Source organism: Phyllostomus hastatus, unplaced genomic scaffold (genome assembly GCF_019186645.2).
Source record: "Phyllostomus hastatus isolate PE091 unplaced genomic scaffold, TTU_PhHast_1.1 phas_contig_34, whole genome shotgun sequence".
Lineage (NCBI taxonomy): Eukaryota > Metazoa > Chordata > Mammalia > Chiroptera > Phyllostomidae > Phyllostomus > Phyllostomus hastatus.
The window spans coordinates 31,906,696-32,050,874 of NW_025333857.1; the positions used below are offsets into that span (position 1 = coordinate 31,906,696).

The window sequence follows — 144,179 nt, forward strand, 5'->3', positions numbered from 1 at the left end:
ACCTCTGTGTTCCAAGTGACCCCAAGGAGTCAAAAGTTACAGGTGAAATCTGGCTTGTTATGTTTTTAGGGCCTAGGCAGCATAATACAATGTGGACTTCCAGTTTCCAGCATGGTCTGTAGAGTTTGGAAGCTGACATTCCATCTAAACAGCAAAAACTGAACTAACTGCAAATCAAGCCTAACCAGTGTGGAGAAGGGAAATACCCAAATGCAGTTCTCTTTAGCCTGCAGGGGAGGGTGTGGGGAGGTGAGGAGTTCACAGTCCCTAGACACAGGCTCACTAAAAGACTGAGAGCAGATGGCAGGACTACATGGGACACCAGAACAAGTCTCTTTCTCCCCACACCTTACCCTCACATCACTTAGAGCCTATTTGCTGGAATTCCTGTCACCTAGTACATCATGCCTGGATTTCAACAACAACAACAAAAGCACAAGGCACACTAAAAGGCAAAAAGCAGTTTGAGGAGACAGCACAATTCTTAGAACTAGACTCAGATATGGCAGGGGTAAGGCCTATTATTTTAAGACTGGGAATGTAAGACAACTATGATAATATGCTAAGGACTCTAATGAAAAAAATTCACAGCATACAAGAATAGATGGGTAAAGTAAGCAGAGAAAAGGAAATTCTAAGACAGAATCAGAAAGAAGTGTTAGCATTTGAAAACACTGGAACAGAAAGGAAGAATGCCTTGGTAGGCCAGATATGGCTAAGCGCAGAATCTCAAAGCTTGAGCACGTGTCAACAGGAGCGTCAACCTCTGAAAAGCAAAGAAAAAGAAAACAAAGGCTGAAGAAAACCAGAATACCCCAGGACCGTGGAACGACTACAAAAGCTGTAACGTAAGTGTGATGGCAAAATCAGCACCAGAATGATGCATAACCAGTTAAATTTCATCTTCTAAGCAGTTCTCTTGGAAGATGAAACAAACACTCTCACTCTAATTCTCTGTGAAATTTCTTTGTAACTACTTTATAGGCCACACAAGGAAAGCATCTTTGAAGTCACATCTCACATGCCTCAGGGCTCAATGTAGGAACCATGGAGGCCATTGCTGGAAAGTCACTTGAGTGAGGTCTAAACACGAGTTGACAAATGCATGGCACACACACCTTGACTGATCTGGGTAACGTTTCCTAAGGTGTTTCTCTGGCAACTTCCTTTCATCAAACATTAATTGGTGAAAAAAAAAAAAAAGAATAATAGGATCAAATGAATTTGGAACTACTGAACCAAAACTATACAGGTTTTCTTTAACTGTCAAACTTAACAATATACATTACCAATTTCTATTTTCTGAACTTTCTAGCCAAGGCAGGAATAGCCTATAGAATGGCTATTCCTTGAAGCACACTTAGAGATATATGATTTTAGAAACATTTGTGGATGCATTGTTTAGGAAAAGGTAGAGAAATTTGGAGGTAGAGAAGGAGTTGGCAAAATTTTTCTGTAAAAGGCCAACCAAATAGTAAATATGTGAAGGCTTTGCCAGTAGGGTGGTCTCCATTACAACTACTCACTTTTGCAGTGGTAGCAAAAAATGAAACCACTGAGTGTAGCTGTGTTCCAATATAACTTCATTTAGGAAAGGAAGTCTGTGGGCTATAGTTTGTCCACCTCTTCTCTAGAGGATCATGATCATGCTTTGCCACAAAACATTCTTTCATTCAAAAACTACTCAGTGTCTATGTGTGTTCTGACTCCACAAATCTTGTTGGATGCATAGATAGATAAATCTTTTGGGGGGAAGGAGAGACGACAGTGTTTAGGGAATAGACACTATACGAAGTCCTGGAAACTTCACAGTTTACATTTACATTTACAAGTTTTTCACTTGACTTTTTTTTTAATCAGTATTTTTAACATCACCGCTGCACAGAGGAGGACAGTGAGATTAGACCTTCCTCTGGTGACCATGCCAGAGAGGGCGGCTAAGAATGGAAGGTGCGTGGGCCCACTCTCAGTATGCATGCCCAAGTTACTTACACTTCCAGCATCAATGTGACATTGTCCCCAAATTATAGTGAGTCCTGCAAATATTAAACCACAATTTAAAAATCAAGAAAAATTAACTAATTTGCTTTGCTTTGGGCAATAGAAATAAATCCAACCCTGCAGTGACTATTGTATAACCATTTCTCTGGGTAGAAATAAAACAAAAGGCAAAGCTGGCCATGTGTGTTGCTACTCATCACTCTGTGACCCATGTCACAGGATACATGAGTGACAACCTCACGGGAGCCTCTGTTTCCAGGCCTCAGACAAAGCTGCCCAGGCAGGTGCCCAAGTGTGCTCAGAGAGCGGTTGCTACATGTTCCAGGATGGGACACGTTCTTGAGTTGTTCAAAGAGACTGCATCTTTTTCTGCATCCAGCTCACTAGTCCTCTAGCTGAACTCAAAACCTGGCCAGTAGCAAAGGAAAGTTAGAGGCACCCTCTGCTTTCTTCAATGTTTTGTTTTGAAATACCAGCGGAAAAGCTTTATTTAGCCCTGGCTAGCCTGCGAAACTTTCCAAACAAAAGCTTCACAACTTGGTTCTTTTCCAGGTTCTGTTGATTCCTGTAAATCAAATTAACCCAGGCATGTTGGAGCTTTGTTCCTATCACCACCAGCTTCAACTTCCATGCCTGTTTCCCATGGCAGCTGTTTACACTACTGCATTCAGATATCTGCTGCCCCAGGTTACACTATGTCCTTCCTTAACTAGGAGGGGAGGACCCCAAGAAGATTAAAGCTCTCAGCATCTGACTACTACAGAAGCAGCGAAGAGGAAGCGATTTGCAATGAAAGGCCAGATTGATGCCCGTGATTACTTTTCCACGCTCCGTTCTACTAAGTTTCTAAAGTGTAACGTTTTTGAATAAACACTAGCTCTTTCTGTCCAAACAACTCATTGAAATCCCCATAGCACTATATACTAAGTTGCTGATGTGAAACAATTAGCATTGTGGCCAGACATAGGGCTCTAATTTTTAAAAGTGCTGTGCTCCTTGGAATTCCTTAGGCTTGGCTACCCTGCTGGCCACAGACCCAGCCACTGGAATGTTTAATAAAGCAAATGTTGCTCTCCAGCTAAGCCATTTTTTTCCTCTTTCTAGAATTTCTGTGGAAATTTTCCTATGAAACAGATTCAAGGGTCAGGATGAGCAAAGAGTTTCCTTTTGAACAATTGTCTTCCACAACCCGTATGCCCAGCCACCCCAAGTGAAAGCAGAGTTCTCAGATTGCACAGGCAAAGTCTGGGCCTCATAGGGGCTTATAAGAGCTTGCAAAAGCGAGGCCCATTCTTCAATGGATTCAAGTGTCTGATCTACATGAAAGCAAATTCCTGGGATTCCCCTTCAGCTGGCATCACTCAGTGTAGCCAGTTCCTGAGCAAAAGTACTGCTACTACATCTGCCAGTGGGGATTGTCGCCACGCACAAACATCTGCAGATTTAACTCACCCCAGAGCCTTCATGAGTGGGAAATCAAGCATTTGTTATTTCTACAGAACAAACAGACCTTTGACCCAATAAGGGACAAAAACAAAGAAAGCAAAATGAAATGACAAGAGATCGGTGTGAGTGATAGAAGGCAAGAGTGTGGAGACGGGGGAGAGGGTTTGTTCTCAGGAACGCGTAACAGACACTGAAGGAGACCTGAGCAGCGTTTTGAACCATGCCTTCTGTTCGGTGAAACAAGGTGGCCAGGAAACTAAGGTGGCTGTCATGCTGTGATGGCCTACATAAGCAAACCAAAATCTAAGCTTATGTGGTAAATGTCTCAAGGTTACAAAATCGAAACACTAAGAACAGCCAATCACAAACAGCCAGCAAGGCTTTAAGCTGTAGCCAATCCATGATGCCCTGACTCTGGTTCAGCCTCTTCCCCGTCTATAAAAGCTTCGCCCCAAGCACTTGGTGGTGGAACATTCCTAACTTCTTCCAGTTTGGCACCTCCTGAGTTGAATAGATTTTTGCTCAAATAAACTCTTAAAATTTTTAATATGCCTCGGTTACCTTTTCACCATCCTGATGTTGGAAGAAGAAACCAATGGAGACTCCTTCCCCCCTCCCAGGATGGTGCCCAGAAGCAACAAGCAAGGAGGCGGCGGTCCATACCTCCTGAGCCCCTTCAGCTCACTGCTTTCTGGCTGCCTCTGGAGCTGGTGGGTAAGTCCCTCTTCCATCCTGGCTCCACAGTGTTTGCCTTATGAGTTTTCAGACTTAACCTGAGTATTTCTTTTTCCAGATTGGGTCTTAAACTGGCTAGAGTAGATCTGGGTCTGGGGTCAGACAGAGGCTACTGAGAAACCAAACTGGGTCCACGGAGGGACTAGGCCAGACTTAAACTCAACTGGGTTACTGTGAGAGCTCAGGTGAATAAAATTTTGTTAAGACTAAATAAGCAGCCCTACCCAAGTAGCTCAGTTGGCTAAATCATTTTCCTAATACACCAAGATTGAAGGTTCAATTTCCAAGGTTATGGGTTCAGTCCCCAGTCAGGCTATGTACAAGACTCAACAAATGAATGCATAAATAAGTGGAACAACAAATCTATGTCTCTCTCACTCTCTCTCTCTCAAATCAATAAATAAAAATTTTTTAAAAGACTAAGTAATCAGGTTAAACTTCCCAAAGATAATCTTAAGTTATAGTAGTGAACTTAGGTTACAGTGGAGAACTTTTAACCTAGACAAGTTTTACATTTACAAGATGCTCTAGGGAAAAAGGGGGGGGGGGGGCAGAGTCTCAGCCAAGTACTCAGCATCAAGAGGAGAGGGAAAATTATTTTTTCTCCTCTACAGTTTCTGGTGACAAGGATGGAAACTTCTGGGTCACCCCACTTGCCCCAGAGCCTGCACGCAGAATCCTGGGAACACTAGGAGAAGCTAGAATTGTTTCTTCACATAAAATACCTAATAGTACATAAAATAATGGTGAGCCTTGCAATCAATGGAAACTTAGAGTTGATGAAATATCTCTTCTTCACCATGGCTGAGTACCAAGTAAACCTTGATAGGAGTTTGAAGTAACACATGGTAATGTACTTATGACTCACACTGAAACTCATCTTCATGACCACCAGGCCCTCAAACCTTCAGAGTTACTACACACACGCGTCCAATGTTGAAATCCATCTGAAGGAACAGTCTGCAAGGCATGTATGTGCCCAGCCATCTGCATGGGGAATTGTATGTTGCCTTGTACCCCTCAAGCCTAGAGAGCTTCTAGAAAACAGGCTCAGGGCCATCAATCAAGTAAGCAATTAAGTTTGCTTACTTAATAGAAGCAAAGATGAGTAGAAGAGCACATGCACTCCCCATGGGCTAGCCTAGAAGGACACCATCAGCTGCTGTGAGTGAATTCCCCACTCTCACAAATCAGACAAATTAGTCTTATTCTTGTGCTGAGGGTGGAGTACAGGACAGAGGAAGACATTATAACTGAAAGTGTTACTCTAATGCTGTTCCCTCTTGAGAAGTGGAGCACAAGTCTTGTATTAATTTCCCAAGGATACCATAGAAATGACTACTAACTTAGTGGCCTAAAACAACAGAGAGGGAAGAAAACCTAGAAATTTGTTATCTCACAGTTCTAGAGGCCAGAAGTCCACAATCAAGGCAAGTAGCATTCAGACCTTTTGGAGGCTCTGAGGTGGAATCCATTCCTTCCCTCCTCCCCATTTGTCATGGCTGCTGGCAATGCTTGGCCTTCCTTGGCTTATAACTGCAGAAATGGTGTCTGCCTCCATCTTCATATGAACTTCCCCCTCTGTCTCTGTGCCAAATCTCCCCCCACCCTTTCTCTTAAAAGAATATTAGTCATTGGATTTAGGGCCCATCCTAAATCCAGGATAATTTCATCTCAAGATTCTTAACTTAATTACATTTGCAAAAACTCATATTTCCAAATAAGGTCACATTGACAGGTAAGTGGGGTTAAGGCTTGGGCAGACCTTCTGGGAGAACACTAAGCAACCTTATGAAACATGAGAACAAGGATTCTCCCTTTACCTCTCTTTTGTTCCAGGAACGGTGCCAGGCACCAGAAATCCTCCAATGAGTAACTCAGTGCCGTCCCTGTCTCCATGCTTACAGTCCATTCTTCACCTTCCCTACTGCCAAAGCCTTTCAGGAATGGCCTCCTAATGTTTCTCCCAGACTCATGTCTAAGTGGTGTCTGATTTGGGAGAAAAAAACTGCAAATCCTATCATAACCAATACAGGCAAGTTTATACTGCAGTAACACATAACCACTGTGTCATAGGATCTTCTGCAAAAAATAGCTGAGGCTTTCATCTATGCCATTCTCACTCAAGGACCAGTGCTCACGCTTCCATAATGGCTAAGGCAGGACAAGGGTCAGTGACAAATTTCTTAAAGTTTCTGCCCAGAATTGACACATGTCATTAGCAGTGGTCAAAGTAATTTATGTGGTCCTGCATAACTCCAAATGGAGGGAAGCCCAATTCTAACACAGGCTTAGAAGTGGGAAGCACATGGAAATACTCCATGAATAGCTCTCATAACTACCACAATTGTTCTGTTTAAATGTCTTCGATATATCTCACCTGCCGATTGAAGTTTATACTCCTAAGCATGGCATTCCAGGCTCTGTATAGAAGCCCCAATCTTAATTTTCAGTTTCACTTCTCCTTCCTTCACTGCCACATATGCTTCTGCTACACTAAATGTGCCTGCTCAAGATTCCTTGCCATGCTGTGCTCTCCCTGGCCTCCAGGCATTTGTTTACACTGTTCCCTGTACCTGGAACAGCCTTTGTCCTTATTCACTCTCCAAGCTTTTTTCTTAAATGTCACCTCCTCTTTGAAGCCATCTCCTTAGGTAAAGTTAATCCCTCCATCTGTGATCTTATTTCATTTTTATATACTTCATTCCTTCATTGATTTATTTACTTCAAGAAGCAAATCCTGTACCAGGCACTATGCCACAGTAGAGAAAAGAACACAGCCCAAGTCCTCGAGTGCTTATTGTGCAGGGGCGGGACAAAGAAGTAGCAAGCAAGTAACACATACAGAACTATACATGCCATTGTGGGAGAAGCATGAGATGCTCTGGGAGTCCCTGGCATGGGGACAATTTTCCAGAGGATATGACAGTTAAACTCAGGGCAGTGGGGGGAAGGCATGCACCAGCCAAGAAAAACAGTGGGGAAGAGAAATATCCGGGTGGACAGAAAAGCATGTGTGAAGCCCAAAGATGAGAGAACATGTGGTGAGTTTGGAGAACTGAAAATACGTCCTTAAGAAACAAAGGGGGAATATGTGTCACACTTCGTAAAGCAAGTGGAGGGCTGAAACCTCGTTCTTGAATTGGAGAACGGGTCTGTATGTCCTACTTTCATATTCATCAGGATAACCAGCTCCTTCATTTGGCCTCCTGATCTATCAGTTTCTGAAAGGGATTCTCTTCTTTGTCTCCTAATGCTACCTCCTAACATTGCATGTTTTCCCTTTTTTCCAATGCATTGTTTTGCTTAATATTCCATTAGTTTTCTTTTAATAATATTCTATCAATATGCAATGTTAGTATTATTATGTCAACTTTTGGGGTTAGTATATAATTTTCTCTCCTTTTCATGTCATTTTCAAGCATTCCACATTATTTTGTTTAAGGTGTGTCTACCTATAAATAGCTTATAGATATGTTTTTTATTGAGGTATAATTGACATATATAAGATTATATTAGTTTCATGTGTACAACATAATGACTTGAAATATGTACTGCAAAATGATCACAATAAGTCTAGTCAATCTGTCATCAAACATAGTTATAATTTTTTTCTTGTTATGAAAATTAAGATCTACTCTCCTATATATTTTATTTTTTGATTCAAACAGAAATTTTTGTATCCAATATTAGAAAAGTGAGTGTGCTCTGCATCTAATTATTGTAATTATCAATATATTTGAATTGACTTCTACCATATTTGTATTTTTTTGTTATTCATTCTTACTCTTTTTTTTCTTTTTCCTCTCCTTCATTAAATAGATTCTTAAGCTTCCTTTCACTTCCAGTTTGGAAGTTATGCATTTTGATTATTGGTAGCATATATTCTGACATTTATCATATATTGGCAAAGTCAAAGTTAGTCTGTATCTCTTTACTGATAAAGACAAGGATCATACAGTAAATTCTTTTGCCTCATAACTTTCAAGTTTTTATGGAGTATTGCACCTCCAGTTTGTTTTCAAGCAAACATAAATACTGTTATGTTTGTTATTTTAAGGGAAGTACTTTTTAAAAATTGTGTTCTGTGTTTTACTGCATCCGTTGTCCATCAGTTCCTTTCATACCTCATAGCTTCACTCTGCAGCCACCTTTCTTTGTTCGCAAGGATGGTCCCCGTGGCTGTTTAGAGTGTACTCTCGGGTCTTTGGATCTGGGTCCCTTGTTTGTGATCCAGCATTTAGAAGGTCTCTCTGGGCCTCCATCCACAGTCCTCATCTTGAAGAGGCAAGGAACCTGGGAGCAAAAGATGAAACATCCATCTGGACACACACTTCTTGTCCTCTTCTGGACCATGTTCTGAAAATCCTGGACCCTGGGACCTCCTGCCCAGGTGGCATGTGTTAGGGGCTGGGTTGCAGTATATGTTTCTGGTCCCTATGGAACTTTAGCTCCTGCTCCTTGAAATAGTCCCTTCCTAGTTTCCAACATGTATAAATTTTCCTTCATTCTTTTTTAGCTCAAATCTGGGTGTGTTAATATGAAAAACATTATCTAATAATTCTACATTTTGAGTAGAAGGATTGTTGGGGAGAGGGGAAGCTAGACTGTGTATGTACTAAATCAACTGCCTTAACCTTAATTTTACATGCAAATTAAATGTAAAATTTATGTGAAATAAAATTTATTGAATCATATTGTTTAATTTGAAAATAAAATTAAATTACTATACATTAATGAATCCTCTTATTGTGGCCCAAATCATACCTTGGGCTAGGTATGATGAACTCCATGACCTAGGGCAAATTACTCTAGCTCCCTGAGCTACGATTCTCTTAACAAGATTACAGTGGGCCTGCACATAGTGGCTCCTTTCCAAAAAGTATAGCATGGAAAAAGGGGAGAAAAGAGAATAACTTTACAGGTGAGAAACCTGACAAACACACCTCTACTAGGTGATCAAGGTTATTACATCAAAGGTGATGCTATGTTAATAATATGTACTCTTGATACCATGTGATGAGGATGCGACTTACCTCCACGGCCGCCTTCTCCAAACCCAGTCCAATCATGAGAAAAATATTAAATAGGCTCCAGCGAAGAACGTTCTACAAAATACCTGACCAACATAACTCAAAACTGTCAAAGTTATAAGAAAAAAAAAGGCAAGTCTGAGACACTGCTGCACCTTAAAGGAGCCTGAAGAAACCAATAAATAACTAATAAATCCACATAGTATCCTAGATGGGGCTCTAGAACAGGTAAAGGACACTAGGTAAAAACTAAGGTAATCTGAAGAAAACATAAATGCTATTTAACATATAAATATTGGTTCATTAATTGTAGCAAAAGTACAATTAATATAAAATGGTAGTAATATGGGAAAGTAGGTACAGGATATGTGGAAACTTTCTTCACTATTTTCACAATTTTTCTATAAATTTTAAACTATTCTAAAATCAAGAGTTCATTTTAAAAGATTTTTTTAAACAAAATAAAGGAAAAGATTGGATGAGATGCTGTTTAGGAGACTACTTAACCTCAACATTCCGATATCGAAACACAGAATGACAAATCTCCAAGGTCAGCAAGAGTAGAAAGAAAATCTGAGATAAGAAATTGGACCATGCACCTTTAACAATAGGTCTGTATTCATAATTATCATGTTGTTATTTCATATGTATCCATTCATACCTTGTCTACCCAGCATCACATTTGTAGTCGTATCTGTATTGATACTTAAGCAATATTCAATTTAACTGAAGTATAGTAGTCCAATGTGTGAGTACAGTGTAATGTATTTATGTGGTCCCTCCGTGATGAAGGTTGTTTCCAGTTTTTCACCCACATAAACACAGAAACAAATATCTCCACACCTGTTTTCTTGCACATAAGAGCAAGAAATTCATAGCAATACATCTAGTTAGGGTTGATTATATACAAAGGTATTAGATATTACAAATTTGATGTCCATAGCATTTGTACTGTTTACTTTCCAGCCAATAATGTACCCCAAAATTTCTTTTTTTCTACATATTCATGAACTGTTGAAATGGTATCTCACTTTTAAATTAAATTTCCCCTAAATACTCACATAGTTAGACCTGCCTCTCAGGTTTCCCATTCCATGAACTGGAATTTCTCATTTTTCCCTTGGTTTGCTTTTGTTTTCCTTAGTGATTTGGAGATCTTTATTTCTGATACTAATTCTTTGTCAGTTATACTTGTTACAAATACCCAAGTTTGTTTATGGAAATTTTGCCAGACAAAATTAATTAAATGTAACCTAGTAGAAATTTTCTGGGGTTTTTAATTATTTTTTAATGTACTTAAGATATCCTCTTAATTCAAATGTCACAATTATGTTCTACATTTTCTCTAGAGTTTTATAGTTCTACTTCTCACACTTAAATATTTAATCCATATGAAGTTTATTCTTCTTAATGGTATGAAATAGGGATCTAATTGCATTTTTTCACATGGAAAAGCAATTATTTTTACTTTATTCATTGAATAGTTTATCCTTTTCCCATTGATTGTAATACCACCTTTGTAACAGGTGGTCTATTTCTGGGTGCCACGTTTCATTCTCCTGCTTAGGCTGCTTATTTAAATGCAGATTGCTGGGTATTGACCAAAGATTCTAATTCAATCCATCTAGAATGGAGACCATGGACCTGCAATTTAACAATAAATCCCATGGTTCTGATGGAAATGGCCCAAAAACCACACTTTAAGTCTTGGGCTTTGGAAAACAATAAAGAATGGCAGAGCCCATAACATTCCATAACAGGGATTCCTCCCCCTTTATAACCTGTTCTTTTTCACACATCACCTGAAAACTTAACATTCACTATAAACAGCCCATTTCCAGGCAATTTGATTCACACTAGTCTAATCACAAAGGCTAAACCCTTTCTCTCTCTGAACTTAGAAACTCATACGAAGAAAGTGTGTACATCTCAATAGCTAGCTTCCCCATGGTATTTAATAGTAACTTAACTTCACCCTTGAAACAGAACTCTACCTACCACGGACAGAGTCTCTCCTTGACTAAACATAAATCAGGCTCCTCTGGGTCCTCTTTCTGACGAGGACCCTGACCTTGGGCTCTGGCCTTGACCCATTTAGTCTAGTTTTAGCAAGAATCCTGTTGGGTTGGTCAGTTAGGGGAAATATCACTCATCTTTGATATCTGATCAAATTCCTCATCCTCAATCTCAGAATTTTATGACCCTGGATCTGCTGTCAGCAAAAATCCTGGCAAGCAGGAAGGACCCTTCCAACCCTGGTGCTTCCTCCTAGCAATTAGCCCTCCTCCAACCCCTACCTTGCTCCTCAGCTATAAGTCTCCATTTGTCCTTGTTCTCCAAGTTGAGCTTTGTCTGTCCTAGTACAAAACTCCACTGTAATAGCCCCTTTCAATAAAGCCTGCCTTGCCATCTTTAATAAGTGTCCTGAGTTTTACTGTTGCTTTTTACCATCACACAAACCAGTATAATAGTCTCTGTGCAGCCCTCATCAAGATAATTTTTGTAACAGGATCAGAATGAAAATCTGCGTTTAAAATGTGAGGTTTTGACACTTGGGAGGACTGCGCTTCAAACTTCCAATTACAGAATTACAAAACAAAATCCATGTTTCAGGGAAACCTACTTATCTTTAACATAAAATTTATGTCACCACACAGTTAAGTGTAAAAAGGAGAAACAAAAACAGATACAGGATTTACAAATTTAGACTATGCTGATATTGTGAAGAATCTTTTTTAATAAGCAACACAATACATATTTTTATACATATTTCAAAAATGATGATATATAAAAAATACGATAAAGATTTGCAGTGCAAAGACTTTAAATTTAAGGTCAGAGTGTTGAAAACTAAATTAAAGGTCAGTAGCGTAGAAGACTAAGATCAAGGTCACAGTGATAAAGACTTTAAATTCAAGGTTGTAGTGATGACATCCATACAACAAACTGGCTACCTTTATGCTTCATATTAGTTATTTGTCTTTCATAAGCAGATAAAATAAAGGACTAGATAAAATTAAATAAAATGTTATTGCAATCAGATATGTAGCAGCAATATAGGGATTGTTTATTATTTAGAAATTGACTATTCCAAATATCTAATAATTATACTTGTCAATAATTTTAATCTAATTATTTTAGATATTAAATTAAGAATTTCTAACTGAAATCAACAAATTAACTAACTTTAAGGAATTGGAAACAAGAGCCAGAAAGTACAGAGTTGGGGGGAGTAGTTTTACAGTTCTGAGTACACAAAATGCAAAGTTTATTATTTTATTATTTATTAATTATTGTGTGATTTTCCTTATGAACAACTGTAAACTTACTTTTTCCCCACCCTGTAGAGTTCGTGGATATAATAAACTCTCTCCCCCTTCACACACAGAGAAAAATGTGTTTGTAATTGACTTTCTTCCTCTGGATAAAACTGCTGCAGGAAGCCCCTAATCCTCGTGATTCCTAATCTTGTTTATGTATCATTTATCCACTTGGATCCTTACTTAGCCTGGCTGGCATATGTTTTCAATATAAAGCTGCAACAAAGGAAAGCTATAATTACCAAATCTCTTCCTTTCAGCTATTAAAAAAGGTGATTTACAGAAACGCAAGACACTGCAAACAAAGCTTTTCCAGCACTCACAGAGCACAGCTTCCAGGAAGATGTTGGGATAAGTACGCTTTCTTGTGGCCAAGACCCTGGATCTGGAATCCAAATGGATTATATGTTTCAGAGCCAGGTAGGGTTACTTATCTAGTTTCAGTGTTCAGGAGCAAAATCACAGTTTTATCCATAGCCTTCCTGAGGATGATCAGGAGGGACTCCATTCAAACAAAAGTACTCATATCCTGTAGATGGCACTGACTCTGTTACCCAATGAATGCTTATCCAGTATGTGAATTTTCCAGGTGTGTAACTTCCTCTGTAATGGATGGCATCAGCCCCATATGTAGGTGGAGTTTGCAGGAGGGCAAAATTGTTTTAAAAACAACCAAATCAGATAAATAAAACTTCCAGCAACATATTACTTGTAACATTATAGACACTGTAGACAGATATTAAAACAGCATGGTTACCTAAGAGGGAATTTGTTTCAGACATGAGGGCCAACCTGACTTGGAATTAGTTTAGCAAGAGCCAAAGGTCCTGAGTGTGGAACATGGAATATGTGAGCAGTGGTGGGCAGTGAAAGGTACGAGGTCTGGGAATGTGGTCTTTCCTGGTGTAATAAGGCTGCAGCAGTGGACCCTGCACTGTAAGGAGGGGATGCAGGCATAACTAGGAAGAAATTGGGTGCAGAAACATGGGAAAGTTGGTTGCCAAAGGCACTCATTTTCCAAATCCTCTAAGTCAGCTTCAGCTTGTCATATAAATCAGCTTTGAACCATTTCACTGCATGTGAACATTTTTCCTATTTGATAAGAAAGAGTGAAAATGTGGGTGGTTCAAGTACCGAGAGATCATTAGAAATGAGTTTTTATTCTGTGTTAGTTTCTGGTAAAAGGGATTGGAAGAGATAAACTATTAGCTGAACCAAGGTTTTCCCTCACAGGAATGAAGAACAGAAGACTGCACACACCAGCTGCAGAACGGGGTGAAGCCACATGTTTTCATTTCAGAGTTGCCTTTCCACATTTCATAGCTCCAGCACACACAGCTGGTTTACTGAGGGCACACATGCAAACCTCAGGGGGATGCTGGAGCCAGCTCCCTAAGCCAGCATCTCCTGGCCCGAGGTCCTGTTTTCTAGACACAAACAACTGAGTGTGGGAAGTGTGTTAAAAGCAGGGCAAGGGCTTTCACAGGGTAATCTCAGTGGTTCCCAAATCTGGCATTATCTTGGAAGTTTGTTTTGAAAAATGCATATTTCCCAATCCTTAGCCCTTGAAAAATTACTAAATTAGAATTCACAGATGTCTGGAAAGCTGATTTTTTTTTTTGACCAACCACTCAGGTATTGTGTATGACAAGCCTGGTTTGGGCACCCTGACTATTCTAATTTAATGCCCTTTGTAACTTTATAAAAGTATTAGTAGTCCCATTGTATAGATGAGAAAGCTGAGGATCCACAGTAGAAAACCACTCAAAAGTAACACCACTGGTAAAGAGACTTAGCTGGCATCAAACTAAGGTTGGTGACCAAAGCATCTACCACACACACCTACAGCAGCAGACTATACCAAGCACTTACCTCACTGTCTCGAATCCTCTGACCACTCACATGTACATTTGAGAAGCAGGGGCAAGTTTAGGCTGGTCTTGCCTCCATCAGAGCTCCTCCTCTCCACATGGGAGCTAATGATACTCCCTGCCTCCTGAGATTTGCAAACCCCACCTTCTCCCCCATCAGAAACCTATCTGACTGGAGAGTTCCTCCCTCAGGAACTGGGTGTTTTTGATCAACACAAGTTGATGGGACAAAGGAAACTTGTCAGGTGCTCCCAGGCAGTGCAGCACCCTCTTTCCTGGCAAAGGTCAATTTTATGATCCCCCAAATCCACCCAACCACCTCCCACCTCTCCCACAAAGTTCATGTATTAAAAGGCTTTGCTTCTAAAGTAACCTGCTTGTATGGGATAAATTATCCTACCTTTAAAAATATCTGCAATTACCAATCAGTGCTTTGATAAATGTGAAGTAAGTAAGGTGGACATAGGTCCAAAAAACTATAAAAACTTTAAAGTCGGTACATCTAAAAGCTGAGAAGCCTATGTCTTTGTTAGTCTGCACAGCCCAATTGTGGCTCTATGGACATTTTCCTTTACACTCTTTAGAATAATAAAAAGAACTTGCAGAAAACGAAGGACGGCTGGGATTTCATTGTAGGTATAGCTGTAACTAATGGAATCAGACTGGCAGTGAGATTTCAGACAAAATGGACAGAGGACTTCACTGCAGGCTCCAAACCTCTGCCCCAGTAACAGGCACACACTGTGCTGTGCCTCAGCCCTGCCCTGCACTAGTCACAAGGAGTTCTGGGGAAAACAGTGGAGAATGCAGCTGCTGGGGTTTAAAAAACCCAACACTCAGATTTGTTCAGATGTGTTCTCTATTTAAGGAAGAGGGAAAGAAATAACAGGGGCTCATCACTGTGGGGTTCTCTAACTTTATTGTTCCTAAGAAACACTTACGGAGCTTCTCATAAAATGATATTGCCAGCTTCAACCCCCAGAGATGCCAATCCTCCAGTCTGAGCTGTGGCTTGGGATTCTGTTCCACTTCTTCATGCATTCATTGGTTGATTCTTGTATGCGCCCTGACTGGGGATCAAAACCACAACCTTGGCATATGGGGACGATGCCTTAACCAACTGAGCTATGTGGCCAGGGCAGGCTTGGGATTTTGCATTTTCAAGAAGCACCTTGGGTGATTCAAACTGCAAGTTTTCTCCTTAGCCTTCTATTTTAAAAAATTCTCAAACCTAGGAAAGTTCCAAGAACAGTACAATGAACACCAGTATACCCTTCGCTGAGATCAAGTCAGCAAATTTTTTCAGTAAAGGAACACATAGTAAATATTCTGGGCTTCGCAGGCAGGCCATACAGTCTCTGAGGCAACTACTCAGATCTACCATTGCAACATGGAAGTCGGTCAGTGTGTGAGCCAATGAGTGTGCCTCTCTTCCCATGTGACTATTTATGGACGTAGTTGTCACATCATAAATTACTCTTCTTTTGACTTTTTCCAACATGTTGTAGTTAAAGATGTGAAAAACCTTTCGGAGCTCAAAACTGGTATGAAGAGTCGGGGACAGGTGTGGCCTGAACGGGTAAGCTCGGCAACCCCCTAGGCTTTTCTCAGAACAGGCTTGAAATTAGTTATCGCTTTTCACATCCAGACTAGTCACATTGTCCATCTTAGGAAATTTTAAAAAACAAATCTGTGAAGTTATTCTCTCACCTCTTTGTCATATTTTCACATATAACATTTCACTGCTTGCAATGGCTGATATTTTTGGATGCCCTGTGGGACACAGTTCTTCATGTATAAGTCATAGTTTGGTCATTCTCTAATTTTATCACATAAAAAAGTGTGAATGCCCTTCCCGAAAACCCCAGGGCCTGATTAGCATCCTTTTTTCAGCTTCTCTCTTATATTGAAGATAAATTAGGGTAAAAAAAAAACCTCTACACTTCTCAAGGACTCCAGTGACCCAGCAAGATATGAACAACACTTAGTCATTTGTGAACAAGGGTGTGGGGAAGCCTTTCCTTAATTTTTCCTCCCCGACCTTATGTTGAAAATGTGATCCAGTCCAGAGTGTCTGCTCGCATTTCTAGCAGACTGAACTATGACTAAGCAAGACTAACGGTAATAAAACCAATCTGTTACCCAATTATTCCCATTCAGTCATCACCTCTAGGGGTGCTTTCGTTATTAAACATATCCTAAGTATCTGAAACCCAAAGAGAATTCTGGGGGAGAAACTCTAATGCTGCAACATGAAAACGAAAAACATCGTTACAATGGAATCTAAATACTTAACTACTAGAAGCAACTGCAAAAAAAAACAAAAAAAAAAAAAAACAAAAACAAAAAAAAACACTCACTTGAATTAACTAAGTGCATTCCTGCTTACTGGAAAACCTTTCAACTGGGCTTATCCAAACATTACCTCATCTCTTAAAGAATGAACACCTAGTTATCTGAAACATTCAGGCCTCTATCCACAACCTCCTTGCCCACCCCTCCTGAAAGCAAAGTAACCTATTTAATGGCTTGAGGATGCGTTCTCCTCTAATGAAACTAGAGAACAGAGGAGTCATAAATACTCCCCGTCCCCCAATCTTATCCCTGTCTAAACATCAGCTTAGAGGTTGCTTTGGAGTCATCCTCTGTGAGACCATGTGTCTGCCTTTCATCTTCTCACAAGCACTCTCTTCCAGCCTCTGAAGATAATATAAGGCATGCTGGTTCAGGTGGACAGGCAGGAATCTCACAGCAGACTTAAAACCCGACTTGCTGGCTTATGAGAAGGCCCTGTGTTTCTCATCAGCTGGCTCATTTGTGTACGGCCACATTTCTGGAGCTCAACCAATTCTTATACATTACCTTTGAATATATTTTCTCAGTAGAAATGGAACAGATTGCCAGCTCCCAGTTGCCTAAATGGGTATATTACTTTAGATGTCCAATTTAACAATTTGAGGCAATTAAGGACTAAAAACTGTATTTAAAAGTTCTATTAAAAGAAAAGGATAGTAAAATGCTTTGTTTAGGGCTAGGAGTTCTGTAACATAGGAATTGCAAATAAAAATAACAGATAAATGTAATTTTGTTTTTATCACAAAAAAATTACAGACTGAAGCAAAAACAGTGGGCCTATTATCCTAGTGCAGCAGTTCCTAAACCTGGCTGCAGGTTAGAGTCACCAGAGAGCTTTTAAGGAACTCCAGTGCCCAGGCTGCACCCGGAACCAATTAAATTTGAATAGAGGGGGTGGGGTGGGGTGGTGCCCTGGCCACCATATTTTTTAAAGCTCCCAAGTGATTTCAGTGTGCAGCCAAAGTTGAGTATCTGTGCATTAGAGAATAATCCCTATGCTTCTGAAGCTTAGTCTTAGAAAATCTGCTTAGTGGACAATTTTCCCTTTCTTATTTCTGCTGGTAACTTCTTTACGGCTGGAATATGGAATTTAAAAATGATAGATTGATTGACCAATTGACTGATTGCTAGATAGATAGTCAGACCCACATATAAAAAAATACATGCACACATACTTTTATTTATTTAACTTAGGACTTGATACTTAGCATATAAATCAGAAAAACTGAGTGCCTTAGAACTGTATTACATATTCTCTCCAAATCTTTAAAGAGCCAAACTCTAAAAACACACATAAAAATATTTAAGTCATAAAACACACACACACATTCAAACTAATCACCTTCAGGAACCATGATCCAATAATATATTTAAAAGGTAAGATCTCATTCATCAATATACAAAACAAACAACAAAAAGACCCCTAAAATTTGATTAAGATTTGTGCCCTTAGGAAGAGCACTTACAGTTAGAAAGGTTTATTGGTGGCACTTTGAGGTAGCGTATTTTGTAAAGTAACATAAGTCACAGAGCTGCTCTGCAGTTTCTCCTGGACACAAGAGACAGGCCATCAGCCATAGCTCTTGGTAGACGAAAGTAATTTTTGTCCGTATTCATTGCCAAAGTCAGCCTGAACACACTTCCTACTATCTCACTGTGGCCATTCCTCCACTACAGTCCATGCATTGTGGGTTTAGGGAAAGGTAAAGGCATTTTGACGCTTCTTTACTCTTGGTGTGGTTGTGTCCCAGGCCAGGAGCCAATCTACTTTTGCCTCATGCAACCCTCACTGACAGGAGGTGCATGCACTCAGTGGAAGGGAAATAGGCCGTCATGGCACCTTTTTAAATTGGCTCTAACAAGTTCATTAAGAGTGCCTGACTTCTCCAAGGCCATGAAGACATTCATTTCTGAATGTTCCCTCTACAACAGGACCCTTAAAAGGCTCTCCCTTTTTTCTCCCCCTTAGTGCAATATTTTGGGGTATCATTAAGCTTTCTGCAGTTTTCTTGGCAGGATGGTGAGCAGAAAAGCTTAAAAAAATTTATACACAAAAACAACTACAAAAAACCTGGATGCAGGAGCAACTCTAAGAACAGACTTCCTTTGTGCAAGTTGAAATGATGAGTTTACTGTTCAGGAAAATGGCCTGCTTCTTTTAAAAAAGAAAAAAAAAGGTTAAATATTCAGCTCAGCTCTGCATTTTAAACACAAATATACAGTCAAAACAGGTTAAGGATTAAAGCTGCAAAAACGGTCCCGATAACCTCAGACCTTGGTGTAGGTCAAATTTTTGCCCAATGGTCACAGACCAAAGGGATGTCTGATCCCTAAAAGCCCTTTTGTCCTAATGTACTTCCTGTTGGAAAGTTGAATGCTTGGAAGGAGTCAACATACAAATGAATAAAAATAGCACATGTCCAGGCAAAAAAGGGCATGAGCTGGGCCTGAGTTGCCAATTAAATCTCTACCATTCAATATCATATAAAATCCTCAAAGGCTGCCCAGAACCAGGGCCCAAAGCATGGCTGAACATGCAGCCACCCAAGTCAACTGCTGACCCAAAGTCCATGACGCACTGAGCAATAGACTTCAAGTATCCAGGGTGCTACAAAGAGCCGGTCCTCTCGGGCACTCGGGCTGACTCTCAGAAGCCCCCACCCCACCTGCCCATGTGACATCCCATAATACAAGAGGTGAGCACTGCTTATGGTCACTACAAAACACTGGGGTGGAAGGTGAGGAATAAGAGAAATACCAGCCTAGAAAATACAAATAAATTCCTTAACATTTTGTACAACTAGAAGGTGCATGAGCTGGTATTCAAGGAATCACTTTAAACTCTTTTCTCCCCTTTCTGTATCAAACAGGAAAATGGTTCCATTGGGTTAACAGTGTCATTTTAAAATGCCATAAATTAAATAAGTTAGTTCACATTTTTCCCCCAGCACTTAAGTTACAGTTAGTCTCTAATGTGCTTTTGAAATTTGCTTTAACAGCTCCAGGTCTCTCCTGTGGACAGCGCCGACTCTGTGACAACCATACTCCTCCAGCTGCAAAGGTATGAATTGTTCCAGCAGTCCAAGGCCCTGTCCAGCAGGACTGGTAAATAGCTTAGTCCATGATGGTTTAGAGTTTCCACTGAAGCCCAAAAATATGGTACTCCCTAAAAAAAAATAAAGAAAAAAAAGTTCAATTTGTACATTTCCTAGTTTTAGGGAAGATAATGTCAGAGGTGAGCAAAACAAAGTTGGCTGGCTATAAAACAAAACACAAAAAAACTATACTTCCTTAAGTCAGCAAAAAAATTCTTACCACCCACCTTATGTCCTAAATAGCAAACCACATCCCAACACACTTCCTCTAACATAGTCTCCTTATTTAGAAAGGATTTTCATGATACTTACTCTAGCAAAATAAGCTCATGAAAATGGGCTGGTACCTACATTCCACCATAAAAAATAAGCTGGCATTATAAGAATTTCATAGAAGAATACAAATACAAACCTTTGTTATAAAGATGAGCTGGTTTGGCTAATCCTAGAGGTACTAATGAATCTGAAATATTCAACTGCTTTATTTCTCCTCTTGTGCTCAACAGGACAACAGACCTATATGTACAAGTTAGAAAAATCAGAGCAAATTTCAATAATTTTGCATGTATTTACCGGGTTCTTTTCTGAAGTATGAGATTTTCAACCTTTTTCATCTCATGGCACACATCGACAAACTACTAAAATTCTGTGGCACACCAAAAAATGTACTCATATTTTTTTTTTTACAATCTAACAAAAATATAGGTAGAATTTTGATTCATTCACACCGGACAATTATTGCTGTGTTTGCTATTATAATTTTTTTAAAAATTGACAATCTGAAGGAAAAGGGGTCAGTGCCCCTGACTCAATGGTCAGGTACTACATGTTTTAAAAATTCTTGTGGCTCACCCGTGAGCTGCAAGCTGAAAATCACTGTAGTAAAATAGAAATACTAGATAAAAGCAGAATTCAAAACAAAACAAACAGAATCCAGATGCTTTTTTATTTCCGCTATTACAAGATCCGACCTCCTTGCCCCACCTAGAATTTACATTGCTATTACAAGAGGTCTCTAAATGTAAGAAAAACAAGTTACTTCAGATCAGTTGACAAAGTTGATGCTTGGGACACAGACCTCGTACAGAATGAACTATTGTAACAGGGGAAGCTAGTTTTGTTTGTTTCAGGTGCTCTATTAATCTACTCATTAAAGAAATGGATAAATACCAATTCTAAAAAGAAACAATATAGTCTATTCCCCATGGTTTGCTTTAAATTTCCATCTTTATTATGCAGTATACCAACACAAATACTAAGATTTCTTTGTGGATTCTCTCTTCCGATCTCTCCTCTGCCAATTCCATACCAGCTTAATCACTATGACTTCATGGTTTATTTTAATATCTTATAAATAAGCCCCTTGTATTAGTATAATTTGTTTAAAAATTGTATTTTTTAAGCTTTCCCACATTTATTCTTCCAGATGAACTTCAGTGTCATATATGAAATACAACAGAAAAGTAACTGATTGAGCCACTAATGGAAATAAGTTAAATTTCTATTTAATGTAGGTAGAGTGACGTTTTTAAAATATTAACTTTTCTCCTAGAAAAAGAGTCTCTCCTTCTATTCAACTCTTCTATATGATGTAGTTAAGCATTTATTTTCTCAATGCATCTTGACATCTCTTATTAAGATTTTCAAGTTTTACAGCGGTGTGGGTTTTTGTTAAAGTCTTTCTAACAACAGCGGTGACTACATGCAGAGTCAGACCAGAGGTCTGACCACAGCCACCCTACAGGCCTGACCTTCTTCAATGGGTCACAGTGACACTGGGTCCCATGCCATCACTTACAGGTCCCCCCACCCACCCGCACCCCACACATGCTCAGTTTCCCTGGAAGTCACTGCCAGTTGCCCAATAACTTCCTAACACTTTGTTAAGACACAACGTACATACAGAATAGTATCCCTAAGTATACAGCACATTGAATTTCTGCAAACTAAACATACTGTGTAACCAGTGCCCCGATCAAGAAACAGTGCAGTACAAGTAGCTCAAAAGCCTTCCTTGTGCCCCCTTTCTAGAAACAAACTAATGAGATATCAATGCATTGGTTGTAACTTATAAATCTGTAGGGTACCTTGCAGGATTAACTTGTTGCCCTAAATATTTGTGGTAAGATTTATGTACTGGATTGTTGTAGGCGGAGTAAGTACATGACTTTTTAACATTAGGAAAAAAATCTTTAAATCCTTAAAGAAGATAGAGGCCTTGGAAAGGAATTCTATATAAGTGTCTTAAAGCAGATAGAGCTATATGTACACATTGAATATGACACTCAAATAATCCAATGGCTTTATGGGATTTACCGAGATCCGGCTCTGTAATGTGTAAAGAGCACAAGTCACTGGATCAACTGAGGATGATTCAAAAGCGAGATGGGCCTTTAATCCCTGGGAAGTGTATGTTCTTCCCTTAGTGGCTTCACTACCTGACGGCTGATGAGTAAATCAACATCTGGAGCAAAGCCAAGGAAGCAGAAAGGAGTCTGAATTTACTTCCTTGCCTCCAGGCAGGGTCTGACCAACTCAAAATAAGTAAGTAACTAACTAACTAAATAAATAAATGTGTGTTTCTCTCCTGTGCACCTCTCTTCAGAAACCAACACAGAAAAATTAATCAGACTATGGCTATTAAAAGAGAGACCACACACTAATCCACTTAAGAACAATTTACTCTTTTCCAGTCACTTCCAAGTGGCCAAGGTGATGACTTCACATGCCATAGTCACAGTGCATTGCTGTCTGAGGTCCCATCAGTGGGACAGATAGCTGCAAAGGTAAAACTCTAACAATTGCTTTAAAATGATAATGAGCCTTCTTTGAGGGAGTTGGATGCAATGTATTGATACGTAAACTTAATATAAAATATGGAGAGTAATGTTTCAAAATACTGAGCTTTCTTCTCCTCGTAAGAACCTTCCTACCACCTGCAAACTCTTCTAACATGCAAGCTCTCACTATTGATAAGCAGAGGTTTACAATGATAAGAAGCTTACAGGCATTAATCTGAGATGAGGAAGGAATAAAAACCTTCCCAGAGTCCCAAATGCCCATAGGTTGGGGCAGGTAAACAAACCAAAGCTCAGAGAGAACCTGGTGTCACCTTTAATGTCTCTACAGAGCAAGTTCCACCTACCTTGGAGGGATGCCTGTTTTTAAATACTCTTTCAGGAGACTGACATCAGCAAGAGAGAAAAACTTCTTTTCCATCAACCGGAAAGGAACACTGCAGGCATCCACAATGAGGAGGAAGACACCCGCACTCCGGAAGGGAAAGTCGGTGCCGTTGACCTGAGAATACAAGTGTCATCACCGTTTCAGTGTCCTCAGGATGACTTGTCTTTCCAGTCTCATCCCTCTGTCTCTTAATCCACACATCAAATTACATCCAGGAGTCAGATTCTACATTGTATTTACTCTCTCTGCCAATATTTGAAACTGTGCTATGTCCTCGTAGACTTGGCTTTGACTGGACTTTACTGACTGGGTAGGATGCTCTGAGCACAAGCTGGCAGCCCACACTCAGCTGGGCAGGGTGACTCTCCCTGCAGGTTCAAGGGCTTCACTCTTACACACATGCTCTTTACAGGAGTCAAAGCTTTTCAACGCAGCAATCACGAGGCAGCCTTTACATTGCAGCTCCGCTCACTTACTGTCACATTGGTTCAGAAAACTTATAACCCCCTCACATTGGGACCATCAGAGGAGCCAGACTGCCTCATCTCCTTCTTTTCCTATATGGCTGCCCTTTGAAATCAAAGTGGAAAGGTGGGTAATTTTACAGGACTTAAGCCACAAATATATGTTCAGTCATCCTCTTTAAAGTAATGGTTTGAGGCCTTTTCAAGAAAAAGGAACTCTAGCCATATCCAAATATCATTAATTCCTCAGCCAAAAAGAAGGAAAAAAACCTTACCAGATTGAAAAATGATTCAACACTGTTTAAATTTTGTAAAATTATAAACTACACTAAAAGCTAACAAAGAAGAAATACTCTCAGCATTACCCCTATCCTTCCCTGGGGAAATTACATTCAAATTTTATTCCTAATCATTACTAATCTCCCAGGAAGCAAAATGGTCTTTTAGCTGTGTTTAAATTGCTCTAATTCAGAAAATTATTCTGGAAATGCTTTAAGTGCAGTTTTATATTTGGAAAGACTGGAAGTGATGTTCCTATTTTCAAAAATCTAAATACTTAAAATTGAAATACATTTGAGAAAAAATAGAAAATAATCTCCAACTCAAACTGTCGTCTTAAAAAGAACTATCTCCCCCAAAACTTATTGCTTAAAGAAAACACCAAACTTTCCTTGAAAACGAAATAAAGCAATGCCATGTTCTAGCAAAGGCTCTTCAGGTAATGCATCAGAAAAGTACTGGTGGCAAATGACAAAAAAGTGTCCTATGACTTTTCTAGGGTCCCAGGGACCTTGTGTACAGAAACAGAATTAGGCAGTGTCTCCAGACCCCCTGGAGTAGTCTGTATGACATTTTTGAGGCAAAACATATCTTCTTATCTAGTGAGCACACAGCCCCTGAGGGAATACAGCCATTACCATTGTTCAGTGTCCAATAATGACCAGATGTATCATGGTGACCCCATCGTGAGGTTATAAATGTAGAATCACTCTGCGGCACACCTGGAACTGATCTATTGTATACCAACTACACTGTCATTTCAATATTTTATCTACTGACCTAGTAGAGCAGCAAGCACTCGGCACTTGCTGCCTTTCTACATCGGACTCCCACCAGATCTTCAGAGCGTATGCATCGTACTCAACTGAACTTTATGTCTGTTGATTAATAACTCCCCATTTCTCACTCCCCCTAAGTGGGAATACTCTTAATTCAGAGATGTTAAAATGTCCAATTTATGTTCTGGAGATGGGGGGCAGGGATGGTCACACAACCATATGAGTGTATTTCGTACCACTGAACTCTCTGTATATTTAAAATGGGGAGGATGGTGAATTTGATGTTACAGATATTTTAACACAGTAAGAAATTAAGAAACAAAGGGTAACACAATTTTTTCCACACTTATGTGGACTTGTGACTGTGTTGCCCATGACTTTAAAAAACAAACAGAGGTCCTGAAGAGACCACATGAGACTAGGCCCAGGCCCTGGCTAGAAATAGCCAGATGGCAAGACATCTGCTCCCCAAAGAGCTCTTTATATGATGGCTCTCTCGAGTCAACCTGACTTTGAACAGGCCGTGTCAAGAGCCAGTTACCTCTGGCCAGCGTGCCTCCTAGCCCAAATTCTAATGCTGACACTGAGGCTCAGGCCGATACTTCCTTTAACCCATGCAGGAAGGACAACCAATACTCTGAATCTTCACTTTCCTAGTCTTAAAAAATGGGAGCCAGGCAACCACAAACTAAGCAGCCAAGTAAAAAACTTAAGACTCATTTCCCACATTTTTAACAAACAACTTGAAAGCTCCTTCCAAATTTCAAAAATCAAAGTTAAACACGGTTTCCTACATTTTGATTGCCTGTGGAAGTTATTTTTTAATCAAAGATGCCTTTTCTTTTTTAGAAATGAAATTGGGGTCACCTGTTACACCGTTAATGGATGAAAAGTAATGTGAACAATTTAACATTTGCCTAAAAGTTATCAATAAATACAATCTACTGAGAAAAAAACTGTAATATATTTACCTAAAAACATAAATGCCTAGGAGGTATAAATACCTCTATTGTACAGCTTGTCCCCAAAAACCAAAAATGTGATTACAAACAAGTGATTGTTCCCAGAAATAATCAGGTCACCAGGGTGAAACATCAAAGCGAGAAGCTAAAGCAGTACACAGGCCAGAAGGTACTTACGGAGATAACTGATCGGTCTCCACGCTGAGTCTCCGCCTTACCGGGTGACTGGAATTGCACGGGGAGGTAGCTTTTATGAGGATCACTAGTAAATACCATCTAAACAGGAAAGAAGTGCCATAATTATGTCAACTGTGTTTTCCTCAAAGAGCGTGCCTCAGTATAAACTCAATCACAACAAATGAGTGGGGTTTTTTTCCCCTCTCAACTTTTTATACCTATTTCATGACCTGGAATTCTTTATATAGGTTTAACCTGAGAAGGGCATGTTCCTCATTTTCTGAAACAATACCAGTTTCAAATAATTGCAATCTTGTTAATAAAATCAATTCTACAAATGACTAAATAAGTGTGTTTTGTATTTACATCTTTGTAAACATTTTATGCAGATCTTTTTAAAGATCCTTTTCAGACCAGTTATTCTGAATTGGGACTCAGTCACTCCAGGATTGAGGAAATAAGTATAGATGACAAGTTTAAAAACCTTTAGTAGCCTTGTGCATCACCAGATCTAAATTCCTCTGCCTGACCTGCAAAGTGTCACATAAATTCAGTCACACCTGATATACAGGCTCCTGTTTCCCACTATCCCATCGCATTCAACAGACAGGGCAGTTCCCTCCTTTTCCCACAAGCGCTTTACCTCCTTTCCTGACACTCTTTGCCTTTGCAGATGCTGTTTCCTCCCCAAAGTGTCCTTCCCTATTTCCTTCTCTTCAAAACCACTCCCAGCCTCCAAGTCCTACCTCCTACCTCCTTCCTAAAGGCTCTCTTATCATTCACAAGCACTCTTAACTCTCACACAAGAGAACCTAAACACTTCAGGTGCTCTTAGACCTAAAGTATATGTCCTAATTGATATAGCAACTTCATTGCAAGGGCAACTAATCATCGGACACTAAGTATTCTAAAGCTGGATGTTTCTTTGAAGTCTCAGGTTTGGGGTCAAACATTCACATGATTTTTCCTACTTACTCCTACATACGAGGTCTGTCCGGAAAAAGTCCAGGCATTGTTAATATAACAAGAACAGTTTGCACAACATCAACATAACCTGGCATGCCGAGAGTAGACAGGAATGTGCATGCGTGAACCATGATGACTTCACTGTACTAGTCAGTGGGAGTGGTAGCCACCATTAAGTGAACAATGTGTGGCCATTGCATTTAAAATGACTGAGTGAGTAGAGCAACAAAATCTGCATCCAATTTTGTGCTAAGCTTAAACATTCCTCCACAAAAATTATTCAAATGATTCAGAAGGCCACAGCTATGGGCAGCTGCTGATTGGCAGCTTTATCACAGCAAAGTGCCTGCTCATGTATCATGTCTCATGCGGAGTTTTTTGGCCAAACGTCAAATGACCCAGGTGACTCAGCCCCCTTACAGCCCAGATTTGGCACCCTGAGACTTCTGGCTTTTTCCAAAACTAAACTCACCTATGAAAGGGAAGAAATTTTCAGACCACTGATGAGACTCAGGAAAATACCAACAGGGCAGCTGATGGCGATTGGGAGAACTGTGTGAAGTCCCAAGATATCTACTTTGAAGGGGACTGAGCTGCCATTGTCCTATGTAGTGTTTCTTGTGTCTTGCATCTTTTTCAATAAATATCTCTATGTTTCACAGTACATGGCTGGATACCTTCTGGACAGACCTCATATATTTTGTTTTTGATATTCAAACCAAATTTACCCTCAAATTTCCAAGTAAAAGAGATGTCCCCAGATGCTTCAAATACTTTGCAACTGCACTGTCAGTAATCATTGCATTTTTACAAATGAATTGCAATCAATGCTTCAAGCACAAAGAATAAAGAATGCTAAACATTAATGCATGAGACCATTTCACAAGATAGGCCAATGATGATTAAGTTATTTTTATGTTATAACATTTATTATAATTATCATAAATTATATAAAGTCTTCTCAGTAATAAAGGACTTTCTCAACAAACTCAGCCAATGATTTAGGCTGGAGCATTTACTTCTCCACAAAATCAACTAAAAATGTCACTTTAACTGTCAAAATACTGCATGGGATAGGCAAGGACTCATATAAACTTCTTCAGGTACACAGCTTTTTTGTTTGTTTGTTTTGTTTTTGTTTTAGTTGAACTGGAGAATGGAGGTGGCACAAGGATATGAGACCGTAACTCACAGTGAGTTGCATGCTGGTACTCATCACATACAACAGGAAGCATAATCCATATTCCTTTCCCTCTCTATGCCACCAGTGGCCAGAAACAAATGAGGAAAATGAGAAATAAAGAACCTAATCAGTGAAGGAATTTTTGTTTTCTAAAATCATTTAGAATGGAAAAATTTAGAGGTTTCCTCCATATTAATAGGCAGTATGCGCTACTGTGGCAATTCTTGCTTTAAGAAAAAGTATCTAGCCCAGTGCAATTCCAATGTGGACACATATCAGAACACCCTACAAGCCTTATTAAAGCACAGACTGCTGGCCACTCCCCACACCCAGTATTTCTGGTTTAGTAAGACTGGTATTAGGTCCAAGAATCATCAAGTGATGCTGTCACTGCTGGTTAGTGGACCACATTTTGAGAACCATTTCCCTTACCCATATTTGTTTATACAAAGATTAAGTATTAGTTAGGGTGGTAATAAGTCTATACTTCTTTTGCACTTGGAACTGATCTGACTTCCTTTGGAACCCCATGCCTGATTTTAAGTCATATTTTGGATGTACTTTCATTGCCATGCTTCTTCAAGAACCACAAGAAGTCCATCTACTTAAAAATATGTCAGGAGAAGCATTTCACATCTAACCAGAGTCAGTTTGTACTTTTAATTACAGGTAAATGTAATAGCAGATGCTTCAAAATTAAGAGTGGCTTTCCACCTTCAAAAAAGAAAATGATTTCCATGAGTTGCATTTTCAGGAGAGAAATTTCACACTGCCAATAAAACAAAGTATTTTTCTACATCACTGACATGTAAACCCAGAAAAAAGACTCTAACAGAATCATATCTGAGAAAGAAAGAATAACCACCAATAAATGCACAGTCATCCACAGTAAACTGATGTATCACAGAGGGAAGGTATTTTTATTATAATTTGGACAAGTTGGCTTCTTATGAGTATTACATTCTAGAATGGGCCAACATTCAGGAGAAACCATGCAATATTTATAAACTGGAAACACAGCTATTTCCAAAAAAAATAAAGTACACCTATTACAAGGAACCTTTTGACTTTTTCTCAGGGCCACAGCCCACGTTTCATGCTCATTTACCTGATGGGTCCCACAGCCCTGACAGGGTTTCGTGAGCATGGCTGGCATCCGCTTGATTGCCGACGGCTTTCTGTAATACTGGGGATATGCTTTGGCCATGCAGTTACTGGTGTCTTTTGAGTCTGTTGTTGCCTGGACCTTGACTCTTTCGCATCCCTGAGTTGAACAGTAACTGTGGCCATCCCGGTGGCCTTGGGCTTTGAGATACAAAAACAGCAACCTGCACAAAACAGAGAGCAATCCATTGAGTATTAGACTGACTCTCAAAAACTTACATGCACAAAAAAATTCCTCAAATTAACTCATGGCCGAAAGGATATTCCTCTAATAAGCTAAATTTTCCCTATAATAAAAATAAATTACAAAGCTAATATAATTGTTTCTCTTTCCTTTCTATCCCCCTACACAACTAAATTCAATACTCCTGTAGAAAATACAGTGGTGACCTAACACAGCTGTTATAGAAGATATCAAAGCTGATTTCTGGTTTGAATTAATTCAACAAGTGATTTGAAAGGGTAGAATATGGCTTGTCTCAAGAATTCCTTAGAACACTTTATACTTGTGTTGAGTTTAGAATTTAGTGCACTAGCATGGTTTATTCTTTCTTTCTTTGTTTCTCTCTTTTTTTGGTTTATAAATCACTTTAGTTTAAAGCACAAAATTCAAATAAAAACAGAAACTGTGATTCATTTGGCTTAGACTAAGAAATAGTTTGAAATCAATTCCTATGATGTCTACTAAGCTCAGATGGGCCTGAGGTCCTTCTGTCTGTACTTTGGCCAAAATCAAATGAAATGAGCAGTCCCACGGACTCCAAATTATCCTCCTACTGCCAAGATGAATGGAGAAGTAACTTCCAGGCAGCAGCCCAACATGCCTCAGCAAACCTAGTCCTCCTAAAGCAAAGGAAGTCAAGGTTGATCAGATGTGACTGATTACTGAAGATCAAGAACTCACATTTTTTAATACGAGGTCAGTGAACAATGCAAAGTAGCAGTTATGAGGTAAAAATCAGCCATTGTCCCAACATCCAGTAATTTTAACATAAATATATATATAAGGAATGGCACAAACCTGATTAGCATGGGCCTTCTGATGTATAATTAAAGTCATCAAAATGAACAGAATTAAAAAGAATTATAACCCCAAAGGATAAGGGATTCTAGGAATACCCAGATGATAACACATTTCCCATCTTTTTACACATTTAATCATTAATTTGTGATCACCAGACTGTCCTTACAAATTTGGTTGTTCTATTTGTTTTTGTGAAAAATCAACTGAGAACATGGAAGTTCTGTCATGTATAGATTAAAAGTCCAAGTAGGTTAAGTCTAATTACAAACTGAAAATCAAAGGTAACTACAATAAAAAAAAAAAGATTTAAACTAATCACACTGACTGCTGGAGGGACCCGGGAGGGCAAATAAGTTGCATCTTATTCAAAGCCTAACAAGGCACTTGACTGAACCCCCAACCTTGTTCCCCAATCAAACTTGCCACCCTCACCCCAGTCTGAATGTTTGTCTTCCCCCGAACATGCCATGCCACGTTCTTCCATGCCTCCATGCATTCATCCATATTGTTCTTGGGACAATTCACCCATTTCTTTTCCCATCTCCTCCTACTTATTCCTCAAGAGTTCACCCCTGTGTCACTCTCTTGGATGTCACTAATTACCTTAGGCTAAACTTCTGGGCTATGTCAAAAGGTACACTAAATATCCCACAATAGGACTTTTAGCATTATACTTTTCACTTTCCAGTTACCTACTTTAAATGCCCACATCCTTCAATGGTCTATGAATTTGCAGAAGAAATGCATCTCATTTGCATTAGTATCTTTACTATGTTACCTAGGCGATGGCATGTAGGTGGAATATCAGCTTAGGGAATGGCTAAGGAGCATGCTAGTTGCTGGAAGAGTACGGAGATTGAGCCTACCATCACCCAAAGGCTGAGAGACTGTAACTGGATAAGAGCAGACAAAGCCAACAGGACCCCAGATGAACAGGATTAGAATTAAAAAGTGGAAAGATGCAGCCTAGAGAAAGTTGAAAGCAAACATGCCATGGTTAAACAGTGATTTTGTTTTAAAACTCAAGGTCAACTTGAGAGATAGCTTTAAAGGAAAAAAAAGCTTTCATTGAGATATGAATTATATCTATCATATGTAAATAATCATCTAAAAGAGTTGTTATGGAAAAGAAATAAGTTTAAGTTTCAATTGGGCCTACTGATTCTTTATTGACAAGGATAATTTCCCTCTCTAAATTCCTTTAATAGGCATACGAAAAACATCTTCACTCACTTCCCACTGCCGACTATAATTATGAGTCATTCTAGTCCTCTAAGCCTGTAATAGTGGATGAGCAGAGAATTACCCGCATCAGCTGCTTGTCTAAAGAGCCATCACATCATAGCCTATTCTTAGTTAGGCTGAAGAACTAGTAATTTCACCATTAAAGAAAAATAGCAACAACTCTCATTCACTAGTTACACTGAATTACCCCGTGCCAGAGTCAAAATAGAATTTCCTCTCAGACTGCTTCTTCTGCAATTCTTCCAGTGAATTCACACGCTCATATTCTTCCATTTTGGATAAGGAGCCATTATGCCGCTGTAAAAAGCCAAAACTAATCTGAAAACTTGTGTTTGATGGATAGCAGAGGCCAACTCGAATCCAGTCATTCCTATCAGAGAGAGAAAATTAAAAAATGAATTCACAGTTGAGCCAATATATTTTGGGCATTACAGCATATGTAAATATCAGCCATGATTTTTCTCCTTAAATGTCTACTGCGTGTTGAGCCACTAACAATGGAAGTCCTACGCCCTGACTAACAAATCATCCACCTTTAAATGTTACCCAAATTTCTCCTGTCAACAGATGTACAACAATCACATGGCTTACAGTAACTTTCTGGTTTCAACAGGATATGCAGGAATGTGAGTAGGAGTTGAATAAGACGGACTTAGACTCTACCAGAGGATAATACCATTAAGTGAGATGGTCAGAGTGGCCTGATAGTAGAAGTATACATTGGTAAAATCTTTCCAAAGAATCTTTTTGTTCTTAAATCAATTTTTACCTTTATTATTACATTAGGATAAATACCTAGTGTGGTGAAATCTGAATATAAAGGTATGTATATTTGTAAAGCTTTTGATGCATGGGACCAAACTGCCATAGTCTTTTTTCTTACCTAAAATCCTTAGATATAAAATTAATACTTTTTAAAACCATTAAAATATTTCCCCTTTTTATCATTTGCTTTTGGGGGTATATTTTAATTGTGGTAAAATATGCATAATATAAAATTTACCATTTTAGCCATTTTAACTGTACAGTTCACTGGTATTAAGTTTATTCATAAGATTATGCAAACATCACCATTATCCATTTCCAGAACTTAAATCATTCCAAAGAATTTTTAAACAATAGGTAAAAAGGCCTTAAAATTGTTCACATAGGTTCCACTCACTAATCCCTCTAAAGAATAATTACAAATAGAGACCAAAATGTACTTTAAAAAGATGTTCTTGGCTTCACAGGCGAATTTCACCAAACATTCAAAGAACTAACACCTATCCTTCTCAAACTATTCCAAAAAATTCAAGAAGAGGGAAGACTCCCCAACTCTTTTCATGAGGCCAGTATTATATTAATCCCAAAAGTAGGTAAAGACACAACAATGAAAGAAAATTACAGGCCAATATCTCTGATGAACACAGATGCTAAAATCCTCAACAAAGTACTAACAAACCAGATTCAACAACACATTCAAAAGATCATACACCATGATCAAGTGGGATTTATTCCAGGGATGCAAGGATGGTACAATATTCACCAATCAGTAAATGTGATACATCACATAAACAAAATGAAAGACAAAAATTGCACAATCATATTAGCAGATGCTGAAAAAGCATTTTATTAAAATCTAGTACCCATTTATGATAAAAACACTCAGCAAAGTGAAAATAGAGGATATACCTCAATATAATAAAGGCCATATATGAAAAACCTACATTCAACGTCATACTCAAGGGACAAAAACTAAATGTTTCCCTTAAGATCAGGAGCAAGAGAAGGGTGTCTGCTTTCAGTCTGCTTTCACCACTCTTACTCAACAAAGTACGGGAGGTCCTAGCCACAGTGATCAGACAAGAAGAAGAAATAAAAGGCATCCAAATCAGAAAGAAGGAAGTAAAACTGTCATTTGCAGACAAGATGAAAACCCTGTAAGCTCCACCAAAAACTGCTCAGCCTATTAAGTGAATTTGGCAAAGGAGCGGGATACAAAGTCAATATTCAGAAATCAATGGCATTTTTGTACACTGACAATGAAATATCAGCAAGAGAAATTAAGAGAAAAATCCTATTTACTATAGCAACAACAACAACAAAGAAGTACCTAGGAATAAATTTAACAAAGGAGGTAAAAGACCTGTACTCACAAAAATATAGAACACTGAAGAAAGAAATTCAGGAAGACACAAATAAATGGAAGTATATACCCTATTTGTGGATTGGAAGAATTAACATCATTAAAATGTCCATAATACCCAAAGCAATCTATATATTTAACATAATTCTTATTAAAATACCAATAGCATAATTCACTAATCTAGAACAAATACTTCAAAAGTTTACATGAAACCAAAAAAGACCCTGCATAGCCCCAGCAATCTTGAGGAAAGAAGAACAAAGTTAGAGAGATCACAATACCTGGTATCAAACTATACTACAAGGCCACTATAATCAAAACAGCCTGGTACTGGCTTAAGAACAGATACATAGGTCAATGGAACAGAACAGAGAGCCCAGAAATAAACCCATGTCTCTAGGGTCAATTAATATTTAACAAAGGAGGCATGAGCATACAATGGAGTAAAAATAACCTCTTCAAAAATGGTGTTGGGATAACTGGACAGCTTCATGCAAAAAATGAAACTAGACCACCAACTTACATCATATACCAGAAAAACTCAAAGTTAATTTTAAAAAACTTAAATATAAGTTGTGATACCATAAAAGTCCTAGCAGAAAACATAGGCAATAAAATTTCAGTTACCCCATGTAGCAATATTTTTGCCAATATATCCCCTAGGGCAAGGGAAGTAAAGGGAAAATAAACAAATAGAACTACATCAATTAGAAAGTGTCTGTCTGCACAGCTAAAGAAACCAACTTCCAAATGAAAAGGGTGAACATATTTGCCAATGATACATCAGACAGGGGTTTAACCTCCAAAATATATAAAGAACTCACAAGACTCCACACCAGGAAGACAATCCAATTAATAAATGGGCAAAGCACCTGAATATACACTTCTGCGAGGAGGACATACAGATGGACCATAAACATATGAAAAAATGTTCAACATCACTAGCCATTAGAGAGATGCAAATTAAAACCACAATGAGATATGTCCTTATATCTGTTAGAATAGCCATCATCAATAAATCAAAAACAAGTGCTGGTGAGGATGTGGAGAAAAGGGAACCCTAGTGCACTGTCTGTGGGAATGCAGACTGGTGCAGACACTGTGGAAAACAGTATGAAATTTCCTCAAAAAACTAAAAATGGAACTGCCATTTGACCCAGCAATTCCACTGCTGGGAATATACCTTAAGAATCCAGAAACACTAATTCAGAGGAACTTATGTACTCCTATGTTCATAGCAACGCTACATACAATAGCCAAGTGTTGGAAACAGCCTAAGTGCCCATCAGTAGATGAATGGATTAAAAACTGTGGTACATTCACACGATGGAATTCTATGCAGCAGAAAGAAAGAAGGAGCTCCTACCCTTTGCGGCAGCATGGATAGAACTGGAGTTCACTTAGAACTATGCTAAGTGAAATAGGCTAGTCAGTGAAAGATAAATACAATATGATCTGACTTATAAGAGGACTCTAATGAACAAAATAAACTAAAAGCAGAACACAATCAGAGACATGGAAACAGAGAACAGACAGACAGCTGCCAGAGCAAAGAGTGGTGGGGGGAATGGTAGAAAGAAGGGTAAGGGATTAGTCATAAAATATGTATGAATGATCCATGGACAACAGAGTGGGATGGGCCATGGGAGCAGGGGATGGGCTGGATGGAGGAGGACCAAAGGGGAAAAATGGGGACAACTCTAACAGAATAAAAATGTAAAAAACTAAAATGTTCTCTGTGGTTTACTTATTTATCTTATATTTTATTTATTTGCTTTTTAGAGAGGAGAAGGGAAGGAGAGAGGGAGAGAAAGAGCAATGTGTGAGAGATATATTGATCAGTTGACTCTCACACGCCCCCAAATGGGGACCTGGCCCGCAACTCAGTCATGTGCCCTGACTGGGGATCAAACTGGTGGTCTTTTAGTTTGCAGGCCAGCACTCAATCCAGTGAGCCACACCAGACAGGGCTGTGGTATATTTGTAATAGCAAAGGGAGAGGTGGGCAGGAGAAAAACAACCTAAATTTATATGGGGTAAGACAGTAGTTAAATAAATTTTGATACATCTACATGCTCAGAAAACATTTGAGGGTAGAGAAAGAGAACACTATAAATGTTTGCAATGCCTTACACTGGTTAGGAGAATTATAGGTTATTTCAATTTTCTTTATGTTTTTCTGCATTTTCCTTATTTTGTTGAATGAATAAGTACAGCTATTATAACCTTTAAAGTGTTATTTTCCGAAGTGGCACTATGACAAAATCTATGACCTCTCTATAATTATATTAAATTTGGAAAAATAAGATTGCCCATCTCTTCCTCTTGCCTCTGCCCATGATGTAATTTTTACAAACTTTCAGCTAATTAAACAGGGAAAGTTTGACTGAATTTCAAAGCCATGTGAATTTTTGAAACTTCTAGGTTCTGCCTTTTTTCACTTTAAAATGTTTTTACTTGGTATTTGTTCAAAAGTTGTACATGACACTGACAGAACCCTATATACCATTTGGTTGTAATATCTCTCCTAAAATTCATAACCTGCCAGATATAAGTTTTTGGATTAGTGATCACTTTTTGATATTTCTCATCAGTCTTCTCCGACCTTACTTGCTTCTTTCATTGGCTGCACTGCAGCTCACTGACAGGAGTGATAATATCGGGTTGGCTTTTAGAAACCTCACCCTGGACACAATGTGGACTAAGGACTAGAGGTAGGGAGACCAAGCAGGACTCAGACAAATGATGATGATGGCCTAAACTCAGCCACAAACAGTGGGGGTGGAAAGAAGTGGAGAGATTGGAACCACATTGAAGACACAGAACTAGCCGGGTTTGGTCACTGATGAGAGGGATAAGGAAAAAGGAAGCGAGAAGGATGAGTGCTGGGACTTGTGGCTTTATTGACTCAGCAGGTGGGGTGCGACTCTCCAGCAAGGACACAGAAAAGCAGCAAGTGTCATAGGGAAATAGTAATGGTTCTGGGGAGAGCTTGGGTCAGGGACCTCACTTCTCAGAATAAGAGCATCCACCATGGCATTCACCAATCCTTGGAAGTGACCTGCTCAGAACTGACTTCCTACATATTCTGTGTCCACCTCTTATCTGAGCAGTTTCATGGAGTCACAAGGGCTAGCCACCATACAGATCTGGACTGATTTAACTCTGCCTTTCAAAAGTGTACCCTCTTTCCTGTCTAGTTTCACCTCTTGTTGTTTCCCCCAACACACCCTATGCTCCCACCACACTGCATCCATCAGTCCCTGAACAGAACTAGCCCTCCCCCAGCTCTGTTGCTTTTGTAACAAGACAGATCACTCAGTATCACTTTCTCAGCACAGCCTGGCCCAACTCCCTTAGGCAGAAATAGTTGCTTTACCCTTTGTCCATTAAAAAAATTGTACTGGTTTATCAATTTTCTCGAGTTTTTTTGTACCTGTATACTGTGAGCTCCTAGAGGACAAGTACTTTTCTCACTCGTCATTTTATGGCACACAGTAAATACTTAAATAAATTAATGTAAACATTGAGCCTTTGATTGTAAGTGGTATTATTTGGCAGACAACTGAGAAATCAAGAAGGGATATAAAATGCTTTCAGGCAGGAGTGGTAAATACCCAGCATTCATGCCGCAAACCTCGTCCTCTTACCCACAACAGACATTACTAATGAATCACACCATTATCTCTTCTGTCAAATCTAAACTTGGCCTCAAAAAAAAAAAATCCTTTTATTTCCTAGGTAATCAATTGCTCAGTTTGAATACCACATAAAACTTTTTCCCGTCCTTCTCCTGGCTGGTGTGGCTCAGTGGATTGAGTGCTGGCCTGCGAACCAAAGGGTCACTGGTTTGATTCCTAGTCAGGGCACATGCCTGGGTTGTGGGCCAGGTCCCCTGTAGGGGGCACACAAGAGGCAACCATACAATGACGTTTCTCTCCCTTTCTCCTTCCTTTCCCCCCTCTCTAAAAATAAATAAATAAAAATCTTTTAAAAGAAGGCAAAACTTCCCATATCCCAACTAAAGGGAATTAAAGTGTTCAGCAGACTATATTAGAACCTATTGGTAAATGGCTTTCTGTACACAGAAACTTGACCACAGTAAAAAAGAAATGCTTTTCAAAATGAAAAGATTCAATTTGTGTAATCTCTTAATCTCATCCACATAAAATATACAGCCTCCCTCTGAGAGGAATGAAGCAGATGAAATCAGCATTGTTATTTATCATTTTTTCTCCACTAAATTCCTACTTGCTCAACTATTTGAAATAAGAGTAATGGAAGCATACTTGTTGAAATTTATGAGGTATAGAAACACAGTCTTCGGCGCCGGCCCATTCCAGTGGATGGTATACCCCTTCTCCAGCATGATCACAGGCTGGTACTGTGGAAAGGCAGCCTTCTGGTTAATGCCCCGAAGCACCATCGGGTAGGATGGATACTCGTCTCGTGTGATGGTCATAGTCAGATTCTGAGTGCTCCGTGTCTGCACATAGACCTTTAAGAAATGAATTAAGAATTAAGGGGAAGAGCATGAACAATTACAGAGCTAAAAACATTTCCAGTACAAATGCAAGTATCTGTACTTTCAAAAGAAAGATTTGGTGATCTGTGCCAGACTAAACAAGTAGTAGCCAACTTCATCATAAGCCACACTTACAATGAAGCCTGCTTAAACTGAAATGGTGAAAACAGACCATGTGTTCTAGTGGCCAAGACTGTCATCATCTCTTCCACCACAACAGGCCAGCTTATTCATCAGAATATAAAATCTCTGTGGCTTATGTAGCCTGTCAGAGAAATCCCTCAACTGAAGAATACACATACAAGAAATTAGTAAATTAATGTGAAAACTGATATCCTCTACTCAAATCTGAGAGACTTTCCTCTAAAACAAGAGAGGGAAAATGTAAATACTCTAGTTTTGGCTTTCAATTTTTCCATGACGTACATTAGCCCAAGAAGTCATTTTTTTAACCCCTTCAAAAAACGTGGGAGGTTATAAAGCACTCTGCAAAAACTGGAAAAACATATTAAACTGAGACTTATTTGAAAGTCCTGAATTTAGTCCAGTGGCACTTGAGCCCCTTGTTGTGCCAAAACAAAGTCTTCCCCGAATACATCCTCCAAAGAACAAACCTCAGAACAATTTTCTAAAACAAGTGAGTATCCTGTAACAGAGTTCCCCAGAAGTATTAAAACATTTGCAGAATATTGTATTTAAGCCACAATATGTCTATTTTTCTCTTCCAGTCATTTCTACAATTTTTCCCAACTAATTTCTCAAATATACATCCTTTGAGACAGAAAACCTTCTTAATTCTCATTCACATTTGACTACTTCAATACACTCTTCCCTACTGATACCACTTAAAAATTTAAAATAAAGAGACAGAAAATATATATTTTGAGGTTGTCTTTATTCAAATACCCACTTAATATATACTTGAATATATTACTTAAATAGATTTATATAACATAATTAAATATGCTTACACATACAATTAAATATAGTTTTTATATAATAGGTATATAAATGTAGGATACACACACACACACACACAATGTATATCCTGCCACCTTTCAAATCCAACAAGGTTTTAAAGCAGCACAGGTAACCTTAATTCTCCTTATGTTGCCACCTTTCTTCCTGAGCTCTTTTATCCCTTGGGTCATCAAAGAGCAGACATTCCATTAAAATAAACTTACAAATACCTAAATAATGCTTGTTCTGTCTTAAGATCTGCTTCTATCTTTGGCCTAAAAATATACAGTATCATCCATTAGCTCAGTAACAAGAAACATCTGCAGATCTGAGCTCCCAACCCAAATTCCAAATTTTCAGAAGAAGATATCTAACCCGTGGTCCTGGCATTCCCAGAGCCCCCTGGGAAATATCTTCATCTTAAAAAAAAAAAAATAGAATTACTACCCTGGTTTGTAAGATAGAGGGATCAAGCTCACAATCTCAAACATATTATAAACCAAAGAGTTTAAAGACCCATTGGTAATCATTTTAAAATAGAAAGTTCTCATTAGTGAGCACACATCATTTTAAGCTAGACACATGAGTGCACCTTTAAATACACACAAATAGCAACAAATTTCAATAAAACTGCAGCTACAAAAGGACTAAAAACTTTGTTTTTGTTATTTTAATTCTAGAATTTCTATCACTTCCTAGGTATTAATGAGTCAACTTAATTTTAGGAGACTATTATGATTAAGAATAAAATATATAGGAATGGGAAATCCCACAACAAAGAAGCTAATATTACATTTAAAAAAAAACACACAAAATCTCTCCAGTCTTTATCCTAATTAAGTCCTTTGTCTTGTCGATAGATAAAAATATTTTTAAAGTTCTTTTTTTTTACTTAAAAATCATAACATTCTTTAGCAGTCATGATCTAGAAATCAGAGGAGCAATAAAGAATTCTGCTCCAAGAAGCTTCCACTGTAAAAGGCATCGGTGGTTAAAAAACCAGAAGAGGTTCAAGAAGTTGAAATGCAGAAGCCCACGAATGCTCCTTGACAGGCAAAGTAGCCAGAGCTCGGGAAAGGGGCTTCATCACAGACTAGTCCTTCCCCAAGAACCCTCCTTAAAAATAAGAGCATCTGGCAGCAAACAGTCGAGGAAGACTTCTTTCCTGCCTTTGGGACTATCAGAGGCCAATTCCCCTTGGAAGATCCCTTACTGTTTGTTCCCTTAATTCTCCTGTCCGTGCTCTAATTCTTCTTTTTCCTTTATCTTTTTTCTTCCTTGATGTACAATATTAAATCCTACCATTTAATTGTATAAAATATGGAAATAAAATTTTGCTCCCTTCAACATTCTGGGCAACTGGTACCCCTGTCTGTAACCTCACCATCCATCCAAATATCACTATTAAAATCATTATTGCAACTTAGAGCTCTGTTCCCCAAATAATACTAATTGCAGCAAACACTTCACTATGTGCCAGGTTGTGGGCTAAATGTTTTACATAAAGCCATACTTTGTTTCTTCACAACAGCCTTGTATGAGAGGAACTAGTATTATCCTCATTGTGCATAGTCACAGAGCAGTTAATTAAATTGCTCAACTCATATTTAAGGAAATAATAAGCCAAACCCAGAGAGTGTGACTCAAGCATCTGTGCTCTTAACGTACTACCTTCCAAATGAATCAATCCTCTCATACCAGGCATCCAATTAATAAATGTACAGTAGCTTAACATTTCCAAAGAGGTGTTTCCAATCTATACCATCTCGTTCATGTTTTCATATTAATAGATAGTATATCATAATATAATTCAAAGAATTGCCTTGGATTCCTCCTTGTCCACTCATTTCTGATTCCCAGCTTTCTCTGGGAACACCTCACTTCCCATGTGATACTGATATTCTGCCCCAAAATTGAGATTCCCATATTTAATACAGATGACATTCCTGAAAGCAAAGAATAAAGCTCCCTCTCTGGGGGCAGAACTATAACATGGTGAAACCCTGGCCTACGACTCAGGAAATGCAGGTTCTCACCCCAACTACATCCCAACCATGTTTAACCAAGGGCAAACCATCTCGCCTCTCCTGGACTCAAGATTTGACTTGTTGAACTGGTTTGGAATTGGGGAGATTGAAATACAATTCTATGAGCTCATGGTTCCTATTGAATTTTTTCTTTTTTTTTTTTTCTAAAGAAAACAGGCTTTGGAAAGTATCGATCATGCTGAAGAGCTGAGGAGCACCCGTGGCAGAAGCAGTGACGTCAGGAGCCTAAAAGGAACCAGGCATCCTGAGGCATTGGCCTACCTGGGCATAGCTTCCACTGCAGACCACTGCGTTCCACTTGGTAACATTTACACAGCTAGGATGGCGGATCAGGTAGTTGTCAATTCTTCCCACATAAGCGTCCTTGTATCCTGTCACGGAGCCATCAATGTCATGAAATATGGAGTTCTTGTCACCATCCAGCTCACAATCTTCAAACCAGGGGCCAGGCTTTCCAAAGAAGACATTCAGAGAGACCTGATGGCAGTGAGAAACAAGGACATCTCAAAATGAAGGCTGCTGCAGTCTCAGTCAGCATCCCCTGCAAGGATCCTACTGCATGTGCATTCTAACTGCTGTCAGATTAAAGCAGTGCAGAGTCTCAGTTCATAGCTATCAACTAAGGCACCAAGTCAATCAAAACTTTCCATTAAATATGACATGGTTGGGAGGAAAAAATTTCCAAAGCCTTGTGGAGTTCAATTAACAAAGGTTAAAGGTCATCTTCAGTGGTCTACCTTTCTTCTAATTAAAAACTATTACCTGCTCTCCAGACAAAACTGATCTGTAGTAAAAGAAATTAGAATGGTTGTGGGAAGAGAAATTAAGCAGTCATACATATTTGTTAAAAATTACAAACTTTACACTTTAAATTTGTGCATTTGTCTGTATCAAAGTATACCTCGATTAAATAAAAATGTAAGTTTAACTCCCAAGCTAGTTAATCATTTTATTTCTCTCCAAGTGCTTTAGTTACTTGTTCATGTACCTCTCCCCTCTCACTAAAAAAATAACTATAGTCCCAAATTAAAACACAGTCTAAGCACTGCCTTAGTGTGAATAATAAAGTATTTAGAACAGGACCGGATATATCATAAGCATTTAATAAATGTTAGCTATTAAAATTCCATGAAGTTCCTTTCCTACCAGCTTCCATGGTCTTACTCACAGAAGTTCTGCACAGAGTGTAGCATATAATGACATTCAATATTTCCCCAATGACAAGTACAAGGGACAGGGGCCAAGCATAGGTCACCCTCTGCCAGAAGCTAGTAAGGCCCTTCACCACAAACCATGTGTTTCACACCAGCCGGTATCCCTCTCCTTTCCCAACCTCTTATCCTGTAGTTGTCCAGGGGGAGAGACCCAGACAAGTAACGCTCCATGCAGATCCCAAATCTCTTCATGGATCAGTACACTGAATTTCCCAAAACTGTGTCCTCTTTTCTTATGAAACTCTACAATCCTTTTCCCCATGTTATCACTTTAGGTCATTTTTCTTTTTAAGTTGTTACCTAAATGTTAAAAAATACCCTAGGTTACATGGAACTTCCATTCTCACCTTGAATTCAATGGGACATAGTGAAATTACGAGTTTCTTTGGCATATATTATATGTCTCCCTTCCCCGGGCCAGTCATAAAGACTTGGTATGAACCCTTTGTCTCTGTCTCTGTCTTTGGGAACGTGCCACCCCTCCTTCTCCCACCGCAGTCACCCACCATGGAGGAACTGTAAGGACATACTTACATGTGGACCGAACTTCACAAGGGAGATGTTATTTCTGGGGGTTATCTGCCAGGTGTTCTTCATGAGGAAGCCGATAGCACTGGTATGTCTATCTGGAGTTGGCACATATTTTTTGAATGTGCACCTGGTGAGATGAATGGGCCCGTCATAAATCTGAAAGCCTCTAATCGGGAAGGTCCTGTTGAAATACAAGGTTTTGTTTAATGCACATGGGTCCATTCCCTGAATAGCGCTTCACTTACATTATCTGTTTTATGCATACTGTTGAATACTCTGTAACCGCAAAACACAATTCTAGAACACAGTGGTAACCAACACAAGATACCTAATCAATGGAAATATACACTGTGGAGGGAAGGGCAAATAAACAGGAAAACAAAGGATAACGGACAGGTAAGTGCCATGGAGACAGTTAAAACACAGTAATACATTAGGGAAGGAGAGATGCTATTTTGGAGAGAATGGAGGGCTCTCTGAAAAGGTGACTTTTGCTTCCTTGAATCAACCAGTTGAGACCTTCTATTTGGTAATGCATATAACTTTAGTTTTGGTTCCAAAACCTCTAACATGAGAACAAAAGATGAATCTGTGCTTAAACTAAGAGAAGCGCCTTTCAAGCCACTAAAAGATAGTAATAAGGTAAAATGATACAGTCAAAAGTACACAAGTATAATTCCTGAAGGCTTACTATGGCTAGCTAGATTTAGAGATTAGTTTTATCCATTTTCTTCCTTTCTGTCCAAATACAAACACTTTAATCATATATTATTAACCAGAATTAACGTATAAAACCTATAATATTCTGTATCCCTTAGGTTTCTCCCCTATTAATTATTTGATGGAGTCGCACATGATTCCTATAGCAACTAATTAGTTTACAAATTGGCAGTGTTTTACAATATATGCTAGAAAAAAAATATCAAATTGCCTGGCTGAAAAAAACTACGCATCTTCGTGTATTTCTAAGGATCTATCCCAAAATAGTTCTCTTTCACAGAAAAAGTTGTACAGACACAGTCAAATAAAACTGGATCAATTCACCAACTGGAATCTGTTTCTGGAAAATTCTCCTTAGCGAGGAACCAATAAGCACTTTGTAGTAAAACTGGAGGCCAAGGCAAAATAAAAAGAATGAAATTGAATTGGCTGCCATCACATGGCAGCCCATCCCCCAACCAATACAGTTATTTCTTCTTTAATCTACACTGTAGAAGAGGCAGCTAGCTATAGCCCAGATGTGAAAAGCACAAAAGTGAAGCCAAAGTAACAGGGTTTAAATCCCACCTCAGCTACTTTTATTAAGTTATTCATAAGGTAGATGATGGCAATACCCACCTCACTGGGCTCTGTGAGGATTACGTGAGTAATAAAGTATCTAGAATAGGGCTGGATACATCATAAGATTTAATAAATGTTAGTTATTAAAATTCCATGAAGTTCCTTTCCTACCAGCTTCCATGGTCTTACTCACAGGAGCTCTGCACAGAGTGTAGCATATAATGACATTCAATATTTCCCCAATGACAAGCACAAGGGACAGGGGCCAAGCACAGGTCACCCTCTGCCAGAAGAGAGTAAGGCCCTTCCACCAACCCCAATGCCCCCAAAGCTACAGTCTCCTTGCCCCATCCCCCGGACCCATCCTAGCCCAATGTCCATATAACTTAGGGAATTGATGCTTCATAAATTCTGAGATTAGCTCTGAGACACGGTCTTTAGAACACTGGTTTTTCTCCACCTGGTTTTCTCACCAGTAAAATGAGGACAACTATAAACCGTGTCTTGAGAACTGAGAATGGATTAATTAGTTAATAGTTCCCTAAAAGCTCTGAAAAATCTTTCTAGTGCTAAGTGCTATTTTAATGACTCTTGATTATTTTAACAGAAAACATGCCAAAAGTCTACAACCGTGTCCCCTCCAACATCTGAAACACTGTTAATTTACAGCCGTGGTTAGGCTTTGAGTCAGCTTTGGCATCTGTCACCCCTTATTTTCTAGGACTCTTTTCAATAGGTAATTTCCTTTTTCCAGTGGCTATTTCTGAAAACCAACATCACAAATTAGGGAAAGCTGACCTAATGTCATAGTTTATGGTTTGGCAACTTTCTGTAGCTCAAGAAAGAAATTAAAAAAAAAGTCATCAGTTTATATAAAGTCTTATGTAAGGAATGAAAAAAAAAGACAGACAGGTTCCTTTGTTATAAAATTATTAATGAAATCTATAAAGTGTTTAATAGTTAATGCTCTGGAATTCCAAAGGATAACAGAAATAGTAACAGCAATAATAACAGTTGTAATAGTAATAAGGTGGGATAAGTGTCACAATGGGACCAAATCATCCAGAATTATTACAGAAACTTCCATAAGGATTAGGTTTTCACTTATTGTTTAAATTTAACTCTCCACTGGTAAAGCAATGCTTACCTATTCCTGGGTAATGTCCGAAGCTTCTGGTCTATTCCACCCGTGCCTACATACTTGTTCTGACCACCCAGAAAGCCGTAATTCCTGCTCTCCCCAACAAAGAGAGATTCAGATACCTCCTGGCTAGAACCTTCGTCACTTGGGAAACTTCCATCACTGTTAAAATAAGAATAATCACTAACCACACAGCTCTAGGAAACTTATTTCAATCGTCCAATAAAGGCAAGCTATAACTCAAACAGCTAAAAACTCTCGAAGCAGCCCATAGCTTTTACAAATACATATTATTGAGTTATCAGAAAGTGCTTCTAAACTGTGAAAATGTTGCCTTTTCTAAATTAATACAAATTAATTGTATTGTAAATTAGTGGTTTACAAATTAATTTAAACAAATGAAATTTAATTTAGCAGCAACAACTACTTTAGTCTTAAGCAACAGTATTGCAAATGAGGACAATAAACTCACCCTGAATACAACAATTAGATGGCAAGCATGTTTAACATGTCAATAAGAATCACTTACCAGGTGAATAATATATAACACAAAAAATTCAGTTCTTAAAGACCACTGAGAAATTTGACCAACTTCTAAGAAAGAAAATATGTAATGTGCTCCCAACATTTATTTCCTTCCTCTTTATTCCCACACTTTTTTAGATCTTTAATGCAATGCTCATGTATTTTCTTCTAAGCGAACAAACACGATGGGCCTATCCTTCCGTGGGATTCCAGCTCAATTTACCTACTACTTCGGTGTGAATTCAATTCTCATTAAAAATGTACTTTTGGCCCTCTAGCGGTACCAGGAAGAGGATGCTCTTTTTTTGTGTGTGCTAATAAATGATCTAACATTCCAGTGTGTTAGCCAAAAAGAAAAAAAATTTAAATTAAGGGTCATGTTACCTACAGCTTTAAAATCAGAGAAGTATAAAAATACAAACCTGGCAAAGGTGAGTCCTATTCCATTATCTGCAAATCTGTGAGAAAAAAAGATGGGGGACATTTCAATTTACCACATCGTGTAAGAGGAGGTATTCTCTCAATATTTAATTGTCACAAAATCCAGGAGGTTCCAATGTTTACTCTCCATGACCACAAAAATAAGTTTCACTTTCCAGTGACTAAAAGCACAGGCTGCACAGTGAAGGCACCTGATCCAAATCTCAGCTCTGCCAATTACCAGCTATGTGACCTTGGGCACATTACTCAACCTGACTCTCCCTCAGTTTTCTCACCCATAAGTTAAAATAACAATTTAAACTTCCTCATAGGATACTTAAGAGCATTACTCATACTAATTAATTTCAACCATTTAGAAAAATACCTGGCACATAGTAAGCAGTATGTAAGTATTAGCTGGCATTATTATTTTTATAATTAGTTTTAAAAACAATCATGGTAGTCTCTTCAAAACACTTCAACATTAATACCCAAGCTATTTCTACTGATTTAATATAATATCAATTTTTTGCATGATAAATGGCAGAGATGATGATAAAATGCCAAGAAGCCAATGTCAGTCAATGCCAGCCCCGCAAAAGTTTTTCTAGACTATTGAATACCAAATCGCAGCTCAATATACATCAGACTCGTAAAATTATATAAATGGAAAAAAGTGAGATGCTTGCTTCCTAGAGTCATAGTAAGACGTAAGTCAACACACTTAGTAAGGTGGAACTGACAACTTTTGTTTGGAATGGCAGTACAAGAGCATCAAAAAAAACTTTGCATTTCCAAGAGAAATGAAAAAAATCCAGGTAGTTACAAAATCTTCATTGAGTTCTCTGACACAGACCCCGCTTGTTATATGAAGTTAAATTCCCAGTTTCTGTTCCATCTCATCAAAAAACTTTCATGCCACCAGACAAGTTCAGTTCCAGTAAAAGCAGTTGAAGGAGACGATTCCAAGCGTTTGCAGTCTGTCACCACTAGCACACTCCCTCAGAGCTTGTCCTGTCTATTAGCAATAATAACACTGTTTCAGAAACCACCACTGTACTTTCAGTCAACTGGGTTTTCAAAGCAGGCGTAAGAACATAAATACATCAGTGTCATCAGATAATAACTTGGTACAGAATACCCACGCTGAATTCCGAACGAGGATGTCTCCCCCTCTGACCCAAGCTCCATGGTCATTATTTTTAAAAGCAATGAGCCTGTCAATCACAGCAGTAACACGTGGCTTTTCAGGATCACCATCCTCATGAGGCCGAAACCTTGGTGTTGAAAAAAAAAGGACTGTTTTAAAAAGTAATGAAAAGGCAGTGGACATCAGCTATTTACAATTGTAAGCTTAAATGTCAAAAAGATTTAAATTTGACCAAAAGTAAAAAAGAAAGCCTCTTAACATACAACTTCATTATTTGTATTTCAAATAATAGGAAAATAATTACACTTATTAACATAAATTTATGTAAATATGAAAATGTCCCTCAGATCTTCTGAGTTATTTTTTATTCAACTTATATAATAAAATGCACACCGGACACTGTAGAACATTCTAAACACACATTTAAAACAAAAAACAAAAAATAAAACTCCTCAGACTAGAAAAACTGGCATACTTTCACATTCTTAAGCTGTATGATAAGCTTAAGAATGTGAATACCTCTATGATAAGCTGTATGATAAGCTTAAGAATGTGAAAGTATTCACATTCTTAATATGAATACCTCTATAATACTAACATAAATTTACTAAATTAATTAATCATATATTTTAACATACATATATTTGAACTGAAAAGTGCTGGACTTGGTACTGGTGAAATATCTTAGATATAGAGATAAACTGGGTTTAATATCTTAAAAAGGCCTAAATTTAAAATATTGTTTTTAATTGACATATTAATTATAAAGACTACATTTTACTTTTCTCTTCCTTCTAAAACACTTAACAGGACCTTAATAAAGAGGTAAAAAAAAATTGTGTCAAAACTGTCCCCTATAACAACTCAAATAACACCATAAGGCCACCTATTTTTTAGAAAACCACTTCTATCTTAATCTTACAAAGCAGCAGGGGAGGGAGGGTGGGGGAGCAGGCAGACAGAAGACAACTAGACAGCTTTTCACAAAACCAATTCAGCACATTGAGCTTTTCATACAATCAAGAAACATCATTCATGCAAACGCTACTCCCAGTAACTGGCAGACAGTAGGTGCTCACTAAATGTGTATGACGGGAGAAGAAGCTATGCACAGGGAACAGCAAGTCCAAAGGCCCATAGGCATGAATGAGCTCAACACACTCAGGGAACAAGCAATCTGGCTGTTCCCTTATGGAGACTAAGGAGCAAGGGGGAAGAGGACAGAAAGCTGGGCATGCACCAGGCAATGATGTAGTTCTTTATTCTGAATGCCACAGGGGAAGCAGAGAATAGAATGGTGGTTGTCAGGGACTGGGTGAGGAGGAAATGGGAAGGGAACGGTTGAAAAGCATAAAGTTTTAGTTATGCAAGATAAATAAACTCTAGACATCTACCATACAGCACAGTGCTTATAGCTAAAAATACTGTATTGCATACTTAAAATGTACTACGGGAGTAATACTATAAGTGTTCTTGTGACAAAAAAAAAACTTTTACTTTAGGAAATAATAAAGGAGGTAGGAGGAAACTTGGGGAGGTGAGAGAGAGGTCTACGGCCTTGGTAGGTAATGATTTCAGGTGTATACGTATGCCCACACTCAGCGAGTTGTACATACATTAAATATACACAACTTTTTCCATGTAAACCACACCTCAATAAAGTAGGTGAATATAGAAAGATACATATGGTAGATAGAAGTGATGAAAAGCCATCAGAAACATGGACTCAGATAAGCGATATGACCAGACTTCATTTTTTTTTTAAGAAAGCGGTCACTAGCTGCTACTTGGTGAAAGCACTGTAGAGAACAGACCTTAAAGAGACCAGCCTGGAAAGCATTATCTCCACCCTTCGATTGTGCATATGACCCTTACGCTAAACAGCTCTCTAACCTAAGGGAGGAAAAGCCTGACTCTGCACCACCACCCACTCTTCTGGCATTGTAGTTGCTGCCAAAGAGCTTTGCAGTCATTATATAATATCAAGCAGATGAATGAGTTCTGGAAAGAAAACTAAACACAATGTTATAAAGGAAAGCCAAAAAAAGTACCAATAAAACATGATTCTCTGCTGTAGCTATCTCATTTTTTCTGAAATTCTTATCTATATAAATCGATAGTTAACCACTTGCTTGGCTACCCTTTCTTCTCATCCTCTCCCCGACTTGGTGGGCAAAAGTAGTCAACTTCCCAATTTCTCATCATCCTCATTTATGGGCTTTCACTATCCTTCCCAACCTTCTCCCTTAATTGTCCTTAGCCTTAAATGTACTTGTTGGTTCTCATGCTTTTTCACTTTCAGAAGAAATTTCCCAATCTCAAACTAAGAATTTTCTTGAGTTAAAATTTCCCATCTTTGGATTCCTGTAATTTCACATCTACATATACAAAGAAAGGCTCATTGATTAACTATTGAGTCAACTTCCTCTGTGATGAACAGACTGAGTATCTTCCAGATCCCAGATCTCATGAGCCTGATGTTGAATTCACTGGCTGGCCTATTACCCACTTGTGTTAGAGTTTTATCATTTTTACTCATGTCTGGGCCACGTCGATGCATGTGGGCATATTCTGTTTACTAGCTGAAACAAATTAAATGGATATACCAGCTGCCAAATGTCTTGTTACTCTCATCTATAATCAGTTCCTTTCAATAACCACTTCGAATCAGAGTCTAATTCCTCACCAAGATGTATGCATTTATAACTGGTAAAAGAAATCATGGAGAGCAGAGAAAAATTACCATTATCATAATATCATATACATATACCCCATAAAAAACTTCTTGGGCCATTAAGGATAAATTATTTTATTGTCAAGTCTAATTAAAATATCAATAGATTCTGCAATACATTTCCTTATCCATACACACACACATAATTTTTAAGGCAAGCAAGAGAGTCAATTTTATTGTGTTTAGGATTTCTCTATTAATATTAACTTAGCAATATACATACAAGTTATAATGAACTCTTTCCAACTAAAAAAGTAGCAGCAACCATCTAGCAAAGACTTTTTTTCTGTCAAATAATATACTCTTCTTGATTCATAATTTGCCATCATCTCTAGGCTTCATTTTCATCTTAAGTTTATCTCCTCTAGTTTTCAATTTCATATCTTGCTCAGCTATAAGGTGTACAGTAACTTGTGTTTTAATTAATAATGCCCATGGTTTTGCAGCAACTCAAGTGCTGTCTAATAATTCCTTTAAAATATTTCAGGCTCAGCTGGACATTTAAGATATCCTGATGAGTAATTTTACTAAGTATACTTGCCCCAGTTTACTCCTGACCTTATGCCTCATGACCGTGTCACCAGGATCCTGCCTCACACCTAAATCGCCTCACTAACCTACAGTGTGGCCCCTAACAATCAGTGGGCCGCCCATCTGTGACGTCTGTCAACAGACCCGAGCACCCTCTCAACATCTTAAGTTTGGTCAACGGACTTGAAGTATGAAAAAATAACATCTACGCCGTTCTTACTAAATATGACTTTAAGTTGCCCCCCCCCTTTTTTTTTTCCAGAAAACTGTATTTCCACTGGAGACATTTTATTTATTTTGGCTCTCATGTAGCACCTAAAAGAATCTGGTTGAAAGGCTGATCCATATCCCGACCGCATTCTGTGGTCATAAAGCAGAGTAACAGAGCCAAGCTATGAGGTGAATCTGACACTACAAATGAATGACTAAACCAGCACTAGTTTGATCAGCAACTTTGAGAACTTTCTCTTTGAAACAGACTTCACGCAATGTTCCATTCTGACCACTCACAATAGATGCTATGTGCCTTGGTTTTCAGGGATGACACAAAAACATTTAAGTTTTACTTGTATTTCAATGAATCCTATTTTACTTTAGGCAAAATGTGGACTTTTTAAAAAAATACATCTCTCTTTTTCTTTCTCCTTATGCAACTCTAACATCAGTTTCCTACTGTGAAGAGGGGAGAGTGTGAAAAGGCCCAGCCACAGGACCCAGGACAGCAGAATAAATGTTTTTCCAAAACCCTCCTGCAAACTTTGAGAACTTCATTTTAAATGTTTCTGGAGAAAAGAACACAATGGCTTAACTCAGAGAGTTTTGCTTTGCCATAATATGCTTGAGTGGGATTTAAAAGGACTGGTTCTACCTTGCACTGTTATCCAGACAGAGGTATTCCCGTGGGTCAGCAACACTGGCATTGGTGGTTTTGACGCCTTTGTCAATAAATAAGCCAGCCTGGAAAATATAATAATGGACTGAAATAAATATGAATCCCAAGTTATATCTATGAATGTAATGATTCAGAAAAATAAATTTTAGATTATTGCATCTACAAAAAGCAAGGAGGAAGGAATAAAAAGCAAAGCACAGATATCACGAAAACAGCCACTTTCCTGGATATTTTTTTTATCCTCATCCAAGGACATTTTTTCATTGCATTTAGAGAGAGAGGAATAGGGGAAAGAAGGGGAGAGGGAGAGGGAGGGAGGGAGAGGGAGAGAGAGAGAGAAACATTGATGTGAAAGAGAAACATCAGTTGGTTGATTCTCATCCAAGCCCTGACCAGGGATCAAACCCCACAATCTTTTCGGTCTACAGGGATGATGCTCCAACCAACTGAGCCACACTGGCCAGGGCTCCTGGATATGTTTATAATTTTACTCATTTGGTCATTTGCAAATATTTATGTAGTATCCACCTTGTGGTAGACACCAAGCATTGTACATTAATGAAAAAACTACAGAGCAGTTACTGACACATAAACTAGCAGGAAGACATGCAATTAAAAACAATTACAATCCAGTATGATAAGAATATGATAAAGGAAGTCGATGGTGCTTTGGCAACACATAAGAAAGTCACCCGAATGAGACCTTTAGTGAAGCTGGGAGTTCAGGATTCAGGGAGGGTCTTCTAAAAGAAGTAGCATCCTGAAGCTGAAACTTGAAAGATGGGGACAAATCAACCACATGAAAGGGCAAGTTGAGGATAAAGAACCAGGAGTGGGTGTGAACCAGCTCATGAACCCAGAGGAAAGTATTCAAAAGAGTCATTTGCACAAAAAGTCTGAAGACAAGAGAGGGCATGAACATCTGAGAAAAAAAAAAAAGAAGAATCTTTTTTTTTAAAGATTTATTTATTTATTTTTAGAGAGGGCAGGGAGGGAGAAAGAGAGACAGAGAGAAATATCAATGTGCGGTTGCTGGGGGCCGTGGCCTGCAACCCAGGCATGTACCCTGACTGGGAATTGAACCGCGATACTTTGGTTCTCAGCCCGCACTCAATCCACTGAGCTACGCCAGCCAGGGCAAAAAAAAAAAGAATCTTTGATGGGCTGACAGGAAATGTACAGAGGTAAGGAAGGAGAAAGAAGCAAATGTCAGATGATGCAGAGGTAACACATTAACAAGTCAAGACAATAGGATTTTAAATAAAGGTAACATAACTGCATTTGAAGAAAGAATACTCCATTTTCAAAATGGAAAAGATTGGAAAAAGCAAAAAAAGAGAGAGAAGAGATAAGGAAGAAGACGACGGCAGTAACCCAGAAGAGAAATAGTGATGACCTAGACTGTGGCAGTACTAACAGGGAAAATAGAAAGTGAAAATCCCTTACTATGCAGTGTTGGTGCCACTTAGCAGCTGATAAAATGGCTAAGGGTGAGGGAGAGGGAGCAATAAAGGTTCATGTATTTCTAGTCTGGGCAATTAGGTGGCTGGTGGTTTCATTCACTGAAACACGTATGGGAATGGGTCTGCTGATAAAAAATAAGGATTTTAGTTTCAAACATTTTATTTACGTGTCCTGGAGACATCCAAATGGTACACAGTAGGCAGCCATGCAGCTGTGATTGACCTGGACTAGATTTGGGAGGCGCGAGCAGCCAAAGCCTAAGAGGTCAGGGTTTGTGAGTTTATGGCTGACCTCATGAAGACAGGTGCCTCTCTGAGGGCTCCTAGGGTTCAATTTCCTTCGGCTGATAAATATCATAATGGGCAATCAGCCCCAAATTTAACAAGTTAAAACCTAATCACCCACTCATATTTAGATCTAATATTCTTACTCATACAGTAGATAACTGTGTGTCCTCAAGGTACATGACACTAAAAAATTAATTAGAATGAGGTATTCTTTATACCACTTATAATCAAAAAATTTTGCAACTTCCACTTTGAAATGCTACATTCAACAATTATCATTAATCAACTAATCAGCTCACAAAAATTTTAATTCTGTGTAAAGTTTTTTTCTCTCTCTTCATCAAGTGATTCTAAGCTCTTCAAATTACAATACACTCAAGTTTTTAGAGGATCCTCTGAGTATGATAAATGGACAGGATTCGTTGAACTCTGATGTAGATCACATCAGGGTAAATAAACCAGATGTACTAATCACCAAGGGGGGTGAGGGAAGACAGCCAAATACCAGGGAAACTGGAGCTCCTAAATGGCCTTTAGTTTACTGGACCTGAATCATTTTTAATTACGTCAAATTCTTAAATGGTATTTCACTACTTACATAATTAGTATTAAACACCCATAGGATGCTCTGTCAGCACTGAGAAAGAAAACATGCTGTATAACCCTCAGCAGCACGTTGTTTAATGTGTGCATCCCTAAAAACATACAATGGGGTTAAAGATTGGGAAGAGGGTGAGAACGGGGTAGAGGATGAAGACTCATGAATCAAGTCCATTATTATAATTATTCCAATTGCATGAACATGTGTGTTAGCATATATACCTGTGTGTTATTCAGATGACATACACATGTAAGTTAATACATATTCTTGTATGTATAAGTAGAAAAACTGTATGTATGTCCTTAATATGGAAGGGTTAGGAGTCTGCTTTTTTGACAAATTACTTTCTCTGATGACATAGTCTACCTAAAACTGACATATCTCAGTTGTAACCACAGTAGTCTGTCCTTGACCCTGTAAATCATATGTACTGATTATTAAAAATGAGGAACCTACCTTAAAACTTGAATGGACCCTGTTGTTATAGAATGTCCCCAATGGAGTAAGTTCTGGTTTCGTTGAGAGCCGCAATCCACTGGATTCCCCAGTAGGTTCCTTGTGAAATAAATACCATATTCCAGCATCCTATAATTAAAAGGGCAAGATCATTAAAAGCCTCCTTTTATAAAGCCAGTCTATGAAACACCTTTATAAACTAAGCACTTCACAAGCAAATCTAATTTTTTTAACACTAACTATTCATTGTTGCAGGTTAGGAATTGACTATAAAAAGCTGCACACTCCTCTAGCACCCTCAAAGTAGTTACATTATGCTTTGGGGAAAAATCACATTTAATTTTGTTTGCAGGACTGGACAAAAGATAGAAATAATTGGCTGACAGCAAAATTTACTTTCAAAATAACATTTGTTATTGTAAGTTATGCAGAATTAGAACCAAACAAACCTTCCTTCCTTCCATGGGACCAGGACAGCGCTGCCTTTTAGAAGCAACGGACTTTTTCTGTTTACCCCCAAACCTGATCAATAGATGAGTCATACCTATTAAGGAACTATCCACTAACAGGCAGAGCTCACTGACTTCTTTCAAAGGCCTCCAATGCCCTTCCTGTCCCAAGGCAAACGTTTGCCAAATGAAAAAAAGACACCGCACGCATGAATCAGGATGCTGTCTCCGTCTGGATCCTGTCTGTTCAATTTCAGTATTACTGACCTTAACAGGAGCAGAACCGTTTGAAATATCTTGACACTCAAAGTAAGATATAAAAATTGAAATTAAATGTTCTTAATCCCTGCAACAATTTTTTACTTTACAATTCAATTAAAAACCAGCCCAATGTAAAGGGCAACTTCACATGATGGAACTTTGATTAAATAGGTTGTTGAAACTTATAGTCCAAAATGTATGGTACTGATTCAAATTTGGCAAACATTTACTTAGTGCCCACTATATGCCAAGTATATAGTAAGACTATTCTCAAAGAAGTCATAGCACAATGGGAAATACAGACAGAACTAAAATATATTCCATGTAATAAGTACTATAGTAGCTGTAATAGAAAGTCCTATAGAAGCATAGAGGAGAAATGAATTGTGAAAAATATGTATACCTACACACCCAAATGAATGCAATATTTAATATTTTCCTGCAAGTTTATAGATGGGTCTTAAAACAAACTGTTCTGAAAAACGTATTTACCACCCTGACCAGGTAGCTCAGTTGGTTAGAGCACTGTCCCCATACACCAAGGTTTCGGGTTTGATCCCCAGTCAGGGCACATACAAGAAGCAACCAATGACTGCATAAGAAGTAGAACAACAACACATCAATGTATGTTTCTTTTTCTCTCTTTCTCCCTTCCCACCCTTCCTCTGCCACCCACCCTTCCTCTCTCTCTCTAAAATCAATATATTAAAAAAAAGTTTTTAGCCCTGGCTGGTGCGGTTCAGTGGATTGAGTGCAGACTAAGAAACAAAGGGTCATCGGTTCGATTCCAAGTCAGGGCACATGCCTGGGTTGCAGGCCAGGTCCCCAGTGGGGGGCACGTGAGAGGCAACCACACATTGATGTTTCTCCCCATTTCGTTCTCCCTTCCTTCCCCTCTCTCTAAAAATGAATAAATAAGATCTTTTAAAAAAAGGAGACTAGGTAGATTATTGACATTTACCCAAAATTTTTTATAAAAGTTTTCAATTATTTACTACCTCTTATCTTTGGGGCACAAAACAGACCATGTAAGAAGACATGGGTTGTGGAAAAGGCTCCACTCCATAGCCCTATAAAGTGAGGCAGCAGTGAGCCCTCCAGGGTGCAGTGGAGTTTGGGGGTGCAGGGAAAGAAGGGAATAAGGGGGATAGCAGCTGTTTCCTGTTAAATGCTGTGGTGTCAAAGCAGGTAAAGGGAGCTTTGTACGTGGCAGTGGAAAGGTACAAGTGGAAAGGGTTGACTGACTTGGAGAGGAAAACCTTTGCCAAAACACAAGCTTTATTGGAACAGTTTTCTTAGAGAAATGAGAACTTACAAAATGAAAAGGAAAAAGAACATACATGAGATGCACTTTTGTTTTTTCACATGAGTTCCAGTAAGGGTTTCTGGCAACCTCACCTTACATTTTTCATGGACTATTTGCAATTTGCTTTGATCGTCAACCCATGACTTTTGAAAACAGCTGAAAAGAATCTCTGCTCTGGCTGTTCCTTTGCAATGATCCTGGGGTAACACTGCTTACCAACCTCTTGGTGATCTTGACCCCAAAACTCATCTTCCAACTAGGAATTCTCAACACAAACTTCACATGGTCTTGACAAATATTTGATGAAAAAAAAATGAATGAATGAAACCTGAAATGATTAAATGTCCAGGTCTCTCCTGTCAAGTAAGAATTTTATGCTTTATGTTTTTTTGGAAAACCACAGATGTGAATTCTACCATCACCCAAAGATGCCTATATTCTATTCATCTCAAAGAAATACTCCTTTCAACTAATCTTTTACTTCATCTTGAAACACAATGCTGGATATTTCTTTCCTTTTTAAAATCTTAATAGCCATGACATAGGAGTATTGCTGTAAAGCTCATCTTCAGCATATAATCCTAATAGCATAATGTCTTAAATATTCATTTTATACTATAAATCAGTTTTAAATCATACTCAATTATGAATGTAAATTTCTCAAAGCTTATCTGAGGGACATTTCTGCCATTCCAAAATAGTTTATTTATTCTTTTAAGTTGTTCTTACGTTTGTGAAACAATTCAAGGCACACAGTTGAGTTCAGCTGCTTTACCGAGGAGATGAAACCCCCAACTGTGTATTATTAACAAAAAGATGAGGCCCTTAAGGGACCAGAGGGACAACTGTCAGAGTATTCCACAGAAAAATCCATTCCCTTACGGAAAAGCTACAGTTTTCCTTGTTCATCAACACTAAAAACTGTTACGATCGGAGTTAGTGGGCCACACCTGACTTAAGTGTGGGAAGCCAGAAAGACTCTATAGCACACGGTAAAATCACACTGTGGAGACAATGTGATAACCCTAGAGATTAGCCAACTACCTTGCCTCCATTTGAAATCTGTCTTACTATACTCAGAGATACTAACTGGCACGAATGATTTTCTTTTTACACTGACAAGACCGTTTTATTGGAACAGTTGCGTAAGTCTTTACTTAATTTTGATTGTGGCCATGTCTTTTCCACATTTTTACAATGTGGTATTTAATGATGGCATACAGTTTCTCTCTATTATCCATTTGGTGGGCACCAGTTATACAAGCTGAAAACTCAAAAAGGCAAGTTAAGCTAAATTTAAATGACATGTCTCAATAAAATTCATGATGTAGAAATTATTTATTTTTAATTTTTTATTTATTGAGTTTTAGAGAGAAAGAAAGTGAGAGGGAGGAATGGAGGGGGAAGGGAAGGAGAGAGACAGACAGACAGACAGACAGGCAGACATTGATTTATTATTCCATTATTTATACATTCATTGGTTGATTCTTGTACATGCCCTTACTGGGGATTGAACCTACAACCTTGGCATATCAGGACGACACTAACCAACTGAACTATCTGGCCAGGGCCTATGATGTAGAAATTACTGAACATTTCAAGCCAAATTAAATTTTTTTATTACAAGTAAGCCAGTGAAATATAAACACTCTTCTAAAGTTTGATTGCTTTACTTATAAAAATAAAATGGAGCATTATAAAATTCATCTAATGCTATAAACAGTTAAAATATTTTATTATGTACACTTTTAATTACAAACTTTCCTCTATCTTCAAGGTTCTTCTGCTGGTCTAATAATCAAACAGACATGAGACAGATACATGAAAGAAAAATAACTAAATTTAGTACATACATTATGTATGGGAACCCACATACACGAGACAGCCGGGGACTCCATGTGCAGGGCAGGCTCAGAGACAGAAAGGGGGACGGGGATATATAAGACATCCGGAGCCAGGGGTGAAGTAAGATGCCTTAGGGGCTTAAAAGGTTCACTGCAGAAAGATAAGAGCTGGCATAAAGGATTTCGAAGAAATAGAAAAAGAATCTCAGCCACACCCTGCTCTCCACTACACTGGTAGTACCAGAAAACAATATGATACTGGAAACAGATTGCCACACATTACATTACATCCATAACGTGACATCCAAATATGAGATTTGTAAACATGAATAAAAAAACTGAAAACACTTCAGCATTATTTACCTGTGAGCCTGCAGCTGCATTATTAATCAGATTATTATTGGGATGAGCAATCCAGAAGGTTGAAACAGCCCTGCAAGGCATTTTATAAGGTGATTTAAATATTCATCATGAAAAATCCTGCCCACTTTAAGCTTCCCCCATGACCTCTTCCCCAACAGTCAAAGGCCTTAACCATCACACATGAGGGTTTCTCTCTACCAATTACTCACATGCAGTCAGTGGCAGGCACAGGGATGTAATTTCCAAACACTTTTTCTCGCATCGTGATGCACATAGAGTTATTCCTGTCCGTGGGGAGGAGGGTGCCTGGCTTGGTGAGGAGTCCCAGATTGTGAAACAAAGTGTTTCTCTGTTCAACACCATCTTCCAAAAAGAAACAATGACCTAGTGTGTCAAACCCAATGGTATCTTTTATCTGCAGAAATACAAGTATATAATGTCATTGGTAACAAGATTGATTGTGGTTCAAGTAACAAGTGCTATTCAGTGTAGCATGCTGTGTACAAATGCAGAAAGATATTTTTAATCCTATCTGAAGAGGCAAAGTCAAATGTCAGGTTTTACTGATCTATTAAGAGAATAATTTGGGTAGCTAAAAAAGTAGGCTTCCTTCACACAGAAAAACAGAATTCTTATCAGAAACAGGATAGAGTAAGGCATGTGGTACAACGCTCACTTCTATAAAATTGAGAAGTCATGAGACTTAGGAGACGTGACTGCAGTAATATGCACTGACATAACAGGAGGCCACTTACCAGCAAGCCATCTGTCCCATGCACAGTGATGCACCGGGAGAAACTGTGATGAATGGACAGGCCGTCCACAGATGTTCTGCGTCTGTACCCTCCTTTATAATCCACGTCTCCACACAAATGAAAATGAACAGGATACCGTCCCATCTGCTGCTGGCCCATGTGTTTCAATTCCACATAAGAAAGATGGACTGAAGTAAAATTTTTCCTTATCTGCAAGACATGGTAACCAAAATCAAATACCTTTCATTACGGGGCAGTAGCAAAATATATTGTTTTAACAGAAAATGTCTGAAGGAGAATACACATTAAGATATTTTTTGTTTTTGCATCCCATTTTCCTGATCCCCAGTTAATAATTTAGCAAGTGCTCCTTTACTTACTTCAGTGATTGCTTTAAAGAGCTATAGAAATAGCATCTTACTAAGATAAAAGGAAATGACCCTGGCTGGGTAGCCCAGTTTGTTACAGCATTGTCCCTGTAAGCCAAGTTTGTGGGTTTGATCCCTGATCAGGCACACAAAAGAAACAACAAGTGAATGCATAAATAAGTAGAATAACAAGTCAGTGTTTCTCTCTTTCTCCAAAAAAAAACCCAATAAATTAAAAAATACAGAATAAAAGAAAATGAGGACATGTAACCAGGAAAGCTGCAGAAATAATTTATGTGTGTGTTTTGACTGTTCAAATATTTTGGTCAGTTCCAGTCTCATCTTGCTGTTGTATTTCCATAACTTTCACTACAGTTTAAAAGAGTTATTTCTAAATCATCCTCCAACATTTTTTGTTAGCTCATAATATTATTTACTTCAGTTCTTTCTAAAACTTCCTGTGATCCACAATTAGGGCATTCAATATTTTTAAACACTGGATTGTCAATCATACTACTAAAAACAAAGAAATAACAATGACCAATATTTCAGAAAGCAGTGTAACAGAACAGCTGCCAATAAGCATTCCCCACTCATTGCACAAAAACCGATTTTAAAACACACGTAGCCAAAATGCAGTCCAGAAGTCCAATAAATTAGTACACAGAGCAAAGCTTACCACATAGTAAGCACTGGATACTTTTACAGAATAAAAATCTGCATATGAAAAATGTGTTTACAGCCCAGACCAGTGTGGCTCCAGGTTGGGTTGGGCATTATCCCACAAAGTGAAAGATGCTATTCGACCCCCGGTCAGGGCTCAGGCCTGGGTTGCGGGTTTGGTCCCATTGGGGCACATACGAGAAGCAACAAATTGATGTTTCTCTCCCTCTCTTTCTCCCTCCCTTCTCCGCTCTCTCAAAATAAATAAATTAAATATTTTAAATATACATACTGTACATGTTTTTTACAGAAATGTGTTTTGTATGTGTATATTGCTTAATTGTGTTTTTTAAAGAACCGATTCTTTCATACCAAGATTACTATTTTTTTTGTCTCTGTATACTTGGTTTTTCCCAGTATATTGATTTAATTCCTCATAAGGAAAGTCTTCTCAAATGACTTAACGTCAAGTCCAGGTCCACTAAATGAAAACAAATATTCTCTTAGTTATCTAAAATCTCTTCCTTGTCGTTTAATAGAAAAAATGAATATGACTTCTTCACATCTTTATCGATCTCATTCCAGACCTTTAAAGTTTTTTTTGAATATATTCAGCAACCAAGGTTTCACAGAACTCATCAAATCCTTCTGCCTACCGTGACATGTCCTCCAAAGGTATCATAATCAAAGAGCTGGCACTGGTTTTCAGCGTAGCATGAGTCCTCCACTTCTCCTTGGATGGCAACATTCCGGGTGAGAATTCCCACCTCGGCTCTCATGTCCACGCCGTCTATGATCTCACCCATGTGCAGGAACTGAGGGGTTTCTGGCGGATGTGGGCAAGGCGAGAATATCAGAACAAAGAAACAATGGAACGCATGTCAAAAAGACAGAGTTTATTCTGTAACCCCAAGGCATTATCAAAGTTTATTGCCTGCTTCCATTCTTTACCGCCTCCGAATCCCAGAATCCCAGGAAGTAAGGATATTAAAGATTATCTATTTGAATGACCCACGCAGTGCCTAAACCCTTACTACCGACTGTCAAATCTGTGCACAGGGCTTGCTTCCCCCTGAAGCAGCTCGATCTTCTCTTGAACAGCACCAATAATCTGGAATCTACTTAGGAATCCATATTCTCACTCTCTGGCTCCACACCCTTGAGGGCACATGCAGAACCAAATGCATGGGAAGGTCAGAACAGCTAATGGGGTGTTGATAGCACAGGGTGTTCAGTTGCTTTTGTTTCCACTCCAAAGCTACAGTGGTCTGCATTTGCATGTGAACAGCACAGAAATTCCCATCTTTTCTTCCCTACTTCTTATTTTAACATTGCTGTGCATTTTTTTTTAAATTCCTATCTTGATTAGGTATTTAGAAACACTTTAATAATGAGCTTCTCTCTGGTGTTTTTATTATATAAACTCAGGAAAAAATAAAAGTATATCAAGGAGTTGAGGTCATGGAGATTCGTTATCCTCTACACTTGCTAACAGGAGTGGGAATTTCCAAACAAAAATTAATGCCAGATGATATTGTCATTTTCTGGGTTTTTCTGTTTTCTGCTTATGCCCTGAATTCCCAGGAAGGAAGAGCACAATGCTGAAGCACACAGAAACAGTGCCAAGGGGACCCATCAGTCTTCTCTTTGTCTGAATAGAAAATTTTCCCTTAAACTTCAAAGCTCTAAGTGATCTATAGAGTACCTATCAAATAGTTACTCTAAGCTCTTGTTTTGTACCATAAAGGTATAATTTTGAGTACAAAAGTAAGGAAAGCATTATCATGAGTAAAATGCACAATGAAGTCCATAAAGGAGGCAATGCATGAAGATTTGCTTACTACCGGGCTCAGAATAAGTAACTGATAAACATCACCCATTCTTTCTAAATGCAATTTATAGTAAGATGCTGATCGTGCACTACTGTCCTTCAAAAGATGCACTATTCGTGACTATACAGGAAACACAGTCTTATTAAAATACCTTTCTGGTTCTATTTTAAATATTAGTAAAATCTACTTTTTGCCAAGCAAGTAGGCACTCAAATGCCATTGTTTTGTTTTTCAACTTAAGAAGACAAAACTTTAAAATACCTTTCTGGTTCTATTTTAAATATTAGTAAAATCTACTTTTTGCCAAGCAAGTAGGCACTCAAATGCCATTGTTTTGTTTTTCAACTTAAGAAGACAAAACTTTACCCTGGTTGGTGTGGCTCAGTGGATTGAGCACCAGCCTGCGAACCACAGGGTCTCCAGTTCGATTCCTGGTTGGGGCACATGCCTGGGTTTCGAGCCAGGTCCCCAGTAGGAGGCATGCAAGAGGCAACCACCCATTGATGTTTCTCTCCTTCCCTTTCTACCTCCCTTCCCTTCTCTCTAAAAATAAATAAAATCTTTTTTTAAAAAAAAGAAGACAAAACTTCTATTAAAAATAAGTCTGGTTTACTATTATTTGACAGTAGAAAATTTAAAGGAAGTTGAAAAGAACCTTAGAAAATAATTGATCCATCAATTCTGCCTCTTTTATTAAACAAAGAAACAGGCACAGAATGTGGTAATGGTGGTGGTGGTTGGGGAAAAACTCCAGGAATCAAATCCCAAGAAAAGAGTGTTTCCCAAAAAGCATTCTGTGCAGTCCCATACCTTTGACTTTGACCTGGAAACGGCTGCACTCAGGACAGGGGAGAAGAGTGAACTCTTCTGCCTGGTACATGGAATAGTCTGTGCTTGCAACCACAATCTGGGCCCCAGGTTCCCAGCTACTAACGTCATCGAGCAGATGAAGCTTCACTCCATCTGCAACTTCTACCCGGAAACCTGAAAGAGAGACTCCTAGACCAAAAAAACAAGAAAGATATTGCTGCATTAGCGGGATTTTTTTCCCCCTAATATTGATCCTCTCACTGATTAACAAAGCAACAGTTAAGATAAACACAAGTCAGCAAATTTTTACTAATGATAACCATGTGGAAGTCACTCTGTAGTTATTAATCTGTTGGGACTTCACACACATAATAACCTTTCATCAAAACAACTATGAGCGATAAGAACTACTGTATGTATTAGAGATGAAGAAACAAAAGTTCAGGGCACTTGAATAGCAGCCAAAAAATGGTAGAGCCCATAACTGAATGCTTATTTAATTCCAGAGCCTAATTTCTTAACCTCTATAGTCTCCCTTCCCAAGAATCAAAACAAACAGGATAAGAACACAGGTAATAATAACAACAACAAAAAAAAAACACCTCATGGTAGCAACAAAAATCACTACCCAAAATTTCAGATTCTTACCAAAAAAATATATCTAAAAAGAACAACTAAACATTTTTTTCACTAAAACTTCATATAAATGTCAATAGTGTTTTGAAAAAGATGACAAGGATGATTTTAAGCAAATATTCTTTTTTAAAAGAAAAACTAGGTAAATACGTTTTGACTTAAATGATTGTTAGAATTTGTTTTTGTTTTTTTTTTTGTTTTGTTTTGTTTTTATATATCCAGAAGGTTAGGAAGGAAGATCTGTATTATTCCGTTATTCCTCACTTTTTGGGCTTTAGAAGAAAACTCTGCCTCAGATTATCTCCTATTAACACGACTGAACTGAAGTATGAGAGGACACAAATTCATCCTCCCTCCTTCCTGAAGAGGATCACCACCTCTTCCAGAAAGTAAGAGTCAATGAGAAACTGGACACAGACAGCGCCCACTGACAGACAGCTGGAATGCACCCTCTCCAGAAATGAGCGGTCATCAGTAATGTGGACATGAAAACAGAACTTCCCACAAAGGAAGTGTTGACTCGAGGTTTGTCAGTAATTATCTCTTGCCTGGAATCTTACTGGAGACAGTTGTACTAAACTTTTCATACAAATTCCTACTAAGAAATTCTTCTCACCCAACCATTTTTTTTTTTTTTTTGCCAGAGGCAACCATGGTGTAGTAGAAAAAGCAGCGTTCTTTGAGGCAGAAAGCTGAGGCTTTATTCCAGCTTCCTCCTCCATAGTAATACCATCTTCTCATCCCAAACCCAGAAGGTTGCTTACAGGCAACATATGAAAGTCCCTGTTTCATAACAGGAACTCTATTTATCTTTTTGTTTAAAGTAAAAATCTCTCTTTAATTATGATACAAAATACACCATTGTAACCCAAGTCATGTTTGCTCATCATTAAAATGGGTAACATTTAATGAGTGCTCACTCTACATACTATGCTAAAAAAAAAAAAGAAAAAACTTCATGTTCTTCACATTTGATGCTCATAGCAGCCCTATAGGGTAGTTTCTATTACCAAATCAGGAAACTGAGGGTTAGCAAGTTAAAGTCTCTTGCCCACCATCAGAGTGAGTGAAAGCGCTGGGATACGACCGGAGGCACTCTTTGTGCAGAAATCCACTTTAGTGAACACTTTGCTACATTGCTTCCAAAAACAGGTGTGAACCAAGTCTACACTAAGCCCTTCTGGATAATGAGAAATGTAATAAAGCACCTCTTACTCATTTCACATTTGTTTGGGTATAATATTTGGTTAAGGAAAAAAAGGTGGCAGGCAAGCACAGACGGGAGGCTGCCAATCCATACCTGAAGCCAAAAATCTAGCAGCAAAGTGGGTAAGTAAAAAAATTATACAGTGAACATCAGTACACACCCAGTGCTAGGCATTATTTGAACAAATTATAGCTCTTCTGAAAGGTGGATTATAATTAAAAATATATTGAAGAAAATGTAAAGACATGAAATACTTTTATAAGTTGTTTAAAGAGAGAGAAAGAGGATAAAGCAAAGATGAGCTGAAACATAAGATAAAAATATTAAATATTTGCACCAAAATAATTATCTCTGAATGACAGGGTTAAAGATTAATTTTTACTTTGTACTTTCTGTGTTTCCCAACTGGTATTAGCAATTTCTGTCTCATGATCCAGCTAAGAAAATAAGCAGTTGGTTTGTGCAGCAAACCAAATTTGCTGACATATCTACATAAAAGAAAAGATGTGAAGTACAAGATCATGGTCACTGTCACAGAGCATAACCAAAGACAGCTCACCATATCACATCCAGGAAACAAATATATTTTCACTAGTTAGCCGCACTATATCTAGAATAGACCATTCTCTAGTCCAGAAAGAACCCCTGAGTCTAAAAGATCGAGTACAGTAGGGAAACTATAGGCGTTAACTTCAACCAGTTGAGAAATCTAACTGGTATGTCATTCGCAAATGATATCACTTTAAAAAGTAAAAGCTGTCACAATACTTACCAATGTCTTGCAAAACTATATAAACTGTACTTGCCTACCTTCAATCCATTCACTATAAGCTGTCACAGCAAACTTCTGACCATCCACAGTATAAAACTCTCTCTGGGCAAGAGCCTTTCCTCCACTACTATGGTTTTCATAGTTCCTCACAGATTCATTGCAAGAAGTACTTCCACCGTCAATGACACCAACCAAAGCCCAAGCTTGCCTAGAAGGAAAAAGAGCGTGTGCATTTGATCATTTGCCAAGGTACTCACCCAAATCCCTGGCACAGATGTTAAGTCAGGTGCTAATTATCACCTTTCATTTTTTGTCAGGCCCTACGCCTGTCTTCCTTATGACGGTGCAAGTCCAAATGTTGACTGAAGTAAATGTCACAGAAGGAAATGCATGGGGATTTTTTAAATTTTATTTATTTATTTACTTATTTATTCACTTATTTATTTATTTTTATCAAGAGGGGAAGGCAGGGAGAAAGAGAGGGAGAGAAACATAGATCGGTGACCTCTCACACGGCCCCAACTGGGAAGGACCTAGCCCACAGCCCAGGCAGGTGCCCTGACCAAGAACCCAGCCAGCGACCTTTGGCTTGGCAAGACGATGCCCAATCAACTGAGTCATACCAGCCAGGGCGCACCTGGATTTCACATCCTTGTTGGTCCAGCTCTGTAACAGGTGAAACACTGATGACTGTGGCTTCCATTAATCATTGACTTCCTTCAATACACACCCATTTCACTTACTACCATTCTGGCCACGGAGCTCCCAGAACATGCCCACGCTCCGACGCAGCCCACACTGATACAGCAGGTCCAGCATTAGCAGATTTGTAAAGCTCTGCAGGGGATGTGAACATGCAGCCACACCTGAGAACCACTGAGTTACCGTTACCGCGGTGGTTCTCCAAGGTCGCTAGGTCTCAAACTCACCTGGAAGGCTTGTTAAATCAGATTGCTGGGCTGCACCCCCTGTATGAAATGGGGCTAGAGAATTTGCATTTCTAACAAGTCCCCAGGTGCCACTGAGGCTTTCTGGTCTGGGGACCACACTGAAAACCTGTTAGAGGCCAGAGCACGACGCAGTGGTTACCAACCCTGCTGGCACACACAGCGCCTGGGACCCTAACCTTCGTGAGTACTAAAGTAAGCAATCCAGGGTAGGCCCTCGAGGACAGGATTTTTTTTAAATCTCAGGGGTACAAGTAAGGCTGAAAACCTCTGGGTTAATCATTTCTTAATGTTCTTGAAGCTGTAGAATTACTATCCAACAGGTTTTACAGGCTCTACGTCTGTTTGTTAGAAGCAATGTGTTGGAAAATGCCATTTTATTTCTGTGATACTGTGCTAAACCCTCCCAAGGGCTTGCTTAAGCTTGTTGCCAAAAACCAGTAAGAAAATTTTCAAAAAGAACAAAGACAAAAAGGCAGAAAATTTGCCTTAAGACTCCTGGTTTAAAACATGAAAAGAAAAATGCCAACTTCTTTCCCTAAGGGGAAAAAATACACCAAATGTAATCTAGGCCAAACAGATGGCCGGATAGTCACAGATAAAAGTTAACCTAAGCATGCCTACATCCTTCTAAATTCCACACCCGCCCCTGCCTGTCTTCAGCTGCTCTTTGGCTGACAATGCTTTACAGCTCTATTTATATTCCTTGACACAGCAGAAAGAATCAAATGAAGAATGTCTCAATTTATGATCTCTTATGTGAGAGGGAAGGAGGAAAAATAGCAAAGCCTTCCTTTATTTACCAGGACTACCTCAGCCACTATAAAACAATGTTGTATTCTACTGACACTGTCTCCAAAACACTCCCACTACTTTCCTCCTCCACTTGAGGAAAATTTCAACACACCAGAACATTATCTTCAAAGGGGTATGTTTATGTTCACTGGACATAATGTCAAAGCAGTGGAACATTGGCAAAGATTCACAATTCTAATTCCTCCATCAAATCAGCCATATTTTAAAGGGAATTGAGAAACCAGTAGAATGTAACTGCCCCTCCCAAAAAAGGTCAAACAAAATATTCAAAAATATCATAGCTAATGATAACACAAGTCTAGAACAATAATGGCATAAAGACACAAAAGGTGTGCCCTGGCTGGTATGGCTCAGTGGGCTGAGCACCAACCTGTGGACCAAAAGGTTGCCGGTTCAATTCCCAGTCAGGGCACATGCCTTGGTTGCAGGCCAGGTTTCCAGTTAGGAACATGCAAGAGGCAACCATTCAATGTTTTACTCCCTTTCTCCCTTATTTCCCCTCTCTCTAAAAATAAATAAATAAAATCTTTTTAAAAAAGAAAAAAAGTTGTAACCCCTGGCATTACTGGATAATGAAAAAGTGGGAGTCTAACTTAGAAAAGACCATGCTTCACTGCAAGGTCTATGAACCACAGAAATATGTACACATGTGCATCAGGAGACTGGCAAAAGAACATTCAGAAGCACTTATTATAACAGAGGTCCAAATTGGAAAACCAACTAGCTATCCAGGAGCAAATATGTTGGTGGCATAAGCATACAATAAAAAATGAACAGCAATGAAAATGAGCCAGCATTACATGCAAGAACATAGCATATTTTGCCGTATATAATGTACACTTTTTTGCCCAAATTTTGAGGGGAAAATAAGGATGTACATTATACACAGGTGGTACTAATTCCCATATATAATGCAGATTACACATGGTATGAAAACATGGGTGCACATTGTATACGGCAAAGTATGGGTAAGCAACTCTCAATAACAGAGTCAAACAAAGCAACGAGACACAAAATGTGATACACTGTTCGTCCTCACTTACATGAAGTTCAAAAACAGGAATCCCTCACCTTTGGTATTCTCCACAAAATCAGGAGTGGTTACCTTTGGTGAGTGGAGGAAGTGATCAGTGAAAAGGAGGTGGAAGGGGATGCCTCTGGGCTTCTGGCAAAGTTCTATCTCATGAACTGGGTGGTAGCTACGCAGATATCACATTGTGCCAAGTAATTAAACTCTATATTCTTGTTTTCAGCACTTTTCTGTATGTGTATTATATATGATAAACATTTAAAGAAAATACTTCTTAGCTTTTGCACATGCTCTACCCCATCTGTACAGACCTCCATCCAACTGCCTAGAGAGCACAGCCCTAAACACCCTAGCCTTTGGGAAGCGTCCACTAACCAACCCAGGCCAATGTGGGGACTCCTCCTACCACGCTCTCATTACAGCCTGCAAATGCAGCAAGCGTTTTATTCTTATCTGTTTAGGTCTCTCAATCGAAGGCTCTGAGACAGTGTCATTTCATCTAAGCATCTACAGATACCCAGCTCTCAGCACCTCTTAAATGCTCCCCGCGGGGAATAAAAAGCATTTTTAAAGCATTACAGATGCCCTTTCTCTACTTACTTAACTTTCTCCAAATTTCTGTAGGTAATATTGTATTCCAACAACCAAATTTCCAAGGAAAAAAATAATAACCAGATCAACCATAAAAAACAATAACTAGATCTTTTCAATATGTGAGTTTTGAAATCCTCTTACTTTTCACTGCAAACATTCTCTGACTTCATGAAGAACAGTAAGCAGAATTGAAACTTCTGTTTTTTGAATTTTAAGTGTTGAGCCAGCTCGCGGCTGCATTAGGAAATCATGGTTAACTAGAATACAGCACAAGAACCATAAATAGTAGAAATGATTCCTACTATCTCAATGAACTTCCTAGCCCTCTTACTGGTTCCTTCCTCTCACCAGGCCTCCACAGTCCTGCGTCAATCAAACCAGCAGACCCAACTCAGCATGCAAAGGGTTCCAAAAAAGAAAGAACAAGGAAACCGTGCATGTTCCACCCACTCAGGCTTCTAAGACAACTTTTACACCTTAGCTCAAAATTGGGCACTAACCTTTCAACTCCTAAATTGTTTCAATTAGCCTGAGTTTCATATGACACACTTCAGGAGGCTATGAAAGAGGAAAGTAAATTGTCCTTAAACTGCCTGATCATTTTTTTCCAGTTTCATATTTCTGTTCTTTTCACAACCCTGACACTACTGTTCATAAAAAGCCTCATAAACCAAAGCCAAGAAACGAGCTTCTGTAACCAGTATCTTGTCGTCCAGTCCCACGTTTTAAAGCAAAAGAGTCAACCAGACCTCTAAATGGTAGTGGCCATTCTGACCTGAAGTTGGCTGTGGTATGTTGTGTCTTTCTCCACCCTCGCTCTCCTCTCATACAAATGTGGACTCTAACACAGAGCTGGGAAAGAGAGTACTAAGGTATGCCCACCTGTAGCCCAGGCCTTGGATCAGCTTACTTCCCAACCGGTCCTGGATCATTTGTATGGTTCCCTGTAAGAGGCTTTTGGCTGCTGAATCTCCGACAGCTATAGCAACAATCCGTCCCGGGTCCAGGACTCTCAAAAACTCCTGAAGTCGTCTGCTCTCATTGTGGTATTCGTGGGTATCAAACCTCACACTTTCCAAAATTTTGGCCGTGTCTTGGTCAATGACCCTCACATTGAGGCCCCTTAAAAAGTCCTTCTCAAAGGCATAGGAGCCAAAGGCCAAGCCTGAGGAATGCAGAGTTCTCGCCAACAATGTCCATGATGTCTTCTGTGCCCCGTGTAACTCCAGTGTCCCACCAGCTTCCACACCAATAAATTTTTTGCCAAATATTGGCATACTTTCACCTTCATCTGACCTGCCATACAAGGCAATTGTCGCTTTGGATTTATAGCGGCATTTTTCTGCTCCAATATGAAGCGCCCCACCATCCTTGATCAGGATGTAACGAGTCCTCAAAGTAATATTTCTGGATCCATCTTTATCGTCCCCAAATACAAGCAGGCCTGCAGAGAACAACACTAGTGTCAGTCCACTTCTAACACATTTTTCTGACACACAGAGAAATAATTTCATCTTGAGGCGGGAAGGGGAACACTTCTGCAGTTAAGTTGAGAAGAAAGAATTTACTAAGAGTCTCCTTAGAAAATTAAACCTGTTTTCAAAACATAGTGAAGGAAGAAATGAAGAGCTTGTATCTCAACACACTAAAATGCCCATGTATATGAGCTTCAATCCATTCACTTTAGAGATAAATCACTTCCAGAAAACTATCTCGGAGCCTACAAATCTGAATCTCATTTTTACATGTTAACCATGTTAATTTTCTCATCATTCTCCACAGCTCTACCAAAGATTTGGCTACAAGAAATCACTTCCTGGAACTGTTTCCTCTTCTACAAATCAAGGGTGTTGACTTGAGTGGTTCTAAGGTCCTCTGGCTCTTGAATTCAATGGTTCTGCCTTAGGAACTTTTTTCATGTTTCTGTGGTTGGAGTGATACCACATCCTGAAGAGTAATAGTTTTCTACAGAAAGAACATCAAATGTGCCCCCATCCTAAAGAGCAAGCTTGCAGTTCCCATAGACAGGGACCATGACTTACCTCCATCCTGAATGACTATAGAATTCACTGTGGCATCTGAGGTCAGACGGAACATATCCCCCTCCTTGATAACAACTTGCTTTGCAGAATCCTGTCCTGGATCCCAGTTCCTGAGACGAGGGTTCTGATCTGGGCAATTCTCTGTAAAACAATGCAACCTCAATGTCCCATCAACCCAACCAAATGCAAGGATACTTTTAGGCAAATCCAAGCTCTACCATCACTTATTGCAATCTCCAACTAACAGGCTGACATATTTTAGTTCCTTGCCATGGGATGGAAATCCCACCCCTGCCAATCCAGCAGAGATATGTCAAAACCTTTACTTCCTCCACACATAGAAAAGGTTCCACCACAAAAGTAAGTTGCTATCATCTAATTCCGGTCAAACTCCACAAAGTAAAAATGGAATTCCCCTGAATCATCATCTACTCTGGAAGTAAATCAACAGTGAGAGGCAAAACTGTGAACTGTCCTTGGACCCACACTAGAAAGCTGTTTTAGAAAAGAAAATGTGTTCGCAACCTACTGGTCAATAAAAAAAGGAAACTGCTAAGCAGTATGTGTATTAGATCTTCCAAAGTTCCTTCCTGTGCACAGTGAATCCTTAGTAGGTGATAGTAGCACCTCTTCCCCCAAAAGGCAGCAGCTGATAAATATTGCTAACTTCAGGCATGTACTTTCCCCAACAAAACTACAAGAAGCAAATGGCCAAAGACATGACTTCTCTTTTCAGAGATGAGGAAACCATTGGTTAGAGAAGCCAACCCAAGATTACTGAGCACATTGAGTGATGTAGAAGTTCCCCTTTCAGAAATGAGGATTACTTTACTTGCAGTGGCCCTTTACTAGAATTAGAGCTTTCCTCTTGAATAGGTGATGGTGAAAACATAAAAGTGTTCTGCATTGCTACAGATATTCAATGCATGAGACCTTTGGTTTCTGCTACAATTGGGGGGGGGGGGAAATCATACCAATTTAGATCAACTAAAGACCAAGAATACTTATTCACAATAAATTTGTCCACTCTATGCTAGATGCTGTAAAATTTATTTAAAATATATATACTTTATATTTTATAAATATAGTTATATATCTAAAGCAATGAGCCCACAACCCTCCAAGTTTATATTCCAGCTTGGGAGACAAAGCCACACTGTATGAAATACTTACATATTTAACAATGTGGTAATTACTTTAGATGCAAAAGAGCTCAGAGAAGGGAGGGGTGGGGCGGCAAGTACCTGAGGCAGCTTCAGTGAAACAAGTAACAGAATAGGCAAAATACACTTGGTGATCATATGAAGGTGGTACATAGACGTTGGGAGATAATATTAGTAAAAGCAGAGAAACAGTGCAGCACAAAGATATTTTTTTATAGAAAGAAAATTCCGATTCCTCATTTTGAACTTGTGTAACACTAATGCAAACATCTTATTTCTTTTTTATTGAGTTTACTGGGGTGACATTGGTTAATAAAATATATATGTTTCAGGTGTACAACATGTTATTTCCAAGCACTCATGTTGCCCTGGGCTCACACTTTCTCTTTGCAGTGATAGGAACTACTACAGTTCAAATTAGTCCCACAGGTTAAGACCTTGGAAAGCATGTCATGGAATTAATTTTTCTCATAGGAGCTCCCCAGTCATTTAATTTAATGACTGATATTTAATTCCCCAGTCATTTAATTTAATGACTGATATTTAATTCATATTTAATTCTGATAAATCAGTGATCATCACTGATACTAAGAATAATCCCTAAACTTTCCTTCACATCAAGTAAACAAGAAATTTCTTAAATTTGTTCCGACTTAATACTGAGGATTTCTTGAACTCTTCTTCTAGCTCCTTCTCTTTCCATAAAACATCTAGCTGGAATTCTCCATAACGTTGTATCAGAAGCAAAGGTATGCCCCACGTAACAAGCACTGTACCCAGCTACAGGGAAGAAAATCCAGTCTTGACACCTAGAGCCTATTATTGTTACAATAGTTACACAATTCCACTTCATTGTTTATAATTATTCACCAAGAGGGCATGTTTCATTAGAACCATCACCCAAAACTCCTGGCTGTTAGCTTCCAATAAAGTACATCTAATGAGAAAATGTGTGGTCTTCAGAAAGCACTGAAAAATAGCTCAGTCTGCCCCATCTTCCCGGCTACCCACTTGTTAAGCAGTGGGTGCTATCAAAGTTATGTAAGAGCAACAACCACAGTGAGGCTGCCCTGAAAATATTTCAGCATACCAAATCTTTCCACTGATACTCTGCACTCATACTGCCAAAAATGAAACTGAAGAATGTTGATTCAACGAACCACATCAGCAATTCAATGTCTCAGATGGAATATAAAAACATCAGTTAAAGCCACAGATCTCAGCTCTGCTTTTCCATTAACCTAGCATCCCTTTTCTGAAAATCACTTGGAAAGAATAAATCAACAGCAAGTGAGCTTGATTATTCTGCTGGAGAAAGGGGAAAGAATATCAATGCTATGTGCAATGAAGAGCATTGTCACAAGTTCACAATGTGGCCTACTGGTGTGATGTAGAAAGATGTTCACATGAATATCTCTCTCACTTCGGGTCTATGTAGAAGTATTGATACTACCTCTCCCCAGAAAGTTAAAGCCCATAAAAACCCCTAAATCACCCATGAACATGAAATAAAAATAATATTTATAAGTCTTATAAATGGTAAAATGCTTCTTAAATGTTTTACCCATTTAAGGGGGCATCTAATTTGACAAAAACGTGCTGTAGATGAAGAAAAGGAAGGTAACTCTGGGGCCCAGCCCCAGCCCTCTGGTCTGCTGCTGCCGCCACAGCCCTGGGCCCTATGATGTTCACGTCACATGCACAGACGGGATTCCACTATAAGGCCACTCTTTGTCAGTGTAGTGTTTAGGCCACATGACAACAAATGTCTTCAAAATCACCCAAAATATCAATATATTACCACCTGGAAAAGCAAAGGTCATCAAAAAATTAAAACCGCCCTACATGATGTTTAACTATGAAGTAATGAGTGATTTTTAGACAAATAATTCAGAAATCACACCTGCAAATGGATATTTTCCTTTTAGGATATATATTGTTCCTCAAAAATATTTGAGGCTTCTCTTGGAACAGTCCTCAAGCCAGCCAGCTGCAAACTGCAGAACACAAATCTTATTATCTGAATTTATACTTTAAAAAAATCAAATGTAGTTTTTACCATTATAGCAGTGATTTTTATCACTAAAACCTTTTGGCAGAAAATCATACTTCCAACAAAGGATAAAATTACGCTGCTGCCAGAATTCAGTAAGGACCCCTAAAATTAGCACTTCAAACAGAAATACTCTAAGAATGTCTTGAGCGCTGGGACAAAGTGACAAAATGGAAAGGAAGAGTTATCCTTTAATTTTTTCATTTCCCATGGATTCTTTTAACAATGGCTCTCATTCAGAAGTCATCCCTCATATTAATTAATTATACGAGTATATTAGGTAGTTAGAGCCAACTTCAGATAAAAGAATTTTTAATCTTACTCTATTTCCTTTCTTTCTTTCCTTTCCTAGAATATGTTCTATTTTCCAATTTAATTACCATAGTTTCCAGACCATAAGATTCACCTAGGTTTTAGAGAAAGAAAATAAGAAAAAAAGTTTTGAAGCAAAAAATGTGGTAAAATATTTAATAACATGAACAACATAATATTTCACCAGTGTAAATATAAACAGAACTCAACAGCAGCATTAACAACCATTGTTCCTCCCAAATTGGGGGGGAGGGGTGCATCTTATAGTCTGAAAAATATGGTAACATGGAAACTAAAGTATATAACTCAAAAAACAAACAAAAGAAAAGAGCATGTTCTATACACACACACACACACTTACCATCTGGAGCATATTTTGAGGATATCCCTAAAATGACTGCAAGTGCAACAAAAAATGAGAAACTAGTAATAGCAAAGCAAATGAAAGTATGTTTGTGCCTCTTCTGCTTTTGGCTTTCTCCCTGGGTTTGCTGCTCTTCAGGTGAGAAAGCAAAGCTGGCCCGGGCTTCCTGTCTGATGGAGGGACATTTGGCTGAAGCTTGGCTCTTTGGAGGAGGAGGGGGACGCAGTGGGACAACCTTTCCTGGAACATAACCAGACGAGCGATGGCTGTTTCCATTCTGAGGTTGCAGGAAAGCAGGGGAGCGTCCCCTGGAATTAGTGGCATGCATGATACACTGTCACTGTGAAAAGAAAAAAAAATTAAGGCTCAGAAATGTGAGAATGGAATGGCTTTTCATTCAGTATGTTTTATTGGAGTATATATATGCAACATAAAATTTATCATTTAAAACAACTTCCAAGTGTATAGTGTAGTGGCATCAAGGACATTCACAATGGTGCACAACCATCACAACCGTCCATTTCCAGAACTTTTTCATCCCAAATGGCAACTCTATATCCTTTCAGCAACAACACCCCATTTCTACCGTCTCCTCAGTCCCTGGAAAACACTATAATGACTTTTTAAAATACCAAGTCAGCTTATATCCCTGTGTGGACAGAAAGAGATTCTAGTCCTGGCAGGTGTGGCTCAGTTTGTTGGAGTACTGTCCCATAACCAAAAGGTTGCGGGTTCAATTCCCAGTCAGGGCACACACCTAGGTTGCAAATTCATTCCTCAATGCCCAATCCCCAGTGCATACAGGAAGCCACTGTTCGATCCTTCTCTGTCCCATCAATGTTTCTCTCCCTCTCTCTCCTCTCTCTAAAAGCAATGAACAAAAGTGTTCCCAGGTAAGGATTTGAAAAAAAAATTTAAGGGCTTTCTAAGGAAAGTAACTTTACAGGGGATCTGAGTATAAATTCCTAACTGGGCAGATACTAGCAAATTCCATGAGGGCGGGTACTCATGCCCAGGCACAGAATTTATTTAGTGAAAGGTTTATCTTTGCCTTAAGCAAGCCCTATTGTTTCTGTGCATGTGGGTTCACACTCCTCTGAAATGCCTCTTTTCAGGCCCCTCAAGCAAAACCACCCTCAGGAGAGTACATAATCTTTAACTATCCTGTACTCTAATCCCTGCCTTGCTTCCTCCCACTTTACGTAATCTTTCTAAAATTCCCTGTAAGAAAGATGTTGCAAACTGCTATTCTAGAAAGTGTTTTTAACTTTTCTCAGTCGGTTGCAATCTTGCTTCCAGGTATGTCCTGTTTGGTTCAAACAAATTTTTATTAAAAGTCTCTACAGGTTTGGACATTCTTACACCAACACCTAATATAATAAACTATTGTTTATACTTTACTAATCACCTTCACTAATCATCTTCTAATACCCCTGCTTCTCAATGCTGGCTGCACATTATAGTCACCTGCTAATATTAATGCCTACCCCCCTTCAAACAATTAAGTCAGGATCTAAGCACCTGTTACCTTCTAAATGTGCACCCCCAACATGTTTCTAATGAGCACCTAGGCTGAGAGCTACTCTTCTATGGCAAATGTCCTCAATTGTCACTGTGCATAAGAATCACCAGGGAAGCTTGTTAAAAATGTAGATTCTGCCCTGGCTGGCATAGCTCAGTGGATTGAGCGTGGGCTGGGAACCAAAGTGTCCCAGGTTCGATTCCCAGCCAGGGTACATGCCTGGGTTGTAGGCCATAACCCCCAGCAACCGCACATTGATGTTCCTCTCTCTCTCTCTCTCTCTCTCTCTCTCTCTCTATCTCCCTCCTTCCCTCTCTAAAAATAAATAAATAAAATAAAATCTTTAAAAAAAAATGTAGATTCTTGGGCTCTGCACCCCTGTGATTCTGGCTCTGCTGGTGCAAAGAGAGCCCTGGGTTTTACGTTTTTTAAAGCAATATCCTGTTGACAGAGAAGCAGGTACTCATGATTTGAGTATCATTATTCTAAGTTCTTCAAATTGAAGCCCACAGTGAAACAGTGTGCAGCCAAGAGGGGGGCCCCAAACAGGAATTTGGGATGGGGTCCAGTACTCAAGGTGTCCAGGAAATATTATGATGTCCTCACCCCTTCCCCCCTCAGGTGTGAGTTGGGGGAAGGGGCACATGGAGCAGGAACATGCAAAGCTGCTTTGTACAGCAACAGCTTTGCAGCTAACCTCTGGCATGGTCATTTAGCAGATATATAACCTTTAACTGGTTGCATAGATATGTTAAATAGCTATAGCCATGCTCTGAGCCAGGGAAGATGGAAGGAACCCCCCCCCCCCAACCGAAGATGTAACTCGTAACTCAGGGGCAGGTCCCCTGAGTGACAGCGCCTGCATGAGAGCTTGAACAAGATTGGCTCCATGACATGGGGCCACACCTGCCTGGACTCATGATGGCAGCCCAGTAAACTTGGAATAATACAGGAATGCTGGCAGGTGTAGCTGATTGTAGAAGGAGTCCGAAATGGGGATACAGAGGAAGATTGGCACAGGGATTTAAAGCCAGACATGGCAGCCATTGCAGAGGAACCACCCGGCTTTGCCAGAGTGGGGACATCCCCCATCCCTGCAGCTTTGTGGAGGGAGAGAACAACAAGGTTTTGCCAGAGTGCAGACCCCTGCAGCTTCAGTGGAGAGAATAATCATGTGGTTTTGGCCACCAGGGTGGGGACCACTGCAGCTCTGGTAGAAGAGGACCACATGGCTTTGGGGTGCTCCCTTTGGCCATGTGGCCTGGGAAGCAGGGGAGACTTTGCCTGGAAGAAGGGTGAAAGAACTCTTGCCTGTAGGCCATGAGAAGGTGCCACATGGCTTTGGATTAATTGGAGATCCTGCCTGGATGGTGACACAGCTCATGGTGTCAGGACCCTGAATCACAAATGTTTGCTTCTTTTCCGGAGTTACAGTATCCTGAATTAGGGCTGGGGGAGAAGGAAGCACTGTGGGCATCTGTGGGTATCCTAAAGGACTTTGATATTTTAATGAAGACATTAGGTCACTACTTTAAGTCTGCATAACATTAAAAAAACATTTCCTTTCCTTTTCACAAATCTCTGGCATTGAGAGATGTCTTTCCTATAAGGCAGCGGACATAAGGAACCTGGGGGGGTCCTTTTGGTAATAATATATCGTCCTCACTGGCCTTGGCCCCTTGTTCTGTAACAGTTTTTGGTGTCCCTGGGTGGGCCAATAATTGCCCCCCCCCACCCCACCTGTTCTGTAACAACAGGTCATATGAGGACCACAGGGAGGCCCTAACAAGTTCCAACAGACAAGCACTCATGCTCAGTGTTTCCTTTCCCCACTGGATTCATCTCATGGGAAAGGGAGTTATGTATTTTTACTTTTATGATCTCTTAACTGTACACTGTGAATTCATTTAGGGAGAAAGTCTAAACTCCACATTATCTCTTTAAATCCTCCAACTCCTTTTTAAAATAGCAGATATTCAAATATTATGGTTAAAATGATCAAAAAATAGCGAACATTCATAGAACACTTACTGCCAGGTACTGTCCCTAACACTTCATGTGTATTAACTCATCTGACACATTTAATACAACAAATCTATGGGTAGATTCCATTATCCTCATTTTACACACCAGAAACTGAGACCTAGAAAAGTTAATTAGCTAGTGTACAGGAGAACCAGCACTCAAACCCAAGCACTTTTACTCTAGAGTAGTTCAGGCTCTTAAGAATCACACTAATGTGCTTTTCAAAGCAATTGAGAGGCAGTAATTTCAAAGAATGACTTTTGCAAGGGTGTAGCTAGAACTGTGTTGCAAGGGCACAGTAATGCTTCAGAAATTCTTTATGCGGAAGTTCAATAGACTATACAAGGTTTTTTATTACCTAAAACCAGCTGACACACACAAAAAAAGACAGTCCTTTTTTAAATATCCTTTACAGTAAGTACTTGTGAGTTTTTGAATGAAAGAATAAGTTTTGATGAAACTTTACTAACTTTGCTGTTTCTTTACCAAGTGAAAGACAGAGAGAGATAGTATGCTACATACTGCCCTTACTGCAATGAGTGTGAATAATTAAGACATGCTCAATAGCTTCTTAGTCCTGAAACGTGAATGTTCAGAAACATGATGTTCAACCTCTTCCATTACTTCCCTTCCTCAACTGCTAGAGTGTCTCTGAAGTGTCACCCGACTTCATTCAATACCTGTATACTGAATCCCCCTCCATTCCTGCCAAAACAATAAGATCCTAGTAATATGGGTATCTCCAAATTACTCTAAACTACAGCAAATCCATTAACACAAAATGTGGTCATTAAAGAAACCACAAATAAGTGTTCCCAGGAACCAAACGACCTAGAAATTAATGGGGACAGAAAGTGCATCTAAGCAGGAATTGATGCTGATTTCACACCCAGCAAAGAACATTCTCAGTGTGTCTGTCAAAAACACTCAGTTTGTAGGGTTTAGATGAAGCTTAAGCTCCAGACAATGTAAGATGCCGTATGTGCCAAGGTGCAGTATGAAACAATGGAAACATCCTGCTGGAACAAACAAGAGTATAACAAAGACCCCTTTATGATCGTCAATTAACAAAGACAGGACTGAACTAGGTATTCTTAAGTGCCAGCCTCACCAGGCGGGGAGGGGAATCGTGACTGCTGTGCTCTGAAGGGAGTGAAAATCTTTTGTTTGAGGCTGCAATCATCTGATACTTCATTGTTTCAGGGTGAGAAAGATTATTACTTAAAGGGCTGCACAGCCCTTTTGTGGGAGACAGTGTGTCACCAGATGGACGACAATAAAATAAAAGGCAGGGAGAGGCTAAATGAAGTCACCAACCCACTGGGAGTAATTTGTCTTCACATTCACAAAGTGGTATTTCCTACCAAGAAAAGTCAGATGGTGTCCACCCAAATTAAAATGTCAATAAATCAAAAATAATCATGGTTGTGTTTTCCCTATAACCCTTCTACAAAACTATGTTTTCCTACCTATGTATTCTGAGCCCACTAGCTGTTTTACTGAAAAATATATAAATCCAAAAGCATTTTTCTAAGTATAACCAAAAAATAGTTGATGCAAATGTCCTCAATTTATTACAATTTTTAAAGATATATACTACAAATACAATGCTTTAGAATTTCACTTTAAATTTATATGAGTTTACTTTAGGAATAGTACTATGAAACAATTTTTTAAAATATATTGATTGCTAGTTACAGATTTTAATTATTCATGGGAAAAAACTGATATTTCACTCATTGAAGAGGCAATCATGAGCTCTTATGGTCCTTAGCTCTTGTCTTCCTGGAGCTTCCTGTGGAAGAAACTACAAAAGATTTACAGCATCCCCACAAAATGCAATTCCTAAATTTGATTTGAAATCACTTGATTTAAGGCAGAGTGAAACTGATCAAAGAAATACTGTGAAAATTACAGTCAGGATCCGAGGCTATCTCAACAGTGACTGTTTAATCCAAAAGGGTGTTAATATTTGTAGCATTAATTTGAGTTTGGGATGCTGAGAACAAAGGACAAACCTAACAGAGGAGAGAGTATGAGTTTCCTCTGGCTTTCAAGACTTCACAGCAAGTACTATTAGTTATTTTAAAAATTTTTTACTCAAGACCAATGCTTCTACTTAATACATGGTAAATCTGTTTAAATCATTCTTAGTGGGAGGCACATACTATATAGAAGGGAAACATCCATAGTTAATGACATATTTTAGGACATATTACAGCCTGTGGTAAACTTCCAAACATAATCCAAAAGGGGCATAACCCAAGTCATTCATACTGAATTTGGGGAAAAAAACCCACAAAGGTTTTGAAGTGCAATTTTTGTTATTTAGATGTTCCTTGAAAGAGTTATCTTGTGAGTATTTACTGTGAATAATAAAAAGTGGTAGCCCAAAAGTCTTGGTAATAAAAATAAAATCATGCAGTTAAAACTTTGCATAGGGAATTTAGGCAAATAGTTAAAATAGATAACAAAAGGCACTACTAAGAATACAAAAAAATTCCACCAACTTACACAATGCAAATGTGAATTCTGAAAAAGGGGAAGCATTCAAACCCTAGTACTTTTGTCTAATTCTCAGTTGCCCTCACAAAAAAAGAAGAAGAAAAAAAAACCATCTTAAAAACCTGCTGTCATTTTTAAATAAAATTGTTACTTGGATAAAAGAATGTATAACCTCAAATAGTAACTCAAGTTGGGACTGGCCTGTACAGTGGTAAGAGCATTCAGTTAATTTATTTGGTAGCATGTTACAATAAGTAATCAAAGAAAGGAATTTATTTTAAAATTTCAATACTAAAGGAGATTATTGGGGGGGTGAGCTATAAAAAGAACATGCTTTTAAGAAAACTGAGCTATTTTCATTATTTAAAGTTTTCGAACATGGTGCCTACCTCATCCATTGAAAACTTCTCAGGGTTTCACAAGTTTCCTGCCTGTTTTCTCCTGCTCTCTGTTTAAAACTCTTATTAGGTTGTCTTGCTTTCTGCCTTATGTTTCAGTTAATACATGGACTTGTCCATCTCCTACAATTGACTATTAGCCTCTTAAGAGCAGGGATGAGGTCTTAATGCTGATCTTAGTATTCTCACAGGACCTTACACATAGTAGGTACTCAATAAATGCTTGCTAAACTTAGGTCACAGTTTCTCATGCTCTCTCTCTCCCTCTCCCTCTCCCTCTCTCTCTCTCTCACACACACACACACACACATCTCATATACACACAGGAATTTCACATTTAATCCTTCTTCAATATCCTTGAGGCTCTAAGAAACTTGTCTAATCTCTGTATCAGGTGCCTGAAATTGGGAGAAAACTGAAAACATTTACTACTTCAAGCAAAAAAAATGTCAACACATTAATTTTTACAAAATGCAATCCTAGTATGCAACCTGGTGGGTAAAAGGTATTATTAACAACCACTAAAAGGAATTCAAAAGATAAATAGCAGCAAGATATCTAGACAAGCTCAATCTTTCACAATATTTTCTAACAGTTTTAACACCACCATGAAATGCAGTAGGCACACAGGAAAAAAGAAAATGTTCCACTCCACTTTACATTGTTCTGCTGGCAGCCAGTAAATGCTGTGATGAAAGGAAAAGTCTGGAAAGTCTTCTCAATACAGAGATAACAGTAGTAACTTAAAACTAAGAAGGGCTCTTTAAAAGGGCTGAGTTTTCATGCTCTTGCTAATTGCTGAGACGCTAATGTAGAAGACAAATTCACTTCCATACACTTGCCCTGCAGGCCGTACGACAAGCTCCATCATCCAGCCCCACCAACCCAACACAGAGGGCTTGCTGCTGACGCTGTGCCATGCACATCGGCCTCACCATATTGAACGCCTAAAGAAAACGCAATGATGTTGACTCATGTGAGCTTTTTTAAATCCTGCCTACACTTGTTAAGAGAACATATGTTTTAATGGAAAATCCAGGCTTGTAAGAATAGTCAAGAAGCTGGCATGGTCTCACCAAGACTTTTTCTTCTTTGATCAAGGACGTAATTCTTAAAACAGTATCCAACCTACAGTTCTGACAAGTTACAATCTTTTTACAAGAGTTTCAGTACAACTATCCAAAATCTTTTATTGAGATCTTAGTCAGTCTTTATGATACATTGACTCATGTGCTCCTCATGGCAAAAAGTAAAACACGCGAGAAAGAGAGGTGTTTGTGGGTTATCATGGACACCAATGACAGACATTCATAATCACTAGTAATTGTGATCTAACAAAATTTTAACCAACTCCTAATGGCCTTGAACTTTCAGTGAATGGTTCCAAATTCCAATTTCCTGTTTTAGGAGAAAAACAACAGAGAGTAACATCAAGGTGATTTTCAGGCTTGGGGTTTTTTGAGGGGCCAGAAGGGAGGATGTTTCATTCAGTTTTTTAGATTCAGCTCATGCCTGCAGTTATAGATAAACAATGTGTTCGATACCTCAATCATACAAAACTGTTCAGTAAGGAATAAACTTAAAAAGTTGGCTTTTAGGACCTTTAATTTGTCAAATTATCAAATACATATTTAAATATGATCAATATTCTCATGAAGATTGTGATTTCATACTATGTATTTAAATACATAGTTATATAACATAAAAATTTTCAGAAAATATGTTGAAACAAAGAGTTTTCAGGGGGAATCCATTTGCATATAGCTTAGAGGAATGTATTTTATTACATATTCTATTCCCAGAGCATACAGGGTAAAATACATTTTTCTACAACCACTGTGAAGAAATTCAGCATAAATACTAGATCTTAACCTATACCTTTTTAAAAATAGAAAATATATAAATGGTGGGGGGAAATGAAGTTCACTTTAGTTCAGAGATGGGCTTTGCTTTGTGTAGGCTTAGTCCCAAAGAATCAAATACCCTGGGATCTCTAGATAGGACAATGCTTTCCCACGATTGCACAGGACACATTCTCCATTATCAGTTACTGTGCTTTCCTACTTACCTTAGCCCTTCTGTCTTTTCCTTCCCACTCTCAAAATCAAGATGAGTCACCATCACCTGCAACTGTCTGCCATGTTCCCAAGAAACCAGACCCTCTGCACGGTTAGTTTACTTACAGTGATTCTGGGTCACTTTTACTAAGCTGATCATATGCAGGCCAATGTTTGGAGGTGGAAGGGGAATGCACCAACCTTTCACTATAAACCTCTCTCAATGAAGTGAAAGGGTAAGAGGCCAAGAAACTTCCGTTCCGTTCCCCTACCTTCTTTTTCCACTTCGTTGACTTAGACACATATGGTGAATGATATTCCCCAAATTGAACTACTATTATACATAAACACCAATATGCACCAGACTTCTACTTTGGCACCATGTATTGTTCTCATTATCTCCTCCCTGAAAAGGAAACAACTCTCCCAATACATACTAACTCTGTTAAAACATCATACAGAAAAATAAGAAATATTTCAAACACAGAGTTCTAAAAGGACTAAATTTACTGAAAAAAAAATTTTTTTTTGGCCACTAAGTATTTCAGCTGGAATAAATATGTGAGTTAGGATAAGTGTTATTTAAAGTTAGAAATACTTGTTTTTTCCTGCTTAGAAATTCACTTTTCAGTTAATTCATTTTTCACTCTTGCTAGAAAACTATTGTCAAGGGATAGTAAATCCTTGGGAAAAAAATTAACTAAAAAGTCTAAGAGTTTGCTTTTATTGAAAACAGTAAGACAAATGCTTATGGATCTGTATTAAAGGAATTCAGATTGGCAAGTTAGCTATAATCATGAGAGTGGATATATCCTCAGCAAAAGACACTGGAATCTCCTGTTAAAATATGGAGCCCTCAAAACAAAAAATTTTTTATGTATAACATCTAATGCCCAAAGTAAACTAAGTGAATGCTTTCCTGTTTTTAAAGTTAGATAAGTGATCTTTAAGAAATATTTTTAATTCATTTATTTCTCTCATTTATCCCAGGGACATCAGGCAAATGTCTAATTTTTCCACCACCAAGTAACTCACTAATCCTGTCTTCTTTCAAGTCTGTTAAGCATGTCCTTGAAAAGCAAGGCTTGACCCTAAAGCCAAGATGGCTGATGGAGCGAAAAGGCGGGCGAACATTATTAGCATGGGCAACAAAAGAGAAGGAGAAGCCAAAGAATACAGATCTACACACGGACGGTGTGACCGTCTACAGAAAGGGTGACAGAGAAGAATATCTAACACTCCCTGCCCCACCAAAAATAAAGCATTTTAAAGAGTAAAGTCCGTAGGCCTCTGGGAGGAAGAACTGAAGGGCAAACAAAACTGGAGGGAGACTGTTTCTCAGGGTGGAAAACTGGAGAAGGAAGGGGGTCACGTTACCTACCAGTCTCCCGCTTTTCACTTGTTTCCTTTTTCTGCCTATTATTCCTCGGATTCCTTTTTCTCCTTAATTTTTTCCTTTGAAAAGCTGTTCTGTTTTCTCTTCCCCTTCCCAATTCTCCTGAGACCATCCCCTTCGCCCTTGTGGCCCCCTGGCTGGGAGGACACAGCGGAAAGGCCCCCAACCTGCTGACAGTGACGGATGGCTGTGCAGAGGCACACAATGGCAGGCACAGGCATGTCATCAGCCTTGCAGCTGGCCTTTGAAAGAAAGAACCAAAACCAAAGTCTGACCTGAGGGAGGCTGATTTAATTAAGGTTATAGCAAAGGGCAGAGCTGCCTGTGTGCTGAATTCTCTGTCAAGCACCAGGGACAAAGCTTTAAAATACTCCTCAAGAAGAAAGATCCAGGGAAGTTATGTTGGTAGAATGTTAAAAGGTGTGTGGAGGGGGGAAGGGCAGGGTGCAGAGATGTGTTTGATAAATAGGCACAGATGTACCAAAAGTTCATGATCTAGTGATATACAAACATCAAAATGAAGTGACAATAGGAAACGTATAATGAGTGTGTTTTGACATGCTTTCCAAACTAAGAAATATTCCAGATGAATAATGAGATGTGCAGACTGAAGAGATCCAGAGCTACTCAATCCAGGATCAAAGCAAAGTGTCTATTAATGGCAGGGCCAGGACCAGAACGCACGTGTACTATTATTTCTCATATCTATGACACAGCCTATTTTAAATACAGTCCTAACCACTGCGGGTAAAGCCTTGCCAAAAGGGGAACACATTCTAGTCTGAGCATCCATGAGACAAGGACCTAGTAATGCAAAAAAACTATGCATGGTCTCTCCCTTCGAGGAGCTCAAAGGCCAGGACTGCAGGGGTGGAGAGATAACCCGAGTAAACAAGTAATTACCATGCATGCTGGGGCAAAGAGACTGGAATGGCGAGTCCAAAGAGCTGATCACCTGAGTTTATTAAATCCCTATGAAGGGATCAGAGTTTACAGTTTTAAGAGCCCTGGCAAACTTACTTCCCCAAATGTATATAATCAGACTACTCCTAATAGTTTCTTTACTTTGTGTGTGTGAACTAAAATCCACCACTGACCTCTGCCACTAAAACGACAACGGACTATCCAACAGTGACCATAATGTGTGTGGGGGGGGCGGCGGGAAGAGTCTCATGATGTCCTTTGTATTCTCAGGAAGGCAGAGTCACCTGCAAATGAGTTCCAGCCCAAAATACAAAGCAGTCAGCCACAGTCCCTGTCCTCCTGGGTCGTATGAAACCTAGGCCTACCAAAGGAACCACATTACACCTCCTCCACAGTCCCCTTGATGTTTCTCAAAATTCGAGAATGCCAGAGAGAAAAAAGGCAGGACCCCCAGTGAACGAGCAATTCTCAGCACTAGAGCGATGGCGGGACTTTGCATGGCTCAACAGGGAAAGAATACAGTCAGCAGGACATGCAAAAATGGGCTGCGTGATGAGCTCAAGTGCTGCAAGCACAAGCAGGGAGCAAGAGGAAAGACTTTGAGGTTAAAGCCAAGTTCAGATGACAGTAACCAGGCAGCTGGGGAAAGTTATCCATGAGCTGACCATACATTGTGAAGGCTGGTCACATGGTAAGAACAGGCAGTGTCTAAATCAGTGCAAGCTCTTGGAAAAGCAGCAATTACATTCATCGAGAAATGTTATTAACCATGTTGAAAAGACAATTCACCTCCCATTTGACCTTTCAGCTATACATTCATACACAGCCTACTTCCTACTGGACAGCAAGCTTCTCAACATCACTGGAACTTTGTTTCTGTCTGAGGATGTCAAGGATGACTGAGGAAGAGATATCATGCAACACCTATTAAATAATTAAAGCCACATCTTTTGCATTAATGAAGTATAATAGTTTCTAAACCCTCATATAAAGTTTATTTTTTATACTGGTGGCACTGATGGCATTAAAATACTATGTTGTGTGTGTGTGTTTCTTTGTACCACAGTAAGAAAACCAAACAATAACTCATTTTTCTCATTCTTTCTGACACAGAAATCAGGCATTTGTCCTTGTGCTGAACTTAAGCTTTCCAATCTAATGTTATTACTTAGTTTTCCAACCTCATTGTAAGTAAAGAAACAACTCACCCTTCAGGGAAGTGAGTCTCTATCGGTGGAGACCGTTAGGACAACAGAAAGCTTATCATCTCCAAGTACAACCCAACAATGAGGCAAGAGCCCCGAATCAATAACAATTTCACTCTTTGGAGAAACTTAGTAATCAAACATAACCAGGACGTGTCATTTGTGGTAGATGTTCACATGTTTTAACACACGTCACACTCAGAGTCCACAAGGACAATTCTTTTCTCAGTGGCTCACTATGGCTTGCCTTACGTTGCAACCCTTCCAGGAAACAACAGCATTCGATCACACTTCTGTGCAGCAAAAAGCCATTTTTTAAAAACATATTAAAGCTAAGACTACCACAGCTCTCCTAGGCAAACTTCATAATATAAAACCCATCCAATGTTGCCTGGTTTTTACTTCTTGTCCAAACTAAGATGGAGTCCTGATAAAATAAATGTAATATGTTTATCACTTGTCATCATGTCATGAAAACAAATGTCTTGTTACAACTCTGACTGAAAGGTTAGTATAATATAATAATTTCGAAGCACCTGTGCCAACTAGATCAGAGGACTGATTTGTTTGGAGATAGCAATTTTGTGTTTTAGGTCATACATTGCTTCTGAGTCTGTTCCACTTTTTTTAAAACAGACATTTTAATAAAGACCCTATGCCTCCTTCATCTTTGTATTATTCACAACAACCAGTACACCACCTTGTACATCTTAGGAATGCAATAAAATATTTGCTAAACACAGTTCCTGACAACCAACATTAAGGCTTCCTAAAGCAAGTACAAGGAAAAGAAAAGAACATGCAAACATTGTTATGTGCTTCTACCCCATGATTCATAACACAAATCTGAACAATGTTTCCAGGAACTTGGTTTTTTTGTTTTTAAAAAGTTCAACACTTCTACAATACTTGAAATTTCTTTACTATATATAGAAAATGCAAGTTTATACTGAGGGCCTTATTTGACAAAAATGTACTGCAAGTAAGATCACCCCATTATATGCACATATCATGCATAAATTCTCCCAAACAAAAAAGTTAAGAGTATCTGCCTTAAACTTGGGTGCAATGAATTTCTAAGCCCAAATGCAAATAATTTCAATTTAAAACATTAAAATAACTAAATTGCTAACAAAACCAAACAATAACAAATTAGAGTACTTTAGAGGAAAAAATGCTAACTGGAAATAGGGACAAAGGGGTTCTTGTCCTTGCTCAGCCATTAATTTACAATATGACCTTACCTAATTAGTTTGCCTCTCTGGGTCTCAACTTCCTCATTTTACTATTATTTTTAAGGTCCTTTAAAACTACATGCTAAGATTCAGCATGTGTAGCACAAACTTGAAAACTGAGTTACATTCATACTGCCCTCCTCCCCAGAAAAGTCACATTGAATATGACAATTTTAAACATCTGAGTATGGATTTCTACCAAAGGCCATTCATTAAATGTCAGATGAGCTTCAGTCCATTTCAAGACAAGAAGTAAGGCACGTATGTTAAATAAGTAGTGCTTAGAGAGTCAAGTTTCACCTAGACAGCAGCTGCTATTATTGAGAGAACAGCATTTCTTTCAGTGTAGTTGAAAATTACATCTCTTTACAAATGGAGAAAACTAGTTAAACTAGGGTGATTTTATCAATTTCTTTTTCAGTCACAGCTGAGATACAATTTTATTTGTTTCGGGTGTTCAACACAGTGATTAGACATTTAGAGACCTAATGAAATGATCACCCCAAAAAGTCTAGTACCCATCTAGCAAGGATGATATTATGGTCTCAACAATGCAAGTGCATAGCTTTCTCTTCCTTTTTTATATTCATCTTTCTAGGATAGAGGAAAGCTATGGAAGTCACAGAACAGACCCAGACAAGCTCCTCTTAACTGATGTACTACACTGCACAGCCCATCCTTCCAAGCAGTGCTCCAAGCCAAATGCAATGAAAAGCTTTCCAAAGGCCGGGATGCCTGAACAAGTGAGGAACACCATATGACAAGGGCTAACCTCAAGTCTGAAGACTTGCACTAGTCAAACAAAACAGAAATCTGTGACTGACATCCATCAAACTAAATCATGACTTGTATTTATTTACATATTTAAAAAGAACATATTTTCAAAGTACCTTCTGATACCAAAAGACACTAGTTTGTATGGTACTTTATCATATACACAGCAGGTTAAATCTGAGTTAATCCTCAAAGAATTCCATTAAGTGTTCTAAACTAATTTTAGAGATGAAAAAGCAAAGTGTGAAAAATTGGGGGATTTGCCCAATAACAAATGGTTAGCAACTGTCAGAGCCTTATTTTAAACTCAGTTCTTATTTCAAGTCCTCTAATCTTTACATTTCGAAATGGTATTTTTGATGAGTTTTCAGTCCCTACTATTTTGTCTAATTTAGGAAATTTTATTTTTCACTAAATTCCTCTGCCCTCTCCCCCCCAAAAAAACTCTGGTCCTCCTTTGGGTTCTCAAAGCATTCTACACATAATACTCTAAACACACACTTACTGGGCCTTCTCATTGTGCATTTCCTTTTCTCCTTGGCTAGACTCATTTTTTTCAATAGCAGAGATTGTCTCATCTGCCTTTATAGATGGAAGCCACCACACATTACCATGGCTCCCTGCCACCTCCATAGCTTCAACCACTCCATCCAACTCCCCCTCTCAAACAACAAGAACACGCCACAGAACTGGAAGGCATTCAGTTTGTTTCTGTTGAGTCTGACACACAATAGGTGATGAATAATTGTTAGTTAAATGGATGGTGTGTGGGAGGGTGCATGATGCAATATTCATATTTTACAGCACTTTACAAGCTACACATTTACATACAGTGTCCCAAGTGAGCCTTAAACTGTGAATTTAATAGTGATCATTTAAATTTTCTTTAGTGGCCCTGGCCAGGTAGCTCAGTTGGTTAGAGTCATCTCATATGCCAAGACTGCGGATTCAGTCCCCAGTCACAGCACATACAAGAAGCAACCATTGAATGCACACGTAAGTGGAATAACAAATGGCTCGCTTGCTCTATTTCTCTATCTCTTGTTCTATCAATAAATAAAAATAATTTTTAAATTTCCTTTAGTGTAGTTCATCACATCATCATTCTCAACTTCAGAAACTTGCCCAGAGGTGCCTAGCTAGTAAGTAGCAGCATTTCAACTTCAGTATGGCCCACAACTACTTGACTCTCTTGCTGTTCTCTTCTATATCCAAGGTAGCTGCTCAAACATAGGCTTGATTAGGTCTATTAGAACATGAATAAGGTGTTGTCCCATTCTGGTTCCCAGTTGTGAAACCGGAGACTTCCGAAAATCTGTGGGTTACAGGCCAGATCAAGAAGGGAGGCTTTACTCAATTAGCTGTCACAAGGGACATCACGTACGATTCATTGATTCAACTTCCCTGTCCACACACAGTGACTAGTCCTCAGCTTGCTCGCTCTGGCACAGACTGTTAAAGTAGAACAAGTGATGACTCAGAATTCACTTCCAATCTCAATTATCTGAGCCTGTAAACACACATTCATCAGATAAAAAACATTAGGGGGCCTGACTTGAAAGCCAGAAAAGTGACTTCCCAGTTTCACTCCCAAGCACTGTGATACTATAGAGCAGATACACAGAAATCAAGGGAAGTGATTTTAATGTAAAGCACCAAAAGGTGCTGCACTTAATGTTTACTAAGCAGAGGAAGCACATACAGCCCTTTCTTCAGCTTTGCCCATAAATGCAAACCTCAAAAGAGCCCTTTGAATAGCCAATCAAAGGCACACAAGCAGAGTATGATGCCCAGACCCACTTGGAAAACAGCAAGCTTCCTTCAAGGGTTAAAGAAACAGTAACAGCTCCATTCTAGCCAACCAAATAACCTTAAGGCTGAAGCATTTAACTGTGTTTGTTTTTAACACAGAGTTATTTCCAACAGGTATGCCTGGCTCTCATGAAGATTCAGGCCCTCCCTCAGGTCAGGTGAAACCTTCCTCCAACCCCCTTCCTCTAAGTTCTTCTCACTTTGTTCTGGTAAGAGGTCAGGAAGACAGCTACGTAGGCTCTACACGTGCAATTATGCAACATCACATTGCCACCCCCAAGCAAGAAGGGTGAACACAGGCCAGTGAGTGGCTCCTATGCATAATGAAAGTTCTTATCATTAAGTACTCTATTCCTAACCCTTACTGCCGAAGAAAGGGGACATGTATCAAAGCCTGTTTTCCTAACGTTACGCAGAGAATTTAAGTGAGAGACTTCTGCTCCACCGCCAGGTCTGGTGACACACATCAACCTTCAGCAGAGAGCATCAAGGGATGTCAGGTCCTAGGTTCTACCGCAAGGGATGTAGCAACTAGCATTAACTGCATTATTTTGGGATCCTCAGGGTCCCTCCCCCCACTTTGCCAAGACCTCACAACTCTGCCTTGGAAAGCTGAGGCTGGTGCCCCGTGCTAAGCTGCACACGATTTTAAAGCCTCGCTTTAACAGAAAGAGAGGTGGGGGCGAGGGCCCACCAACCCCAGGGAATAGTAAAAAGACAAAGATCACCCCAAAGGCACAGGCGCGCGCGGACTGAAGCCGAGACTCTGCAACACACATTCCATCAACCTTTCACTGTAGGCGGCTTCCTGTGGGGTTTATTCCTCCACGCCAGCCCTCTCCAGAAAGTTTGAGGCTGTTCACACACACTTTCAAAGGTCCATTGTTTCCTTCCCCTTAAACGTAATGAAAAGAGAGAGGGAGAGAAAGAAATCACAGACCAAAGATTCCCAAAGACGCTTTCTTATAGTGAAGGGGTAGTCTCGTTACTCCTAATCCGAAGAGGGGAAAGGAGGCGCGCGGCGGTAAGGGGGGAAGGGTGCTGCGGGGGCGTGGGGGGAGCCGGAGGATGGTTTCCACTTCAGCAGAAATGCCCAAAAGCCAAACCGCCGGGAGCAGGGAAGGTGCGGGGGGGCTGGGGGTGGAGAGGGGCTCCTAGTCCGGGTTTTCACAGTGGCCCCCAGGGGGCAGCAAGAGAGGTGGGGCGGAGGGCGGGTGGCCCCATCTCTTCTTACCTTTCCCCCTCCGGTTTAGCGTCGGCTAATTCAGGTGCCTACACAGAGGTCCAAAGAGACCAAGCCGAGCTCTTGGCGTCCTCGGCTTCGGGTCTCCTCTCCATGGCCAGGGAGTCCCTTGAGCCCTGGCGCCTTCGGCCGCCGCCGCTGCTTTTACGCAACTGGCAGCCGCAGCCGCAGCCGCAGCCTGGAGGTGAAACTGTCCTCCCTGGGGTGACGCGGCCTTCCCTCCGCCTCCTCCGCCCCCTCTTCCAGTCGCTAGCCTCCGGGGCAGGGGCCTCGGCTCGATGTATACCGGAGCAGCTGCACCGCTTTCCTGCTCCTTCCCCTTCGGGAGGAAGAGGAGGAGAATCGCAGCGCCGGCGGAGCGGGCCCGAGCGTCCCCGCGACAATGGGGAGGAGGCGGCAGCACCGGGCCGAGCGCGTTCCCAGGAGTCGCGCTTGTCCCTGGTCGGCGGGCGCCGCGGCTTGCTAAGGTCGCGCTCAGCCTCCGCCAGCCAGACAAGCTACCCTGCTCGCCCGGGCCGAGGGTTGCGGATCCGGGAGGCGAGCAGGCAGGACGGAGGAGGTGGAGGGAGAGGAGGAGCCTGAGGCCGGAGGAGGCGGCAGCCGCGCAGGGCTCCTCCCGCCACACCGGCTCTGCACGAGCTGCGGGCTACGGCACTCAGAGTCAGTCTCTGCGGCCCCCAGGGACCTCTCTCCTGCGCACCGCCGCCCAGGCAGGCTTCCTAACCAGCGCCCGAAGCTGCAGCTGCAGCTGCGAGCTCCTACCCTGCTGTGCCGCTGGCCCTGGCCCGGCTGAACCTGACCCAGCGCTCCCATCACTTCCCGGCTGAGCTTGACTCTGCACTCGCATCACCTTCAGGTGAGCCCGACTGTGCGCTCCTATTACCTCCCAGCTGAGCCTGACGCCGCGGCCGCCTGACCCCACGGCTGAGCTGGACACCGCGCCTTCATCGCTCCCAGCTGAGCCTAACTCTGCGCCCCGTCATCCCCAAAGGGACTTCCACAACTCCCGCATATTTTCAGTTCGTCAGGCTACAGCATCACGGCCGCCCCCACCTGGCCAACCAAGGACGCTGGGTTCTTAGCCTGTTGGGAAGAGCAAGCCAGCTCCCCGGTCAGGACAGCTCCTCGGACAGCTCTGACGGCACACTGTTCTAATGTCAGAATAAATACACCTACGTCTCCCCACGCCCCCTGCCCGCGCCACTCAGGAATGGCTGCGGCTTGCAGGGGTGGCGCTGAAAGCCCCTCCCCGGCCCACCCCAGTGCCTGATTACCTCTGTAAGGACGCACCCACCGGCGTTGGGGTAGCACAGCTCACCACCACCGCGCCCCTCGAGGATCTGCTCTTAGGAAGGAAAAGCTTGGCTCTAGCTGAGGGCGCGGCCGGAGCTTGATCAGTCAGACCCACGAGCAGCAGCAGGATTGCCAAATCCGGGCCGTCATCACCCTTTATTTTATTCGGAATTGGGAGTTTTCCTGCTAGGGAACTCTTTCAGTAAGTACTGTACAGATAGGATTGTTCCGTTTACAGAATGTTTTTTTTTTTCCTTTTAATAAAAGCTCAGTCATGTAACCATGACACACCCCGCAGGCTACAAGAGGAATTTCTTATTTCAAGCGTTTTGGTTCAGGACTTTGTAGGAATTCATGTTCCTAAATCTTAGCTGGCGATAACAGCTCCCTGGAGCATCTTGAAAATGTTGGATTCCCAGACCCCGCACCTACTGAATCAGAGGGGCTTGGAATATGTAAGTTTGAGAAACAGTGCTAAAGAGCATTCTCGAATTAAAGCCCTGGAAAGATACCTGCGAAAATAGCAACTCGGTCCAGTGGTAAGACCTTAAAGAAACACCCAAATTTGGGAACCACTGTCCCTTCTGAAAGAGGGAGCACAGTTCTTTAAAAATAGGGAAGATGGCTTTCAATGACAGACTGGGAGGGACGATTTCAGTGGTTCAAGGGTGAAATGTTGAGGAACATGGCTTATAAAGACAGGGTAGGACTCTGACCAGCGTGGCTCAGTTGGTTTTGCGTTGGTCGCCAGTTTGATTCAGGCCTGAGCACGTGCCTGGGTTGCAGGTCCAGGAGGGCATGGGCAAGAGGCAACTGATTGATGTTTTTTCTCTATCTAAATAAATAAATACATAAAGTCTTTAAAATGTAAAAAAAAATTCAGGACAGGTATTGTGTCACCCCATATGGTAGGCCGAAAAATACAGCCCCCATCCCCCAGCCGAGGTATTATATCCTAATCCTAGGATCTGGAAATATTCTAGTATATGCAAACAGGGTCTTTGCTGATGGGATTTAACTAAGGATCTTGATTTGAGGAGATTATCCTGGGTTATCAGGATGAGCACTGGCAGCAATCTCATGTATCCTTATAAAAGGAAGGCAGAGAGGAGTTTTGACACGCACAGATAAGGTCAGGTGACCATGGAAGCAGAGATTGGAGTGACGCAGCCACAAGTCAAGAGATGCCAGCAGCCACCAGAAGCTGGAAGAGAGGCAAGGAAGGATTCTCCCCTAGAGCCTCCAAAGAGAGAACAGCTCTGTTGACAACTTGAGTTCAGCTGAGTGAAACTGATTTTGGACTCCGGGCATGAGAGAATAAATACCTATTTTTTGTGTTACAGCAGCCACAGGAAACAAATACACCCCATGGCCAGTGTGGTGCCGAATTCACATTAAAATGTCTGTTTTATGAATTTTTATTAAGTTCCAGGCACTTTGCTTGGACTTGGGATGTTATCTAATCCTCTCAAAAATCATTATTCCAATTTTAGAGACAAGGATACTGGGACTCAAAAAGCTTAAGGATCCTGCCTAAAGTCCCACAGCAAGCGCCTATTGGAATCGTGTCAACCCCTCAAACATTAAAAATAACAATTAAAAGTTCACATGTAGTCTTTTAATGAAAACGTTTGGTTTTGAAGGGTTCTTACTTCCATGCCCTCTATCAGCAAAACCAAGGGAAATGGGTATTGATAGTGGGAGAGGCTATTCATGGGGGAAGGTGGCAGGGGATATAGGCAAAATCTCTGTACCTTCTGCTCAGTCTTGTTGTGAACCTAGAACTGCTCTGAGTATATTAACATAAAAAAAGTGAATGAATCTTTGTGTAGCCTACGTTTGAGAAATTTTTGTTTTTAGATATTTAACAGGAACATGAAAAAACCAAGAAAAATTATGTGAAAGGAAGTTACAGAGGAGATAGAGCTAAGTGAGTGGCCAAAGATTTCTCTGGTCAGTGAAATTAATGTCACCAGTGGGTTCCCAGGAAAGCAGGCTCTGAGACCCAGTGGCAGTATGTCCATTAAGGTATATACCCAGGAAGTAGACACCTGAAGAAGGAGGGACAGGAAGCAGGATGGGGCAGAGGGGGACCTTGAGCTGTAGTGTGGATCCAACAACAGGCTCTGGAGCCAGCACAGTCCTTCAGAATTATTGGGCCTACATGACTGAACTTTCATAGACCATCCTAAATCAGTCATTGGGAACTGGCATGACCTTGGACTAGGAAACTCAGCAGCTGAAATGGTCCCCAAGAGGGTCCACTCTCAGCAGTACTCAGACCTGGGCAGCATGTCCCTCCTTAAAGGCAGATCTGGTCAGCGCATCTCCGTGTCATCCACTCACACAGTATGTGACACTGTCACTGTTGTGCTGTACTCTGCGTTAGAGCAGAGAAGACTCAGGGTAAGTAGGATACTTATCCGATTTTTTTTCCATGTGGTGGCAGTGCTCAGTCTTGAGGCAGAAGAACATACTGGCTCAGAATTGACACCCTTGGAACAGATTGCCTAGGTTGGAATGAGGATCTGTTGCTCTCTAGCTATAGAACTTCAGACAAGATGCCTAGCCTTGGCTGGTGTGGTTCAGTGGACTGAGCGCTGGCCTGTGAACCAGGGGGTCAGTGGTTCAATTCCCAGTTAGGGCACATGTCTCGGTTGCAGTCCAGGCCCCCACTAGTGGGCCCCTGAGAGGCAGCCTGTTTCTCTCCCTCTCTACCTCCCTTCTCCTCTAAAAATAAAATTTAAAAAGTCTTAAGTTTAAAGAAAAAAGATGCCTAACCGCTCTCTGGCACAGTTTCTTCATTTTAATATGGGAGTTATGACAGTACCAACTCCATGTGGTCATTATGAGAATTAAACATGACAATGCTGTAAGGAGCTTAGCTACACAGCCCACAAGTGCTGAGCAGACTATATTATGGGTGCCTCTGGTGACCTCTTCCTTAGTCCTCTATGACTGGCTAAATTGGAGTCCTGTATCAGGTTACACTCGAAATGACTTTTTCAGTGGAGACAGAAAACCAACCGAGTGCTCTTGGGATCTAGATTGGGAGTGAATGCCATGAGAAATGTGCAGTGAGCATCACCCAAAGGAAATGGAAGTAAGAAACAGCAGCCTCACTCCAAACATGTCTTATTCTTTCAAACCTCTCTGGCTGTCCGTGTGCTTCCCTTTCCCCATCTCTCTAAAATGCCAGTTCTCCCATTCCACAACCTGACTGGCCCAGCCCTGTGCCATCCCTGCCACTGTCCTTTTCATCTCCTGAGAACTATATTAAATGTCACCCCATAGACATTGTAGGGTCATCCTGGGCCTCCCCTCATCCCTGATGGCCCTGCACACACATCTGCTACAACTGTTCCACATCGTGCAACGATTAGTAAATGGGTGTTACCCCGGCCATTCCCATCCTGCCCACCTCCTCACAGCCGGTAAAGCGGGCATCTGAAGATTAAGAAATTCAAGATGGAACCTCACTTGTGGCTAAATCCTCACTTTGCAGAGTGACACTCCTTGCTGAGTGGATGACAAAGGCATGTGCAGAGGCTTCAGGAGAGGGGAAAGGACCAAATAAAACGATTTGGAAAGAGTTTGTGCGCCTCTGTGTTTGGCACTTTAGTACCTTTGCTTGCTTGAATTTTCTAGCTCAACCCCTTTTAAGACAAAACTTCACTTGACTATCACCCACTCTTTCCCTTCCTGTTTCCCCTCAGGCTGTAAGATTTACTGATTCTTACTGGTATTGCATTCCATGAGGGTCTGAACAGATTGTTTTTGAATCCTGTTTTCCTGTTCATACTTGTTCCCTGTTACACTGAGTGGATGGATGTGGAAATGATTCTCCAGGTGACTAATACTCACTAGGAAGGTGTTAATATGCTGTTTGCCATCCTCACTTTTATTAAAAGATTTGGAATAATTTTTCCCCCATTGACCTAGTGCAGTAACATCAGGAATATTGGTGTGACCTTCTGCTGCTGTGGTTCAGCTGAGTATCTACAAAACCATCTCTTCTTTATGTCCTTCTAAGGACAAACTTAACCTCATTCTCACACTTTATCTGCTTCTTAGGAAGGCTGCATATTTCCGGTTAAACTTTCTGATTACTGGCTTTAAAGTATGATGTAAGCATTTCTCATATAGCTAAAACTCTGACACAGTCATTTCAGAGACAGGGAAAATATTTATTTATCTTAGGCCTCTAAATTTCATTAGGTAAGTAGGAATTAAACTTCTTCCCTTTTTCTCATTCGAAAACATGGCCTTTTTCTCAGAAAAAAGTGATTCCTGATTCCCATCTGACATCTTCACAAACTTTTAAGTTAAATACCCTTGGTATTTTTCTATTTTAAGAACCCAAACAGGAATCTCTACAGGAGTGGTTTTAAAGCCTGCTGCTGCCACCCAGACCCAAGATCCAAAGGGACATGTCCCCAGTTGTCTCATCTCACAGTTGAGGACAGTGAGGACACTGTCCTTGAGAAGGGAAATGAGTAGCCTGAAGTCACTCAGCTAGAACAAAGTTGCTGCTATTTTGGATTAAGATTTGTTTTTATGATGCCTGAGATGCATGCAGTATTGCCACCACTATCCTATGTTTGCTGTATGACATGTATAAGCTGAAGAAATACACCTGAGAAATGCAGCATCTCTTTATTATAGTCACCTATAAATGTGTACTAAAAATAGTAAATCTGTATAAAAATTGAGGAAGTTGGTTATGTATATGGATTTTAATTTAAAATAACACCCTTATCCTGAAGTCATCCATTATCTCCTGGGTTTTATCCCTTCTTTATTGTTCCTCTCTTCTGGACAACCAGCAAAGAAGCATAAATCCACTTTACCTTGACAGATTAAGGAATCTGTATGCTCCTCAAAGGTACACAATTAGAAAGGAAAGGTAAGATTAGGAGTACCTTATCTGTATAAATTCACAGCTGTCAAATTTCCCCAAAATATATAAAAGCTTTCTGCATTTTTCATAGTTATTTTTAAAAACTAAATTAAAAAAAAAAGAAAGAAATAATATATCCCTGCAGTATCAGGGCCATACTGAAAAGGTCTCCAGGAAACTTGAGATCACCACTGATTCAAAAATCCACTTAACTTGTCAGGAGTTACCACCAGTCCATCTCAATTCCACAAATCTTCTACATCCATCTCTTAAAAAAAAAGATATTAAAAGATATTAGACTATTTTGGATTTTTTCTTGTTTAAGATTTTTCTTATTTATTTTTAGAGAGGAAATGAGGGAGAAAAAGAGGGAGAGAAGCATCAAGGTGAGGTTGCCTCTTGTGTACCACCTACTGGGGACCTGGCTTGAAACCCAGACATGTGCCCTAACTGGGAATGGAACCAGTGACCCCTTGCTCTACAGGCCAGCACTCAATCCACTGAGCCACACCAGCCAGGGCTACTCTGAAAGACAATCAAGATTACTTGAAGTACTAACAACAGTCATCAAATGTTCCCCAAGTTTCTAAGAGTACAATGAAAAACACTAAAAATGGAAAAAGTAGAAAATCTGATTTTATGTTCTGTTTGGATGTAAGAATTTCCCACACTTTTAAACTGAGGCATTATTTTCAGAAAATCACTCTTAAGAGGTAAAGGGGAGGGGGGAATTGGGACAACTATAACAGCATAAAAATTCTTTTATAAAGAATTGCTAATGATGACTCATTTTACTTTTGCTATTAAAAAAAAATTAGCCCTGGCTGGTGTGGCTCAGTGGATTGAGTGATGGCCTGTGAGCCCAAAGGTCATAGGTTCGATTCCTAGTCAAGGCACATGCCCGGGTTGCAGCCCAGGTCCCTAGATGGAAGTTTGTGAGAGGTAACCAATCAATGTACAGTATCTCACACATTGCTTTTTCTCTCCCTCTCTTTCTCCTTCCCTCCCCCTCTAAAAATAAATAAATAAAATCTTTTTAAATTTTTAATATTAAAAAAAGAAAGAAAACCACTGTTAAAATGTACAAGGTGCTTGAAAACCAGAGGAGGAATTTCAATCCTTTCAGTGGACACATCAAAACCAGTCTTTTTGTAAATCAGCCTAACACAGCTTAGAAAACTCTGAACTGTTACTTATTCAACAAACACTGTTGCCCTGAGTGCCAAACACTGATAGATTCTGGAATCAAATGAGACAGCAAACCTAATGTACTTCAGTAGGCATTCCTCTTTCAAATAGAAGGCACTGAGAAACAGGTTAGCAAATGATAATACAAATTGTGATAGACTCTGTACAGGAGATAAATAAAATTAGAAATAATGCATATGATGGAAGTGACACTGATGACCCACAATGAATCACACCTCTCAGTATCGATGTTCCTGTAAGGTCCCCTCCCACATTCCCCCAGGACTTTGCCATATGACTTGCTTCAGCCAATGCAACAACGGCGCTGATGTAAGCAGAGGCTTCAAAGCACTTGCACAAGTGCTTGTTGCCACCTGTTGCAGCTGGGGTGGGAGAAAGAAAATGCTGTATAATGTTGTCAGAGGACACAGAGGAAGTGATAGCTGAGCTAAAGTCTAAAGGATGTCAACCTGGAGAACAGAATTTTGAGAATAAATATCAGTTATCATGGTAAAAGGGAAGGGCCAAAGCAGATTATACCCTGAGGACCAGGCAATCCAGGCTTGGAACATTGTGGACTCAGGAAAGCCAATGGCAAACATTTTGCATGATTTTGCTTGAACTGGTCTTATCCAGTTGCCAAATAAAAAGAAAAACTCATAAGGATCCAAGAATTTTCTGGGCAGATTCCTCACTTTGCATAGAAATGTAGAAAAATTGCTTATCTGAGCTCTGGCCAGGTAGCTCAGTTGGTTGGAGCATCATCCCGATTCACCGAGGTCGCAGGTTAGATCTTTGCTCAGGGCACATGCAGGAATCAGCCAGTGAGTACATGGATGGGTGCAACAATGGGTGGATGTTTTTTCCTCTCTCTCAAAATCAATAAATTTGAACAAATTAAAAACATTTTTAAAAGGAAAAGAAAAAAATGCCTAGCCGAAAATATGCAACAGATTTAAGAAGGCCAATCAGCTTTCACTTTTGTGTCCTTGGAAGACCTGAGTTACCATGTAAAAAAAATCTGGTTACCCTACTGGAAAACCACAGGAAGACAGTACTGTGTCTTTATTTTCTTCTTCCGAGATCAGATGAGATCAGGCGTGTTCAGGGTGGTATGGCCATAGGCTTGACTTTCTTCTTATACAGAGAGACCAGGTCTAGGGAAAGAAGACTGGAAACATAGATAGAGAGAAAATACAGCCATCTCAGTACCCCAGCTAAGTTCAGCCTCATCTGCCTCACCAAATAAATGCAGCTTATGTGAGTGATTACTGGCAAGAATAACAGAGGAACTGCCCAGCCGGACCCAATCCAGATCTTAGAATCATGTGCAAATGAGAGAGTTGTTATTTCAAGCCACTAAGATTAGGATAGATGTTATGCAGCAATAAGAAACCTGAACAAGTGGTTCTTGACTGGAGACAATTCTGTCCCCCAGGGTATATTTAGTAATCTCTGAAAGCCACTTTGGTTGTCATGCTGTGGGTATGGGTACTGCCTGCATCAGGAGGATAGATGTCAGGTGTGCTGCTAAACATGCTGCAATGCACAAGACGAAGAAGTATCTGACCCCAGATGTCACTGGTGCCCAGGATGAGAAACTCTGACCTAAACAAAGGGTATATGCATCTATGATTTTGATAGGTAAATGCCAAATAGTCTTTCATACAGGCTATGCCAATGTATTTTACCAAGAGCAACATAGAAGAATACCTATTTTCCTACTGCCTCACCAGCAGACTTTATGACCACAGATATAAATACAGACAGAAAGATATTTACCTACCTTTGACATAGTAACTTCATCATATATTTCTCCAATAATAATTGAGGATAAGTGTCTTTGCACATATTTCTCTACTGTGATGTTGTTCTTATTCTCATTGATTTGTAAAAGCTCTATATGTATTAAGGAAATTATCCCCTTGTTTGTGATTTGAGCTGCAACTGTGATTTCCCAGGTTAGCAGACTGATTAGAGAGATAAATAGCTAGAAACCAAACTGTACCAAGAAAACCACACTTAAGTGAAAAAATATGTTGGTAAGTTGAATCAGTCTAAGAAACTAATAAATGATGTGTCGAGGAAAGAAAATGGACATTTGCTTCCAAGAACCACACAAGAGAACCAGCTGGTGTGAGTAGGGAGCGGGGCTGAATGGGCTGGGCGCTGCAATCGGGGAAGAAGGAAGCCCCCTTCGAGGCCGGACTGTGGACCCGAGACACCAAATTCCAAATGGAAGGCAATTATTTAAATCAGTAGATGATGCCACAAATCAAACCTGCTTCTGAGTTCAGCCTCTAAGTTCCCATTTACCTTCTAAAGCATTTCACTCTTGTCTGTCTTTTAGACCTTCCTAATATAAAAATGGCTACCAACCAAGGCACATAAGCTGGGCCCTGGCCAGGTAGCTCATTTGGTTAGGGCATCATCCCAATGTGCCAGGGTTGCAGGTTTGATCCCTGGACAGGGCACATGCAGGAGTCAACCAATGAATGCCTGAATGGATAGAGCAACAGGCTAATGTTTCTCTCTCACTCTCTCTCTTTCTAAAATCAATTTTTAAAAAATTTTAAAGACTCATAAACAAGGGTTCTGGAGCCACACCATTTCAGATCAAGTCTCAGCTGTGTGACTTTGGGAAAGTTACTTAAGCTTTCTATGCCTCTGTTTTGTTATCCATAAAAAGGGGATTCTCATAGGACCCACAACACAGAGCTATTATGACAGTAAATGAGTTAAATGTGAAGCAATTAGAAGAGTACCTGGTACATACATGCATACAGTTAAAGTTACTTAATGTTATTAATGAACATATTTATTCTAATTCAGACAAGTAACACAAGAATTCAAATTTTCAGTCACCTGTTGGGTACAATTATCTTCATTTCACACATAAGGAAACTAAGGCTCAGAGAAAATAAATAAGACCCACTTTTTTTTATCACCTTTAGGTCATCTGCCAACATTAACTAAAGTACTATCTTTACAAGGAAAGCCCAGAGAAAAAATTCTTAGTCACACAGGCAATTGGAACACCATCTTCAAGTCTATAAAGGGTTATTGTGAGGATCAGAAATTAATCTCATTCTGTTTCTCCAGAGGGCAGAGGTGGTATCAATAGGTAGAGAAATCAAGGAATGCAGAATTTGGTTGTCCTACAGAGAACCTGCTGTTTTTCCTTTCGATCCTACCCCCAAGCTCAGTGCCTGGCAACAGCTCTTGGTTCTCAATAAATATTTGTTGAATAAATGAATGAATAAAAAAAGTAAATAATAAGAGCTATCGAAAGTGGAACAGGCTGCCTCAGGATTGCGCCATCCTGGCTGTATAAGGAGAGACCACAGCTAAGTGTCTGATGGACGGTTAGAATACATGCCTATTGACATTTAACTTTTCCTACGTGAGTCTGTGGAAGGAAAATGGTCCTAGCAAAAATGCAGTGAGGGCAGTTTCTTTCAAAACCACCGAGGGACTGAATACTCACTAAAAGTTCCTGCGCTACCGGAGAAAGGAACTTCCGAAGGAACTTCTCAAATGCTTCTGTACCTGTTGAGTCACTATTTCTCTAGGACACAGCTGTGCAGAGGCAAGACTATGAGGGAGATATATTATCATACACATTTTCCATATGAGGGAACCGAGAGCGGCGAAGTAATTTGGGTGGGACTATACAGCTAGTGGGTGCAATTTGAACGCAGGAAGTCTTGCTGTTAACCACTTCACTAACTGCCTACAAGTAATAGTGTGAAGGGCGTATTTGTTACTGGGTCGGTGCTGGCAGCAATGACCTAACCTAAAGCACTAGACTGCCCACACCTGGTGCAGACACAGGCGCTGCATCTCCCAAGCCGGAGGAAAGCAGCAGAGAAAACCTGGCATTACAAGCTGGGCAGCGAACCAAAGACATTTCCTAAGGCCAGACCCTAGGTGTCACCAGTGTGACAGGACGACCAGTAACCAGTTCATCCTTCTGCACTTTCATTCACACAGGAAATAAACACTGTCGCCAGCAGAGTGCCTCAGGCGTGTGATGCGGGGCGCTGACGCACGCAGGGCGGAAAGGGAGTGGGTGGGAGAACCCGGCTGTTTGTGCTAACAGGTTACAGCTGGTCGTGCGGCTCTGCCTGCTGCATCTCTCTTCCGTGCCCCTGGCCATGTCTGGCAGCTGCCTATACAAGGCTCCGGTGGTTCGCAGGGACTGCGGAGAACCCACGCTACATATGTGAAACTTTGGTGTTAAAAGTGACTACCTTACGGAAGGTGGGAGATACGTAGTAAAGGGTAAAGAGGGGTTCAGATATATGGTGACAAAAAAAATTGACTTTGGGTGATGGGCACAAAATACAACATAGAGATAATGTATCATAGAATTGTACACTTAAAACCTACATAATTTTATTAATCAATGTCACCCCAATACATTTAATTTTAAAAAGTTACTACTGTGGATTTAGTTTTGGGGTTTGGATTTTGAGGGGAAAGGGGAACAAGGGGATTAATAGGTCATAACAGGATTTTCTTCCTTTGCTCTCCTCTGCCTTTAGCAGCATTTAGATCTTATGCTAACTCTCAAGTTTAAAAGTCATTCTGCTGGAGGAAATAATAAAAAGAATGCTGACTTACACATGCATGCGAGTGAACAAGATGCTTTTACAAACCTGTCTTGTTTCATCCTCATAACACGCCTCCAGAATAGATGGGACAAGAATTAGAATTCCCATTATGGCCTTGGCTAGTGTGGCTCTTTGGATGGAGTGCCGGCCTACGAACCAAAGGCTCCTGGGTTTGATTCCCAATCTAGGGCACAGGCCTGGGTTGAGGGGGCCAGGTCCCCAGTTGGGCGTGTGGGAGAGACAACTACACATTGATGTTTCTCTCCCTCTCTTTCTCCTTCCCTTCCCCTCACTAAAAATAAAGAAATAAAATCTTTAAAAAATAAAATTCCTTCCCAGGTTCGATTCCCAGCCAGGGTACATTCCTGGGTTGCAGGCCAGAACCCCCAGCAACCGCACATTGATGTTTCTCTCTCTCTCTCTATCTCCCTCCCTTCCCTCTCTAAAAATAAATAAATAAAATCTTTAAAAAAATAAAATAAAATAAAATAAAAATAAAAAAATAAAAAAAATAAAATTCCTGTTATGTTGATGAGAAACGTGAGGTTCAAGAATATGACAAATACTATACAAAACAGTATTCTGTTCTTCTCCAAGACATAAAAACATCCCCAGTTTTTAAATTAAATACTTTTGTATGATTAGCCCATGTTATATATAAAGACGCAGCCTTAGTCACCTCCCCTACCACCCAAGCCCAACACACACATACACACAGAGATTCTATTTACTGGTCACAAGAGGAAAAAAGCTATAGCCAAGAACAAAGAGGGAGAGAGTTCTGGATCAAAAGAAACTTAAAATACACAATAACCAAGTGCAATGTGTGGTCCTTGACTAAATTCTGATTTGAATGAATCAGTGAAAGACACATTTAGGATCAAACTGGAAAATGTGAATATGGACTAGGAATTAGGTGGCATTAAGGAATTTTTGTTAGTCTTGTTAGGTATGATAATGGTGCCGTAGTTATAAAGAAAAATACTCTGCCCTGGCGGGTGTGGCTCAGTGGATTGAGTGCTAGCTGTAAACCAAAGGGTCTCTGGTTCGATTCCCATTCAGAGCACATGCCTGGGTTGCAGGCCAGGTCCCCAGTAGGGGGTGCATGAGAGGCAACCACACATTGATGTTTCTCGCCTCTCTTTCTCCCTCCCTTCTCCTCTCTCTAAAAATAGATAAAATATTTTTTAAATGTTCTTATTTTTAGAACTTCCCCTAAAGAATTAGGGATGAAATGTCATGTCATCTTTAAAATACATTAAAAAAATAATGCACCATGTGACAATATTCTTCCTTTTACATTTGAATATCTTTGTCTTGCTAAATTCTTTGTATTTTAACCTTTTCCTGAACTCCCTTTCAGTGTGTGGAAAACTTGGTGGGAGACATAACTGGAGGAAAAGTCCTGATCTCACATTCGACTGTAATTAGACAGCTTAAAATTGTTTTGATCACACCCACCCACACCAGTTTACAAACCAGGACCCAATTCATAGACAGTGAAAGGTTCCTCAGGGAAGAAAAGAAAATGGTGGTTTGGGGTTTTTTGTTTGTTTATTTGTTTGTTTGTTTTCAGTTTTTGTCTTTTGTTTGTTGCTTGTCATATTGAAATAATTTCAAACTTATAGGAGTTGCTCTAAGAATAGTATGAGAACTCTTGTGTCGTCTTCACCCAGATCCATCAACTGCTGACACTTTGCCACATTTGCTTACTTCTATTTCTTTATCTCCACAGTAATGTGTATTTTTCTGAACCATATGAAAATAAACAGCAGATGGCATTCCCTTTTACCCCTAAATACTTCAGAGTGTATCTCACTGGAATACGGACTGTTTTTGCATAACAACATAATGATCAAAATCAAAATTTTTAGCAGACACTGTCTATATTGAAACTTTGCTAGTTGGTCCAAACATATATATATATCTTCAAAGTACATACATATATATCTCGAAAGTACATATATAAAACATTATTCTCAAGCCCTGGCTGGCATAGCTCAGTGGATTGAGCATGGGCTGCGAATCAAAATGTTGCAGGTTTGATTTCCAGTCAGGGCACGTGCCTGGGTTGCAGGCCATGGGCCCCAGCAACTGCACATTGATGTTTCTCTCTCTCTCTCCCTCCCTTCCCTCTCTAAAAATAAATAAATAAAATCTTTTTTAAAAAGAAAGAAAGAAAGAAACAAAGGTACAAAAAAAAAAAACATTGTTCTCAGGGAGAGAGGGTTCAGAGAGGATCCACTGGTGAATAAAATTAGTCTTAAAAATTTACACAACAAGATCAGGTTTTAGCTAGGCAAAAAGGTAATAGGTGATTATAATAACTTAGCACTAAAATGTATTATTAAGGGAATCTCTAATGATCTGTAAAAGTCTGGGCTTCTTTTCTTTTTATTTATTTAACTTTTTAAAATAACATAAATATTTCCTTATCTGAGATGTGTAAGATATGTTTACACAAAGCAAGAAAATAAAATTATAATGTAAAATATGGCCCAGGATTTGGATGCTTAAAGAAAAGGAACCTTAGAGATCATTTAATTCAACTCCCTATTTCACATCTATGGTCTGGGATTATGACCCAGACCATAGATGTTTGTACAAGGGTGTTAAACCAGCACTGTTTCTAATACAGATGAAAAGGGAAATTATCTCAATGTCCATCAGTGGAAGGTTGTTTTTTAAAATTGTTTTGTCAATACATTAGATTCTCCACAGTCATTAAATAATAATGCAAATGTATATTTTATGAAAGATGCTCATTATATGTACAAGGTCTGTCCAGATGGTATCCAGCTATGTAATAATGAAAAATAGAGACATTTATTAAAGAAGACACAAGATACAAGAAACATTGTACATGGGACAATGACACCTCAGTCTCCTTCAAATTAGGCACCTTGGGACCTCACACAGTTCTCCCAATCACCATCAGCTGCCGGGTCATATTTTCCTGAGTCTCATCAACAGTCTGAAATCTCTTCCTTTTCTTTTTTTTTTTCCTTTCAATTGTTATTCACATAAAGTTTTCTGCCTTCTTCCCTCCACCCTTCTCCACCACCCCAGCCCTCCCCACCTCCTTCCCCTGTTTCTATCCTGCCTTGTTATTGTCCATGTGTCCTTTATAATTGTTTCTGTAAACGCTTCACCCTTTCCCCCACTATCCTCCCCCCTCTCCCTTCTGGTGAAATCTCTTCCCTTTCAAAGGAGAGTTTAGTTTTGAGAAAGGCCAGAAGTCACAAGGCACCAAGTCTGGGCTATAGGGGGTCTGAGTCACCTGGGTGATTTGATGTTTCGCAAAAAAATCCTGCACAAGAAGTGATGCATGAGCGGGTGTGTTGTCATGATGGAGCTGACAATCACATTTCCCATAGCTGCAGCCTTCTGAATCACCTGAATAGTTTTGGTGGAGGAATGTTTCAAGCTTAACACAAAATTTGATGCAGATTCATTTCTGTACTCACTCAGTCATTTTGAGTGTGATGGCCACACAGTAACATGCTCACTCAACACCATCTATTGCCCCCACTGCCTAGTACAATGAGGTTGTCATTGTTCATACATGTGCATTCCAGTCTACTCTCCATGGCTGCCAGGTTACACTGAAGTCTCGTTATATTAATAATGGTTGGATTTTCTCTGGACAGACCTTGTATGTATATGAAAATAAACTCTAAAATATTATTTATAGTATAATCCCATTTTTACAAAAGTAAATGTATAAAGGTATGTGCAGGAGTTGAAAAAAGTCTGGAAATATACCCAAATATCACTAGTGATGGCCTTTAGGCAAGACTAGAATTGATTTCTCTTTTTTTAAGATTTTATTTATTTATTTTTAGAGAGTGAATAAAGGGAGAAAGAGAAAGAAAGAGAGAAACATCAATGTGTGGTTGCTGGGGGTCATGGCCTGCAACCCAGGCATGTACCCTGACTGGGAATCGAATAGAATTGATTTCAATTGATTTTTTTATCCTTCTTTTTAGATATTTATTTATTTATTTTTAGAGAGAGGAGAAAGGAGGGAGAAAGAGAGTCAGAGAAACATGATATGTGAGAGAAACAGCGATTGGTTGCCTCTCTCACACCCCCAACTGGGGACCCGGCCCACAGCCCAGGCATGTGCCCTGACCAGGAATTGAACCAATGACCCCTTGGTTCACAAGCCAGCACACAATCCACTGAGCTACACCAGCTAGGTCTGCTTTTATTATCTTTAATAATGTGTGAATTTTTTATATGAATGATTACTTCATTAAATAGGAAAAATAAAGTTATTTTTTATTGCAAGAAGAATCAAATATCTTCTTTTCACTTTCATTTGCACTGGTGAATATTAACCACCCCAAAAGTGTGTCGAACAGTGTTATAAAATTGTTGCTGGAGACATTATTCTTAATGTCTAAGATCAGAATTACATTAAGGAAAGCCATGCCAACATTGTATTTGAAATGAAATTACATCACTGGGGTTAGAATCTGAAGAGAAAACAAGATATGTTCACTCATTTAAGAACAGCATACTGTGGGGCATTTTAGGGGTAGATGGGTAGAAGGATGGATACGTGGATGGGTGGATGGATGGGCAGACAGACAGGTGGATGGATGAACAGATGAATGGATTTAGGTACGTTATGAATGTGCATGGCATATCACTGCATAAAGGAGCTGGAGGTGACTGGGAAGAGAGGTGGACTGCCAGACTAATCCTAGGTTTTCATCCCTTAGTATTTTACAGTTTATTTTCACAATGACCATAATTTTAAGTGTTGTTACAGCCTGTTAAGGAAGAGAAGGGAGAACTTCAGACCTCTGCTATGCCTAAAACTTCTGCACAATCAATAGCCCTTTATTAACAACAAAAAGTGGCATGAATGAATGGTTATACCCCTCCCCACCCCACTATTTAAGGAGTTCTTAAGCTCTGTAAGAGGTATTGGGTCTTCTTTAAAATCCAGAAAAATGCACACACAATTCTGGCTCAAGTTCAGGAGATTCTTGAGTCCCCAAAGTCCCAACCATTAATTTCATGTACATTCCCCTACTCCATGTTAAGAACTCTCAAGCTAAACCATAGCAGGAGATGACTGGACCTGGTAATAATGGGCAGAATTGACCATAATAGCTTTGGAGGTCAATCCCATGTATTTCTATTTGACATAGGGGATCTTGTCAAAACAACCAGGTACTTAAAATTAGAAAGAGGATGAGAGTTAATACATTTTACTAGTTAATACCTGGAATTAAAACAAGGTCTTTTACAATAAATAATTAACCATAGTCCCAAATGGTGAATTAAGGACAAGAGTCCATGATTCCTTACAAAGGAAAAGAAAGAAAACTGAGGATGCCTTTATTTATTCAACAAATCTATACTGAATCCCTACTAGACACTAGGCCTTGTTCCAGGAGCTGGAGACATACGAAGCACAAAACAGACAAAGTGCCTGCTACATGGAACTTGCTTTCTTATTGAGGTGGGGGAGGGAAACCATAAACAAGTAAACAAACAATGTTATGATATAATGTCACATGGTAATTAGCACCGGAGAGAAAAACACAGCAGGAGAAAGAGAGCTCAATGGGAAGGTTGAGTGACAGAGGGCAGTTAGGGAAGGCCTGGCTGAGCAACAGACACCTGAACCGATGCCAGAATGGAGTGAAGGAGTGAGTCACACAAGTGTCTGGGGAAAGAATTTTCCAGGAACACAGGAGAGGAAATGCAAAGGCTGAGGGAGGGAATGTACTCCATGTGTTCAAGAAACAGCTAGAACGTCACTGTGGTTGGAGGGAGGTGAAGGAGGGAGAAAGTGGTGGGAAGTCCTGGAAGTGTCCTGGAATCAAACCATGTAAAGGCTTGGACGCCCTGGCAGGGACTTTGAGTTGTGTTCTCAAAGTTGTGGGAAGCCGCTGGAAGGTTTCAGGAGGGTAGGATTCTGAACTCACTTCTTTTTTGTGACAGATCTCTCTAGCTGCTGTGGGGAAAGGGGACAGGAGAGGGTGAACGTGGAATCAGAGAAGAGGAAAGAGAATGATTCTTTTCTATTTCCTCATGGCAACCAGAGATTTTTGGTGGCCCTGGGATCAAAAACATAGATACAGAGATGATCAGGATCAAAAATGCGTCCTTTAGACCAGTTCATTCTGCCCAGTATGTCACCAACATCCAGCTGGGGGGTTCTGGAAACAAGACAGAAATCGCATACCTAATGTTAGCTGTGATATTTTCATTTATAATAAGAAATATAGTCCAGGCCAGTGTGGTTCAGTTGGTTGGAGTGTTGTCCCATAAACCAAAAGGTTGTGGGTTCGATTCCTATTCAGGGCACGTGCCTAGGTTGCGGGTCTCATCGCAGTCATGGTGTGTGCTGCGAGAAGCAACTGACTGATGTTTCTCTCTCACATCGATGTTTCTCTACCTGCTCTCTTCTTCCCTTCCTCTCTCTCTCTAAAATCAATAATCATGTTCTTTCGTAAGGATTAAAAAGCAACAAAAAAGAAACACGATATATATTATTTTGTCTTTGTCCTTGTTTCTGGCACAGAGCTCCTAAAACCCTTGGAATTTCCTAAGTGGTGAGAGTGACAAAAATGTCTTTTGTCATATGAATCAGGTGACTTTTGGGCTATACCTGAGGATGGGGCTGGTTGCCAGGAGAACCAACCATGTGATTAGAGATTGGAATTTTCAGTTCCACCCACTGACTTCCTGGGAAGAAAGGGCCAGGAGGTTGAATCAGTCATTGAGAGCCAATGATTTGATCTGTTGTGCCTATATAATAAAGCCTCCATAAAAACCCAAAAGGACAGGGTCCAGAGAGCTTTCAAGTTGGTGAACACGTGGAGATTCAGGGGAGTGGCAAGCTCTGGGGAGAACTTGGAAGCTTCAAGCCCTTTCCCTGTACCTTGCCCTTTGCATCAATTTTACCTGGCTGTTTTTGAGTTATATCCACTTATAATAAACTGGCAATCTACTAGGTAAAATGTTTCTTTGAGTTCTATGAGCCCCTTCTGCGAATTAATTAAACTTAAGGAGGGGGTCATGGGAACCACCAACCTATAGCTGGTGTATCAAAAGCCCACGTAACAAACTGGACTTGTGTTTAGAATCTGAAGTGGGCAGGGCAGGGAGCAGTCTTATAGGGCTGAGCCCTTGATCTGTAGAATACGACCCCATCTCCAGGTAGACAGTGTCCGAATTGAGTTGAATTAGAGCACACCCAGCTGGTATCTGAAAACTGCTTGGTGGTGTGGGGGACACTGCCCCATCCAAGTGGTTTCCAGAATTGGTACCAGTATATTATTAGCTCTTATTTTCTTTAATGCAAATACTTGCTTGTCTTGCCCTCAATCTTCCCATTACGAGGTCGCCACAGTAGCTGGGACACAGCAGTCTTGAACTTGAGATCAGAAGACCTGGGTCAAGTCCTGTTTCTGATACTTTACAGGGTCTGAATAAATTAGAGAAGTCACATAATCTCTTTAGACCTCAGATTCTTCATCTTTAAGAAGAGAAATAATCTCAGCTTTTTCACAGAACAGTTACAAGAAGTAAAATTAAAAAATGTGTTTGAAAGGGCTTTGGGAACTTCATGCAAAAAGGTGTTAATCCAGCCCTGGCTGTAGTTCAGTGGATTGAGTATGGGCTGTGAACCAAGAAGTCACCAGTTCAATTCCCTGTCAGGGCACATGCCTGGGTTGCAGGCCAGGTCCCCAGTAAGGGGTGTGTGAGAGTAAACCATACATTGATGTTTTTCTCCCTCTCTTTCTCCCTCTAAAAATAAATAAATAAAATCTTTTTTAAAAAAAGGTGTTAATCCACCTCAGAACGGGCAGCCACTACAAGAAGTGAGACAGCAAAACAAAGAAAAGTTTCTCCCATGACTGACTGTCTTGCATCAGCCCTGGAGACGGATGGTTGGAGAGCAAGCTAGGTAGGGATTTGCAGAGTAGGTAAGCAGAGGAGAAAAGAGAAAACGTCAATGGGAAAGAGACAGAGTAGAAGCCTGAATCCTTGAAAGGGGTAGCAGAAGTGCATGAAAAGAGGTAAGAATGTGTAGCAGACAGAGATGAACTGCCCAGAGCCTCCTGCAAGGCTTGTGATCAGCAGACAGGCTCCAACTACCAGTCTCTTCGGGTCTGCCTTAGCCAGAGAGCCACCTCATCCAAGGTGGCTCCCAGGGCAGCTTGCATCTGGCAGCTGATAGAAGAGGGATATAAAGGCCTAGCTGTTTTGGCCGGATAATGCACAACTATGAAAGACAAATTAATTGCAACACTACCCCCGGCCCCCCAAGTTGCTGGAAACTTTATCAGGCCTACATCACATTTCTTCCTCTGCTTTCTGTTCCTTAAAAAAGTACTGACCCCCAACAAATATCTTGCAACCCAATCTGTCTTCACATCTGCTTCTGGAGAACATCGACTATACCAGGAGCATCTGAAAGAGCAGGTGGTAAGATGGGGTTTGGAGCTGGATTACTTACTGCCCACACTGGCAAATAAAGACTCCATCACTGAAGCACAGACGATCTCTGTCACAAACTTTCACTAGCAGTGGATTGAGAAGGTGGACCTGTGAAAGGGAATACCCTAGCAGGTGCAATGAATCAGACATCTCAGACATACGAAAGAAATAGTAGCTGTGAGAATAACAGCACTGGATAGTTGCTAAGCATTGCTGATGTGCTGCAGGAAGATAGGGAATAGCTGAGAGTAAAACACAAGAAACTGAAAGCTATGTGTAAAGACAGGGCCCCTTGGGTTGCATACAAAGAAGTTCTTATCTCCTGCAGGTAGAGGGTGGAGAAAGTGAAGGTCCAAGCCCAGGTGTTAGAGAATGGCTGAACTTCAAAAATGATTAAAAGCCTAGCCAAAGAAGCTCTGTCATGCTAAGGTCAGGTCCTGTTTGGGATACTGGGGACTCTGACACATGGGATGGGACATCTGGGCAGACATCCCCAAAGAATTTTATTCCCTGGATTCTTTTGGACCTTCTGAGGCTGCAGGTGTGTCCCATACCTCCTTATTAAGAAATAAACAATATTGAGCCCTGGCTGGCGTAGCTCAGTGGATTGAGTGCAGGCTGCAAACCAAAGTGTCGCAGGTTCGATTCCCAGTCAGGGTGCATGCCTGGATTGCAGGCCATGGCCCCTAGCAACCACACATTGATGTCTCTCTCTCTCTCTCTCTCTCTCTCTCTCCCCCCCTGCCTTCCCTCTCTAAATAAAATCTTTAAAAAGAGAGAGAAAAAACTAAGTTTAAAAAAAAGAAAGAAAGAAACAACATTGTATCCTAGGATCTAAAGGAGTTAGGGATTGTTGTCCCCTGTTATGGCTCTATTCATTCCCCAGCCTGGCACCTGCAGAGTGGATCTGTTAGGATGATTGTAGACTGCTGCAAACTCAGCCAAGTCATAGCCTAATCACAGCTGCCAGGCCAGAGGTGTCATCTAAGACAGAGGAGATTAATATGGTCTCAGGAATACAGACTGAAGAGGACCTTTCAACAGACATTGGTAGGCACAGTGCATCTCTTGGATACATGTACCCAGCAATACCAGTTGCAAGCACAGATGATGATGTATTGATAGCTTAACTTGTGAGACAAGTCTCCACGTTTGAGGTCTAAACCAATAATATCCCACCTGGAATGAAGCCAGTAGCTGAAGTCTCTTTCTTCCTCCAGTCTGGAAGAACATCAAGAGACCTTTGCATGGATCAGCTTTAAGTACTTGACCGTTTTTATATGACTTTCATAAATATTTATGTCCACATTCTACTTCAGCTTTGGGTGTCATTACAAGTATCTGTTACCCTTGAATTTTTAAACAATATTGCCACCTCTGGCCAAATCTGCACTTTCCCTAGAAAGCCATATTCCAGCAATGGAACTTGTGTATGCCACTGGTGAGCACGTTGTGTCGGCCTTCTGAGAGTATTCCAAAGAACGATCACTATTATTAATCACTTTGGAAATATTTCTGTGTAAATTAGTATGAACTCCTTCAATGGTTGGGGCAATGGCAATACAGAAAATGATTTTGATTTTGCAAATGTATCTTTTCTATCCCAATTTATTTTGCCATTAGTTTTGTAAATGTATTCTTTTCCATCCCAGTCAGCAAAGGACCAGAAACAATTTGAGTTCACATGTAATAGACAACAATATATATATTTGCAATTTCCCCTCAGGGTTATATCAACTCTCCCTCTTTCTGTCACAATACAGTCCAAAGAGACCTTGACCTTCTGGACATCCCACAGGATATTACACTGACCCATTATACTAGTGACATTGTGTTGACTGGCCTGGATGAACAAGAAACAGCTAGCAATTCCAAGAGGCCTTGATAAGATGCATGTGCTCCAGAAAGTGAGAGAGATGCCCCATGAAGATTCAGAGCTTGCCATATCTGTACAAGTTTAAGGGGCCCATTAGTAAGGGATATGCCAGGATATCCCTCCAAAGTAAAAGATTAATTATTGCATCTTGCACCTCCTACCATAAAGGGAGCACAATGTCTGCTAGGCCTCTTTGGGTTCTGAAGACAACACATCTCACACTTTAAGGTATTGTTTTTGCCCCTATACTAAGAGACACCAAAGGCTTCCAGACTTGAGTGAAGCCAGAACAGAAAGAAGTTTTCCATCAAGTCCAAGTTATGTTACTAGCAGCCCTGTCACTGGGCTGTGTGAATTGTGAGGCCCTATAGTGTCAGAGACACACTGCGGAGTTCACAGCAAGCCCCAGTGGAGAATCCCAGGACAGGCTACCCTATCAGAGTATTGCTTCTGAGCTGGCCCTCAACTGTGACTTCTGCAGGCTGTTCCAACATGCCCTCAGCGTGGCAGCTTCTGGCTGGCATGGTATGTGATGGGCCAGTGGTCATGGACCCACTTCCACATCTCCTTTGCTATAGAGTCCCTGAACTGATAACTAAATTACATGGAATTAAACACTCTATAAGCCCTCCAAAGTGGTTCTGGCTAAGGCCCAGAGTGCAGGAAAAAGGCAATCCCATACCCAGAATAGGTAGCTATTCCCAAGAAAGAACTGCTAGCCCTTCCAGGATTAAGGGGCCCCAATATAGTCAACTTCTTCCCTCGGTTCTGCTACTGGCAGCTGGACATTCATTAGTGCCAGTCTTGGTAAGTGGGAATCAATAACACTTGTTTCTGCCATGGTCTACATCCCCAGTGCCATGGCCACTTGATTCATATGAGTTGACTGATGACAGGGGCTGGCTGTCAGTCAACAGGCCAGGTCATTTTGTCTATCTTGTAGTGTAGTGCCTCCTCATTAAATGTTCTCTGGGAGGTATTAACATTTAATGCCATTCACGCTCGCTCCTGCATGAATATCTACATGCTCCTACTCCAGACTTTTATGTCTGCAACCTTCCATTCTATTTTTCCTTCCAGGCCTCTAGCCAGCTTGACCAGGCCATTTGCCACTGCCTATGAATTTGTATATATTCAAACCTCAGGCTACTTCTCTTTCTATACAAAATGAAGGACCAAATGCACCATTTAAAGCTCTTCCCACTGAGAGTACTTTGCTTTGCCATTGTCTTCTAGGCTGCTTCTAAGAGGACTGTAGAGAAGCTACCATCCATTTCCAGTTTGCATCCACATCCAGGGTGGACCCATCTGCAAAGCAAACTCAAACTCTTTTTTCCTCCTCCAGATGCTTATGCAGAATCGCCAATAGAGCTATGGTGTGAGCTAAGGAGGGGCACTGGGCAACAGTGTTAGGTCTGAGCTGCTGATCCTGCCGCTTATTTGTCTTCTGGTCCTGCTCATGCAGGACCGGATGTAGCATCTTCATTTTGTGATGGACTGCTGCTAGGAGTCCCTTTCGGCTTGGTTAATCTATCCCAGCTTGTGATGAGAAATTTCACTGCATGGTCATTTCGTGACCACTGACAGGCCTTCTGTCTCTTCCAGAGCCCGATAGCAGGGCATTTGTTTTGGTTTTTTCTTTTTTAAGGCATATGATTCTGTACTGCAGATAGCATGGCCTTGCTCCCAACTCCCAAGGCCCTGAATAGTGATTCTCCTACTGGAGCTTGCCACAAAATCCATCTGGCATCTTTTCCCACCACAGATACCTCTGACACCATGGAGTCTGCAGGACCATATGGCCCAAAAGATGGCTACTTATACCTCAGCCTGGACCTGCAGTGGAATGCCTGTACAAGGCCCCCCACAGACCTGGCAGTCTTTCATGTCACTGAGTATATGAGCTAGAGCAGCAACCAAAACATCCCCATGGCTTCAAATTTTCATCCATTTTTTACAAACATGACAATGGCAGTGGCTGAATGTGGGCAGACCAGGCAGAAGTACTTCAATTTGCACATAGGGACCAGCTGGAGTAAGAATACATTAGAGAATACAACATCGCCCCCCAACCCCTGCCCCAGAGCTTTTCTTCTGTAGGCATGCAAAAATTACACTTTCTAGTTCATCAGCCAGGCATAAAAGTTCTACCATGACAAGAAAAAGAGTGTATCCTGTTGTCTTCATGTGTTGATCTCAAAGGGGTTCTTGTTAGATATTCATACACTGCAACTCTTTAAACACAGGAAGTGACTAGGGCAAATTATTTTCTCAAAGGCTCCAAATGGCACCATGCTTCCCCACCCCCAACACACACACACGTGTCAAACACACACACAATATCTGAGAATGCATCTGGCTGGTACGTGTACAGTTTTCACTGACCCGAGTCTCACAGAAGAGGAAGAACAGTAAGATAGTGTCCTAATTGTCCTACTATAAATAAAAGCCTAGTACTTATTCATGATTATTTTAAGATAATTCACTTTGGAAAGTATTCTGCAAAGTTCAGGCTTGGCTAGTGGCATTTTTCTGTTCCATGTCCTTTTGTGTAAGATTCAAATTCACCAGATTATCACATGATAAATAATACTTCTGACTATCATTTATTAGTATTTATTATTATGTATTACTCTAATATCATAAGTGTAATCACACTTACTGCTTAGAAACATCTAGTAAAAGAGGCTATGTGAAGGGAACTCAAAGCCACTCCCAGTTTCAATACTTTGCTAGGACTCACAAGACTCAGCACATAGTTTTATTCATGGCTCTGATGTATTACAGTAAACAGGTAGAAGTAAAAGCCAACAAAGGGAAAAGATGAATGGGTGAAATTTGGAAAAAAACATGAGCTTTCAAGAGTCCTCTACTAATAGAGTCACATGGGACGAGCTTAATTCCTCCAGCAATGAGTCGTGACAACCTATGTAAGATGGTGTCTACAGGGAAGCTCATTAGAGATTCAGTGCCCAGGACTTTCATTGGGAGATGCTGATATGGGCATTCTCTGCCTCGCACTTACCAAAACTCCGGACTCCCAATGATAAACAGGTGTTCGGCATATTCATATCACTTGCACCAATAGTTTAAACACTGTGAGCCACTCTTATACATGGATGGTGGGAACCCTCCCCAAATTTGACTTCCCAGGTTGAATTTCCTTCCAAGGACCAATCATATGAGCTGGCCTTTCAAAAATTAGAGATCTCAGGACTGCTATGTCTTTTAGTTCTTTTCTGCATGCAGGCATTATTATCCTTTTAAAAATATATTTTACAGTTTAAATTTTTATATTTTTATATTCTATTCTACTTATATACATTTACATAAGATTTTTATATTTTACATTTATATATTATTTATTTTTTAAAAGCTGTAAAACTGAAACTCAAAATAGTTTGAATATCTTGCTCCAGAGCACACAGACCATACATAGCAAGGCCAGCATTCGAACTGCAGTGTGTCTGCCTCCGAAGGCCATTCAGTTCACTTCTGTGTTATGCTGTCTCAAATCTCTGTATCTGACATATGTAAAACATGTTTATTTTTATATCAAGATTAAGTTACACATAAACAGATTCTCCTATGAATAAATTCTCTCAATGAGCCCTGACCAGTGTGGCTCAGTTGATTGGGCATCATCCCACAAAGCAAAAGGTTTCTGGTTCAATTCCTGGTCAGGGCACATGCCCAGGTTGCGGGTTCTTCCCCAGGCAGGGAGCAGATACAAGAGGCAACCAATCTGATCAATGTTTCTCTCCCTCTCTTCTTTCCTCCATTCCCCTCTCTCTAAAAGTAAATAAATAAAATCTTTAAAAATAAATAAATTTCTCAATGATGATTATGGGTACTATAAATCTACAGACAGAAAGAAGAAAAGGAACGGGTTTTAATCTCAGTACATCTCATTCCAGAAAGATGTATGGGGACTTCTAGTCCTGCATATAAAAAACTTGCACCCATGGCACGGGCTCAGTGGATTGAGCACCAGCCTGAAAACGGAAGTCACTGGTTCAATTCCTGATCAGGGCACATGCCTGCGTTGCAGGCCAGGTCCCCAGTTGGGGGCATGCAAGAGGCGACTAACCAATGTATTACTGCACGTTATCAATGTGTCTCTCCCCCTTTTTCTCCCTCCCTTCCCCCCTGTCTAAAAATAATAAATAAAATCTTTTTAAGAAGTGTTAGAGGAAAACACAAAGAAGCTTGGAAGTTACCACCCCATCCTAACAACAAGGAAAAAGATGAGCATACTGAAAAATTAACAACCCCTCTTAGACTTGTTAGAGAAGTAAAGTCACAGGGCAAACCACTGCACCCAAAATTAGAGAAACCAACAAATGGATAATGGGAAATTGCAGCTCACCAGAGCAGTAACTTCCCTGGGAACCAGTGCCAGGGTAGGGAAACCTGAACTACAATTGATAGGTTGCTGGAGGCTTACTGTGCACAAGTCTGAGATATGAAAACTCCAGGGGACTGTGTCATCAGCAGAACCCTGCACTTTCATAAGTTTTACCTCCTGAAGCTCCACCAGCTTCTCCTTCAGTTAGGGGAGAGGAAAAGGAACCATTATGAAATACACCAGATCACTGTTCTTCTTAACAAGGTCTGCCCTCAGGAGAAACTGTTTGATCAGAAGGTAAAACTCCTGCTGGAGTTTTACCAGAGTCCAGCTGACCTGGGAAAAGGGAAATATACAACTTCAGTCAGCTCTAGCCTTCTATGTGAAAGAAAAGAAATACTCAGCTCCAGCCCAATCTAGCCATCCTCTGCCACTTAAGGTGGGAGAAAATAAAGGAAGCATTTGTAAATTCACAGTCCAGAGGCATGGGCTCAAGACTGAGACATAATCACAGGACTATAGAATATATCCCCTCTTCCCACACCTCACCCTTTAAAAGTAAATGGATATAGCTCTGGCTGGTATGGCTCATTGGACTGAGCATCAGCCTGTGAACTGGAGGGTTGCCAGTTCGATTCCCAGTCAGGGCACATGCCTGGGTTGCGGGCCAGGTCCCTGGTTGGAAGCATGCAAGAGTCAACTAATTGATGTATTTCTCACACATCAATAGTTCTCTCCCTCTTTTTCTCCCTCCCTTCCCTTCTCTCTGGAAATAAATAAATAAAATCTTTTTTAAAAAGAATAATATTTATAAAGTGGCTATAAGGAATAATTGATATAACACACATAAAGCTCTTTGCACATTGCCTAGCATATAAAAATACTTAAATAAATAAAATTGTTTTCACTGGTATCATAAGGACCATTCGGTAATAATGGCCATCTTTTTTTGAAATTTGTACAATTGCAGTAGAAACCTTGTCCTTTTTTTAAACCAGCAGTATTTATGTGATGTTAGCATTGTTTATATCTATGGGAGCTGGGTATTGATTGGGAAGGTCATGAAAAAATCCAAGTGGGACCTTTGGTGCCAAATGTTAGGGGTATTGGGATCCATCTGAGACCTTTGCAGTGCTCTTGGGCAAGAGCTGAGTACCATGTGTTGCTGGGAGCAGGGAGACTGAGCACCAGCCAAGAACCTGGAGATACCTTCAGAACTAGGAATGGAGGCTGCATGTGCTGGCACTTCCTTATAAGCTTTTCTGATAAACTTTTGCTGGTTTGGTATGTGGGTTGCTATGGTGGCAGGATGATGAAAAGGAATTGTGGGACAGATGGCTGTAATCTATTTATTATTTTTAAAGATTTTATGTCTATTTTAAAGAGAGGGCAAGGGAGGGAGAAAAAGAGGGAGAGAATGCCGCCAACTGGTGACCTGGCCCACAACCCAGGCATGTGTCCTGACTGGGAGTCGAACTGGGGATGCTTTGCTTTGCAGCCTACGCTCAATCCACTGAGCTACACCAGCCAGGGCTAAAGTTTACTTTTTTAAGGTAAAACTGTGACAGCATGTACTTACCTGGCAAGATGCCAGCGAGCATCATGACTTAGACTGGCCTCTGTCTTCCCTACTTTTCACTGTGACTCAGGAAGGCTGCCACTCAAGCCCAATGGTAGGGTCTGGTGAGGGATGGTGAGTACTAGTGACAGTGGGAGTTTATGAAAGGATCTAGTTCTGTGGGGTTTTTTTAAATTGTGGGGTCACTTAATAATATATACAAATATTGAATCATTATATTTTATACCTGAAAATAATATAATGTTATATGTAAATTATACCTTAATTTAAAAATGGATCTAGAACATTTTACTCTAAAATTGTAAGAAGAGCTCGAAATTTGGAGTCATAAAAATTGGGAATTCAGTCCTGGCTGGCTTAGCTCAGTGGATTGAGTGTGGGCTGGGAATCAAAGGGTCTCCGGTTTGATTCCTGGTCAGGGCATATGTCTGGGTTGCAGGCCTGGTCCCCAGTGGGGGCGACTTGGGAGGCAACCACACATTGATGTTTCTCTCTTTCTCCCTCCCTTCCCCTCTCTCTAGAAATAAATAAATAAAAGTTTTTTAAAAAATGCAGAATTCAAAACTTGCCTCCACCACTTAATAGCAAGCACTGTGTCCTTGGCCTGGTAGTTTAGTTCTGTAATCTTATAAAACAGGACAATAGTATCTGCTTTCACTACTTTAGGGCTGTTATGAGTATCAAATGGATTAACAACCACACAAATGTTTTATAAATTGCCACACATCATGATGATGTTATGGCATTGCCTAAATGGCAGCCTAGGAGTGAGGTTCCACGCGGCCTTTACAGAGAAAGGTGCTTCTGCCTCCCAAAATGAGTTGAATAAACTGAATTAGGTGACATTTCACAGGAATCTACCAATTCAATGAGCCTCCCAAAAGAGAACTTTGGAAAATTACCTCATTCAACACAATTTCTTCTAATCCTGTTAATTACCTGCTCTCATAAGTTTCTTAGTAGGAAACGCTGCACATTAAACACAAACTGCAGAATTAAAAGTCCATCTGATGTTTTAAATAACTCACCTCCTGTTCATTTATTTATTTTAAAAAATAAAATAGAGATTGAAATTCTTACAAGTACCTTCAGATCTACCCAAACAGAAAGAACCAAGCTGTAAAATTCAGTGACAGTTAAAAAATATAAGGAATCACGGCATGATCTGTAAGCCACTTAGGCTTCCCTCTCTGAAAAATGTTGTTAGCAAGTATGGGTAAAGTTGCTAAATATCAAGCTGTTTTTTAACCTATTATAAGGTTTGACAGGCCATTCCTCAGCTGTCATGCAGTAGGTATTCTGCTACCAGACAAAGCTCAAGATTTCTATACTTGGGGTTACAATTTTTAAGAGCTTGCTTTGTGCCCTGGCTGATGTGGCTCAGTGGATTGAGTGCTGGCCTGTGAACCAAAGGGTGACTGGTTTGATTCCCAGTCGGGGCATACGCCTGGGTTGCTGGCCGGGTCCCCAGTAGGAGGTGCAGAAGAGGCAATGATACATTGGAGTTTCCCTCTCTTTCTCCCTCCCTTCCTTTCACTCTAAAAAAAAAATTTTTTTAAATTATAATAACAAAGAACTTGCATTGTATATATTTCATAGTTATAATGAATTTCATAAATGAAATATTTTCCCCATTCTCTAGCTTTGAAGAGATTGCTTTAAATGAGGAAATTAAGACAGACTTTTGTTTTTCTTTTTTTTTAAGATTTTATTTATTTACTTTTAGAGAGAGAGGAAAGGGGAGAAAAAGAGGGAGCGAAACATCAATGTGTGGTTGCCTCTCACACACCCTCTACTGGGAACCTGGCCCACAACCCAGGCATGTGCCCTGAATGGGAATCGAACCAGTGACACTTTGGTTCGCAGGCTGGCACTCAACCACTGAGCCACAGCAGCCAGGGCTGTTTTTCTTACTATTACTAATTTTTTGTCTTTGAATGTTTTTTAAGTTTTATTTTATTTTATTTTTTTATCCTCACCCGAGAACATGCTTATTATTTTTAGAGAGAGGAAAGGAGGGAGAGAGAAAGGGAGAGAAATATTGGTTGCCTCTTGTGCACCCCGTACACACCCCAGCTGGGGACAAACCTGCAGCCAGGCTTGTATCCTGACCGGGAATCAAACTCATGACCTTTCGAGGCACAGGATGACAGTCTGACCAACTGTCATCCAACTGAGCCACACCAAGTATTTTATTCTATATGCGTGGGAAATATAAATGTAATGAAAACTTAGATTTGCCTGAGCCCTTTCGCAAAGGCAAAGCAAGCCAAATTTCAGCATATGTAATAGTTATAATTACCCAAGATCATTTTTTAAATGTATGCTTTCATATTTTATCTGCTCTACCTTCAAAGATGTCACATCCCTTGTAAAGAGCATGAATAAAATATAGAATGTGGCATACTTCCATCTCTGCAGAATATCTTTCACTTTATTGCAACTTAATACTTTATGTGAAACTTAGGTTTCACGTAGAATATCCCAAAATCGTTAGTGTTTTTATTAAGATTTAAACATTTTAAATTGTTTTCTTCATAAAAAAGACTAAATTTCTTCATAATGTGTTGTATTTTACAAGTTTTGCAACAACATTTTAAAGAGAAGTTTCCTCTAAGCACAGGCTTTTTTCTTCTTTATTATGCAATAAATGGAACTATGCCAAAGGAGCCATTGGTTTAAAAATACAGGGCAATATAAAAGACTTTTGTTTTCCCTTGCTTTGAGGAAATTCAGTACAGTGTTTTAGCCAGGTTGGCAGGGTGGCAACAGAGAGAAAACGAGGTCCCCTCGCCCCAGTTTCCAGTGTTTGAAACTAAACTTGCATTCTAGGCCATCTACTACATGTGGCGGTCAGGCCCTTGATTTAGGATGGTTTACATAAAGAGCGCTTTTTCAAAAAACATTCCTTTAATTTTTTTTAAAGGAGTGTTTCATAATATATATGGAAAAATAAAAATAAGATGAAAGCAGCTCACACCAGACTGCGATGGCAGGCTGCTTGCACCGGATTCTTCCTGCCCCCAAACGCAGTCCATCCTGGGCAGTTGGCTGTGGGGCAGTGATTTCAGATCTGTCACTGGCAATGAAACATGAAAGGAAAATACAAAATGAGTTTTGTTACTTTGTTGCACTCTCTGTTAATAAATGTCATGCCAATCACCTCTCCAAATCTGATTCATTGTGAAATAACTCATCATCTTTGGCAATTATGTTTATATATATCTCTACACAAGCACAAAAAGCCCAGAAATCATGATAATTAAGAAGAGTGAAAGAGTTTAATTTAATTTTCTATATAGGTGATTTTTATGAAAAACAATAACATATGTCTCAATTTCAAACCTTTCATGTTGAAAGGGTCTCTAACATGAATTGCTTTAATATTAATTACAAAGCGAAAAAGTTTAAGAACCTTACAGTGGAAACAATCCAACACTGACAAACACTAGTGATCAAGATATTGTCTTTTAATGTAAAACAAACACAATTCATAATTACAGAGAGAATGTCCTAGCTATGGGTATTATGAGACAAGCGAACATTCCAGACCAAAAGGCATTCAGAGCTAGGGATTAAAACCACCTCTGAACCAAACCCGTGGCTGGTTCCTTGAAAACAGTGGTCACTTACTGTTTAGCCTGAGCAACCCAAGGACTAATGAAACACCAAGCAAGAAAACATCCCCTTCTCTTTTAACCTGCCACTCATACTGCATGTACTAGCCATTCTCATCACTGCATTGGTTAAGTGTATGGAAGGCAGCTCAGCTCCACTTCAGAGCCATCATCCCTCTCTGCAAAGCTGCCATATGGATGATCCAGACATAGTATTTTTCCTGAGCCCCACCTGCCACACATCTTCATGAGGTGACCATGACCATATACTTCTAGATTGCTTCCTCACTAGGCCTTACTTAGGATGGACAGCCACAGCGCCATTTTCTCCAGGGCCAGGTAATTTTCCTTGGTCTTCTCCTGAGTCCTCTCGACAAGCAAGAGGGCCTCAAGCATCTCCATTCCTGGACTTGTATGGAGCTTGAGGGAATGTGCAGAGTTTAAGGCTTTTCCAAACCCACGAGCCCACTGCAGTGTGCTGCTGTGCTTAACCAGCCGGATTCTTGCGCACCAATTCCCACCCCCATTTTGTAGGTTTTAAATTTTCTGTTGAATTTCTTTCTTTTTTAATCCTCACCGAGGATATGTTTCCTGATTTTAGATAGGAAGGGAGAGAGAGAGGGAGGAAAGGAACGGGGAAGTGGGGGAGAGAGAAAGAGAGAGAGAGAGAGAGACATTGACGTGAGAGAGAAACAAAAATTGGTTGTTTCCCATACATGCCCTCACTGAGGATTGAACCCACCAACAAGGTATGTGCTCTCAGTGGGAATCAAGCCCACAATGTTTTGGCACAGCAGACGACGCTCCAACCAGCTACCAACTCAGCCACTGGGCCAAGGCTGTTCATTTTCTTAAATAGCAGGTATCTTACTCCACTCTCAATAAAATAAAACAAATACTATATACATTGGGGAAGGCAATTAGGGCAACATTTTTACAAGGAAAAAAACAGGCTTAAAGAGCACAGCACTGTAAATGCTTGCATGACCAGTTTCACTGAGTGTGCTCAAGGGCTCATGCCTTTTATACATAGATACATATTTTTCGGCTATTATGAGCTTTAATACCAATAGCATATTAAGAAAATCCCTTTGAAGAAAATTTTTTGACTATTGGTCGACTTCATAAATGATTACCTTGTTTGCTATATATAAAAACATGTCTAAAATGATATGATGAATTACATAGAATCACTGTGACCTATTTTGGATTGCCACAGCAACTTTGATCTTAAATTGAAAATAAAGGTGTACTGTTTTCTACCTTTAACTTAAATAAAGTTCATAATAAACAAACAAATTGCTGGTTGAAAGATTAGTGTGTGCTATAGAATGATTTAGTTAAATACCCAAAACCATCAACAATCATTCTCCATCTCTTTCTGGAAGTGCTCCAGTCTGCCAGTAGAGGGCATCATGTGCATACTGGGCAGAGAGAGCCAAGGGCTTATTAAGTACATGTGTCTCTTGCTCTAGGTGCCAGTGTGGGTGTGAGTAGAGAACAGACCTGGGGGTTGATTGCCACAGCAGTTCTGTGGAACTTCAAGGTTTTTATGATACCTCTTATCATTTCAACACCCAGAAGAGCCTGAGTCCAGCCTTGGCCAAGTTGGGAATACAGCCTGAATTATAATTGCATGATAGTTTTTAGAGGCAAAATGGACAAGGAGTGAGAATTGAAGAACATCTTTGTGTTTGAAGCAGCCCATGGAACACAAATCAGACCAAGCCTGGGGATCAGGAGACAATTGTGGAGGCTAAAAAAGTATTAATACTTTTCCTCCCACCTTCTAAGCTCTTCTGGGTTGGGTTAAAAATCAAATTAACAGAGACAGATTCACAGAAGAAAATCGAAGTTTTAGTACATGAACATGGGGATTCACACAGGCACGAAAATTCCAGAGTGAGGCAACATTGGGTACATAAGACATTTTTGGACAAAGGAGAAAAAGGGGAAATGGGGTTTTAGATGTCAAAAGTGAGAATGGGCGATTAACAGGTAGTTGAGGGAGAGGGGAATAGCCCAATGGCAGAAAATTCTTGCTAGGCAGCTCAGAAACGATGGGGCACAGTGGAGTATCTAGCTAACAAGCCCGGAGTCTTCCTGACTGAAGCCTCTCTACTTATCACGCTGAATTTAATATAGGATAAGACAGATTTTAGCGACCTAAAATCTCCTTTCTGAGCTGGTTTCTCTGTCTGAATCTGTTGGACAGGAAAAGGGGGAAGAGTCAAACCCCTTTTTTGATATTTTTTTTTAAAAAGCCAGTCAAATTGAGTAGTCGGGAGTTGTATTCCAACTTTAAGTGACACTAACTTAACTTTAGTTGAGTTCTGGTAACCCACTACCATCGGACCAGCCTATATTTTGTTTCTTAATAAACAGTATAAAATCAATATCCCAAAAGCCAGCTCCCAGGAGGCAAAACTTTGATTCCCTTCACCTGGTTCTGGTCTCAGCTATACTAATTCCTGAGTAACTTCGTCCAAACTAAGAGGGGGAACCAAGTTCCATATACATTTAGAAGTTTTACTATGCATATTCAATTTAAAAATGATTCATATTTCTTTCACTTTGCCTTATAAGTATGATAATTTTATATTATCATTTAAATATTCATTAAATGTTTGGTTTGAAGAATGCATTCACATTTTTTATGCATAGTATATACAAAGATTTAACTCATTAGTATTTAAAAATGCAATATTAACATAATTCAGACTCACCTAATTTTTAATCTACCAAAGAATAGCAATGGCTGAGTTTATTGTAGAAATTTGCAAAATCTTGCGTATTTAATGCAATATTTCTGAGGCTTTCCTAAGAACAGGCATGCAATGCCTTAAGATAAAATGCCACACTTTCCAAAGGCAGAATTTTATATGGGAAGAATTTTTTTTTGAAGTCTACATTGTTGAATTGTTGAAAATATAAGGGAAAATATATGTGAATGGGCTGACATACTAAATGGCCTGTTTTTTAATACCATTATTTAATGAGTGAGGGCTGCAGATAAAGAAGCTCTTGCTAGTTCCTAAGTCTAACCTGAAAATAACAGAACAATCTCATGTCCAGCTTCACCACATTGTCAGGTCTCTAACAAAGACAAATCCTTTTCCAAAAAGCAGCAACCAGTTCCATAGATCCCCTGGGTCTCTTAAAGAGACAACAAAAAAAGAAAAAGGAATCACATTGTACAACACAGAGCAAACCTTCACAAACATCTTCCGTAACAAACATCCTCCTTTCCCTTTCTTTCAACCAATGTCAACTGCTCTTCTTCAGTCGTTTCCTTAAAACCCTCAGCATTCCAGCCTTCCTTCTTGGTTCTCTTGCTCCTCATTTTCTTACCTTGAGATTTGCTCTCTAATACACCTCTGACCAGAATGTAAGTTGGCAAGACCTTGCCGGAAGGCAGTTTGACAGTGGGTATCAAAGCTTCAAAACTGGAAACTAGTTGTGACTCTCATGCAACAATGTGCTCTTAAGAACTTATAAAAACACTCAAAGTTAGGCAAAAAGGAAGTTTATCATCCCATTACTTAAAATAATGAAAAGCTGAAGACTACTTAAATATCCAACCACACAAGAGGGGTACAAACGAGAGTGTGGTATAAGCACAGAATGAAACACTATGTAGCTGCTTAAAATATTGTTAAATAAGATTTAATAGTATACAAAATGTTCGTGGTGTATTTTAAGAAGAAATACATACACCCATGCTTTAAAAGCTGTACAAAAATATATAACAAAAACTTCCTGACCACTTCCCCGGAATGGTAATCTAAATAACGGCATTGATTTTCCTCTCTATATTTTTCTGTACTTTCTAAATTTTCTACGATAAGCACATAGTAGTTTTGTCTTCTTTTTAGTTTTTTCTATTGGTTGATTTGAGAGAAAGAAAAACATAGGTTTGTTGTTCCACTTATTTATGTGTTTGTTGGTGGATTCTTGTATGTGCCCTGACCCGGGATCACACCGCAACCCTGGCACATCTAACCAACTCAGCTACCCAGCCAGGGCTCCATGTAGTACTTTTGTAGTTAAGGAAAAAATTCTTTCTTTCTTTTTTTTTTTAAGCCAGGCCTTTACCAGTTGACTGTCCAAATGTGATAATGACATGAATTTAGAAGAAAGTCTGCCACATGATGAAATTTTTTAGGAGAAAAATTGCGACAGTCTTGCACTTGTGTTCAGATCGCACTTGCTGCTGCAGACTCCTCAAGCCATTTGTCCCCCTTGGCTCTGGAGCTCAGTAGAATCTCCTTTCCCTCAGCAGCTTGCAGTCCAAGGAGGAGCTCCTTAGTGGACTGGCCCCGAGCCACCAAGCTGTCTAAAACCCTGTTAGAGGAGCAGAAAGGGCAATTCCCCCCAACAGGCAGATGGTGAAATATCCTCTTGGCTCTTGTAAATCAAGCCATACTGGTGCAGACACAGCTGAAAAAAGGCAAGCAAGTTCTCCAGGGTCAGGCAAAATGAGGCCTCTTTCAAGGGAGTGTTGTGCCATGCCAGCTGGCATTTCCTGCAGTGCCCTCAGCCTGTTTCAAGGGCGCATAATGGGCAAGAAAGTAGAGGCTGTAAACTGGAGACCTGGAGATGATGGGCTTTGAGCCCTGTGCATACACTGTCAGGAGGAAAGAATTCCACATGACAGCAGAGCGGAAAAAGACCTGGCTTGTGAATGAGGAGCCCTGGGCGCCAGTTCATTTTTTTCTCTCACACCTTCGTTCCCACGCACTCGCATTCTCTCTCTCATCTTTAAATTTCAGTTTGTCTATTCAAGAGTGGGATGGGGGTGTTACTGGACAGGGTAGTCTGGCCCTGAGTGGATGCCTAGGGCCAGCCGTAGTGTGTGCATTCTTGACTTCATGGAAGGAAGACTCCGTACCACACGTCCAAGTGACTATGAGGATACATTTATTAAAGCTGGGGACAGTGAAATAAGGAAGGGCTTAGCATATAAGCAACAGGAGAGCCTAGGCTGGGCTGCTTTAGCTCACTGGGAAGTCAGAGAAAAGGAAGTCAGAGGAAACTTTTGAGGTCAGGTTAAGGGGATTAGCTTGGGACAAACTGCCAGCTGCTTCTTGCCTTAGAGTTTAGGAAGAAAGAAGTAGGAGGAGAAAAAGGGAATAGCATAAACTGCTCCCTGGAGGGAGAGAACCCTCACTGGGTCCTTTGTCTTGAGGTTTTTATCTCTCTCTTGCAGGCCTGAATCTTAGGGGAGGTCTCAGGTCAGGGTGTCAGTGGAATATTCATCAGTTCTCCAGGTGTGCCCTTTCAGGGTCATGGTCTCCACTGAATGGTCTGTGACAGGGCTGGGGGTCCTTAGTCATTGCAGCTGATCCTGGGGCTGCCCACCTGGTTTTGCTGCTTTTCTGGGCCTGGAGCTGAAATACAACTGAGGCCTAGATGTCACCTCCAGGGAGAAAAGCCCAGGGGAGGAGAGGTCCTTGTTTCCCCACTCTTGCCCCCTGCCAGGCCCTTGGGGCCTTCCTCCCTGGTGAGCATCTGCACCTGGCTGTAAATTGCTCCACCATTGTGTTCAGCTATCTGTCTCAGTGTCCCTATTCCACTTGCCCAGGAATTTTCCTAGCTTCTCACTATCCTGTCTCAGGGGTTAGGTAGATTCAATGAGCTACAATGTTGCTTCTAGCCTCCAAAGCCTTTACGATAATGTATGATGAAGTTATACAATATACCTTTAATTCAGTAAAAATGTATTCAGTTTCTATTGTACCTGGCAAGCAGGAGGCAAGGTTTAAAAAACAAAATAAAACAAGTTTGACTATTCATAGGATTCACAGTTCAAAGCATTGACAAATTTTTCAGTTCTGATATGTATAATTAATTATTCACTTCCATTTTTTTTAAGAAAATGTTTGTTACCAAGATTGAGTTTTCTGTCACCAATGAAGCTTCTTATCCCATTGTCAGCAATCAGTGTGTTTACTCTATCCTGGGAGGCAGTTTAGGTTTGGGTGAAAAACATGAGATGGCCTCAGGGAGTTCCAGTTACATCTGAGCTTCACCATTTGCTAACTGGATGACCTTGGAAATATTACTTAAATTCTCTCGGGTTCTTTCCCCATCTGTAAAATGGGACTCCAATTTACAGGGAGTAAATGACCCGAAGCATGACAAGTAAGTTCTCAGTAAATCACTGTTATTTGTTATTATAAGAAGCATAAAAATGTGTTCAATATCAGTTTAAACAAAGCACAAAGTCTTAGAAGTTTAGATTAAGAGGCACCTTAGAAATAATCGATTTTATTTTGATCCCCTCACTTAACATAAGGAAATCCTGACTCAAAGACATTGAACTGGGTCCTGGTACCCCCTAAGAACTATTTTATTCTCTTTATACATCCCAGGAATTAATTAGAAAACAGAATGTACCTTATTTTGCCATGTATAATGAGCACCTTTTTGGCCAAATTTTTGAGGGAAAAATAAGGATGCGCAGTACACATGGGTAGTGACTGAAATGTCTTGTATCTGTTCTTGTGTTTTGTAAGTATTTGTTGTATACATTTTTTGGACCATAGTATGTTCAAAAATAAATGCCAAAATTCCTTTATAATACAAAAGACAAGTATCTAAATATAAATAAATAAATAATTGGATTAAAAATTAAAGCCAAAGATTTTTTCCCCTGAAACTTTGGGCCAAAAATGTGGGTGCGCACTATACACAACAAAATATGGTACTTTCCTGAGAAACTAAAAAAAAATTTTTTTTCTAATTTCATACAGAAATTATTTCTATGGTTTCTATTATTTTGAAACTTCTATTTGCTGCTTTCTGAAATTTGACTGCTATTTCAGAAACTCTTTCCAAAAAGAATATGACATTTGGCTAAATAGCCCAGTTGATCTTACCCCAGCTCCTTCGCAAAATCCACTGTGATTGCTCCAAGCCAACTTTAAATTCCCCACACTGTGCCTACAGGCCATGCAGCCTGCAATCTCTCTTGGTTTTCCTAGGCACTCTGACTAGTTAAAAATTAATTTCAAGTTGAGGCAAGCCAAGTGGATTTCATGGACTCCAATCAGACAAAAATACCTTCCCTGGACATACAACTGTCTTCAGAGCAATAAGATAGGAGGGAAGGGAACTCACAGAGGAGAAAGAGTAACCAAGCAAACACATTTGTCCTGTGCTTTTCATGTGCCCAGGGACTCACTCATGCCTCACAACAACCCTATGAATTAGATATTAGCATCCTCATCACAGGTGAAAAAGCTGAGTGTCCGAAGCAACTTGCCTGGAGTCACACAGCTGGGAAATGATGGAGTTGGAATTTGAACCCAGACCAGCATATTTCCAAACTTTCCAGTAAATCAGTCCACCCTCTCTCTCAACTGTGATCTTCCCTACATTCAAAGGATAGAATACCTCCTAATGCAAAAAAAAAAAAAAAGTAAAAATAAATGATTTCTACGAAATGGTGTAGTCACATGTTTGGAGAAAAGACATCCATTGTGCAATTCACTAAAAAAGTGTTGAATGTCTAGAAGTTGTCATCTGGGTATTATGTTTCAATCATGAAGACTCATCCCAAGTACAGTAAGTGATGCTTCAGTCCTTCCTAATAAGATTCTCCAGTTTTGTGAATTATGATTCTTGTATCACAAGAAAAGAAAGAGAAACTTAATGGATGAAGATGTTCCTGCAGACGATGTGTAGTACATCACATTTTGATGATTTATACAGTACATCTTAAGGCCTCTCTGTTGCCCACTGCCCCAATACATTATTACATAAAACTTTTCTCTAAATCCAATCTCCTTATAATTGATCGAGTCATTTTTCATGGCCTTTTTTAAAGGTTCTTGTTCTTTACCTCCCTCCTCTGGCTTCTTTTCAAAGCGTTTTTCCAGTCCACTTACAGTTTAGAACAGATGTAGATGCTGGCCTGCTCCCAAAATCTTGCTGCTAAATCATGACTCCTCCATTCCCCCCGGACTGAGTAATGCCAAAGTAGAAAATGACTTCACCCCACGGCAGAATCTGTGTGGCTGCCAATCCAACTTAAGCCCAAAAGAATCAATTTTATTTGCAGTACTTTTTTTTTCATTTTCAGTTCATGCCGAGGATGTACAGTACATCACATGGATGATGTATATAGTCCATCTTAAGGCCCCCGCTCTCGCCCACTGCCCTGACATTGTCATTTGTCAGTCCCCCAGCCTGGAAGGGCAGCAAGAAGAGCTAAGACTGCAGACAATCTGACAAAGCAGATTACAAGAACTCAACGGGAAAATACAATGGGTCTTAAAGAAAATAACTGCAACTCATATAAAATGTGACTAAGTTGAGTATATGACCCAGAAGATTACTACAACATAGCCCTGGGTTCTCACGTGGACTAAAGTCAGTTGAATCACTTTCCCATCACTGACGAGTACAGGAAACTGTCCTGTGTTGATAAAGAGCAGATGAGCAAGGGAAGGGCTGTCAGTAACTCAGCCTATATTGCATGTTCTTGAACAGGCAGAACTATTCCAGAAAACCCCAGGCTCAAAAACCTGTAGCACGCAACCAACAGCAGGAGCACAAAGAAACCGAAAACTGTTGCTACAACCTTCAGTTCCAGAAACATCTGGAGAATATCCACCACAGAAAGGCCTTGATGAAGTGCAGCTGAAGAGCATTACTGGTTAAGCAGGGGCACTCAGTAATATCCTGGTGGCAAATTTGAGGCATCAAAGAGCCTGTGTCTTCGGGGTTCTCTTTTTCACTTTCCTCAATATATTTAGACTCTTTGAGCTCTGGCGTTCCCCCCAAACGGCCTTGTTGACTTCATTCATGTAATCATTTAGCAAACATGTGTTTAGTTTCTTCTAGGGACAGGCACTGTCCTAGGCACTGGAATCAAGTGTTGAATAAGAAAGACAAGGACCCGGCTAATATGAGGTGTTCATCCCAGAGTCATACTTATGTCCCCGGCAGGCATAATTTAAGCATGTGCTCTATTTTATCAGTGAAGAAAATGCTCAGTCCTCACCAGTGGTGTTTCAAAGTGAATGTGTTTTACTGCGCATGAGATTTTTCTCCTCCAAGGGATCCTTTTTCTTTGAAGCCACAAAATGTATTATTTTGAGTGGTAATAAAAATAAGTGATGAAAACTTGGAACTTTTGGAAGGGTCATTTATTGCTCTCAGCTGTGCTAAGCTTGCCCTGCCTGAAAAATCTCCATGGATTGTAAAGCTAAGAATTCGAAGGGGACACATACTCACTAGTGGGGCACACCGATCTTTGACTTAGACACCTCTCAAAAAATAACTTGTTTGTTTCTATTAATGTTTGAGGAACTTTGACAAGTGAACATGAAGAATTAAATGAAATGAACTGTCTTAATAGGAAATCTAAGCAAATGGAACAGAAAATAAAATATAACTAAAGTTAGGGAACAGAATTGGCCCTTCCAAAACATGCCTCTTTGGCATCAGGGTTATCTGGGGTGATCATTTTGGGGAATCTTCAGACACAGGAGAAGCTCTGAAAACAGAGTAGAAATTGCTCTCTGGGGAGGGAAATTACATTTACAAGGGAAATCTCCACTTGTGTGTCACCCTTTCTCTAGCACTAAAAGAAGGGTGAGACTCTAAAACTCCACAACCGTCATTTTGGAGAGGGTCTGACTAAATCTGCATCACAGCCTTACCCTTGTTTATCTTGTTTTTCATGGTCACCTTGCATAACTGCACCCCACCCAGTATCTTTTTTTTTGTTATTGGCTAAAGATGGTATTGAAGGTTGCAGCTTGGGCATTTCAGGGAATACTAAGTTTTTCTATGTATCTCCCATACATATAGGAGGTATACATGTTATTTAACTTCTGATTTGTTTTCTTTTTCTATTTTATTTACTTATTTTTAGAGAGACGGGAAGGGAGGGAAATATTGATCAGTTGGCTCTTGCACGCCCCCAACTAGGGACCTGGCGTGCAACCCAGGCATGTGCCCTGGCTGGGAGTCGAACCTGTGACCTTTCAGTGTAAAGGCTGGCACTCAATCCACTGAGCCACACCAGCAAGGGCAATGATTTGTTTTTCTTGTTAGTCTGTCTATTATTACTTGGAGGCATAGGGGAACAAAAGTAATATTTCTTTGACCATTCTACGTTCTTAGCGGAGCCCCCTCCTTAAATACCATCTTTAGTTAATGACAAAAAAGATGGGGGTGGGGGGCACTTGTGGAAGGTTACCAGGAAAAGCATGGTAAGCAATGGCAAGGTTGCAATTCAGATTTAATTTGAACTTTCTCCAATGAGAAAGAGTTTCTAGAGATTTAAAATCTCATCCTTCTCTTCCTGCTGGGGAGAATCACCCTAAAAATGAGATTTCCCTTACAAATGTAAATGCCTCTTACAAAATAGTAACGTCTTCTTGGTTTTCAGTTTCTCCTACATGTGCTGTTTCTTAAAAATAGCCAGTTCAAGATAATCATTAGTCCAAAGGCTTCAGAAGTGTCAACGAAAAGCATAGAAGAGAGAAAATTATTTTTCTTTCCCTGTTTAACTGTTTTACAAGAGATATTGGACTAAAGTGTGCCCTTTTTATAGATGAGGAAACTGGGACTTCCAAGAGGTAAAAGGACCGGCTCGAACACACAGACTTCGAGTAAGGAAAGCAGGTCACTGGGTTGGAGGGAGCTTTATAAGTAACAATGATGACCACCAGCTTTCAGCCTCCTCCACCCCCGTCAGTAAAGGTTCACTTCCTCCTCAAGGGGAAAAAGTTTTAAAAAACAAGTCAGGAGCCAAGCTTCAGCTGAGAACAACAGGAAGCAGCAGCAAATAAAATGTCATCGTGGCCATTTCAAATGGCAAAAAGAGACAAACCAGCAAGGCCTGGCAAATAAAAATATCTATGAGCACAGGAGGACAGAAATCGCAATTTCAGGCTTTGGGACTCTGTAATAAATAGAAATGTGGGACTCTGTTCTGAAAGAACTCTGAGTTTATTAGAGGAAACAGACTAATTACACTACATGAGAAAAGGGCACAGGAGTCAACATGAGAAACACGGCCCAGGGGAGTCAGGTGATTACTTCTGTCAAGTAACACAGGCGTTATACAGGAGGGAAGGATTATACCCCTCCCTCAATACCCCCACTACCCTCTGGGTATTGAACTATGAGTAGGAGTTTTTCAGGTATACCAGTGGGTGAAGATCACAGTGCTATCCATGGAATATGAGTTCTTATGGTATCATGAGGAAAATAATTTCCTGAGACATGCATGTGATGATTGTGCTCCATTGTAAACTTTATTTTTTAAATTTTACTTCTTTTATTTTAGAGAGAGGGGAAGGAAGGGGGAAAGAGAAGATGAGAAACATTGATGTAAGAGAGAACATCGATTGGTTGCCTTCTGTGTGTACCCAGGGGGACCAAACCTGCAACCTAAGCATGTGCCCTGACCGGGAGTCGAACTGAGGATCTTTAAGTTTCAGGGACAATGCCCAACCAACTGAGTCGCAGCGGTCAGAGCCATAGTAAAATTTATTGATGATGTAAAATTAAGGGGTTTCCTCTCCTGACTTCCTAATGTCCCATCTCCATCTGTCTCACCATGGAAAAGGTCCAATCTTGTCTTCAGTAGGGCCTTTTTATGGGCCGCTGCCTAGAGTTTCTACTCCATATTAAAGTCAGATCCAGTTCAGCATCCAGCTAGCTTAGTGTGCACTTTCAGCTGCAGTCAGTTGCTGTGCTGCAGTATTCAGGCTCCTTCCTGGAGCCTGTGTGTGGAGTTTGCACAGCCATGGACCATGTGCCTGCTAAGGCCATAAGGTTATGGAGAGAGGACGTGTGTGTGTGTGTGTGTGTGAATGGGAGTGCATGGGGTGAGCTCAGGTTTTGAGCAAAAAAAGGTGGGAGGGCGGGGATATTTCTTTGTTCCTTGGGATTATATTAGCTTGGGCTTCAAAAAGACCAGAAGCTTCTTCAATTTGGCTTCCTATGCTTTCGCAAGTTTTTGATGAGTCCACACCCCCTAGTTAGACTGACAAGCCCCTTTGGTCAAGCTTCTCTCCCCTGCCCTCCACCAAGCTAGGGGGTGGGAGGGGGCCGTGAGAGGGGAAGGGTTAATCCCCTTGGCAGAGCACAATGCTCTGGTCCCCTGGAGTGTGTGAAAAGCTGTAGCTTCCTGGTGAAGCAAATAGGCTCATGCTTCCCATTTTATTAAGCTCAATGTCTTAGCATGGTCCCACAAAATGAAATATCACTGGTTCAATTCCCGGTCAGAGCACGTGCCCAGGTTGGGGATTCAGTCCCTAGTTGGGGTGTGTGCTCCAGAAGCAACTGATTGATGTTCATCTCTTTCACATTGATGTTTCTCTCCTCTTTTTCCTTCCCTCCTTCTCTCTAAAAATAAATAAAATCTTTAAAAAAATAAAAATTAAAACAATAAAATCATGTGTTATGGCTGCATCTTAAACATTAAGTGAGAAAAACAGTAGAGGACGTGTCTGAAGAAGCAGGTAAAGGTTTTGGACATTATTCTGAGGAAGTAAGCGAAGTGTTTTTGTTCCAGCACAGAACCTTCTTACCTTCCCACGACCCTCTCTCCTTTCTCTCTGTCCACTCCCTTCCTTTATCATTAAACCCTCAGGACATCAAATTCTGGTATCAAACTATCTTAAGAACAAAGCCTCAAGCCTCTGGGCCCTGCCAAGACAGAGTAATGATAACAGCACAACAACCACATGAATAATTTACATGTTTGCTATGCTCATTATGTGCTAGGTGCTGTTCCAAATGTTTCAGATGTGAGGATTAACTCATTTAACCTCAAAACAACCTTATAAGGTTAGTCCTCTTATTAACTTCATTCTACAGATGAAAGGAACCAAAGGTACCTCGAGGGCAAAGATGCTGGAGTCAGTTTCTGAGGCCAGTAAGGAAAAGGAAGTAGTCTGTCTATAAGCTTCCAAGAAAAAGGCAAGAGAAATGTCGAGGCCGTGGGTCATGGGATTGTCTTAGAAAATTTGGAATATTTATCCTTCATTCGTGTCAGAAGATGGCTTGCTGCTCTCCAAGCCCCCAACCTTAGCTTGAATACTGAAGATTGCATTAATGTTATGCGTGTGTGATGCCAGAAATGATACACACATTGACATAGTTTTAGCTCACAGAGAAGAAAAATCAAACCCAAAATACCAAAGAGCAAGAGGTGCTTTCAACCAAAAATTCATTTTAAATCACATGAAGTAAAATTAGATATGGAAATGGAAAATCCGCTTTATTTTTATTTTAATATTCAAAACGGGTTTAAATCCCTGAGATGGAAATCGGCATCTCCCAGGTGCCCCCTTGTGGCACAGCTTAGTGGTTCCCAAATTTATCTGACGGACATGATTTACCTGGAAAATGTTAACAGAAATAGTTTTGAAGGCTGAGTCTGCAAATGATTAGAACACGGTAGGAGGAGATCTGTATTTTTAAAAAGCCCTCCAAAGCAATTCTGATAACAGCCATTGTAAATACCAATAACTTAAAATTCCTGGGGTTTTTTGTTGTTGTTCACCTGAAACAACTTCCAAAACAAAACTTTCAGAAGGAAACTTAAAGATGAATTTGTTCCATTGTTTAATTGCAAAACAATTAAAAGCTGTGAAAAGTCTGAAACCAAAGATGTGAAATGGCGTGCTCTCGGTCACCCAGAATGGGAGAGTAAATGGCAAAACCTGGAGCAAGACGAACACCTCTTGGCTCTAAATTCAACGTGACTGATTGGAACAATTCTGTCTAATCCAATCCACCCCCACGTGTTTACCCCCAGCTCTCAGAGACCTCCACAATGTCCCTTCACTCCACATCGCTTCTAAGGAGAGCGCAGGCAGAATTGCCAATTCTTTGGAGAGAAACTCTTTCCTTTTTAACATTTGGAGTAGCTTAAAGATTGATTTTCCGGAAGCACCAGGAAGTAAGCAAGATGAAATATTCCCTATAGGATAAGCCACTTGAAATGGTGGAGTTTCTTCTCTTCTCCAGGGTTTGTCTATGTCTGATACAGAAGAAATACTACCCAGGAACCTCTCCCTGCAAATTCCAAAGTATGGCCTGTCACTTCACATTAAAGTTTTCCTTCTTTGGGTCTTGAAATTTGAAGGTGCAGCTGAAAATGCAGCTTCCTGGGAAGGGTAACAAGAAAAACCACTTTCCAGTCTGCCCCCAGGGAAGGATTAGCCAGTTAATCTGCAGAGATGTAGACTGAGGGATCTGAGAAGTGCTGAGTAAGGAAAGGAATTTGGAAAGTGGGGAAACAGACCTGGCAAAATGTGTCTGCCTGACTATGTTGCAAGGTTTGGTTCTGTTTACCTCCAACATAACTGCATTTTTGTGTCTGTTCACACTCATCTCCCTCAGTGCCTACATCTACTTTGAAAACTTCTGGGCTTATCTAAAATTTATATTTTTCAAAAGTCAGACCAGCAGCAGGCTGGATATCCCTTGGGAGCTAGTTAAATATGCTGAATCTTGGGTCACACCCCAAACCTACCCAAACAGAATTGACATTTTAATGAGATCCCCAAGTGATTCCTACGCACATTAAGGTTTGAGAAATAACTGCTCTAAAAGACAAATTGCAGAATCCTGTGGCTGTGAGAGAAACAAAAGGTTACTCAGGCCAGCTCGCAGTTTTCTGGACTGTCTCACAAATTGGGGTTTTATTGAAAGCTGCCATGGTTCCAAGAAGCATAATTATGTTTTGCTAATGTGTTGAATATATAAATATTTTAAGCTTGGGGACTACATCAGAACTCAGGTTTTTTTCCTCTGTCTTCATATTACACACTTAACTTCACCTATGGTGAGGCATTTTTTTCTAAATGCAATCCGAGAGAACTAATTCAAGCGTTGCCCTTTGAAGCAGAAAATGTAAGATGTCAACAGCTCTCCCCCTGCGTTGAAATACGTGGACTGCTGCTAATTACTTGGTTTTCTTGAATATTAGTCACTACGTCAGTAACACGGAGACACTACTGTCTGCCCTGTATGTCTCCCAAGAACAGTAAAGCAGCAAAAGAATTCTCAGTCTCTGGACATAGCACAGCTGCTTGATTGCTTAGTGGATCCAAACAGAATTGTCGGAGCCATCCTCAACCTTCCACACTGTTTAGTTTCAGGCTTATCTCGAAACCTCGCATTTCTGTTATTCTTACTGCCACAAATCTGGGCCAAGCCACCCAAACCAGCAACCCCTGGCTCTCCTATCATTGAGCATGAAACTAGAGGACATTTTTCAAAAGGTACAATTCTGATCACAAAATCCCCATACCTAGAACTCCAGTGGCTTTTGAGGTTCGTTAGGAGAAAGTTGAGAATACTCATGTGATTGTGACTCATTCTGCCTTCAGATCTGGCCCTTGCCACCTTCCCTAAAACCTCTTCTCTTGCTTCTCTCTGGTTATATCAGTTTTAAAAATCAGTAGTCACAGAACATCATCAGGAAACAACTTAGTATCTGTCTCGCACGGTCCCTTTAACCTTTCATGCGACTGGCTCTTCTCTCCTACTTAGATGAAAAAGCTCCCAGTTTTAATGACTTTTTGGTTCTCCCTTGGGCAACAGAAAGCATTATGGTCACTTCCACTGTTATGGTGCATTCTCAGTTCAAATTTCAAAATACCTAGTCCCATATAGCACTGACAATACCAAACTCGATTTAAAATTAAATTGTATCCCTCCCCATTCTAGAGCGCCATGCGAGCTGGACACTTGTGGAGGAAGTGGGTTGGGACATGGTCCCTTTTTCTCTCTTCCTACCACATGGCAGCAGGGTAAACTGACCCAAACTCTTTAGAAAATAGCTTGTCATTGCCTCATCGGGGTGACCATGTGCACACCCTACAACTCGGCAGTGAATTTCTAGGTAGCATTTACTTTGACAAACATACGTGTACTCAGGAGACACATACAAGAATGTTCAAGGAAGGTAGCACTGTTTGTGATGGTCAAAAACTAGAAACCATCTAAATGGCCATCCACGGAAGGGGCAATAGATCATGATTTGTTCATGCAATGGGATCCTCTACAGCAGTGAAAATGAGTGAACCACAGCTCTATGCTACAAAATGGACAAATCTCATGAACATAATGTTAAATTAACAAAGCAAGAAGAAAGAACATTTATGAATGACCCGTAGGCATGGATGACAGTGTGGGGATTGACTGTGGGAGCAGGAGGTGGCTGGGTGGAGGAGGGCAAAGGGGGAAAACAGGACAACTATAATAGAATAACAATAAAAAAAATTAAAAATAAATAAAATAACCATTTTCCAAAAAAACAAGAGAATTATAGATGAATACTTGCAGTATAATACCTTACATAGAAAGTTTACAAAGTCAATAATATATTTTCTACATACATACACAAAAAATGTACTAAAACCACAGTACAGTGGTTAAAACTAAAACCATGAAGAAAAGCAAAGGAAGGATAACAAAATTTCAAGCCAGTGGTTACTTCTGGGTCAGAAGATACAGTGAAGAAATAATACACATGGCTGGCTGATGAATACATAAGTGTTTGTTTTTATTATATTTTTAGGTTTATCTATATTCTATCTATATTTTAAATAGAAATGATGTATCCACAAATGATTTTATATGTACAAATATTTGACAAAACAAAAAGTACAAAAGTAGAGGGTACTTATTTCTCCCTTTGTCATAATCAGTTGTCTGTTATTTCTTTTTTTTTTTATGCTCATCTGAGGCCATGTTTATTGATTTTTGAGAGAGAAGTAGGGAAGGAGAGAGATGGGGAGAGAAATGTTGATCAGTCGCCCTGATGAGGAATTGAACATGTGATCTTTCAGTCCAGTCCCCAGAATAACGCATCAACCAACTACGCCACCTGGTCAGGGCTGTCTCTCTTATTTCGAGGTAGGTCCTATGATTTCTTGAACATCAACCTGTTTCAAGACCACAGTCTGAACCCAATTCTGGGGAGCCATTTGCGCACACACTAAATCTGTTATTAGATAGCAGGGAAAATGGAAGAATAAGATGTATGTTCTTATTCTGGCTCTGCCATTTATTAGCTGTACAATTTTAGGAACCTTGGCCTTAGTTTTCTTGCCTACAAAATGGGACTAACAACTGTAGCCTCACAGGGTTACCGTGTGGATTAAATGAGACAAAGAAGCACAAAGCACTTGGGGCATAGTAAGTGCTCAGAACATGTTAATTTAAAAGAAATAGAGAAGAGGGTGTGGTCAGCCCTGACTGGCATGGTTCAGTGGGTTGGGTGTTGTCCTTCAAACCAAAAAGTTGTCAGTTCAATTCCCAGCAGGGCCCATGCCTGGGTTTCGGGCCATGTCGAGAGGCAACTCTTCGATGTCATCAGTGTTTCTCTCTCTTTCTTCCTCCCTTTCCCTGCCTCTAAAAACAAATAAATAAAATCTTTTTAAAAAGGAGCATGTGTTCAGAATGATGTACCACTATCATTATTATTTACAAACTAAACTAAGGCCTGTGCATTACTGCAGTCAACCCATTACTTCATTCAACAGACGTTTGTTGACTGGTCACTATGCACCAGGCATTCTGATGATAGATCGGCAGTTTCAACCTTGCAAGTAAAGAATGGCATCTTTTCTAACCGCAGGGGTAGGCCTAATGAAGAGATTTCTGACCCAAGCCATGCATAATATAAGGATGGAGTTACAGTGACTTAGGCTGTGGGCAAGTAAAATGTTTAATAAATAATGAAAATACGACCCTTGGCGCCAGCATGGTACTTAAGGCCATTCACACTCCCTGCCATCCGCTGAGTCACTGCTAAACTGGGGAAACATATCCTGAAGCTACCTGGCAGGCTGGTTATGTCATCTGTGGTGGAAATGGATCCCAAAATATACGTCGTCTTCTGGGGTGCTGGGGGTGATGGGAGAGGCTTCGACTCCTGGGAAGTGAGATATTACTTTGTTCCTGTTTGCAGAAAAAACCTGTTCGACTCCATTCCCAGAAACTGTCTCCTGAATGACTTAAAGCAGGGCTAAGGAAACAGAATTTTAATTGATTCTGTCTTTCTTTGAGCAGAGTTTCAAGTAGCCTAATAAATTTTTAAGTTCCCAAAGAGCTAGTTGCATTCAGAGTGATTCCAAAAAACATGTTCTAATTTGGGATATGGCAGACATGGCTGCCATAAATCATCACAAACCAAATTGCTGCTTTGACTAATTGGGGGCTAGATGAAAGGTTCTCCTCTTTGTCCTCCTCATCTGCCTCCTCCTTTTTCACTTTATTGGGTATCAGTTTTCAAAATTAGGGGTATGAATCTGATCTATCCTTCCATTAATAATTCAGATGTTCGGTCACAGAAGGACCAGAAGATTTTAGAGCTGGTGGCTGGAGCTCAGCGTCCTCGCAGGCATTTCCAAGGTCACCAACTCAGTGAAGGGGTTCAAAAACTGTAGTGTGAAGTGGAATCACTGGGGGACTGGTAATGACAATTTGCTGTGCCCCATTTCTCAGTGTTTCTGATTTAGTATGCATGGGGTGGGGCCTGAGAATGTTCATTTCTGGCAAGTTATTACTGATGTTTCTGGTCCAGGGACCACAGTATGAACACCACTGTCTTAATTAATTGAAAAACAAGATACACAGACCAACCCTCAAGCAGTCTTCTGTTTTCTCCGATGGGGATCTTCTATAGGATGTAGATTTTATGCTGAAGTTATAGAATTCAAAATTTCCTCCTGAAACGAAGAATTGCATTGGAGTTAGAAGTAAAATCATGATCCCTGGCTGGTGTGGCTCAGTGGATTGAGTGCCTGCCTGCAAACCAAAGGGTCACTGGTTCGATTCCCAGTCAGGGCACATGCGTGGGTTGGGGGCCATGTCCCCCAGTAGAGGGTGAGCGAGAGGCAACCACGCATTGATGTTTCTCTCCCTCTCTTTTCCCCTCCCTCCTCCTCTCTAAAAATAAATAAATAAATCTTTAAAAAAGGAAGTAAAATCATGAGCTTTGGAATAAGACAGACCTGGGTAAAGAATCAGCCAGTCCACAGTTTAGTTCTGTGACTTTGAACAAGTTATTGGCTTATTTGAATCCCAGCTTCTTCATCTGTAAATTAGGAATTATTAGTTCTTCTCATAATATGAGACTTCTGAAGAATAGTCCAAGAACTATTTGACAGAGCTTTAGGACTTTAAGCCATTAATAAGCATCTAATTTTATTTTCTTTTCAGATGTGGAACCAAATATGCAGGGAAAGTGTCTTATCTAAGATCTCACAACATATGGCAGAAAGAGGAACAGAATCTTGGTCTTTTAATGAGTTTTGTTTTAATCCCTCACATTGGATGAATATTTCCAAACTACACAGTTCAAAAACGCTCTAATTATGCAAGTCCATTCATATGGCAAGAGGTAGACTGATGACCAGCATTTTAAAGAGCCATGTTAGCCAAGTTCTGTGATTTAATGTACTTTTCAAAATACCATTTCTTGTACAATGTTATACTTTACGTTTATACAGTGGAACACAGAATATGGGAAGATAATAAAGAATTTATTATACCTGGCCCGATAGCTCAGTTGGTTAGAGCATCATCCTGATACACCAAGGTTGTTGCATGTTCAATCCCTGGTCAGGGCACATACAAGAATCAACCAATGAATGTGTAAATAAGTGGAACAACAAATGGATGTTTCTCTCTCTCTCCCTTCCTCTGTCTAAAAAACTAATAAATAAACACTTAAAAATATTTATTCTGCTCACCCTTAACTACTAAAAGAAAACATATAGCAAGTCTCTAAAATTGATTTTTCTTTTTCCTTACAGCAGATTTTCAGAGTCTTTCTTGTGACATAATAGTGTTTTGCAAAAGGGTTGTGACTATTTATAGAATTCTTGTCTTTGCTGTTAAAAATTAGTACATTTGAAAAAAGAGAGTTTAGTACATGGGAAATCAATTTCCAAATGAAGGAGGTAAAAGTTTTAAATGTATTAAAATTATAGGAAGTGTTTAAAAGCAAAAAATGCAACTCAAAGGACATTACTCACTTAAGCTATACTTGTTTTGGATGTGTGAAAATTAGAGTGTTTTAGAACCAGCTAAAACTCCTCACCTAGTAGATGATGGTATATATTATAACATTTATGTGATCCAAGGAATTTAAAACTGTTACTCTGAGAAAAGATATATGCACTATGTGGGCACTGCCTGGCTAAGGAGACAAGTAATGGTCCCCTTCTCACATCTCTGTAGTGACCTCTCTCACCCTTCAGTAGCCAGACTTAATCAGCGATGCAGTCTTCCCAAGACAGCGGGGTTTTCAGTTGCCTCTAATGGGTGTTCTGATGTGTCAGACACCAGTAGGGGAGAGAGGAGTGTTTTGTTCACAGCTAAGGGACAGGATTGTGCACATCAGGAAATGTATCTTATCTGCCCACCACCTGATAATTAATAACTT

The 144,179-nt window shown here is 40.0% G+C and overlaps 1 protein-coding gene across 5 annotated transcripts; it reads right to left on the bottom strand.

Moving 5' to 3' along the window:
• Positions 1 to 17,921: 17,921 nt before the first annotated feature.
• On the bottom strand, positions 17,922 to 93,878 carry CEMIP2 (cell migration inducing hyaluronidase 2). Of its 5 annotated transcripts, none has more exons than XM_045840237.1 (24): positions 93,131 to 93,878; positions 74,758 to 75,100; positions 70,869 to 71,009; positions 69,709 to 70,270; positions 65,478 to 65,647; positions 62,825 to 63,013; positions 60,839 to 61,008; positions 59,152 to 59,361; positions 58,606 to 58,811; positions 58,397 to 58,466; positions 54,174 to 54,302; positions 51,342 to 51,430; positions 47,204 to 47,335; positions 46,061 to 46,096; positions 45,120 to 45,275; positions 42,695 to 42,872; positions 41,208 to 41,423; positions 37,703 to 37,911; positions 31,473 to 31,655; positions 28,961 to 29,180; positions 25,704 to 25,802; positions 23,002 to 23,156; positions 20,269 to 20,372; positions 17,922 to 19,927 (listed from the first exon to the last, which is right to left on the bottom strand). In XM_045840237.1, exons 2-24 carry the CDS (start codon positions 75,086 to 75,088, stop codon positions 19,731 to 19,733), a joined length of 4,152 nt encoding a protein of 1,383 aa, XP_045696193.1. In that variant the 5' UTR covers positions 75,089 to 75,100; positions 93,131 to 93,878; the 3' UTR covers positions 17,922 to 19,730. The 5 variants fall into 5 exon arrangements, with proteins under 5 accessions (XP_045696193.1, XP_045696192.1, XP_045696194.1 ...); XM_045840236.1 differs by lacking the exon at positions 93,131 to 93,878 and adding an exon at positions 92,910 to 93,106; XM_045840238.1 differs by lacking the exon at positions 93,131 to 93,878 and adding an exon at positions 92,740 to 92,899.
• Positions 93,879 to 144,179: the final 50,301 nt, after the last annotated feature.

Excerpts from the sequence above, each read along its gene's own strand:
- CEMIP2 (XM_045840237.1), bottom strand. The coding sequence starts at position 75,088 with ATGCATGCCACTAATTCCAGGGGACGCTCCCCTGCTTTCCTGCAACCT. Across the intron at positions 41,424-42,694 it reads TTGTGAAGTTCGGTCCACAT|GTCTCTCTGAATGTCTTCTT; the intron begins GTAAGTATGTCC and ends CACTGCCATCAG. Across the intron at positions 37,912-41,207 it reads GCAGTGGAAGCTATGCCCAG|GTCTATGTGCAGACACGGAG; the intron begins GTAGGCCAATGC and ends CATTTCTTAAAG.